Source organism: Hyperolius riggenbachi, chromosome 10 (assembly GCF_040937935.1).
Source record: "Hyperolius riggenbachi isolate aHypRig1 chromosome 10, aHypRig1.pri, whole genome shotgun sequence".
Lineage (NCBI taxonomy): Eukaryota > Metazoa > Chordata > Amphibia > Anura > Hyperoliidae > Hyperolius > Hyperolius riggenbachi.
Genome location: NC_090655.1, coordinates 268,211,382 through 268,323,580, shown reverse-complemented (window position 1 = coordinate 268,323,580; position 112,199 = coordinate 268,211,382). Strand labels below are relative to the sequence as shown.

General features: G+C 47.2%; 3 protein-coding genes across 3 annotated transcripts; all 3 read left to right on the top strand.

The window, feature by feature from the left end:
- Positions 1-25,395: 25,395 nt before the first annotated feature.
- On the top strand, positions 25,396-68,989 carry LOC137537183 (zinc finger protein 721-like). The gene is made up of 10 exons (XM_068259295.1): positions 25,396-25,439; positions 28,657-28,735; positions 28,857-28,954; positions 29,067-29,721; positions 39,628-41,061; positions 59,622-59,677; positions 63,001-63,079; positions 63,336-63,433; positions 63,548-64,271; positions 65,723-68,989. Exons 2-10 carry the CDS (start codon positions 28,705-28,707, stop codon positions 66,916-66,918), a joined length of 4,371 nt encoding a protein of 1,456 aa, XP_068115396.1. The 5' UTR covers positions 25,396-25,439; positions 28,657-28,704; the 3' UTR covers positions 66,919-68,989.
- Positions 68,990-95,158: 26,169 nt separating this feature from the next.
- On the top strand, positions 95,159-104,446 carry LOC137535424 (zinc finger protein 391-like). Its single transcript, XM_068257259.1, has 5 exons — positions 95,159-95,204; positions 98,530-98,596; positions 98,853-98,950; positions 99,065-99,713; positions 101,157-104,446. The coding sequence occupies exons 2-5, from the start codon at positions 98,563-98,565 to the stop codon at positions 101,768-101,770; spliced, it is 1,395 nt and encodes a 464-aa protein (XP_068113360.1). The 5' UTR covers positions 95,159-95,204; positions 98,530-98,562; the 3' UTR covers positions 101,771-104,446.
- Positions 101,829-102,352, top strand: LOC137537182 (gastrula zinc finger protein XlCGF71.1-like). The gene is made up of 2 exons (XM_068259294.1): positions 101,829-101,846; positions 101,939-102,352. The coding sequence occupies exons 1-2, from the start codon at positions 101,829-101,831 to the stop codon at positions 102,350-102,352; spliced, it is 432 nt and encodes a 143-aa protein (XP_068115395.1).
- Positions 104,447-112,199: the final 7,753 nt, after the last annotated feature.

Genomic DNA, 112,199 nt, shown 5'->3' with positions numbered 1-112,199 from the left:
CAAGGCCGATATTGGTACATATAAACATATGCTATGGGACTGCCCTATAGTAACTCGCCTTTGGTCCAACGTAGAAGCTTTAGTTAGGCGAACTATCTGGCATAGATTTACACTCACTCCGAAACTAGCTTTACTCTTCATAGGAGTCAGTGAGCTACCTGAGAAACACAGATACCTTATATGTCACCTTATATTCAGTGCCCAACACTTAATCCTCTTAAATTGGAAATCAACTGAAGAGATATCCTCATCCCATCTTCTAAATAATACTAAACTCAACTTAAATATGGAACTTCTGATCAGAAGTAGGCTAGGTATAAATACAGAACATTACTCTATCCCCACAACATGGTAACATCCGAACAACTCTATACCCACAAACCACACCATGTGCATCTGACCTGCTCCACTGGCCAGACTACACCCACGTGACAAGGGACCACCTTAATTTTAATTTTAATTTCAATCATCGGATTGCCACATACCACAAGAGAGAGGAGAATAGTTATAGTTATAGTTTTAGGAATAGCTATAGGAATAGTCATAGCCATAGCTATAGTCATAGTTATAGTTAGTGGAGATAAGTTGAGACTGGTCCATGAGCACTATTATTAGTATTCTCCCTCCTTTGGGACTAGCAGCAATGATATTTCAGGTGAACTTGTTTAATATATATTATAATTTCTGTAATAATCAAGCTGCTACGATGAATATACGAAAGACAGTCCGTATAACCTTTATCTGTGATGTCGGCCTCGGCCAACTGATGACGTCAGAGACTTATATGAAAGGAGATGTCGTTGGATACCTATAAGGTTGTGTAAATTCCAATGTACAACACCCAAACTGGAGATTATTTTACTGTCTAATTAACAATCTATGCTGTTAAATATATTAGCCGTATATGTATATCTGCAATGTGTTCAATAAAAACTTTATTGATGAAAAATAAAACTTTCTCTTCACAATATCCCACAGATTCTCTATGGTGTTTAGGTCAGGAGAGTTGGCAGGCCAATTGAGCACAGTAATACCATGGTCAGTAAACCATTTACCAGTAGTTTTGGCACTGTGAGCAGGTGCCAGGTCGTGCTGAAAAATGAAATCTTCATCTCCATAAAGCCTTTCAGCAGATGGAAGCATGAAGTGCTCCAAAATCTCCTGATAGCTAGCTGCATTGACCCTGCCCTTGATAAAACACAGCGGACCAACACCAGCAGCTGACATGGCACCCCAGACCATCACTGACTGTGGGTACTTGACACTGGACTTCAGGCATTTTGGCATTTCCCTCTCCCCAGTCTTCCTCCAGACTCTGGCACCTTGATTTCCGAATGACATGCAAAAGTTGCTTTCATCCGAAAAAAGTACTTTGGACCACTGAGCAACAATGCAGTGCTGCTTCTCTGTAGCCCAGGCCAGGCGCTTCTGCCGCTGTTTCTGGTTAAAAAGTGGCTTGACCTGGGGAATGCAGCACCTGTAGCCCATTTCCTGCACACGCCTGTACACGGTGGCTCTGGATGCTTCTACTCCAGACTCAGTCCACTGCTTCCGCAGGTCCCCCAAGGTCTGGAATCGGTCCTTCTCCACATCTTCTTCAGGGTCCGGTCACCTCTTCTCGTTGTGCAGCGTTTTCTGCCACACTTTTTCCTTCCCACAGACATACCACTGAGGTGCCTTGATACAGCACTCTAGGAACAGCCTATTCGTTCCGAAATTTCTTTCTGTGTCTTACCCTCTTGCTTGAGGGTGTCAATGATGGCCTTCTGGACAGCACTCAGGTCGGCAGTCTTACCCATGATTGCGGTTTTGAATAATGAACCAGGCTGGGAGTTTTTAAAAGCCTCAGGAATCTTTTGCAGGTTTTTAGAGTTAATTTGTTTTATTCAGATGATTAGGTTTAATAGCTCGTTTAGAGAACCTTTTCATGATATGTTAATTTATTGAGATAGGAATTTTGGGTTTTCATGAGCTGTATGCCAAAATCATCAATATTAAAACAATAAAAGGCTTCAACTACTTCAATTGTGTGTAATGAATCTAAAATATATGAAAGTCTAATGTTTATCAGTACATTACAGCAAATAATGAACTTTATCACAATATGCTAATTTTTTTAGCAGGACCTGTATGTCAGTCATATGGGCATACAGTCTGAGCTATAGCAGGTAACCAGGCAAGGCTGACAGCATCTGATTGAAGGTCACATAACATCAGACCATTGATTTTGGGAGATCTGATTCTATTTTAACCCAAAGGGGGGTTCTTCTTTTGTGTTCACCAAAGATAATTGGGAAATCTGTGCAGCAATGTAATATGGCATCATATTGGGAAGTGCCAGACCGCCAGCTTGCCTGAGTCTGCACAGCACACTCTCTGTAACCTCATGTCTGTTATTACCCCAGATAGAGGAAAGTATCTCTTTGTATTCTCTTTTCTTTGAATTGGGATTTTTGGCAAAACTACCATTTTTACTGTGAATATTCTGCCTATCCACAAGAGGACGCACATCCCATTATATAAGATCTCCTCCTTATTTTTAAAGTAAAGGGGAATCATTCAGGAAAACATTTTAGGAAATGCTGGAGGATAGTTGTATGCATAAGTAACTAATACAATTGCTCTGTATTTGAATCATGAAGTAGAAGCCTGCCTCGGGTCAGGTATCAGGTTTTTTTTTTTTTTTGAATGCAAATCAAGTTTATTGATCAAAATAAGTCATATAAGAACAGTATTCACAAAATACTCATGTATAAAATATCAATCTTGCACATAGAAAAACTTAGCGTTGCATACAGGATATTTATTTAACCAGATATGCTTTCAGTACTTTTAACCCAACATACCAACAACAATAACATAGCCTGTTACATAAGATTAGGTACATACAAGGTGAGAGAGAAAGCACCGCCACTAAATGCAGCAGGGAGGATATAACCACAAACGGTCTTACCTGCAGCGTGCTCCACAAACGTTCAAATTGCAGTCCAAGAAAAGAGAAGATGATGGGCATCTGCTGCATAAAAAAACCTTTATTGTGGTGGGTGGACACGGTGGTTACAGCAGTGGGGGGAAAAAAGAGTGATGTCTGACAGCTGTTTCGCAAAGATGAACCTTGCTTCTTCAGAGACAAACATATACAGCGACATACAATTTTTATTGAAGGGGAACACATCCTCACCAAAGGTCATAGAAAAACAACTGCCACAAATTCAGTGCTTTTGAGTGCCAGTTACCACCCAGTTCATACTGTCAGGTCTATCCCTTATGGCCAGTTTGTCCGCCTAAAACGAAATAATTCCAAACGATGTGATTTCCTGAAACAAAGTCAGGACTTGGCGGCCAGGCTGGCCAGTAGGGGTTATGACCTGCAGAATATAAATGCAGCCTTTCGAAGAGCGGATGCTCTTGAAAGAGAGACGCTAATCAGGAACAGGAATGAGAAGCGATTCAGAGGGGATCACACCTTGGGACCTCAATCGAAATCTAAACAGAGATTTGCATGTGTTTTCGATTTTTTCACCAATGGCAGAACGCATCAGGGCAATAGTCTATAGACATTGGCATGTCCTGCGGGACGATCCCAACCTGGCCGGGATGGCGGCCAATAGGCCCCTCATCTCGTTCAGGAGGGCACGGACCATAGGGGATGCCATAACAAGTAGTGAATTCAGGATGCAAACAGAATCTAATTAGTTACAGAAATGTATCCCGATGGGAGGATTTAAATGTGGTAATTGCAACCATTGTCATCAATATAAAGCAGGACACAGTATTCAACTGGGAGGCCACATGCTAAAAATCAAGGAATTTATGCATTGTCGGAGTGTATTCGCAGTATATTGCATTGTCTGCATATGTGGTAGGTTTTACATAGGCCAGACAACCCGCATGATATGCACTCGCTTTCAAGAGCATTGCAACTCAATAAAAACAGGAGTGGGAGCTGGTAGACTGATAAGACATGTCAGAGAATGTCATGATGGCAATAGTGGTTGCTTAAAATTTGCAGGAATTTTAACTGTAGGAATTCCCCATAGGGGTGGTAATCGAGAACAGTCGTTATTACAGCAGGAAGCTAGAATTATCTCAATTACAAATGCATGTGGACCCCTGGGATTAAACGACAGGAATGAGCTACACTGTTTCCTTAGCAAATACAATTGAAGGTTAGATTCCCCCTTTATGATGCTCTTATCATATGTTCATACTTTTGTTAATCCTCTTTTTCGTTTTTCATGTCTTTAAACTTTTGTATACTTTGAATATAATGACGCTATGGAACGTATTATGCTTATATATTCTTGTATCATAGATACGTATTGGCCAGATGATCGCCATGACAACGCACAATGCCTAGCCTGGTATACGTTGCACCGCCCAATGAAAGTATCTTGGTAAGGCCACGTGAACGGGGAGACCTGCAATGATGGCCCGTGTGAGAGGAGGGCGGGGCGGAGTATGCTAATGGAGAAGGCAGTGACCCTCAGCGGCAGGAAAGGTTGCTATGGCAACCGGAGATGTGTACGCCTGCTGAATGGCCGCTTCCCTGTCACACAGCACGCAGGGTGTGAGATAGGCAGGGAGACTCGGGGCTCGCCAATTGGCTGGAATTGTCCACCGGATGTGACGCTGGAGACGGAGAGTGGGTGGTCTTAGAATCGGCGTGGCGTGCGTTCCAAGCCGGCTGCTGGGCGGAGGTGAGTGAAATGGCCACCATTTAAAAGATTGTATGTCGCTGTATATGTTTGTCTCTGAAGAAGCAAGGTTCATTTTTGCGAAACAGCTGTCAGACATCACTCTTTTTTCCCCCCACTGCTGTAACCACTGTGTCCACCCACCACAATAAAGGGTTTTTTATGCAGCAGATGCCCATCATCTTCTCTTTTCTTGGACTGCAATAAGATTAGGTACTATGACCTATAAGGATGTTGGTTAATCCGATGAGGAGGGGGGGGGGGGGGCTCAAGGAGAGGAAAATTGCTCCTGTGGGGGACATTAGTTTCAGAAAAAGAAATTTAACCCATTAAGAGAATACTTAATAAGATCATTGCGATAAACCGGTGATTTATCTACGGGTGCGGGGAGAATCTATCCATGTCTTCCAAATATTGTTAAATTTGGTTAGAGTGCCTCTTTTTTTCATAAATGGCCTTTCAAAGCGGGATAATTTTATTAACACAGTTGATCCATTCAGAGCGGGTAGGTATTGTAGGAAGTATCCAATATCGAGTAAGAAGCTTTCGGGCTATATGTAAAACTTCTAAAGTAAAGCGTTGGATATACTTATCACAAAGTGTAGTTGGAAAAATATGAAGTAAGCAAATCTTTGGATCACATGTAATCGGACAGCCCATATAATCATTTAATCTCCTCCTCATTATTAAAGTAAAGGGGAATAATACAGGAAAACATTTTAGGAAATGCTGGAGGATAGTTGTATGCATAAGTAACTAATACAATTGCTCTGTATTTGAATTATGAAGTAGAAGTCTACGTCGGGTCGGGTACGGGGGTTACCTGAAATGCGGCTTGGGTCCGTGTACCTGTGCGTTGTGGGTCAGGGTGGCGGGTAGCAGGATGTGGGTTGTGTTTCCTGTAGTGAAAGCAAGCTGTTAGGAACTACATTCTGACTATTTCTGCCTGCTGGTGGCAGCATTGATTTGAACCATCATGGACTTCCATTATTCCACCAGCAGATGGCTCTAGGGACTTTGTGTTTTGGACTACCACTGTTCCACCAGTAGGTGGCACTATGCTGTCTAGAGACAGCTCTGCCACTGCAAAGGTTGCTCTGTGTTGACTTTGCATTTCAATCATGCAGCAGGTGTGGCCTTATTATATAAGAGCCCTGCAAGCAGCAACCTGTGGCAGAACTTCCTGCTCAAAGACCTGACTATCTGGACAATTCTGGTTCTCTCTTGTTCCTGATTTCCTGTGTCTGCTTCTCTGTTGCCAAAACTATATTCAGTTCTGACCGTGAGTTCTGCCTGCTCCCTTGTACTGTGATTGGTTGTATACATTTATCCTCTGTCTCTGACCAACAGTGGGTGCTCGTCTATACGCCATCATTGTATGGTGAAAGCTGTTTATAGTGTGTATTCATGTGTTTGTATTTAATTTGCATTAGATTGTTGTATGCACATTTTTGCAATAAACATTATTGCACAGCATTCCCTGTCTCAGTGTCTGTGTTGCTGCAAACTGTGATCAACCCCTGTTCCTCCATTCAGGCTTGTATCACAGCAAACATGAGGCTAGTGCATGAAGCAGCGATGTTTCGGGAGGACGTCCTCCCTTTCTCAAGCTTGCAAAGCCTCTGACACAGTAATACAAGAACCGCCTTTGTATAGTAGGCTCAAAAACAAGGAGCCAATCAAAAAGCAAGGGCAGTGACGCTGGGTCAACCAATCAGAAGCGAGACCTGTAAGGGGGCAGGTACAAAAGTCAGGAGGACCTGATGGGGAACTGAAAGCTACCAGTTTCCTCCAATCAGGTTCATCCTGAAAAAAACAAACTAAAAACGGACAGGTATAAACAGGAAGTGATGTCAAAATGGTCAATCAGAGTGCGACGGTCGAAAATTCGTATCAAACGCTAACAAAAATTTGCATCAAATGCTAACAAAAATTTGCATAAATCATCAGATGCAAAAAATGTACATGAAAAATCGCATCGCTAGATAACATCAACTAACATTAAGTTAAAGTGTTTTTGCCTCTCTCCTCTGTCGGCTGCCACAGCGCAGCAAGCAAGTTGATGATAGTTTGAAATTGCGGGACTCACCCTTGAGGAATAAGTCAAAATTTTTGCCCCCTTCAAATCCTGTTGTGGACGCTTTTTTTTGGAACATTCAGAAAGAAATTTGAGAACTTTCTTTGAAAAATCAATCATCCGTGAAAAGGAACTTGAGTAAATCGGAATGTTTTGCGCTGAAACGTCTACAGGAGAATACTTTGCTGACAATCAAGCCAGCGGACAAGGGGGGAGGGGTTGTGGTAATGGATAGTTCTAAATACAGGGCTGAGATCCTAAGACAGTTAACTGATACTGAAGTGTGTTGCAAATTAGATAGGGACCCCATTTGGGAACTCAGGCAGCTGATTGATGTCCTGATCAATGGTGCCTTGGAGCAGAGCATCATTGATCAGAACCTTGCTTCTTTTCTGGTACAAGATTCTCCGGTCACCCCTGTGATTTATATCTTACTGAAAGTCCACAAAAGGCTGATAGATCCACCGGGTGGCCTATTGTTGCCGGAGTGGATTCTAGCTTTTCTCCTATTGCAAAATATTTGGATTGGGTGCTTCGACCTTGTCTTGTGGCTTTGGCACCTTATATCCGTGATACACAGATGTTTTTGGAGGCTATTGCTAAACTAGGTGGGATTGGTGCTGATCATTTGCTAGTCACATTGGATGTTGAATCCCTCTATACCTCCATCCCTCACGAGGGGGGTATAGAGGCGGTAAACTTCTATTTACAGACTTGCTCGGATGTCTCTGACCAGCAGAGCGTGTTTCTGATTAAACTTCTTCAGGTGGTTTTAAGGAAAAACTATTTTTTGTTTGAAAACACTTTTTACCAACAATGCCGTGGTACAGCAATGGGGTCGAATGTGGCCCCGCCCTATCCAAATCTTTTTATCGGCCTCTATAAGGACGCTTTTGTTTATTCAAATGAGTTGTTTCTCCGACACTCGAAAGGGTTGTGGAGGTATATTGATGATATTTTTGTTGTGTGGGCGGGACCACGTTCGACCCTTGATGCTATGATATCACAACTACATGTGCAATGTCCTGCAATCTCTTTGACTGTCCATAATGATTTGCATTCTGTATCTTTCTTGGACACTATGGTGTCCAAGGTGGATGGCAGGTTGGTTACTGACATTTATAGAAAGGACACCGATCGCAATTCTATATTGCGCTTTGATAGTTTTCATCCTCCTCATATTACCCATAACATTCAAAAGAATCAATTTCAAAGGGTGGACCGTATAGTGAGTGATCCTTCTACTCCTTTTAGACAAAAAAAGGGTGGCCTGCTGGTTTACCCTTTGTTTCTGCATCTATTATTAGACGCCATTGGCCGCTTTTACGCCAAGGTTTTCCAACTGTAGAGGAATTTGTTAATCCTCCTTTGATGGCGTATAGACGAGCACCCACTGTTGGTCAGAGACTAGTTCAAGCTGATACTTTTGCACAAAATAAATCTCCAGTTGCTATGAGGAAAGGTTTTTTTCCTTGCCTCTCGAGTCATATGTGCAACAACACAAACAAGGGAAATGTTTTTACAATCCACTGTCTGGCAGAAAATATCACATTAATGGCTTTTTACATGTGATTCGAGCTATGTTGTTTACTTGTTACATTGCCCTTGCGGTTTGAGTTACGTAGGTATGACTACCCAACCGCTTAAAGCTCGTATATCGTCTCATAAATCTGCCATTAGGAATCGGTCAACTGATCAAGCGGTTGCTGCTCATTTTACCGAAATGAATCATTCTGTCAGCCAGTTAAGAGTTTTAGTGATAGATTCAGTACCAGTACCTAGGAGAGGGGGTGATAGAGTTAAAATGTTACTTAGAAGAGAGGCTTTTTGGATTAAGACTCTTGGGACCTTGGCTCCTGGGGGCCTAAACCATGAGTATGAGTTGGGACCCTGCATTTAAGTGAGTGATTTTATATCGGGCAATGAAGCTGGGTCCCCGATCTTTATGCTAGACCTGTTGGATTTTTTATTTGTGTTTATTTTTTTGTTTTTATATTTTACGTGATTTTTGTCATTCAAGTGTTGTATTGTGGTCGTTTGTATTTTTCCACTAGTTGATGTTATCTAGCGATGCGATTTTCCGCGTACATTTTTTGCATTTGATGATTTATGCTCATTTTTGTTAGCGTTTGATGCAAATTTTCGACCGTCGCACTCTGACCATTTTGACATCACTTCCTGTTTAAACCTGTCCGTTTTTAGTTTTTTTGTTTTTTTTAGGACGAACCTGATTGGAGGAAACTAGTAGCTTTCAGTTCCCCATCAGGTCCTCCTGACTTTTGTACCTGCCCCCTTACAGGTCTGCCTTCTGATTGGTTGACCCAGCGTCACTGCCCTTGCTTTTTGATTGGCTCATTGTATTTGAGCCTACTATATAAAGGTGGTTCTTGTATTACTGTGTCAGAGGCTTTGCAAGCTTGAGAAAGGGAGGACGTCCTCCTGAAACGTCGCGTCTTCATGCACTAGCCTCATGTTTGCTGTATCCTGTCTTGACTTGATCATGTCTGAATAAAGAGCTTATAATTCCATCATGAAGACGGTGCTGGGTCATCTTCTGGTTTTCCAGTTTGCTTCAATTCCCAAGATCTGAGGGATTTGGACCTGCAAGCACGTCGATCTAAGTTGTGGGTGCAACCTGCACATTGGCTGTTCTAGGCTTGTATCACAAGCATAAGGCAAATCTGTATCTTTTGTTTCCCAAAACCTGTGATGGATGCTGGGACCAGAATACTTACTTGCTGATCTGTTCGCTTCTGATCGTCATTAATGCCAACAGACTCCTTCCTCCTGTCAAGCTGAGACCTCCCCTCCCCCCAAACTGGTACATATAACTGGGTGCATACCACTGTGAGATTGAAGATGTGTTTTTCATAGATGGCCAGAAGTCATTCAGTAACAGTGGGGCATGCTCTGTTAGAAGGCAAGGGGTGGTAGGAAAGCTCTGTATGTTAGTGACTGGGGTAGGGTTGCAACAGTATGAAATATGACGGTATGCTAACCGCCTCAAAAAATACCATGGTATGTTGGGATTATGTTATATGCAGTGCGGGACATATGGCTGTGCAGGCCGTGCAAGCGCACGGGGGCCCCTCAAGTTCCAATTTTCTAGGGGCTCATTAAGTATTGGCAGGTTTTTTTTTCCACATATTTTTTTCCCTGGGGGCCCGGGGGGGGGGGGGAAGGGATCCGCCTTCCCTTATATGTGCCAGAAGAGTGGAAGATTCAGGAAGGCTCTGCTAGAGGTCCAGCCTCCAGATCCACGCTGTCTCCTCTGTAATGCCGTTTGCATTGCTTCCTGATTTAGTGTGAGTGGCATTACAGAGGAGGAGACAGCGTGGGCCTGGAGGCTGGAACTCTAGCGTCTGCTTTAGCCGCCAGAGGCTTGCTGTATCTGCCACTCTTCCGCCCATGCATAATGGGAGGGGGGCCCCCCGAGGTGAGAGAGGGAGGATAGGAGTCGGGCCCCCCACCCTTACCAGGCTACCTATGTATTTTCCCGCCAAGCTATCTATCTATTTTTCCACCCAGCTATCTATCTGCCACCTGGCTATCTATCTATCTATCTGCCCACCCCCACCATGCTATCTATCTGCCCACCCTGCCACCTCCACCAGGCTATCTGTCTGCCCACCCGGCTATCTATCTATTTGACTACCCTGCCACCCATCAATCTATCGATCTCTCTCCTCTAGCAAGGCCAAGCTCTCTCCTCAAGCTGCAACCCCTCTTTCCCCCCAAAACAGCCGTGAGCGGGCCCAGAGGGGGGGGAGCACATTTTTGCAGGGGGGCCCGGCAATTTCTAGTTATGCCCCTGGTGGTGAGGGTCAGAAGAGACAATATGGGGTTTTAAGGGGGTAAGTGGAGGTGACCGGGGGGGGGGGGTGAAAGGGTGAGTGAGGTTCAGGTAATGAGACACAGCACTAGATCACAGTACAGCCTCTTCAACACTGTCCCTGTATCAGCTGTATCAGCAGCAGCTCCTCTCCCTACACTGACTGCTACACAGCACTATATCACACTACAGCCTCTCTAACACTGTCCCTGTATCAGCAGCAGCAGCTCCTCTCCCTACACTGACTGCTACATAGTACTATATCACACTACAGCCTCTCTAACACTGTCCTTGTATCAGCAGCAGCACCTCCTCCCCCTAGAATGACTGCTACACAGCACTATATCACACTACAGCCTCTCTAACACTGTCCCTGTATCAGCAGCAGCAGCTCCGCCACCTAACCTGACTGCTACACAGCACTATATCACACTACAGCCTCTCTAACACTGTCCCTGTATCAGCAGCAGCAGCTCCTCTCCCTACACTGACTGCTACACAGCACTATATCACACTACAGCCTCTCTAACACTGTCCCTGTATCAGCAGCAGCTCCTCTCCCTACACTGACTGCTACACAGCACTATATCACACTACAGCCTCTCTAACACTGTCCCTGTATCAGCAGCAGCAGCTCCTCTCCCTACACTGACTGCTACATAGTACTATATCACACTACAGCCTCTCTAACACTGTCCCTGTATCAGCAGCAGCAGCTCCGCCACCTAACCTGACTGCTACACAGCACTATATCACACTACAGCCTCTCTAACACTGTCACTGTATCAGCAGCAGCAGCTCCTCTCCCTACACTGACTGCTACACAGCACTATATCACACTACAGCCTCTCTAACACTGTCCCTGTATCAGCAGCAGCAGCTCCTCCACCTACACTGACTGCTACACAGCACTATATCACACTACAGCCTCTCTAACACTGTCCCTGTATCAGCAGCAGCTCCTCCCCCTACACTGACTGCTACTCAGCACTATATCACACTACAGCCTCTCTAACACTGTCCCTGTATCAGCAGCAGCTCCTCTCCCTACACTGACTGCTACACAGCACTATATCACACTACAGCCTCTCTAACACTGTCCCTGTATCAGCAGCAGCTCCTCCCCCTACACTGACTGCTACTCAGCACTATATCACACTACAGCCTCTCTAACTCTGTCCCTGTATCAGCAGCAGCTCCTCTCCCTACACTGACTGCTACACAGCACTATATCACACTACAGCCTCTCTAACACTGTCCCTGTATCAGCAGCAGCAGCTCCTCTCCCTACACTGACTGCTACATAGTACTATATCACACTACAGCCTCTCTAACACTGTCCTTGTATCAGCAGCAGCACCTCCTCCCCCTAGAATGACTGCTACACAGCACTATATCACACTACAGCCTCTCTAACACTGTCCCTGTATCAGCAGCAGCAGCTCCGCCACCTAACCTGACTGCTACACAGCACTATATCACACTACAGCCTCTCTAACACTGTCCCTGTATCAGCAGCAGCAGCTCCTCTCCCTACACTGACTGCTACACAGCACTATATCACACTACAGCCTCTCTAACACTGTCCCTGTATCAGCAGCAGCTCCTCTCCCTACACTGACTGCTACACAGCACTATATCACACTACAGCCTCTCTAACACTGTCCCTGTATCAGCAGCAGCAGCTCCTCTCCCTACACTGACTGCTACATAGTACTATATCACACTACAGCCTCTCTAACACTGTCCCTGTATCAGCAGCAGCAGCTCCGCCACCTAACCTGACTGCTACACAGCACTATATCACACTACAGCCTCTCTAACACTGTCACTGTATCAGCAGCAGCAGCTCCTCTCCCTACACTGACTGCTACACAGCACTATATCACACTACAGCCTCTCTAACACTGTCCCTGTATCAGCAGCAGCAGCTCCTCCACCTACACTGACTGCTACACAGCACTATATCACACTACAGCCTCTCTAACACTGTCCCTGTATCAGCAGCAGCTCCTCCCCCTACACTGACTGCTACTCAGCACTATATCACACTACAGCCTCTCTAACACTGTCCCTGTATCAGCAGCAGCAGCTACTCTTCCTACACTGACTGCTACACAGCACTATATCACACTACAGCCTCTCTAACACTGTCCTTGTATGAGCAGCAGCTCCTCCCCCTACACTGACTGCTACACAGCACTATATCACACTACAGCCTCTCTAACACTGTCCCTGTATCAGCAGCAGCTCCTCTCCATACACTGACTGTTACACAGCACTTTATCACACTACAGCCTCTCTAACACTGTCCCTGTATCAGCAGCAGCAGCTCCTCCCCCGACACTGACTGCTACACAGCACTATATCACACTACAGCCTCTCTAACACTGTCGCTGTATCAGCAGCAGCTCCTCTCCCTACACTGACTGCTACACAGCACTATATCACACTACAGCCTCTCTAACACTGTCCCTGTATCAGCAGCAGCAGCTCCTCCCCCTACACTGACTGCTACACAGCACTATATCACACTACAGCCTCTCTAACACTGTCCCTGTATCAGCAGCAGCAGCTCCTCCCCCTACACTGACTGCTACACAGCACTATATCACACTACAGCCTCTCTAACACTGTCCCTGTATCAGCAGCAGCAGCTCCTCCCCCTACACTGACTGCTACACAGCACTATATCACACTACAGCCTCTCGAACACTGTCCCTGTATCAGCAGCAGCTCCTCCCCTTACACTGACTGCTACTCAGCACTATATCACACTACAGCCTCTCTAACACTGTCCCTGTATCAGCAGCAGCTCCTCCCCTACACTGACTGCTACACAGCACTATATCACACTATAGCATCTCTAACACTGTCCCTGTATCAGCAGCAGTAGCTCCTCTCCTACACTGACTGCTACACAGCATTATATCACACTACAGCCTCTCTAACACTGTCCCTGTATCAGCAGCAGCAGCTCCTCCCTCGACACAGAGTGCTACACAGCACTATATCAAACTACAGCCTCTCTAACACTGTCCCTGTATCAGCAGCAGCTCCTCTCCCTACACTGACTGCTACACAGCACTATATCACACTACAGCCTCTCTAACACTGTCCCTGTATCAGCAGCAGCTCCTCTCCATACACTGACTGTTACACAGCACTTTATCACACTACAGCCTCTCTAACACTGTCCCTGTATCAGCAGCAGCAGCTCCTCCCCCTACACTGACTGCTACACAGCACTATATCACACTACAGTCTCTCTAACACTGTCCCTGTATCAGCAGCAGCTCCTCTCCATACACTGACTGTTACACAGCACTTTATCACACTACAGCCTCTCTAACACTGTCCCTGTATCAGCAGCAACTTCTCCCGCTGCACTGACTGCTCCACAGCACTATATCACACTACAGCCTCTCTAACACTGTCCCTGTATCAGCAGTAGCTTCTCCCCTACACTGACTGTTACACAGCACTTTATCACACTACAGCCTCTCTAACACTGTCCCTGTATCAGCAGCAGCTCCCCCCCCCCCCCCCGACACAGACTGCTACACAGCACTATATCACACTACAGCCTCTCTAACACTGTCCCTGTATCAGCAGCAGCAGCTCCTCCCCCTACACTGACTGCTACACAGCACTATATCACTCTACAGCCTCTCTAACACTGTCCCTGTATCAGCAGCAGCTCCTCCCCTCTACATTGAATGCTACACAGCACTATATCACACTACAGCCTCTCTAACACTGTCCCTGTATCAGCAGCAGCAGCTCCTCCCCCTACACTGACTATTGTGGAATGATAATGGCTGACTGGGATTGGGCCTTTTATGGGGGTGGAGTGGCCTGGGTGCTGATCGTGTCTGATTGGCCATCCTCCCCACCTGACTTCAAAGGAACCCCATGTGTAAGACCCATGGAAACTGCCATATTTGTTTCTTTATAATCAACACCAGTTGCCTGGCAGTCCAACTGGTCTTTCTGGCCAGCAGTGTCTGAATCACACACCTGGAACAAGCATGCAGCCAATCTTGTCATATTTATCATAGACATCTGATCTGCATGCTTGTCCGGGGTCTATAGCTTAAAGTATTACAGGCAGAGGATTAGCAGGACAGCCAGGCAATCTGCATTATTCAAAAGGAAATAAACATGTCAGCCTTCAAACCCCTTTCACCTTGGGTTCCTTTCCAGGGAGAAGAGTAAAAAAATGGCACAATGGGAAAATATAGGGCATTGGTTGCACTACCTGGCAGCACACTAATCGCCGGGAACCATTCGCTGCTGAACATGTTCTGCCATCCCTAATGGCAATCTCTGCTAGTATGGCAAATGGAGGATCAAAGTTAACCACTTGAAGACCGCAGTGTTAAACCCCCCTAAAGACCAGGCCTTTTTTCTTAAAAAGGGCCACTGCAGCTTTAAGGCCTTGCTGCAGGGCCGCACAACACAGCACACAAGTGATTCCACCCCACCAACAGAGCTCTCTGTTGGTGGGGTCTGATTGCTCCCCCAATGTTTATTTTTTTAAATAAATATTTATTTCATTATTTTTTAAATAAATTTGATCTTTTGTAACGTTAATTCCCCATCCCTCCCTCCCCCCGCCAGCCAATCAGTGTGATCAGCTGTCATAGGCTTCAGCCAATGACAACCGATCACTATCCTGTCTCCCAGGGGGACTGCCGTGTCACAGGGCTGTCCCTAGTACAGCTCTGCCATGGATCGCAGCGCTGTACAAGCTAATTAGACAGCGGTTTCACCATCTAACAGTCTCCTAGCTGCGATCACTGCTGGGAGGCTGAAGCAGAGATGCGCGCGCGATCTCCTGCAAAATGGCCCTAAGGACCTTACGCCAATCGACGTTAGGCAGTCCTGGGGCTACCACCGCGTCCACCCCCATTGGCGTGATGGGGTCGTCAAGAGGTTAAACTAATATTCTTGACGTGGGGTTAAAAGGATAGGTTTGGTGACATGGGGTTGGTGGAAAGGTGACATGGACAGTAGAAGGGTGGGTGAGGGTCAGGAGAGGTGACCTGTTTATTGGAAGTGTGAGTGATGGTCAGGAAAGGTGATTTGGGGGTAGAAAGAAGGGGGGGGGGTAAGGATCAGGAGAGGTGACATGGTGGAAAAAGGGTTAGTTAGGTGACATTGGGTTAGTGGAAATGTGACATGGACAGTAGAAGGGTGGGTGAGGGTCAGGAGAGGTGAAATGTTTAGTGGAAGGGCGAGTGAGTGGCAGGAGATGTGACATGGCGGTGACTGAGGGTCCGGAGAGGTGACACAGCACTATATTACAATACAGCCTATCTCTCACTGTCTCTGTATCTGCAGCAGCAGCTCCTCTCCCTCTACTGACTGATGCAGAATGAACCAGTTCACCCCCAAGGGTTTTTACTCTAACGGACCAGAGCAATTTTCACTTGTCAGTGCTCCTCCCTTTTATTCCCTAATAACTTTATTACTACTTATCACAAGAAAATGATCTATTGTAACGACTGTGGAACTTTCCCCGTGATCAGCACACAACGCGTGCGCTGACACGGCGGAAATCCTCCACAAGCGTATAATTTGCAGGAACCCAGCAAAAGGTGCTACGCACCTGTAGAGGGAAATTCCTGTCGGCAGATGGCGCTGGGGAGTGCAGAGGAACCAATCCTCTGTACCTCCACAAGTGCCAGACAGGAATTGTACGAAGCGCAGAACGCAATCGCACGAGAGGCGATTGCGAATGAGATTGAGCAAAGGGATAGGTTGTATGTGTGTGCGCCAATCCAGTCGCCACTCTGCGGCCGCGCACACACAACAGCAGAAACGAAATAGGAACGCGATCGCGAGAGGTGCGATCGCCAGACGTGACACAAGGCAGATCAGAATAGAATACGAGGGTAGCAAAGGCACAGCAAATAATACAATAAGGAGATACGGAAAATAATAAACGCTAGCTAACCGCGAACACCGCACTCATTCGCAACAGTGCACGCGGTTATGCGCGGTCTCCACGTGATAAGCACAATAGAGACAAGCACGCCTAACTAACCATCGACAGACAAACATGAAACAGAGGACGCGAGCACTTGCTTAACGGTTACCTCACCGAGCCTGCAGCAAGCGTAGCGGACAAGACAGACACACGAAAAACAGGAACTAGGCAGAAAGGATCCACCGCTCTTCCGCCAGAGCAAGTGTGATCCAAGCAGGAACACAGATCAGAAGATCCACAGCCGCTAACGCTAGCGGCTAGTGCGATCTAAACAAGACAGAGCGATTCGCTATCAACCGCCGTTGGTGACAGCGCAATCGCGACAGACAAGACAGAATAGAAGGATCCCCAGCGCTAGCAAAAAGTAGCTAGCGCGATCCCAGGAAACAGAACAGAAGAGATAGCTGGTAGCAACCGCTGCACCAGCTATACTCCAAGAACAGAGATCAGAACCATTTCCTGTCACCCACCATAGGGGCAGGACAATGGCAAAAAGGCAAGACAAGACAGAACAGGCAATACAGATAATACAACCTGACTGGGCTAGAAGGGGAGCCTAAAGCAACCCCCAGGAATTAACTATACTAGATAGCAATGGCTGACACTCCAGCAGTGTCCATCAGGAACTGAGCATGGAAGGGAAATGACCAGCAAAGCCTTCTGGGAAACATAAAGCTCTTATAGTGCCAGTCATCAAAGAAGGCAGGTAGGGGATTTGCATAACGAATGTATGCAAATGTCCCAGCAAGAGGACAGACCAGAAACTTGCAATGGAAAGACAGGTCTCTGTTCCAGAGACCTGCAGCCCACAGACTAGAGGAATGGACAAACAGCTTTCTGCCTGTGCAGCCAGCTGAGCGGATCATCACATCTATACCTCGTTTTTTTCACCACCAATTAGGCTTTCTGTGGGTAGTACATTTTGCTAAGAATTTTTTTATTCTAAATGCATTTTAATGAGAAAAAAACAAAAAATAGAAAAAAAAATCATTATTTCTCAGTCTTCAGCCATTATAGTTTTAAAATTAAACATTCTCCTGTGGATAAAACAAACATATTGTATTTGCCCAGTTGTCCCGATTATTAAACCATTTAAATTATGTCCCTATCACAATGTATGGCGACAGTATATTATTTTGAAATATCGGTGTTATTTTTCTGTTCTGTTTTTTTTTGTTCTGGCCATAATTACAAGCCCCAATGTAATAAATTAAAATTAATTTTCCCCCATAAAATATAGATTAAAAAAAGCTGAGTCCCTAAGGCAAGTATTTACTTATTTATTTTAAGCTGATTTTTTTTTTACAAGTGTTTTCTTTTGGAGGGGGAGTGTTGGAAGTGGAATTTTATTAATTTTATTACTCATGTGTATGTACTTGTAAATGTATGTATTTTGTACGTGTCATATACTTTTTGGCCACAAGATGGCGCTAGTGAACACTCGTTATAGTAAGTGTTCACTTTTTTTTTTTTTTTTTTTACACTTTATTTAATTGTTACATTTCCTGTTTTTGGGAATGGACGTAGCCGCTGTTCGCGGTCATGTCCATTCACTCCAGGCACTGCGATTGGGTAGAGGACCGTTTGGTCCTCTTCCCCAATCCCTCAGCACGGGATCCTGATGGAAACGGCGGCCGTAGCGGCGCGCACACGGCGGTAGCAGCGGCGGGAACGCGCGACTTATTAATACGTCATGTTGCCGTTAATAGGGTAAAGCATGACGTATTAATGCGTTAGGATGCCACTAAATGGTGAAAATGGTTGCCGGCATTGTGTCTTTTATGGGAAGGGGAGAGGGAGTAGCTGGGAAAGTATAGGGCGGGGGTGAACGTGCTGTTAGTAGTGCACGTTCATTGGGAACCATTTGCCGGCAAACCTGTTCTGCCATCCCTAATGGCAATATCTGTTAGCAAGGGGTGCCGCCAGCATACAGGTGAGCCATGCCCCCGATTGGGGCCTCCCACTAAGGGGGGCCTTGCTCTGCTGCTAGCAGCTCCCCCATATTTAAGTGGTGCAGGCGTCAGGCTGAGCGGCAGGAGCCAGGAGGGTGTGCGCAGCGGCAGAGGGAGCGGGCAGAGTGAAGTTTCAGCTTGCCTACCTCAATCCTCGAACGGCGCATGCAGCCTCTATCTTCATCCTGTCCCGGCGTCTGTCGCTATCGTAACTACGCCCCTTGTGATAACGTGACAACATGTAATCACAGGGGGATGCGATAGACCCAGGGACAGGAAGAAGATAGAGGCTGCGTGCGGGGATCAAGGAAGGTGAGTTGAAACTAGAAGGGGGGCCCTATGCTTGAGACACCTACCTATCTAACCTATACTGGGGGCATCTACCTAACCTATTGTCACGATTGTGGAACTTTCCCCGTGATCAGCGCACAACGCGTGCGCTGACACGGCGGAGATCCTCCACAAGCGTATAATTTGCAGGAACCCAGCAAAAGGTGCTACGCACCTGTAGAGGGAAATTCCTGTCGGCAGATGGCGCTGGGGAGTGCAGAGGAACCAATCCTCTGTACCTCCACAAGTGCCAGACAGGAATTGTACGAAGCGCAGAATGCAATCGCAAGAGAGGCGATAGTGAATGAGATTGAGCAAAAGGGATAGGTTGTATGTGTGTGCGCCAATCCAGTCGCCACTCCGCGACCGCGCACACACACAACAGCAGATACGAAATAGGAACGCGATCGCGAGAGGTGCGATCGCGAGACGTGACACAAGGCAGAACAGAATAGAATACGAGGGTAGCAAAGGCACAGCAAATACAATAAGGAGATACGGAAAATAACAACCTGACTGGACTAGAAGGGGAGCCTAAAGCAACCCCCAGGAATTAACTATACTAGATAGCAATGGCTGACACTCCAGCAGTGTCCATCAGGAACAGACCATGGAAGGGAAATGTCCAGCAAAGCATTCTGGGAGCAGAATGCTTTTATAGTGCTAGTCATCAAAAGAAGGCAGGTAACGGATTTGCATGACTAATGTATGCAAATTCCTCAGCAACACAAGCTGCAGAACTGACAGAAAGTCTCTCTTAAAGAGACCTGCAGAATGCAGACGTGAACAGTGGTCAAAACGCTGCCTGTCTGCACAGGCAGCTGAGCAGATTCTCACAGTACCCCCCCTTCTAGGGTCGAATTCCAGACGACCCTCAAAACCGATATCTCCAAACCATTCGAACAGAAGACTCATGAAGGTCGGGGCAGCCCGACAAGGTCCAATTCCAGAGTCAGTCCACCCGAAACCGACCTCATCGGAAACAGAAGCCACCGAAACATGCCCACCAGTACTACCAGTCTCAGTATAACACCCATCAGGACTGTGAACGCCAGAGAAGAAGCCATCGACACCCTCCAGACAATACCCACCACCTTCCAAGGAGCGTCCGAAAATACCAAACCTGCCACAATACCTGTTCGAAGTGTCCCTTACAACACAAAAGCCACCGTTGATCTTATCCAGGGTACCAAGCAAAATCTCTCCCGGAATCTCCCAGAACCTTTTGAAGCTCCACAGAGATCCCAAGAGGGTAGAACAATCACCAGGCTCACATGGAGAATTACCAAGAACCCCCATGGAACCAATGACAATTCCGGATTCAGAATTACGAGGACACCCATCAAGATCAAGACTTTCAGGGACCACTTCTGGGCATGCAAGCAGGCAGGCCATATCAGAGCATGTCTCCACCGAGGAAGCATCTGAGTACGCTGGTAACTGAGGCACACTTGAGCTTTCTGGGTCACAGAGCACACTGGGGTACACCAGCACAGGAGAAACCTCAGGACATGTCGGGGAACTGCCAACCTCAGAGTCCGGCACGTCAAGACCAAAACCAGTACCGGGCAGAGAATCATCATGAGTGGAGGTCATAGGCACTGGACTTTCAAAAGAAGACTCGGATACAAATTCAGAAATTTCTGTGACAATAATATCATCATTGACTACACAGGCGTGAAGCTCCATCAGAGCTGAAAAGGTAGCCAGCAAGGCAGCAATGCCTACTGAAGTGGGCAACACCTCAGAAGGACTTGGGGGGCAGGAGACGTCTCCTACAAGTTCTGCACCCTTTGGGAGGAACTCGGAGATCTCCAGGAGGTCAGACAGGACCTCAGGAACATCCTTTTTCAAGTTTCCTAAGAAGGATTCTGACCTATCCATGTTACAGGGCAAGGCTTGAACTTTATTTTGTGAACCGGGCAGATGTCCCAGGGAAGGTTCCACCATAAACTGAGACTGAATTTCATCATCAGGACAGGGATACACAGAAATATCTAGTGAAACTAACTCTGGCTTTCTGAGTTTCGTTTCACTGCAGGGAAATTCCTCCATAGCAGTCAAACCAGACTGCAATTCCAAAATAGCAGAGAAACAGGTAACAATGGTTGCAATACCTAGACGAGCCTCTAGGGACACTGCAGGACATTTTAAACAAGGTAATATTGACTCATCCAGATTACTGGGTGGAGAGTCAGTACTTACTTCAGAATCAGACTCGCAAATGTCAATGCGAGTGGACATAATGTCTTTATTCATGATACAGGGCAGGCTCAGAGACATCTTCTCTGGACAGAGCAAAGGTGCTTCAGTATCAGGTTTACAAAACCAAAGTGCTGTCTCACTCTTAGACTCGGCTAACGATGTCGAATCCGAGGAGACAGAACGCAAAATTTGCGAATCCACAATCGCTTTAGGTTGCGAAACCGAACACTCCAAAGACAGGGATTCTGAGGTCTCCAGGCTGGATTGCTGGATCTCAGAAACGCCAGCTGACAATGTATCTTTACAAACGTCACCTGAATGACGTACACGTAATTCATTCAGAATCATTTTCCACATACAAATCAGCGGACTCACGAAGTCAAATTCACACCCCTTTTTTTCTCTTAAGGCGGAAGCATAACTTATACATGCTCTCAAGACAGATTCACTTCTGGCAATGTAGTACTCACAAAACGACTCTGAATCGTTCTCCAATTCATACACCAACGCTTCGAGCTGTTTTTTCTGGAACGGGGGCTCCCATTCACACCTGACTAGGTCTGAGCATTCATACTGAACAATGTTAGGGGAAGTTGTGACAACAACATGAGGAATCATATTAATTTTACTCTTGAAACTGCATCGTTTGGGAATTTTCCCCATAGCGAGATCATAGATGGAGGATCTTAAAGTAGTACTGAGAGAAGATCTGTTTTTACATGACAAGGGATCCCACAAATCATTGACAAAGCTGACACACTCACGCCGATCACAATCGACAGGAACATCTGAGAAACCGGCATCAGATCGCACAGATTTAACCTCTAAACAAACGGGAGAAACTCCATCAGAATTCACGCAGGTGTCCACAGTCAAGGCACACCCATTCATTTCAGGTCGCACAGTGTCCAAACTCACTTGCTTTACCCCAGAAAGACAGGAATAATCATGTGACAATGGTGTCTCTTTATTGGAAATAATTGGTTGGTGTGTGTGCAATTCGTCCAAAATAGCCTGCCACACATAAATCACCAGATCCACATCACACTCATCACATTCATCAGAATCGATCAAAAGGTACATAGAGTCGAGACAATCATTCAGGTCATCCGCGCTCTTTGTGATATAAAAATCGCAAAAGGCTTTCCAATCGAAATCAAACTCTTCCAACAAGGCCCCAATCTCCCATGAGGCAAATGGCGGTTCAAACAACCCAGTATCTAGGTAATCTCCATATGGGTTGGGGTCAGGAACGAGGACAGACTTTTTAACTGCTTTAATGTAGTGTGCGATCCTACCTATAATAGGATCCACATATGCCTTTGCCTCAGGCAATGACATCTGAACAAAATCGAAGGTTCCCTCTGCCCTGGGGATTTTGGTTTGGCTGGTCATTCTGTCACGATTGTGGAACTTTCCCCGTGATCAGCGCACAACGCGTGCGCTGACACGGCGGAGATCCTCCACAAGCGTATAATTTGCAGGAACCCAGCAAAAGGTGCTACGCACCTGTAGAGGAAAATTCCTGTCGGCAGATGGCGCTGGGGAGTGCAGAGGAACCAATCCTCTGTACCTCCACAAGTGCCAGACAGGAATTGTACGAAGCGCAGAATGCAATCGCAAGAGAGGCGATAGTGAATGAGATTGAGCAAAAGGGATAGGTTGTATGTGTGTGCGCCAATCCAGTCGCCACTCCGCGACCGCGCACACACACAACAGCAGATACGAAATAGGAACGCGATCGCGAGAGGTGCGATCGCGAGACGTGACACAAGGCAGAACAGAATAGAATACGAGGGTAGCAAAGGCACAGCAAATACAATAAGGAGATACGGAAAATAACAACCTGACTGGACTAGAAGGGGAGCCTAAAGCAACCCCCAGGAATTAACTATACTAGATAGCAATGGCTGACACTCCAGCAGTGTCCATCAGGAACAGACCATGGAAGGGAAATGTCCAGCAAAGCATTCTGGGAGCAGAATGCTTTTATAGTGCTAGTCATCAAAAGAAGGCAGGTAACGGATTTGCATGACTAATGTATGCAAATTCCTCAGCAACACAAGCTGCAGAACTGACAGAAAGTCTCTCTTAAAGAGACCTGCAGAATGCAGACGTGAACAGTGGTCAAAACGCTGCCTGTCTGCACAGGCAGCTGAGCAGATTCTCACACCTATACTGAGCGGTACATACCTATCTAACCTATACTGCATGCAACTACCTATCTAATCTATACTGGGGTCATCTACCTATCTAACCTATACTGAGGGGTACCTACCTATCTAACCTATACTGTGAGCACCTACCTATCTAGTCTATACTGGGGGCATCTACCTATATAACCTATACTGAGGGGTACCTACATATCTAACCTATACTGTGTGCACCTACATATCTAGTCTATACTGGGGGCATCTACCTATATAACCTATACTGAGGGGTACCTACCTATCTAACCTATACTGTGAGCACCTACCTATCTAGCCTGTACTGGGGGCATCTACCTATATAACCTATACTGAGGGGTACCTACCTATCTAACCGATACTGCGTGCACTTACCTATCTAACCTATACTGGGGGCATCTAACTATCTAATCTATACTGGGGTATCTACTTATCTAACCTATACTGCCGTCACCTACCTATCTAACCTATACTGAGTGCACCTACCTGTCTAACCTATATGGGGGCACCTATCTATCTAACCTATACTGGGGCAAATATACTGGCTACCTATATTGGATGCAACTACCTATCTAACCTATACTGTATGGGGGCACCTACCTATCTAACCTATACTGGGGGCAACTCTACGGGCTACCTATACTGGGGGGACCTATAGCTGGCTACCTATACTGAGGGCACCACACCATCTGGCAATCCTATACTGCAACACCTATAGCTTGCTACCTATACTGAGGGCACCACATGTACCCTATCTCATATGTTGGGTGGCACGGTGGTGTATTGGTTAGCGCTCCCGCCTTGCGGTGCTGGGTCCTCGGTCCGAATCTCAGCCAGTATAAACATCTGCCTAGAGTTTGTATGTTCTCCCCATGTCTGCGTGGGTTTCCCCCGGGAACTCTGGTTTCCTCCCACATCCCCAAAACATACAGATAAGTTAGTTGGCTTACCCCTAAATTGGCCCTAGACTACGATACATACACTACACTACATGATATAGACATATGACTATGGTAGGAACTAGATTGTGAGCCCCATTGAGGGACAGTTAGTGACAAGACAATATACTCTGTACAGTGCTGCGTAATATGTCGCCGCTATTTAAATAATTAAAATAAATTGGGGACTACCTGTATTTTGCTAGTATTTGGCTCCACCCACATCATGTTTTGGCCACGCCCATTTTTGCTGCAGCGCGCTTCGCGCACGTTTTTATTTTGTGGTGTGACTACCTATGTGTTCACCTCATGGAGGGGGGCCTCAAGTTATGGACTGCTTGGGGCCACCAAAACCTTAGCTGCACCCCTGCTGCTAGCATGGCAAAAGGAGAATCAATGCTAAACTAATACTCTTATATCTAACAATAGTTACCAGAGTTTCATATAATGCCATTCATCATAATTAAAATAGACATCCCAGTCCAAAATATTTCTCCAGTAATTCTACTAGTGGTCTTATCTATTAGTCATAAATCAGCTAGTATGCCTCCTCCTGACCCTCCTGAAGTGGCAAATAAGGCATCTAATTACATCTATTTATGTTTGCAAAAGAATGTTGCTCCTCTGAATGTCCAGTATATATAAGCTGTGTTTATTATTATCTTGTCAGTATATGCAGAGACTAAGTCCAATGAAGGCTTATTAGCTGAAAGCTTACTTTTCATTTACCTCTATGTTAGCCAATAAATGTATCATCCTGATTCAAAACTTCATATTTAAAATAGACCACCCAGTCCGTAATATTTCTCCAGTAATTCTGCCTCTTTATTCCAGTCGGCTGCAAGGAACTGACACTTCCTGTAACTAGGGCGACACATCCATAGGGCAGCTCTACACATCCAGCAACCATCTGGGGACTAATAATGATTTATATTATTGTTAGTATTCTTGTTATTCATTATTATTGTTCTTTCTATATGTGATACGTCTGTAGATGAGGCTGTTGTGTAGCTCCAGAAAATGACAACAATAATAGTAGTAATAATAATAATAGATTGCTGAGTGCAGGAGATTCCACAGGGGCTGCAGTTAGTCTATTCACCACTAGATGGCGATATCGCAAACAGGAAGTAATAAAAGGTGATGTCACAGAAAGGAAGTGATGTCACAGGCAGGAAGAGGTGTACCACAGCAGGACGAGAAGTTGCAGGAGGTGAAGGAGAAGAGGTAATGGTGTGACTGTTGTTATATATTGAGCAGAGCAGAGGTCGGGGTGGACATCAGGGGCTTAGCAATAACCATAGCAGCTGCTATGGAGCCCTGGAGGATAGGGGGCCCAGTTAGTACTTAATGTATTCACCATTAACTTCTTGTATTCCTCCAACCTCTGACTTTATCTCAGTGCCCATGATCTATGTGCAGCGTTAATTGCATGAGAATGTAAATTGCCGAATTAACTCATATCCATAGGGTAGGGGCAGGTGGCATTGATTAAGAGTGCCTACAGGAGCTAAGGGCCTCATAAAAGTTTAGCTGATTGGTGGCATGGATAGTAACTGCGGAGACCCCTATTTCTTGCAGTGGAAGTGATTTTGGGGATTCCTGTTGGTTCCACTAAATTAGTGCTGACTATAGTTGTCATTTCCTCTTCCTAGTATTAATTCAGCTCAGTCATATGATAGAGACGGGACAGAATGTCCATCCAGTATAGCCATTTCCCTCCTGTGTCCCCCAGCATTGCCATTATCCTCCAGTATGTTATGTCCCCCACCCCAGTAATGTCATTTCCCCCCCAGTATAGCCATGTCCCCCCTGTGTCCCCCAGCATTGTCATTATCCTCTAGTATGTAATATCCCCACCCCAGTAATGGCATTGCTTTCCCAGTATAGCCATGTCCCCCATGTGTCCCCCAGCATTGTCATTATCCTCCAGTATGTAATGTCCCCACACCCGACTAATGCCATTTCTTTCCCAGTATAGCCATGTCCTCCCCGTGTCCCCCAGCATTGCCATTATCCTCCAGTATGTAATGTCCCCCACCCCAGTAATGCCATTTCTTTCCCAGTATAGCCATGCCCCCCTCCCATGTGTCCCCCCGCGTTGCCATTATCCTCCAGTGTTGCCATTATCCTCCAGTATGTAATGTCCCCCACCCCAGTAATGCCGTTTCTTACCCAGTATAGTCATGTCCTCCCTGTGTCCCCCAGCATTGCCATTATCCTCCAGTATATAATGTCCCCCCACCCCAGTAATGCCATTTCTTTCCCAGTATAGCCATGTCCTCCCTGTGTCCCCCAGCATTGCCATTTTCCTCCAATATGTAATGTCCCCCACCCCAGTTATGCCATTTCTTTCCCAGTATAGCCATGCCCCCCTCCCATGTGTCCCCCCGCATTGCCATTATCCTCCAGTATGTAATGTCCCCCACCCCAGTAATGCCATTTCTTACCCAGTATAGCCATGTCCTCCCTGTGTCCCCCAGCATTGCCATTATCCTCCAGTACATAATGTCCCCCCACCTCAGTAATGCCATTTCTTTCCCAGTATAGCCATGTCCTCCCTGTGTCCCCCAGCATTGCCATTTTCCTCCAATATGTAATGTCCCCCACCCCAGTTATGCCATTTCTTTCCCAGTATAGCCATGCCCCCCTCCCATGTGTCCCCCCGCATTGCCATTATCCTCCAGTATGTAATGTCCCCCACCCCAATAATGCCATTTCTTCCCCAGTATAGCCATGTCCCCCTGTGTCCCCCAGCATTGCCATTATCCTCCAGTATGTAATGTCCCCCACCCCAGTAATGTCATTTCTCCCCAGCATAGCCATGTCCTCCCTGTGTCCCCAGCATTGCCATTATACTCCAGTAGGTAATGTCCCCCCACCCCAGTAATGCCATTTCTTCCCCAGTATAGCCATGTCCTCCCTGTGTCCCCCAGCATTGTCATTATCCTCCAGTATATAATGTCCCCCACCCCAGTTATGCCATTTCCCCCCCAGTATAGCCATGTCCCCCCGTGTCCCCCAGCATTGCCATTATCCTTCAGTAATGCCATTTATTTCCCAGTATACCCATGTCCTCCCTGTGTCCCCCAGCATTGCCATTATTTACCAGTATATAATGTCCCCCACTCCAGTAATGCCATTTCTCCCCCAGTATAGCCATGTCCTCCCTGTGTCCCTCAGCATTGCCATTACCCTCCATTATGTAATGTTCCCCACCCCAGTAATGCCATTTTTCCCCCAGTATAGCCATGTCCTCCCTGTGTCCCCCAGCATTACCATTATCCTCCAGTATGTAATATCCCCACCCCAGTAATGCCATTTCTCACCCAGTATAGCCATGTCTTCCCTGTGTCCCCCAGCATTGCCATTATCCTCCAGTATGTAATGTCCCCCACCCCAGTAATGCCATTTCTCACCCAGTATAGCCATGTCTTCCCTGTGTCCCCCAGCATTGCCATTATCCCCCAGTATGTAATGTCCCCCACCCCAGTAATGCCATTTCTCCCCCAGTATAGCCATATCCCTCTGTGTCCCCCAGCATTGCTATTATCCTCCAGTATGTAATGTCCCCCACCCCAGTTATGCTATTTTTTTCCCAGTATAGCCATGTCCTCCCTGTGTCCCCCCAGCATTGCTATTATCCTCCAGTATGTAATGTCCCCCACCCCAGTAATGCCATTTTTCCCCCAGTATAGCCATGTCCTCCCTGTGTCCCCCAGCATTACCATTATCCTCCAGTATGTAATATCCCCACCCCAGTAATGCCATTTCTCACCCAGTATAGCCATGTCTTCCCTGTGTCCCCCAGCATTGCCATTATCCTCCAGTATGTAATGTCCCCCACCCCAGTAATGCCATTTCTCACCCAGTATAGCCATGTCTTCCCTGTGTCCCCCAGCATTGCCATTATCCCCCAGTATGTAATGTCCCCCACCCCAGTAATGCCATTTCTCCCCCAGTATAGCCATATCCCTCTGTGTCCCCCAGCATTGCTATTATCCTCCAGTATGTAATGTCCCCCACCCCAGTTATGCTATTTTTTTCCCAGTATAGCCATGTCCCCCATGTTTTTCCCAGCATTGCCATTATACTCCTGTATGTAATGTCCCCCGCCCCCCACCCTCTGTGTCCCTCAGCATTGCCATTATACTCCAGTATGTAATGTCTCCCGCTCCAGTAATGCCCACCGCCACTCACCCTCTGTGTCCCCAGCATTGCCAATATCCTCTAGTATGTAAAGTAATTTTGTCTGAGGGACACAACAAGCAGAAGATTCTGGAAGTCATCAGGAAGGTGATAGAGCCTCTGACAGGAGAGCTGCTGGGAATTATGGAAATTATCCAGTAACAAGAAGGGGTGTGTCTGGGAGGTGACTGTATCATTGTTCTCCTGTTGGGTTCCTATACGGTGTCAGAATGTCACTGTCTATTTCTCCATGCAGGAGTGGCAGTATAGAGAAGGACACAATGACCTCTACAAGGACACCGGGATGGAGAATCAGCCGCCACTCACATCACCAGGTAAGAGGAGACTTTCATTTCTTACAAAAGGAGAGAGCAGTATGGAGGGTCCTCCCAGCTCCCCCCATAATCTGCTAAACACATAGAGACAATGCATTCAGTCAGTGTGTGTTTCCTACAGATGGATCCAGTAACAGAGACCCACCAGAGAGATGTACAGGTCCTCTTTATTGTGAAGATTGTCCACAGAAAGACCGCACCATCCGTCACCATAAACAGGTAGATGGGGCTAAAAGTCCGCAGAGACCACAAGCTGTGTGACATTGTTTATTTCTGCATATGCTGTTATCTGTGTTCACAATTTAAATTCTCTCTCATTTCTTGCACTCAGGGCAGAAATCTGATATGTATGAATGCTGGAGTTACAATGGAAGAACAAGAGACGTATGTGAGGAGTGATCAGCAGTCTGTGGAGGAGGGTGGCATGATGAGTAAAATTAAGGAAGAAGAAGAGACGTATGTGAGGAGTGATCAGCAGTCTATGGAGGAGGGTGACACGATGAGGGCAATTATAGAAAAAGAACAAGAGACATATGTGAGGAGTGATGAGCAGTTTATGGAGGAGGGTGACATGATGAGGAAAATTAAGGAAGAAGAAGAGACGTATGTGAGGAGTGATCAGCATTATATGGAGGAGGGTGACATGATGAGGATAATTAAAGAGGAGGAAGAAGAGACCTATGTGAGGACTGATCAACTGTCTGCAAAGGAGGGTGACATGATGAGGACAATTAAAGAGGAGGAAGAAGAAACGTATGTGAGGAGTGATCAGCAGTTTATGGAGGAGGGTGACATGATGAGGAAAATTAAGGAAGAAGAAGAGATGTATGTGAGGAGTGATCAGCAGTATAAGCAGGAAGATGATATGATGAGGTTAATTAAGGAAGAAGAAGAGACATATGTGAGGAGTGATCAGCAGTCTGCGGAGGTTGGAGATATGATGGGGACAATTAAAGTGGAGGACACTCTTGCAGAGGGCAGAGCAGGTGAGTCAGTGTATTTTTTCAGGCACAGCCATTCCAGGCTTGCACCTGGAGTGCCACCAAGTTCCACTTTTTGCTCTTCATGCTCCTGTAATGTGGAGCTTTTAAGTTATGGGAGCTCTGTGGAGCCACTTGTTGGCTGTTTACTCCCCTTCCCCACATTATAAGTAAACTTGGCCGGCCATTTAGACCGGGGATTATAATGATTCTGCTGTTGGAAGAGGCCCCACCCCTTACATATGTAGCCAGTGTAGAGCGGTCTCATGGGCTATGAGTGAGGAAAGGGATGGAGAAATGTGCCCCCTGCAGGCAGCTTTCAGCCTGACTCTAAGGGTGATGATGTTTTTCTAATCATTCCACCCACTACCACCAGGGAAATGTAAACTTTAAAAATATAATCTCTCACTACTTACTGTCACCAGCCAGCATCACCCACCATCTGCTGCTAAACCCACCACCTGTCACTGCCCATCAGCCAGTGCAGACCACCCAACTTTTGCAGCCAGCAAAAAGAAACACTAAGACCCAACGCCTCATGCATGTTGGAGCCAATCAGCTTCTACTTAGGAATTGGTCATTGTAGACGATCTATGTAGGGGCACACAGGAGGTGCGGAGGAAGACATGAAGGGAGCACACAGGAGGTGCGGAGGAAGACATGAAGGGGTCACACAGGAGGTGCAGAGGAAGAAATGAAGGGTGCACACTGTGGAGATATATTGAGGTGCTGATGATGTTAGGAATAAAGGAACATATTCTTTCATTTTTCTGCCTCTGTTCGGTGTAGGTCTGCCAGAAGGGAGCTGTTACCTTAAGTTGCTTGGGGCAAGGAAATGGGTGATTGTCTTGGCCATATGAGGTGCTTTGAGTCTGTATGCAGTTCCTCTGAGAGTGCTAATGGGATTATCTGCCTGGCTTTTGAACTCCGGAGACGGCCCATTGTCTCAATACACAAAGCAAGAGGACCAGAGCCTGGAGACTAACACAGGAACGTTTGAAATGTACATGACAGGCTATTAGAAATGGGTGAAGTCCTGTTGATACCATTTTTTACCTGGGGAAATTAAATCATTAGTGGAGGTGCAAAACTATACCCTGTAAATGACATCTAATAAAACGGAGACAGGAAAAAGCCTTAATCAAGGTTTCACCTGGAGTTAAAAGACTCACTTCACAATCTTTGATGTATAGACTTTTACCTGGAAATGGAATATGTCTGAGATTTAATTAAAACCTAGTTCCTCCCCTCCCCAAGGAAGTGCAGCTTCCAGGCGTAGCTCAGAGTATAAAAAGCAGAGGCAAATGCCTAGTGACCGTCTTCTCTCGGAGGTAGCGAATAGCTAGGGAGGATCGCGACTCCTGGTCGAAACGGCGTCCTCCCGTCAAACAACGTTCTAACCTAAGCTGGTAACGTTCTTTTTTTCCCCGTTTATTTTTATGCAAATATCCGTGTGTGTTATCTTTGTAACTTTTATCTTGTAACTATTTTTACTTTGTTTTTTTGTAATCTTTTTGTATATATTAAGTTCTGCATTGTTCTACGTTTTTCTAGAATATTAAATTATTATTTAATAAGTTTGACTTCTGCCGGACTAAACTAACACTCATAGCCTAGAAGAGACTGAAGTGTAACCGTGTATAAGTTCATGCCTAATTGTACGCTTGAGCAACACTACCGTATGAAATTGTAATTGCATTGTGTGTGGGGGCGTTTGTCATACGTTGGCCTAAGCGCGCAGCTGACCCAACGTACGAACAACGCCAGTGCGAGTAGCGACAGCAGAGTGGCTAACAGTATCGTTCGGAACGACTTGTTAGTGGGTCTTTGCTTCACGACAGTGTAAGATTGCAACTGTGTTTGTGTGTGGGTGCGTGGCGTTCCCGTATTTGGCCTAAGCGCAAAGCTGACCCAAATACGAAAACGCGGAGTGCGCGCTGAGGACTCGACAGCAGAGTGGAAGTGTCTAGCGAACCGCTAGTGGTGGCAGTGAGAGGTGTTCTGAGGGGTCCCAGCCTTGTTTTAGCTTGACTAAGGCTGCTTCCCCTCTGTCTGGTCAAACCCGCAGTCGGGAACCGTATACGCAGGCGTGCCGCGGGCCGGTTCCTGACATAATTGGCTGGCAGTGGTGGCATCGTTTAGTACATTAGTACGCAGTTTAGCTCGCTATTCTGAGTACTAAAGGCTGGAAGCTTGCTAGAAGCAACTAGCCTACAGAAGTCTTCTCAGTGCAGAATCTATATACGTTTTTTTGTTCAAAGATACACACGTGGTATTTTGCTTTCCCTTCCCCCCCTTTTTTTTTTCTTTTTATTTTTTGCAACACAAGAAAGCATCCAGCTATGCAAGGCAAAACAAAGAGATGCTACTCAACCTGTGTGAGCACAGAGGCATCGAGACGGTGAGCGGCCAGACGAAGGAGCAGTTGGTTCGTGCCCTCGAGGAGCATGAGGCAGAGCAAGCCCGTGCTTCAAAGTCAGCGAATGCAGCTCACGACACGCCAGAGGAGGAATCGCTCCCGCCACAGAATGCGAGTGGAGACGATGTCCTGGATGATCCACCGAACATGGAGATGACATCTCTGGAAGCCGACCTACAGCTACTAGGTTCGGCTGAGCCCGAACTGCGCCTAAAGCTGATTCTGGAACATCGGCAAGCAGAGAGGGAAATACGACAAGCCCAGAGGGAACAAGTTGCACAGCGACACCAGCTGGAGCTGGCTAAACTTCAGCAGCAGAACCGGTCTGCTGGACCCGCAGAACGCGAAGGTGAGCGAGTCCACAGAATCCCCCTGGATAAGTTCCCCGCTATGGACAAGGACTCTGACATAGACACCTTCCTACAGGGGTTTGAAAGGACTTGTCGGCAGTATGGGGTGCCCCGTGAGCAGTGGGCAAGATACCTCACACCAGGGCTGAGAGGCAAGGCCCTGGAGGCGTTTGTGAGTCTCCCCCAGGAGGAAGAAACAGACTTTGAGGCAATTAAGAAAGCCATTATTGCACGATATCACCTCACGCCAGAGGTGTATCGAAAACGTTTCAGGACAGTGCAGCGAGGTCCTAATGACAGTTACCTGGATCATGCGTGCAACCTACGCACTGCCTTCCAGCAGTGGCTAAAAGGACTGTCAGTTGAAACCTTGGATGCCCTGAAGGAGCTGATGATAAAAGACCAGTTCCTACACACCTGTCCTGTTGAGGTCCGGCTGTTTGTGCTGGATCGAGAACCAAAGACAGTGGATGAGGCTGCGGAAATGGCCGATTCCTACACCGCCCATAGAGCACCCGAGTCCCGGAGGACTACTACTCCCAGCTGGCGGGGAGAACCGAGTGCTAAACCTGTGTCACCCAGCACCCAGAGGAGGCAAGCACCGCTGTCTCCTGGATTCAAGCAACCTGACACTCGGAAATGCTTTGTATGTGACAGGGTGGGTCATATCAGCACGACTTGCCCAGAGAGGAAGAGGGAGGCCCCAAAATCCAGTGAGGCCTCAAACCCCAGTGAAGTCCCAACGGCTTTGTGTGCTACCAGGAATGCTACTGGCTATGCAGAGAATCTGCAGCTTGTCACGGTTGGGGGTACAGTTGCCACTGGGCTGAGAGACACTGGAGCAGAAGTGACTCGCATACATCCCCAGCTTGTGAACCCAGAGCAGTACATACCTGGGAAAATGATTGCTGTCAGAGGAATTGGGGGTGTCACCCCAGCAATACCCACCGCCTTGGTCCACCTGGATTGGGGGGCCGGCAGCGGGTTGAAAGAAGTTGGGGTAACCGACAAAATCCCCACCAACGTTTTGCTGGGTACTGACCTGGGACGGTTAGTGGCCCGGTATGAGCCTGCTTCAAACCCTGTGGAGCCCGCCTCCCCAGCAGAAGTTCGGGACTCTTGCAAGGTACTGTTTGATAATGCTGTGCAAGTGGGGAATGCTGGCGAGGCCCCAGGGGCTATGGACTGTATGCTAGGAGCCAGCCCTAGTGAGTCTCCAGTGCCTAGGCCTGGAGTGGGACATGTTGATACAAAGAATGCAGAAATTGATAATGTCATTTGTGACGCACGGACTATCGAGGCGATCGATGCAAGAACTGTTGATGCTACTTGTGAAGTGCTGAGTAGCAATGTGTGTAATGATACAGATAATGTGGATGTTTTATGTGATGTCCCAAATGACAATATATGTAGGGCTGATAATGCTGTGTGTCATGTGGACACTCCGTCAGCTGCAGGAGTAGCCAGCGGCGCTCGCTGGGCTGCAGCAGGTGGACTGTCCACTGAAGGGGCAGATGGCACTAGGCCAGATCCTTCCCCTTCAGATGGTTTCCAGACCAAAGGTGATGTGGTTTATGATACGTGTAATGTGGACACTCCCTCCGCTGCAGTGGTAACCCGCAGCGCTAGCGGGTCTGCAGCACAGGGACTGTCCACCGAAGTGGCAAATGTTGCTGGGTCAGCCACATCCAATCCGGAACCTGGCCCGGAGGGCCCAGGAGCCTCTCCGTCTGCAGCCTTCCTGGAATGTGTGACAGGCAGCACTGAGCTCTCTGGGGCTGTTCGATTTGACAGCAACCTGGAAGAGCTCAGGGGGCTAGCCAGCAGGTCACCAGCTGGGAGGGGCGGGCTGAGAGGGTCCTGGGAAGTTATTCCCTCTGAGCTGTCCGAAGTGGAGGAGGCAGACCGGCAGATAATCGTTCCCCAAAGGGACCGAGAGATGGCTCCTGCCACTATAGAGGAAGTGCGTGTAGCGACGGTTGGAACCCTTCCCCAGCTGCAGCACTGTCTTTATGGTCACAAATTCACGGTCGTCACTGACCCGCATTCCCCTGGTTGGTTACGTCAGGTTGCCAAGGGCAACGACACATTGCAGCAACCTGACCTAGCGTTCCAGTCGTGTAGCTTGGAGCTAACTGACAGGTGGGGAACCCTCCTGAGGATGCTAAAGGGTTACCCCACCCGGCCAGGCCGTCAATGTAGGCTTTGGCAGGATGATTCTTTAGAATCACCTGCCAGCGCTATCCGGAAGGGGAGCAATCATGGGAATGCTGATGGACTGTCCCGTCAAGCAGAACCAACAATGTAGGTGCTGGCAGGATAATCTGGGAAGATCATCTGCCTTGCACCAAGTTAATGGCAGAGGTGTGGAGATATATTGAGGTGCTGATGATGTTAGGAATAAAGGAACATATTCTTTCATTTTTCTGCCTCTGTTCGGTGTAGGTCTGCCAGAAGGGAGCTGTTACCTTAAGTTGCTTGGGGCAAGGAAATGGGTGATTGTCTTGGCCATATGAGGTGCTTTGAGTCTGTATGCAGTTCCTCTGAGAGTGCTAATGGGATTATCTGCCTGGCTTTTGAACTCTGGAGACGGCCCATTGTCTCAATACACAAAGCAAGAGGACCAGAGCCTGGAGACTAACACAGGAACGTTTGAAATGTACATGACAGGCTATTAGAAATGGGTGAAGTCCTGTTGATACCATTTTTTACCTGGGGAAATTGAATCATTAGTGGAGGTGCAAAACTATACCCTGTAAATGACATCTAATAAAACGGAGACAGGAAAAAGCCTTAATCAAGGTTTCACCTGGAGTTAAAAGACTCACTTCACAATCTTTGATGTATAGACTTTTACCTGGAAATGGAATATGTCTGAGATTTAATTAAAACCTAGTTCCTCCCCTCCCCAAGGAAGTGCAGCTTCCAGGCGTAGCTCAGAGTATAAAAAGCAGAGGCAAATGCCTAGTGACCGTCTTCTCTCGGAGGTAGCGAATAGCTAGGGAGGATCGCGACTCCTGGTCGAAACGGCGTCCTCCCGTCAAACAACGTTCTAACCTAAGCTGGTAACGTTCTTTTTTTCCCCGTTTATTTTTATGCAAATATCCGTGTGTGTTATCTTTGTAACTTTTATCTTGTAACTATTTTTACTTTGTTTTTTTGTAATCTTTTTGTATATATTAAGTTCTGCATTGTTCTACGTTTTTCTAGAATATTAAATTATTATTTAATAAGTTTGACTTCTGCCGGACTAAACTAACACTCATAGCCTAGAAGAGACTGAAGTGTAACCGTGTATAAGTTCATGCCTAATTGTACGCTTGAGCAACACTACCGTATGAAATTGTAATTGCATTGTGTGTGGGGGCGTTTGTCATACGTTGGCCTAAGCGCGCAGCTGACCCAACGTACGAACAACGCCAGTGCGAGTAGCGACAGCAGAGTGGCTAACAGTATCGTTCGGAACGACTTGTTAGTGGGTCTTTGCTTCACGACAGTGTAAGATTGCAACTGTGTTTGTGTGTGGGTGCGTGGCGTTCCCGTATTTGGCCTAAGCGCAAAGCTGACCCAAATACGAAAACGCGGAGTGCGCGCTGAGGACTCGACAGCAGAGTGGAAGTGTCTAGCGAACCGCTAGTGGTGGCAGTGAGAGGTGTTCTGAGGGGTCCCAGCCTTGTTTTAGCTTGACTAAGGCTGCTTCCCCTCTGTCTGGTCAAACCCGCAGTCGGGAACCGTATACGCAGGCGTGCCGCGGGCCGGTTCCTGACACACACAGGAAGTGCAGAGGAAGAAATGAAGGGGGTACACAGGAGATCCAGAGGAAAAAATGAAGGAGGCACACAGGAGGTGCAGAGGAAGAAATGAAGGGGGACACAGGAGGTGCAGAGGAAGGAATGAAGGGGGCACACAGGGGGTGCAGAGGAAGAAATGAAGGGGGAACACAGGAGGTGCAGAGGAAGGAATGAAGGGGGCACACAGGAGGTGCAGAGGAAGGAATAAAGGGGGCACACAGGAGGTACAGAGGAAGGAATGAAGGGGAACACAGGAGGTGCAGAGGAAGAAATGAAGGGGGCACACAGGAGGTGCAGAGGAAGGAATGAAGGAGGCACACAGGTGGTGCAGAGGAAGAAATGAAGGGGGCACAAAGGAGGTGCAGAGGAAGGAATGAAGGGGGCACACAGGAAGTGCAGAGGAAGGAATGAAGGGGGCACACAGGAAGTGCAGAGGAAGGAATGAAGGGGGCACACAGGAAGTGCAGAGGAAGGAATGAAGGGGGCACACAGGAAGTGCAGAGGAAAGAATGAAGGGGGCACACAGGAGGTACAGAGGAGGGAATGAAGGGGGCATACAGGAGGTGCAGAGGAAGGAATGAAGGGGGCACACAGGAGGTACAGAGGAGGGAATGAAGGGGCACACAAGAGGTGCAGAGGAAGGAATGAAGGGGCACACAGGAGGTACAGAGGAAGGAATGAAGGGGGCACACGAGATGCAGAGGAAGGAATGAAGGGGGCACACAGGAGGTGCAGAGGAAGTAATGAAGGGGTCACACAGGAGGTGCAGAGGAAGAAATGAAAGGGGCACACAGGAGGTGCAGAGGAAGAAATGAAAGGGGCACACAGGAGGTGCAGAGGAAGAAATGAAGGGGGCACACAGGAGGTGCAGAGGAAGGAATGAAGGGGGCACACAGGACGTGCAGATACAGTGGGTTGCAAAAGTATTCGTCCCCCTTGAAGTTTTCCACATTTTGTCATATTACTGCCACGAACATGAATCAATTTTATTGGAATTCCACATGAAAGACCAATACAAAGTGGTGTACACATGAGAAGTGAAACGGAAATCATACATGATTCCAAACATTTTTTTACAAATAAATAACTGCAAAGTGGTGTATGCATAATTATTCGGCCCCCTTTGATCTGAGTGCAGTCAGTTGCCTATAGACATTGCCTGATGAGTGCTAATGGCTAATTAGAGTGCACCTGTGTATGATCTAATGTCAGTACAAATACAGCTGCTCTGTGAGGGCCTCAGAGGTTGTCTAAGAGAAGACTGGGCGCAACAACACCGTGAAGTCCAAAGAACACACAAGACAGGTCAGGGATCAAGTTATTGAGAAATTTAAAGCAGGCTTAGGCTACAAAAAGATTTCCAAAGCCTTGAACATCCCACTGAGCAATGTTCAAGCGATCATTCAGAAATGGAAGGAGTATGGCACAACTGTAAACCTACCAAGACAAGGCCATCCACCTAAACTCACAGGCAGAACAAGGAGAGCGCTGATCAGAAATGCAGTCAAGAGGCCCATGGTGACTCTGGACGAGCTGCAGAGATCTACAGCTCAGATGGGAGACTCTGTCCATAGGACAACTATTAGTCATGCACTGTACAAAGTTGGCCTTTATGGAAGAGTGGCAAGAATAAAGGCATTGTTAACAGAAAGCATAAGAAGTCCCATTTGAAGTTTGCCACAAGCCATGTGGGGGACACAGCAACCATGTGGAAGGAGGTGCTTTGGTCAGATGAGACCAAAATGGAACTTTGTGGCCAAAATGCAAAACGCTATGTGTGGCAGAAAACTAATACTGCACATCACTCTGAACACACCATCCCCACTGTCATATATGGTGGTGGCAGCATCATGCTCGGGGGGTGCTTCTCTTCAGCAGGGACAGGGAAGCTGGTCAGAGTTAATGGGAAGATGGATGGAGCCAAATACAGGGCAAACTTGGAAGAAAACCTCTTGGAGTCTGCAAAAGACTTGAGATTGGGGCAGAGGTTCAACTTCCAGCAGGACAATGACCCTAAACATAAAGCCAGGGCAACAATGGAATGGTTTAAAACAAAACATATCTATGTGTTAGAATGGCCCAGTCAAAGTCCAGATCTAAATCCAATCGAGAATCTGTGGCAAGATCGGAAAACTGCTGTTCACAAACGCTGTCCATCTAATCTGACTGAGCTGGAGCTGTTTTGCAAAGAAGAATGAGCAAGGGTTTCAGTCTCTAGATGTGCAAAGCTGGTAGAGACATACCCTAAAAGACTGGCAGCTGTAATTACAGCAAAAGATGGTTCTACAAAGTATTTAATCAGGGGGCCGAATAATTATGCACACCCCACTTTGCAGTTATTTGTAAAAAAATGTTTGGAATGATGTATGATTTTCGTTCCACTTCTCATGTGTACACCACTTTGTATTGGTCTTTCACGTGGAATGCCAATAAAATTGATTCATGTTTGTGTCCGTAATGTGACAAAATGTGGAAAACTTCAAGGGGGCGGAATACTTTTGCAACCCACTGTAACAGACTTGTATGCACATGTAATGCAGAGTGTATGCAGCTGGTCACATTGGTCAGGAAAAGCATTTCTGAATGCTGAATTTGAAGCTACATAAAATTTGCATGCAAGTTATAGTCATGTGATTCTCCACAACAATCCCACACAGCTCTTCTACTGGAAATTGACATTGGGTTCAATGCAAAAGATACAAAAGTCCCATTATAATGCTGCTCCTGTGGCTGCAGCCGCTGTTTCCAGTCTTCCTGGCTCTTGTTCAGCCACGCAGCACACTGTGATCTGAGGCTGATACTCGGGTGACTCTCTGCGCGCTCATACACCCTGGTCATGTGACTGCTGCCCTGTCTTTCTTTTGGACATAGTCATGTGATTGGCCGCCTGTAATGAGCACAACCTTCTGCAGTTCTCTGTCAGGCTTATAACTAGTGATGGGCAGTGACATGCTGATAAATCTGAGATGGTGCAAATTGTATGCTAATGATATGTAATTGTATGCAGCTGCTGAATCTGGGTCATTTCCAAGCTGCCTAAACTTTGCATCAACTTGGAATTATCAGCAGCTCACTGACCATCCCTATTGATCTATATATTGTATTGTATAGCCTCAGAAGAAGCACTGTCATCAGGCTCCCAACACCCACCATTATCCATCCCCCCCCCCCCCTGCACCGGTACGTGTTTAGTCTCTTCTTATGGGCTGTGATGTGATGATGTAACACACAGCCTACTTGTCTGCTCGTAATCCCCTCCCTGGTGCCCGCCATACTCTATTCTTTCATCTCTAATGATAATTGCCCCTCCCCCTTTCTCTAACAGGAAGTGATGATGTTTCTCTTTTTGCAGGGCGGAGTCCTGGCATCAGGAACCTCTCAGAGACTCGTCTCTCTGTATCCACAGACTGTACAACGGATGATGATGTCACTGGACAAGAGTCTCCTGCAGATATCCTGGTGACCCCAAATATTCCACCAGACTCCCCTCACCTGTCTAACCCTGAGGGGCCCCATACCCAGCACAGCTCTCCCCCTGCTGGAGGGACTTATTCCTGTTCCATGTGTGGGAAATGTTTTGTTTGGAAATCAGAGCTTGTAAGACATGAGAGATCTCACACTGGTGAGAAGCCCTATTCATGTGCTGAGTGTGGGAAATGTTTTGGAGACAAAAAAGGCCTTGCCAAACATGAGAGAACTCACACTGGTGAAAAACCCTTTTCATGTGGTGAGTGTGGGAAATGTTTTGGGCAGAAAACCAGTCTTATTAGTCATGAGAGAACTCACACCGGTGAGAAGCCTTATTCATGTTCTGAGTGTGGGAAAAGTTTTAGGTGTAAATCACAGCTTGTCAGTCATGAGAGAACTCACACTGGTGAGAAGCCTTATTCATGTTCTGAGTGTGGGAAAACTTTTAGGTGTAAAACACAGCTTGTCAGTCATGAGAAAACTCACACTGGTGAGAAGCCTTATTCATGTGCGGAGTGTGGGAAAAGTTTTGGGCGTAAAATAACTCTTGTCATTCATGAACGAACTCACACTGGCGAGAAGCCTTATTCATGTGCTGAATGTGGGAAATGTTTTGGAGACAAAGGAGGCCTTGCCAGACATGAGAGAACTCACACTGGTGATAAGCCATATTTATGTGCTGAGTGTGGGAAAAGTTTTGGGCATAAATCACTGCTTGTCTTTCATGAGAGAACTCACAACGGTGATAAGCTATATTATTGTGCTGAGTGTGGGAAATGTTTTGGGAATAAAAGAAATCTTGTTAGACATGAGAGATGTCACACTGGTGAGAAGCCCTATTCATGTGCTGAGTGTGGGAAATATTTTGGGCATAAAAAAAGTCTTGACATACATAAACAAACTCACACTGGTGAGAGGCCTTATTCATGCTCTGAGTGTGGGAAATGTTTTGGATACAAAGGAGGCCTTTCCAGACATGAGAGAACTCACACTGGTGATAAGCCATATTCATGTGCTGAGTGTGGGAAATGTTTTGGGATTAAAATACATCTTGTTAGACATGTGAGATCTCACACTGGTGAGAAGCCTTATACATGTGCTGAGTGTGGGAAATGTTTTGGACGTAAAGCAAATCTTGCCAGACATGAGAGAACTCACACTGATGAGAAGCCCTATTCATGTACTGAGTGTGGGAAATGTTTTGGACGTAAAGCAAATCTTGTCAGACATGAGAGAACTCACACTGATGAGAAGCTGTGTGTGGGAAATGTTTTCAGTAGTAAATCAAGCCTTATTATACATGAAAGTTCTCATACTGGTGAGATGCCCTGATCGTGCTGAGTGTGGGAAATATCACAGGAGGATGGGTAAGATTTTGTGCTTCTCTGGGGAACAGGTAGTGACATGAATATGTATGTAGAATACTGTGGGATTGTTATTATTAACAATGTTCAGGAGAGTTGAAGTTAATACTTTGCCTCACAGGCACAGCACAGGTTACTGATGAGAGTGCTGAGAAAAGGGAGTGAGGGAGAGGAAGACTGGGGTGGACAGCTGCCATATATGCTGTATAGGTTACTGACCCATGTGCTCCTCCAGCCACCCGGACATAAACACGTGGCCTTCTGTGCCGGGCCCCTCCCCTCCCTGTGCTCAGGACTGGCTGAGAGAAGAGATGCTCTCTTGCTGCAGCATACAGATATCTCCACCCGCCCTTTCTACATGCCTATATTTTTATGAAGATAAACTGGCCAGGACCACGGCAGCTGGACCTGCTGCTGCAACGCACACATGCATGGTCAGTGCACAATCACATGCAAGTCGCAATGCGCACGCACCGTCGAACACACCCCCAGCTCCTGCCCCTGTGCTGTCCCAACTCTGCCCACCTGTCACGCATGTGCTCTGGCCAAAACACAGGGACGCAGGAGGATGCAGGGACACGGGAGGATGGAGGGACACATGGACACAGGAGGGTGCAGGGACACAGGAGGATGGAGGGACACATGGACACAGGAGGACGCGGGGACACAGGAGGACGCAGGGACACAGGAGAACGCAGAAACACAGGAGGAGGCAGGGACACAGAAGGACGCAGGGACACATGTACACAGGAGGACGCAGGGACCCAGGAGGACGCAGGGTCACAGGAGGACGCAAGGGACATATGTACACAGGAGGGCGCAAGGACACAGGAGGATGCAGGGACACAGGAGGACGCAGGGACACAGGAGGACGCAGGGACACAGGAGGACACAGGGACACAGGAGGACGCAGGAGGATGCAGGGACACAGGAGGGCCTAGGGACACAGGAGGACGCAGGGAGACAGGAGGAGGCAGGGACACAGGAGGACACAGGGACACAGGAGGATGCAGGGACACAGGAGGATGCAGGAGGATGCAGGGACACAGGAGGGCCTAGGGACACAGGAGGACGCAGGGAGACAGGAGGAGGCAGGGACACAGGAGGACACAGGGACACAGGAGGAGGCAGGGACACAGGAGGATGCAGGGACACAGGAGGACGCATGGACACAGGAGGAGGCAGGGACACAGGAGGACACATGGACACAGGAGGATGGGGGGACACATGGACACAGGAGGGCGCAGGGACACAGGAGGAGGCAGGGACACAGGAGGAGGCAGGGACACAGGAGGGCGCAAGGACACAGGAGGGCGCAAGGACACAGGAGGATGCAGGGACACAGGAGGAGTCAGGGACACAGGAGGAGTCGGGGACACAGGAGGGCACAGGGACACAGGAGGACGCATGGACACAGGAGGATGGAGGGACACATGGACACAGGAGGATGGAGGGACACATGGACACAGGAGGGCGCAGGGACACAGGAGGAGGCAGGGACACAGGAGGATGCAGGGACACGGGAGGACGCATGGACACAGGAGGACGCATGGACACAGGAGGATGGAGGGACACATGAGGGCGCAGGGACACAGGAGGAGGCAGGGACACAGGAGGACACAGGGACATGGGTTTTATTATATAGGATAGATTATTATCTCTCCACTATTTATATGATTCATCTAAAGGGCAAATATCGGATCCTGGGGTTTCCATTATTTTCTAAAGAAGATGGGAGTTGGAGAACCATTTATATTTATTTCTATAGAGTGTCCACATCATATATGAGTGGTTGATCACAAAGGGCATTTAATTTGTTTGGCAATGCATCTGTAACACTGATAACCATGCTGGGGCGCAAGCTACTGACAGGCCAGTGGTCAGTGGAGCGCATGGCGCTCCTTCCCTATTGGCCAAGTGGCGGACGCATCCTCAGTACGCGCTCCGCCGCTGTAAACAATAGCAGCATGCGTATCAGCTGACATGCCGCAATATGATTGGATGGTTTTGAATCTGTTTTTTGTTGATTGGTTAGTCCTAGAATAGATTGGATTCCCGTTATTGACCTGGCCTGTTCTGTGATCATCTGTTACCGACCCGGCTTGCTTCTGACCACGCTTCTACCTGACTATCTGTTGCCAACCTCAGACTGTCTAAGGAAACTGCATGAACGCTGCCTGCCCTGATTCCGGCCTGTCTGACCACGCATCTTTATTGTGATAACTTCGCCTTGATTGCCTCAGCTCTAAGGACTCAGGTGACTGTTGCAAACATACTGCATTGCATTCCTTGCTGCCTTGGTGTGTTGCTATTTGGCCAGGTTGTATGTGACATCTTCCTGCAGGGGTTTAGTTTGTTGTTAGGCAGGAGTTTTGCGCAGGTGTAAGAGCTGGGTTATATGTCAGTCATATGGGCATACAGTCTGACCTATAGCAGGTAACCAGGCAAGCATCTGATTGAAGGTCACATAACATCAGACCATTGATTTTGGGCAATCTGATTCTATTTTAACCCAAAGAGGGGGTTCTTCTTTCGTGTTCACCAAAGATAATTGGGAAATCTTTACAGCAATGTAATATGGCATCATATTGGGAAGTGCCAGACCGCCAGCTTGCCTGAGTCTGCACAGCGCACTCTCTGTAACCTCATGTCTGTTATTACCCCAGATAGAGGAAAGGATCTCTTTGTATTCTCTGAATGTCTTTTCTTTGAATTGGGATTTTTGGCAAAAGTACCATTTTTACTGTGAATATTCTGCCTATCCACAAGAGGACGCACATCCCATTATATAAGATCCCCTCCCTTTTAAAGTAAAGGGGAATAATTCAGGAAAACAATTTAGGAAATGCTGGAGGATAGTTGTATGCATAAGTAACTAATACAATTGCTCTGTATTTGAATCATGAAGTAGAAGTCTACGTCGGGTCAGGTACCGGGGTTACCTGAAATGCGGGTTGGGTCCGTGTACCTGTGCGTTGTGGGTCAGGGTGGCGGGTAGCAGGATGCGGGTTGTGCTTCCTGTAGTGAAAGCAAGCTGTTAGGAACTACGTTCTGACAATTTCTGCCTGCTGGTGGCAACATTGATTTGAACTATCATGGACTTCCATTATTCCACCAGCGGATGGCTCTAGGGACTTTGTGTTTTGGACTACCACTGTTCCACCAGTAGGTGGCTCTATGCTGTCTAGAGACAGCTCTGCCACTGCAAAGGTTGCTCTGTGTTGACTTTGCATTTCAATCATGCAGCAGGTGTGGCCTTGTTATATAAGAGCCCTGCAAGCAGCAACCTGTGGCAGAACTTCCTGCTCATAGACCTGACTATCTGAACAATTCTGGTTCTCTCTTGTTCCTGATTTCCTGTGTCTGCTTCTCTGTTGCCAAAACTATATTCTGTTCTGACCGTGATTTCTGCCTGCTCCCTTGTACTGTGATTGGTTGTATACATTTATCCTCTGTATATTCTGTATATATTTAGTTAGATAGGGTTTTGAGTGTATTGCACATTGCATATCATTGTATGGTGAAAGCTGTTTATAGTGTGTATTCATGTGTTTGTTTTTAATTTGCATTAGATTGTTGTATGCATATTTTTGCAATAAACATTATTGCACAGCATTCCCTGTCTCAGTGTCTGTGTTGCTGCAAACTGTGATCAACCCCTGTTCCTCCATTCAGGCTTGTATCACAGCAAACACGAGGCTAGTGCATGAAGCAGCGATGTTTCGGGAGGACGTCCTCCCTTTCTCAAGCTTGCAAAGCCTCTGACACAGTAATACAAGAACCGCCTTTGTATAGTAGGCTCAAAAACAATGATCCAATCAAAAAGCCAGGGCAGTGACGCTGGGTCAACCAATCAGAAGTGAGACCTGTAAGGGGGCAGGTACAAAAGTCAGGAGGACCTGATGGGGAACTGAAAGCTACCAGTTTCCTCCAATCAGGTTCATCCTGAAAAAATCAAACTAAAAACGGACAGGTATAAACAGGAAGTGATGTCAACATGGTCAATCAAAGTGCGACGGTCAAAAATTTGCATCAAATGCTAACAAAAATTTGCATAAATCATCAGATGCAAAAAATGTACATGAAAAATCGCATAGCTAGATAACATCAACTAACATTAAGTTAAAGTGTTTTTGACTCTCTCCTTTGTCGGCAGCCACAGCGCAGCAAGCAAGTTGATGATAGTTTGAAATTATGGGACTCACCCTTGAGGAATAAGTCAAAATGTTTGCCCCCTTCAAATCCTGTTGTAGACGCTTTTTTGGGGAACATTCAGAAAGAAATTTGAGAACTTTCTTTGAAAAATCAATCATCCGTGAAAAGGAACTTGAGTAAATCGGAATGTTTTGCACTGAAACGTCTACATGAGAATACTTTGCTGACAATCAAGCCAGCGGACAAGGGGGGAGGGGTTGTGGTAATGGATAGTTCTAAATACGGGGCTGAGATCCTAAGACAGTTAGCTGATACTGAAGTGTATTCAAATTAGATAGGGACCCCATTTGGGAACTCAGGCAGCTGATTGATGTCCTGATCAATGGTGCCTTGGAGCAGAGCATCATTGATCAGGACCTTGCTTCTTTTCTGGTACAAGATTCTCCAGTCACCCCTGTGATTTATATCTTACCGAAAGTCCACAAAAGGCTGATTGGCGGCCTATTGTTGCCGGAGTGGATTCTATCTTTTCTCCTATTGCAAAATATTTGGATTGGGTCCTTCGACCTTGTGTTGTGGCTTTGCCATTTTATATCCGTGATACACAGATGTTTTTGGAGGCTATTGCTAAACTAGATGGGATTGGTGCTGATCATTTGCTAGTCACATTGGATGTTGAATCCCTCTATACCTCCATCCCTCACGAGGGGGGTATAGAGGCGGTAAACTTCTATTTACAGACTTGCTCGGATGTCTCTGACCAGCAGAGCGTGTTTCTAATTAAACTTCTTCAGGTGGTTTTAAGGAAAAACTATTTTTTGTTTGAAAACACTTTTTACCAACAATGCCGTGGTACAGCAATGGGGTCGAATGTGGCCCCGCCCTATCCAAATCTTTTTATGGGCCTCTATAAGGACGCTTTTGTTTATTCAAATGAGTTGTTTCTCCGACACTCGAAAGGGTGGTGGAGGTATATTGATGATATTTTTGTTGTGTGGGCGGGACCACGTTCGACCCTTGATGCTATGATATCACAACTACATGTGCAATATCCTGCAATCTCTTTGACTGTCCATAGTGATTTGCATTATGTATCTTTCTTGGACACTATGGTGTCCAAGGTGGATGGCAGGTTGGTTACTGACATTTATAGAAAGGACACCGATCGCAATTCTATATTGCGCTTTTGATAGTTTTCATCCTCCTCATATTACCCGTAACATTCAAAAGAATTAATTTCAAAGGGTGGACCATATAGTGAGTGATCCGTCTACTCCTTCTAGACAAAAAAAGGGGGGCCTGCTGGTTTACCCTTTGTTTCTGCATCTGTTATTAGACGCCATTGGCCGCTTTTACGCCAAGGTTTTCCAACTGTAGAGGAATTTGTTAATTCTCCTTTGATGGTGTATAGACGAGCACCCACTGTTGGTCAGAGACTAGTTCAAGCTGATACTTTTGCACAAAATAAATCTCCGGTTGCTATGAGGAAAGTTTTTTTTCCTTGCCTCTCGTGTCATGTGCAACAACACAAAAAAGGGAAATGTTTTTACAATCCACTGTCTGGCAGAAAATATCACATTAATGGCTTTTTACATGTGATTCGAGCTATGTTGTTTACTTGTTACATTGCCCTTGTGGTTTGAGTTATGTAGGTATGACTACCCAACTCTTAAAGCTCGTATATCGTCTCATAAATCTGCCATTAGGAATCGGTCAACTGATCAAGCGGTTGCTGCTCATTTTACCGAAATGAATCATTCTGTCAGCCAGTTAAGAGTTTTAGTGATAGATTCAGTACCAGTACCTAGGAGAGGGGGTGATAGAGTTAAAATGTTACTTAGAAGAGAGGCTTTTTGGATTAAGACTCTTGGGACCTTGGCTCCTGGGGGCCTTAACCGTGAGTATGAGTTGGGACCCTGCATTTAAGTGAGTGATTTTATATCGGGCAATGACGCTGGGTCCCCGATCTTTATGCTAGACCTGTTGGATTTTTTATTTGTGTTTATTTTTTTGTTTTTATATATTACGTGATTTTTGTCATTCAAGTGTTGTATTGTGGTCGTTTGTATTTTTCCACTAGTTGATGTTATCTAGCGATGCGATTTTCCATGTACATTTTTTGCGTTTCATGATTTATGCTCATTTTTGTTAGCGTTTGATGCAAATTTTCGACCGTCGCACTCTGACCATTTTGACATCACTTCCTGTTTATACCTGTCCGTTTTTAGTTTTTTTGTTTTTTTTTAGGACGAACCTGATTGGAGGAAACTAGTAGCTTTCAGTTCCCCATCAGGTCCTCCTGACTTTTGTACCTGCCCCCTTACAGGTCTGCCTTCTGATTGGTTGACCCAGCGTCACTGCCCTTGCTTTTTGATTGGCTCATTGTATTTGAGCCTACTATATAAAGGTGGTTCTTGTATTACTGTGTCAGAGGCTTTGCAAGCTTGAGAAAGGGAGGACGTCCTCCCGAAACGTCGCGTCTTCATGCACTAGCCTCATGTTTGCTGTATCCTGTCTTGACTTGATCATGTCTGAATAAAGAGCTTACAATTACATCATGAAGACGGTGCTGGGTCATCTTCTGGTTTTCCAGTTTGCTTCAATCCCCAAGATCTGAGGGATTTGGACCTGCAAGCACGTAGATCTAAGTGGTGGGTGCAACCTGCACATTGGCTGTTCTAGGCTTCTATCACAAGCATAAAGCAAATCTGTATCTTTTGTTTCCCAAAACCTGTGATGGATGCTGGGACCAGAATACTTACTTGCTGATCTGTTCACTTCTGATCGTCATTAATGCCAATAGACTCCTTCCTCCTGTCAAGCTGAGACCTCCCCCCAAACTGGTACATATAACTGGGTGCATACCACTGTGAGATTGAAGATGTGTTTTTCATAGATGGCCAGAAGTCATTCAGTAACACTGGGGCATGCTCTGTTAGAAGGCAAGGGGTGGTAGGAAAGCTTTGTATGTTAGTGACTGGGGTAGGGTTGCAACAGTATGAAATATGACGGTATGATAACCGCCTCAAAAAATACCATGGTATGTTGGGATTATGTTATATGCAGTGGAGGACATACGGCCGTGCAGGCTGCGCAAGTGCGCGGGGGCCCCTCAATTTCCGTTTTTCTAGGGGCTCAATAAGTATCGGCAGGTTTTTTTTTTCTGTTGTTTTTTTTTTTTTTTTTTTTTGGTTACTTTTTTTTTTGGTTACTTTTTTTTTTGGTTACTTTTTTTTTTGGTTACTTTTTTTTTTGGTTACTTTTTTTTTTGGTTACTTTTTTTTTTTTTTTACTTTTTTTGTACCTGGGGGCCCGGCTCGTCCCCCTTTATATGTGCCGGAAGAGTGGAAGATTCAGGAAGGCTCTGCTAGAGGTCCAGCCTCCAGGTCCACGCTGTCTCCTCTGTAATGCCGTTTGCACTGCTTCCTGATTTAGTGCGAGCGGCATTACAGAGGAGGAGACAGCGTGGGCCTGGAGGCTGGAACTCTAGCGTCTGCTTTAGCCGCCGGAGGCTTGCTGTATCTGCCACCCTTCCGCCATGCATAACGGGAAGGGGGCCCCCCTGAGGTGAGGGAGGGAGGATAGGAGTCAGGCCCCCCACCCTTACCAGGCTACCTATGTATTTTCCCACCAAGCTATCTATTTTTCCACTCGGCTATCTATCTGCCACTCGTCTATCTATCTATGTATCTATCTATCTATCTGCCCACCCCCACCAGGCTATCTGTCTGCCCACCCGGCTATCTATCTAATTGACTACCCTGCCACCCATCTATCTATCTATCTACCTATCTATCTACCTATCTATCGATCTCTCTCCTCTAGCAAGGCCAAGCTCTATCCTCATGCTTCAACCCCTCCTTCCCCCCAAAACAGCCGTGAGCGGGCCCGGGGGGGAGGGGGGCAGCCACATTTTTGCAGGGGGGGCCGGTAATTTCTAGTTACGCCCCTGGTGGTGAGGGTCAGAAGAAACAATATGGGGTGTTAAGGGGGGTAAGTGGAGGTGGCATGGGGGGGGGGTGAAAGGGTGAGTGAGATTCAGGAGATGTGACATGGACAGTGGAAGGGTGAGTAAGGTTCCGGAGAGGTGACACAGCACTATATCACAATACAGCCTCTCCAACACTGTCTCTGTATCAGCAGCAGCAGCTCCTCTCCCTACACTGACTGCTACACAGCACTATATCACACTACAGCCTCTCTAACACTGTCCCTGTATCAGCAGCAGCAGCTCCTCCCCCTACACTGACTGCTACACAGCACTATATCATACTACAGCCTATCTAACACTGTCCCTGTATCAGCAGCAGCAGCCCCTCCCCCTACACTGACTGCTACACAGCTCTATATCACACTACAGCCTCTCCAACACTGTTCCTGTATCAGCAGCAGCTCCCCCTACACTGACTGCTACACGGCACTATATCACACTACAGCCTCTCACACTGTCCCTGTATAAGCAGCAGCAGCTCCCCCCCCCCCCTACACTGACTGCTACACAGCACTATATCACACTACAGCCTCTCACACTGTCCTTGTATCAGCAGCAGCAGCAGCTCCTCTCCCTACACTGACTGCTACACAGCACTATATCACACTACAGCCTCTCTAACACTGTCCCTGTATCAGCAGCAGCAGCAACTCCTCCCCCTACACTGACTGCTACACAGCACTATATCACACTACAGCCTCTCTAACACTGTCCCTGTATCTGCAGCAGCAGCTCCTCTCCCTACACTGACTGCTACACAGCACTATATCACACTACAGCCTCTCTAACACTGTCCCTGTATCAGCAGCAGCAGCTCCTCTCCCTACACTGACTGCTACACAGCACTATACCACACTACAGCCTCTCTAACACTGTCCCTGTATCAGCAGCAGCTCCTCTCCCTACACTGACTGCTACACAGCACTGTATCACGCTACAGCCTCTCTAACACTGTACCTGTATCAGCAGCAGCAGATCCTCCCCTACACTGATTGCTACACAGCACTATATCACACTACAGCCTCTCTAACACTGTCCCAGTATCAGCAGCAGCAGCTCCTCCCCCTACACTACGGTGACCAGACGTCCCGCATTTGGTGGGACACGTCCCGCTTTTGGGGTCCCCTGTCCCGGGCAGCATTGTGTCCCGGGAAACATCCCGCTTTTGCCCGCGGGACGTCCCAGCTGCAGGACTCGTCGGATGGACTCTGGTAGGCGCGGCCACCCAGCTACATTTGCCTCGCCCCCAGCTTGCTCCTCGCCCACCCTCCAATGAGCGCTGATATCGGGCTGCATCAGCCCTGCCCCTCAGCGTGCTGTTCCTGCCTGATAGCTCCGCCCCTAGAGCTCCTCTAATCGGGACGGCTGCCTGGCCGCATCAGGCACGCCCCCAACCTGCTGCACACCCTCCGGCAACCACGTGGAGACCAGGCAGCTACACGAGGAGAAGAAATGGGTGAGAGCGCCCTGTCAGTGTCTTCTCCGCTCCTAGTGTCACCCTCCCCCGCCCAGTCGTCACCCTTCTCCCCCAGTGTCACCCTCCCCCACCCAGTCCTTGTCACCCTTCTCCCCCAGTGTCACCCTGCCCCACCCAGTCCTTGTCACCCTCCCCCACCCAGTCCTTGTCACCCTCCTCACCTAGTGTCACCCTCCCCCACCCAGTCGTTGTCACCCTTCTCCACCGGTGTCACCCTCCCCCACCCAGTCCTTGTCACCCTCCTCACCTAGTGTCACCCTCCCCCACCCAGTCATTGTCACCCTCACCCACACAGTCAGTGTCCTCCTAGCGTTTATTTTGTGCTGACATGTTGCGCACATTGCGTTTATTTTGTGCTGACATGTTTGCCCACATTGCGTTTATTTTGTACTGACATGTTTGCCCGCAGTGCGTTTATTTTGTACTGACATGTTTGCCCGCATTGCGTTTATTTTGTGCTGACATGTTTGCCCGCATTGCGTTTATTTTGTACTGACATGTTTGCCCGCATTGCGTTTATTTTGTGCTGACATGTTTGCCCGCATTGCGTTTATTTTGTACTGACATGTTTGCCCGCATTGCGTTTATTTTGTGCTGACATGTTTGCCCGCATTGCGTTTATTTTGTGCTGACATGTTTGCCCGCATTGCGTTTAATTTGTGCTGACATGATTGCCCGCAGTGCGTTTATTTTGTACTGACATGTTTCGCCGCATTGCGTTTATTTTGTGCTGACATGTTTGCCCGCATTGCGTTTATTTTGTACTGACATGTTTGCCCGCATTGCGTTTATTTTGTGCTGACATGTTTGCCCGCATTGCGTTTATTTTGTACTGACATGTTTGCCCGCATTGCGTTTATTTTGTGCTGACATGTTTGCCCGCATTGCGTTTATTTTGTACTGACATGTTTGCCCGCATTGCGTTTATTTTGTGCTGACATGTTTGCCCGCATTGCGTTTATTTTGTACTGACATGTTTGCCCGCATTGCGTTTATTTTGTGCTGACATGTTTGTCCGCATTGCGTTTATTTTGTACTGACATGTTTGCCCACATTGCGTTTATTTTGTGCTGACATGTTTGCCCGCAGTGCGTTTATTTTGTACTGACATGTTTGCCCGCATTGCATTTATTTTGTGCTGACATGTTTGCCCGCATTGCGTTTATTTTGTACTGATATGTTTGCCCGCATTGCGTTTATTTTGTGCTGACATGTTTGCCCGCAGTGCGTTTATTTTGTACTGACATGTTTGCCCGCATTGCGTTTATTTTGTACTGACATGTTTGCCCGCATTGCGTTTATTTTGTACTGACATGTTTGCCCGCAGTGCGTTTATTTTGTACTGACATGTTTGCCCGCATCGCGTTTATTTTGTGCTGACATGTTGCCCGCATTGCGCTTATTTTGTACTGACATGTTTGCCCACATTGTGTTTATTTTATACTGATATGTTGCCCGCATTGCATTTATTTTGTACTGACATGTTGCCCATTGCGTTTATTTTCTGGTGTCCGGGGTAATGGTTACTGCATTTATCATTTAATGGTCATAGATGGCTATGTTTGCTGCTTTGTGGTTACGGTATACTATTAGCCTCACACAGTTTCTGCACCCCCATGATGCAAAGTCTCGTTTGACCACATCATGGCGTAAACACTGCTTTCTTATGCCTCGCTGTTACATCATTACATTAGCTCCGCCCATACAATGTCATGGCCACGCCCAATTTTCATCGCGGCGCGCTGCGCGCGACCCCCAGTCTTCGTCGCGGTGTGCTCCTCAGTCCCCCCCACTTTTCGCCGCCCTTCGTCCCCCCTCCCCCCCGTCCCAGGTTGGACCCACAAAAATCTGGTCACTCTACCTACACTGACTGCTACACACAGCACTATATCACACTACAGCCCCACTAACACTGTCCCTGTATCTGCAGCAGCAGCTCCTCCCCTACACTGACTGCTACACAGCACTATATCACACTACAGCCTCTCTAACACTGTCCCTGTATCAGCAGCAGCAGCTCCTCCCCCTACACTGACTGCTACACAGCACTATATCACACTACAGCCTCTCTAACACTGTCCCTGTATCAGCAGCAGCTCCTCCCCTCTACACTGACTGCTACACAGCACTATATCACACTACAGCCTCTCCAACACTGTCCCTGTATCAGCAGCAGCAGCTCCTCCCCCTACACTGACTGCTACACAGCACTATATCACACTACAGCCTCTCCAACACTGTCCCTGTATCAGCAGCAGCAGCTCCTCCCCCTACACTGACTGCTACACAGCACTATATCACACTACAGCCTCTCTAACACTGTCCCTGTATCAGCAGCAGCTCCTCCCCTCTACACTGACTGCTACACAGCACTATATCACACTACAGCCTCTCTAACACTGTCCCTGTATCAGCAGCAGCAGCAGCTCCTCCCCTCTGCACTGACTGCTACACAGCACTATATCACACTACAGCCTCTCTAACACTGTCCCTGTATCAGCAGCAGCTCCTCCCCTGTACACTGACTGCTACACAGCACTATATCACACTACAGCCTCTCTAACACTGTCCCTGTATCAGCAGCAGCAGCTCCTCCCCCTACACTGACTGCTACACAGCACTATATCACACTACAGCCTCTCTAACACTGTCCCTGTATCAGCAGCAGCTCCTCCCCTCTACACTGACTGCTACACAGCACTATATCACACTACAGCCTCTCCAACACTGTCCCTGTATCAGCAGCAGCAGCTCCTCCCCCTACACTGACTGCTACACAGCACTATATCACACTACAGCCTCTCCAACACTGTCCCTGTATCAGCAGCAGCAGCTCCTCCCCCTACACTGACTGCTACACAGCACTATATCACACTACAGCCTCTCTAACACTGTCCCTGTATCAGCAGCAGCAGCTCCTCCCCCTACTCTGACTGCTACACAGCACTATATCATACTACAGCCTCTCTAACACTGTCCCTGTATCAGCAGCAGTAGCAGCTCCTCTCCCTACACTGACTGCTACACAGCACTATATCACACTACAGCCTCTCTAACACTGTCCCTGTATCAGCAGCAGCAGCTCCTCCCCCTACACTGACTGCTACACAGCACTATATCACACTACAGCCTCTCTAACACTGTCCCTGTATCAGCAGCAGCAGCTCCTCCCCCTACTCTGACTGCTACACAGCACTATATCATACTACAGCCTCTCTAACACTGTCCCTGTATCAGCAGCAGCAACAGCCCCTCCCCCTACACTGACTGCTACACAGCACTATATCACACTACAGCCTCTCTAACACTGTCCCAGTATCAGCAGCAGCTCCTCCACCTACATTGACTGCTACACAGCACTATGTCACACTACAGCCTCTCTAACACTGTCCCAGTATCAGCAGCAGCAGCTCCTCCCCCTACACTGACTGCTACACAGCACTATATCACACTACAGCCTCTCTAACACTGTCCCTGTATCAGCAGCAGCTCCTCCCCTCTACACTGACTGCTACACAGCACTATATCACACTACAGCCTCTCCAACACTGTCCCTGTATCAGCAGCAGCAGCTCCTCCCCCTACACTGACTGCTACACAGCACTATATCACACTACAGCCTCTCCAACACTGTCCCTGTATCAGCAGCAGCAGCTCCTTCCCCTACACTGACTGCTACACAGCACTATATCACACTACAGCCTCTCTAACACTGTCCCTGTATCAGCAGCAGCAGCTCCTCCCCCTACTCTGACTGCTACACAGCACTATATCATACTACAGCCTCTCTAACACTGTCCCTGTATCAGCAGCAGTAGCAGCTCCTCTCCCTACACTGACTGCTACACAGCACTATATCACACTACAGCCTCTCTAACACTGTCCCTGTATCAGCAGCAGCAGCTCCTCCCCCTACACTGACTGCTACACAGCACTATATCACACTACAGCCTCTCTAACACTGTCCCTGTATCAGCAGCAGCAGCTCCTCCCCCTACTCTGACTGCTACACAGCACTATATCATACTACAGCCTCTCTAACACTGTCCCTGTATCAGCAGCAGCAGCCCCTCCCCCTACACTGACTGCTACACAGCACTATATCACACTACAGCCTCTCTAACACTGTCCCAGTATCAGCAGCAGCTCCTCTCCCTACACTGACTGCTACACAGCACTATATCACACTACAGCCTCTCTAACACTGTCCCTGTATCAGCAGCAGCAGCTTCTCCCCCTACACTGACTATTGTGGAATGATAATGGCTGACTGAGATTGGCCCTTTTATGGGGGTGGAGTGGCCTGGGTGCTGATCATGTCTGATTGGTAGTCCTTCCTACCCGACTTCAAAGGAACCCCATGTGTTAGACCTATGAAAGCCTCCATATTTATTTCTTTATAATCAACACCAGTTGCCTGGCAGTCCAGCTGGTCTTTCTGGCCAGCAGTGTCTGAATCACACACCTGGAACAAGCATGCAGCCAATCTTGTCATATTTATCATAGACATCTGATCTGCATGCTTGTCCGGGGTCTATGGCTTAAAGTATTACAGGCAGAGGATTAGCAGGACAGCCAGGCAATCTGCATTATTCAAAAGGAAATAAACATGTCAGCCTTCAAACCCCTTTCACCTTTGGTTCCTTTCCAGGGAGAAGCGTAAAAAAATGGAACAATGGGAAAATATCGGGCATTGGTTGCACTACCTGGCAGCACACTAATCGCCGGGAACCATTCGCTGCTGAACATGTTCTGCCATCCCTAATGGCAATCTCTGCTAGTATGGCAAATGGAGGATCAAAGTTAACCACTTGAGGACCGCAGTGTTAAACCCCCTAAAGAACAGGCCTTTTTTCTTAAAAAGGGCTACTGCAGCTTTAAGGCCTCGCTGCAGGGCCGCACAACACAGCACACAAGTGATTCCACCCCACCAACAGAGCTCTCTGTTGGTGGGGTCTGATTGCTCCCCCAAGGTTTATTTTTTTAAATAAATATTTATTTCATTATTTTTTTAATAAATTTAATCTTTTGTAGCATTTATTCTCCAACCCTCCCTCCCCCCGCCAGCCAATCAGTGTGATCAGCTGTCATAGGCTTCAGCCAATGACAACCGATCACTATCCTTTCTCCCAGGGGGACAGCTGTGTCACACGGCTGTCCCCAGTACAGCTCTGCCATGGATCGCAGCGCCGTACAAGCTAATTAGACAGCAGTTTCACCGTCTAACAGTCTCCTAGCTGCGATTACTGCTGGGAGGCTGAAGCAGAGATGCGTACGCGATCTCCTGCAAAATGGCCCCAAGGACCTTACGCCAATCGACGTTAGGCAGTCCTGGGGCTGCCGCCGTGTCCACGCCCATTGGTGTGATGGGGTCGTCAAGAAGTTAAACTAATATTCTTGACATAGGGTTAAAAGGATAGGCTTGGTGACATGGGGTTGGTGGAAAGGTGATATGGACACAGTGGCGTAGCTAAGGAGCTGTGGGCCTCGATGCAAGTTTTACAATGGGGGCCCCCAAGCACTCTATACATAACAATTGATACAGCGCACCAAAACCTGCCAAAGGCAACTACAGTGTCACAGGTGCAAGAAGGGGATGGGGAACAGCTTGTTAATGATTACTACTATTCAAAGCATCTATAGAAGTGATTATTATGAGCACAGGACCAATAGAGAGCTAATACAGTAGTCGAGGGAGGGCCCCTCTGGCCCAAGGTCCCTCATGTGGTCGCTACCTCTGCAACCCCTATTGCTACGCCCCTGTATGGACAGTAGAAGGGTGGGTAAGGGTCAGGAGAGGTGACCTGTTTATTGGAAGGGTGAGTGATGGTCAGGAAAGGTGATTTGGGGGTAGAAAGAAGGGGGGGGGGGTGGTAAGGATCAGGAGAGGTGACATGGTGGAAAAAGGGTTAGTTAGGTGACGTTGGGTTAGTGGAAAGGTGACATGGACAGTAGAAGGGTGGGTGAGGGTCAGGAGAGGTGAAATGTTTAGTGGAAGGGCAAGTGAGGCTCAGGAGATGTGACATGGCGGTGACTGAGGGTCTGGAGAGGTGACACAGCACTATATTACAATACAGCCTATCTCTCACTGTCTCTGTATCTGCAGCAGCAGCTCCTCTCCCTCTACTGACTAATGCAGAATGAAAATGGTTGCCGGCATTGTGTCTTTTACGGGAAAGGGAGAGGGAGTAGCTGGGAAAGTATAGGGCGCTAGTAGTGCACGTTCATTGGGAACCATTTGCCGGCAAACATGTTCTGCCAAGCCTAATGGCAATATCTGTTAGCAAGGGGTGCCGCCAGCGTACAGGTGAGCCACGCCCCCGATTGGGGCCTCCCACTAAGGGGGGCCTTGCTCTGCTGCTAGCGGCTCCCCCATATTTAAGTGGTGCAGGCATCAGGCTGAGCGGCAGGAGCCAGGATGGTGTGCGCAGCGGCAGAGGGAGCGGGCAGAGTGAAGTTTCAGCTTGCCTACCTCAATCCTCAAACGGCGCATGCAGCCTCTATCTTCATCCTGTCCCGGCATCTGTCGCTATCGTAAGACTACCCCTTGTGATGACGCGACAGCATGTCATCACAGGGGGATCTCTTACAGATGCGATAGACCCAGGGACAGGATGAAGATAGAGGCTGCGTGCGGGGATCAAGGAAGGTGAATTGAAACTAGGCGGGGGGCCCTATGCTTGAGACACCTACCTATCTAACCTATATTGCATGCACCTACCTAACTAATCTATACTGGGGTCATCTACCTATCTAACCTATACTGAGGGGTACCTACCTATCTAACCTATACTGAGGGGTACCTACCTATCTAACCTATACTGAGGGGTACCTACCTATCTAACCTATACTGTGTGCACCTACATATCTAGTCTATACTGGGGGCATCTACCTATATAACCTATACTGAGGGGTACCTACCTATCTAACCTATACTGTGAGCACCTACCTATCTAGCCTGTACTGGGGGCATCTGCTTACCTAACCTATACTGAGGGGTACCTACCTATCTAACCGATACTGCGTGCACTTACCTTTCTAACCTATACTGGGGGCATCTAACTATCTAATCTATACTGGGGTATCTACTTATCTAACCTATACTGGGGGCACCTACCGATCTAACCTATACTGCCGGCACCTACCTATCTAACCTATACTGAGTGCACCTACCTGTCTAACCTATATGGGGGCACCTATCTATCTAACCTATACTGGGGCAAATATACTTCCTACCTATATTGGAGGCAACTACCTATCTAACCTATACTGTATGTGGGCACCTACCTATCTAACCTATACTGGGGGCAACTCTACGGGCTACCTATACTAGGGGGGACCTATAGCTGGCTACCTATACTGAGGGCACCACACCATCTGGCAATCTTATACTGCAACACCTATAGCTTGCTACCTATACTGAGGGCACCACATGTAACTGGCTACCTATACTGAAGTACCTATAGCTTGCTACCTATACTGAGGGCACCACATGTAACTGGCTACCTATACTGAGGACACCACCTGTACCCTATCTAATATGTTGGGCGGCACGGTGGTGCATTGGTTAGCGCTCCCGCCTTGCGGTGCTGGGTCCTCGGTCCGAATCTCAGCCAGTATAAACATCTGCCAAGAATTTGTATGTTCTCCCCATGTCTGCGTGGGTTTCCTCCCACATCCCCAAAACATACAGATAAGTTAGTTGGCTTACCCCTAAATTGGCCCTAGACTACGATACATACACTACACTACATGATATAGACATATGGCTATGGTAGGAACTAGATTGTGAGCCGCATTGAGCGACAGTTAGTGATAAGACAATATACTCTGTACAGTGGTGCGTAATATGTCGCTGCTATATAAATACTTAAAATAAATAAACCGGGGACTACCTGTATTTTGCTAGTATTTGGCTCCTCCCACATCATGTTTTGGCCATGCCCATTTTTGCTGCAGCACGCTTCGCGCACCACTTTGGTGTGACTACCTATTTGTTCTCCTCATGGAGGGGGGCCTCAAGTTATGGACTGCTTGGGGTCACCAAAACCTTAGCTGCACCCCTGCTGCTAGCATGGCAAAAGGAGAATCAATGTTAAACTAATACTCTTATGTCTAACAATAGTTACCAGAGTTTCATATAATGCCATTCATTGTAATTAAAATAGACATCCCAGTCCAAAATATTTGTCCAGTAATTCTACTAGTGGTCTTATCTATTAGTCATAAATTAGCTAGTATGCCTCCTCCTGACCCTCCTGAAGTGGCAAATAAGGCATCTAATTACATCTATTTATGTTTGCAAAAGAATGTTGCTCCTCTGAATGTCCAGTATATATAAGCTGTGTTTATTAACATCTTGTCAGTATATGCAGAGACTAAGTCCAATGAAGGCTTATTAGCTGAAAGCTTACTTTTCATTTACCTCTAAGTTACCCAATAAATGTATCATCCTGATTCAAAACTTCATATTTAAAATAGACATCCCAGTCCATAATATTCCTCTAGTAATTCTGCTTCTTCCTCCCAGTCGGCTGCAAGAAACTGACACTTCCTGTAACTATGGCAACACATCCATATGGCAGCTCTACACATCCAGCAACCATCTGGGGACTAATAATGATTTATATTATTGTTAGTATTCTTTGTATTCATTATTATTGTTCTTACTATATGTGATATGTCTGTAGATGAGGGTGTTGTGTAGCTCCAGAAAATGATAACAACAATGGTAGTAATAATAATAATAATAATAATAACAATAATAATAATAGATTGCTGAGTGCAGGAGATTCCACAGACGCTGCAGTTAGTCTATTCACCACTAGATGGTGATATCGCACACAGGAAGTAATAAAAAGTGATGTCACAGAAAGGAAGTGATGTTACAGGCAGGAAGAGGTGTACCACAGCAGGACGAGAAGTTGCAGGAGGTGGAGGAGAAGAGGTAATTGTGTGACTTTTTTGTTATATATTGAACAGAGCAGAGGTCGGGCTGGACATAAGGGGCTTAGCAATAACTATAGCAGCTGCTATGGGGCCCTGGAGGATAGGGGGCCCAGTTAATACTTAAAGAGGATCTGTAACCTCAAAAAATCCCCTGGGGGGTACTCACCTCGGGTGGGGGAAGCCTCCGGATCCTAATGAGGCTTCCCACGCCGTCCTCTGTCCCACGGGGGTCTCGCTGCAGCCCTCCGTGCAGCCGTGACGTAATATTTACCTTCCTGGCTCCTGCGCAGGCGCTCTGACTGCTTTCCTCTCCGAACTACACGGAAATACCCGATCGCCGTCGGGTCTGCTCTACTGCGCAGGCGCAAGTTTCCGGCGCCTGCGCAGTAGAGCCTACCCGACTGAGATCGGGTATTTCCGTGTAGTTCGGAGAGGAAAGCAGCCACAGCGCCCCCGCTGGAGCCAGCAAAGGTAAATATTGATTTTACAGTCGGGCCTGTCGCCGGCTGTTCAGAGGGCTGCAGCGAGACCCCCGTGGGACGCAGGACGGCGTGGGAAGCCTCATTAGGATCCGGAGGCTTCCTCCACCCGAGGTGAGTACCCCCCAGGGGATGTTTTTGTGGTTACAGAGTCTCTTTAATGTATTCACCATTAACTACTTGTGTTCCTCCAACCTCTGACTTTATCTCAGTGCCCATTAACTATGTGCAGTGTTAATTGCATGAGAATAAAAATTGCCCAATTAACTCATATCCATAGGGTAGGGGCAGGTGGCATTGATTAAGAGTACCTAAAGGAGCTAAGGGCCTCATAAAAGTTTAGCTGATTGGCGGCATGGATAGTAATTGCTGAGACCTCTATTTCTTGCAATGGAAGTGATTTTGGGGATTCCTGTTGCTTCCGCTAAATTAGACTAGTGCTGACTATAGTTGTCATTTCCTCTGCCTAGTATTAATTCAGCTCAGTCATATGATAGAGACGGGACAGAATGTCCATAGAGTATAGCCATGTCCCCTCTTTGTCCCTCAGCACTGCCATTATCCTTCAGTATGTAATATCCCCACCCCAGTAATGCAATTTCTCCCCCAGTATAGCCATGTCCCCCCCTGTGTCCCCCAGCATTGCCATTATCCTCCAGTATGTAATATCCCCACCCCAGTAATGCCATTTTTCCCCTGTAAAGCCATGCCCTCCCTGTGTCCCCCAGCATTGCTATTATCCTCCAGTATGTAATGTCCCCCCACCCCAGTAATACCACTTCTCTCCGAGCATAGCCATGTCCTCCCTGTGTCCCCCAGCATTGCCATTATCCTCCAGTATATAATGTCCCCCCACCTCAGTAATGCCATTTATTTCCCAGTATAGCCATGTCTCCCTGTGTCCCCCAGGATTGCCATTATCCTCCAGTATGTAATGTCCCCCACCCCAGTAATGCAATGTCCCCCAGCATTACCATTATCCTTCAGTATATAATATTCCCATCCCAGTGATGCCACTTCCCCCCCACTCCCCAGTATAGCCATGTCCCGCTGTGTCCCCCAGCATTGCCATTACCCTCCAGTATGTAATGTTCCCCACGCCAGTAATCCCATTTCTTTCCCAGTATAGCCTTGTCCCCCTCTGTCCCCCAGCATTGCCATTATCCTCCAGTATGTAATGTCCCCCACCCCAGTAATGCCATTTCTCCCCCAGTATAGCCATGTCCCCCTGTGTCCCCCAGGATTGCCATTATCCTCCAGTATATAATGTCCCCCACCCCAGTAATGCTATTTCTCCCCCAGTATAGCCATCTCCTCCCTGTGTCCCCCAGCATTACCATTATCCTCCAGTATATAATGTCCCCCCACCTCAGTAATGCCATTTCTTTCCCAGTATAGCCATGTCCCCCTGTGTCCCCCAGCATTGCCATTATCCTCATGTATATAATGTCCCCCCACCCCAGTAATGCCATTTCTCCCCCAGTATAGCCATGTCCTCCCTGTGTCCCCCAGCATTACCATTGTCCTCCAGTATATAATGTCCCCCACCCCAGGTATGCCATTTCTTTCCCAGTATTGCCATGTACCCCCTGTGTCCCCCAGCATGGCCATTATCCTCCAGTATGTAATGTTCCCCACCCCAGTAATGCCATTTTTTCCCCAGTAAAGCCATGCCCTCCCTGTGTCCCCCAGCATTGCCATTATCCTCCAGTATGTAATGTCCCCCACCCCAGTAATGCCATTTCTCCCCCAGTATAGCCATGTCCTCCCTGTGTCCCCCAGCATTGCCATTATCCTCCAGTATTTAATGTCCCCCCACCCCAGTAATGCCACTTCTCTCCCAGCATAGCCATGTCCTCCCTGTGTCCCCCAGCATTGCCATTATCCTCCAATATATAATGTCCCCCCACCTCAGTAATGCCATTTCTTTCCCAGTATAGCCATGTCCTCCCCGTGTCCCCAGCATTGCCATTATCCTCCAATATGTAATGTCCCCCACCCCAGTTATGCCATTTCTTTCCCAGTATAGCCATGCCCCCCTCCCATGTGTCCCCCAGCATTGCCATTATCCTTCAGTATGTAATGTCCCCCACCCCAGTAAAGCCGTTTCTTTCCTAGTATAGCCATGTCCTCCCTGCGTCCCCCAGCATTGCCATTATCCTCCATTATGTAATGTCCCCCACCCCAGTAATGCCATTTGTCCCCCAGTATAGCCATGTCCCCCTGTGTCCCCCAGCATTGCCATTATCCTCCAGTATGTAATGTCCCCCACCCCAGTTATGCAATTTCTTTCCCAGTATAGCCATGCCCCCCTCCCATGTGTCCCCCAGCATTGCCATTATCCTCCAGTATGTAATGTCCCCCACCCTAGTAATGCCATTTCTTTCCCACTATAGCCATGTCCTCCCTGTGTCCCCCAGCATTGCCATTATGCTCCAGTATGTAATGTCTCCCACCCCAGTAATGCCATTTCTCCCCCAGTGTAGTCATGTCCTCCCTGTGTCCCCAGCATTGCCATTATACTCCAGTATGTAATGTCCCCCCGTGTCTCCCAGCATTGCTAATATCCTCCAGTATGTAATGCCCCCCGCCCCCCACCCTCTGTGTCCCCAGCATTGCCAATATCCTCCAGTATGTAATGTAATTTTATCTGAGGGACACAACAAGCAGAAGATTCTGGAAGTCATCGGGAAGGTGATAGAGCCTCTGACAGGAGAGGTGCTGGGAATTATGGAAATTATCCAGTAACAAGAAGGGGTGTGTCTGGGAGGTGACTGTATCATTGTTCTCCTGTTGGATTCCTATACGGTGTCAGAATGTCACTGTCTGTTTCTCCATGCAGGAGTGGCAGTATAGAGAAGGACACAAGGACCTCTACAAGGACACCATGAAGGAGAATCAGCCGCCACTCACATCACCGGGTAAGAGGAGACTTTCATTTCTTAGAAAAGGAGAGAGCAGTATGGAGGCTCCTCCCAGCTCCCCCCATAATCTGCTAAACACATAGAGACAATGCATTCAGTCAGTGTGTGTGCTTCCTACCGATGTGTCCAGTAACAGAGACCCACCAGAGAGATGTACAGGTCCTCTTTATTCCCAGGATTGTCCTTTTAGATCCCCACATAATCTGATAAACACATAGAGACAATGTATTCAGTCAGTGTGTGTTTCCTACAGATGGATCCAGTAACAGAGACCCACCAGAGAGATGTACAGGTCCTCTTTATTGTGAAGATTGTCCACAGGAAGACTGCACCATCCGTCACCATTATCAGGTAGATGGGGCTAAAAGTCCCCAGAGACCACAAGCTGTGTGACATTGTTCATTTCTGCATATGCTGTTATCTGTGTTCACATTTTAAAAATGATCTCTCATTTCTTGTACTCAGGGCAGAAATCTGATATGTATAAATGCTGGAGTTACAGAGGAAGAGGAAGAGACGTATGTGAGGAGTGATCAGCATTATATGGAGGAGGGTAACATGATGAGGATAATTAAAGAGGATGAAGAGACGTATGTGAGGAGTGATCAACTGTCTGCAAAGAAGGGTGACATGATGAGGACAATTATAGAGAAAGAACAAGAGACACATGTGAGGAGTGATCAGCAGTCTATGGAGGAGGGTGACATGATGAGGGCAATTATAGAGAAAGAACAAGAGACATATGTGAGGAGTGATCAGCAGTCTATGGAGGAGGGTGTCATGATGAGGGAAATTATAGAGAAAGAACAAGAGACACATGTGAGGACTAATCAGCAGCCTATGGAGGAGGGTAACAGGAAAATTAAGGAAGAAGAAAAGTATGTGAGGAGTGATCAGCATTATATGGAGGAGGGTAACGTGATGAGGATAATTAAAGAGGATGAAGAAGAGACGTATGTGAGGAGTGATAAGCAGTCTATGGAGGAGGGTCACATGATGAGGATAATAAAAGTGGAAGAAGAAGAGATGTATGTGAGGAGTGATCAGCAGTATAAGCAGGAGGATGACATGATGAGGAAAATTAAGGAAGAAGAAGAGACGTATGTGAGGAATGATCAGCAGTCTGAGGAGATTGGAGATGTGAAGGAGACAATTAAAGTGGAGGACACTCTTGCAGAGGGCAGAGCAGGTGAGTCAGTGTATTCTTTTAGGCACAGCCATTCCAGACTTGCACCTGGAGTGCCACCAAGTTCCACTTTTTGCTCTTCATGCTCCTGTAATGTGGAGCTTTTAAGGTATGGGAGCCCTGTTGAGTCACTTGTTGGCTGTTTACTCCTCCCTCCGCCACATGATTAGTAAACTCGGACGGCCATTAAGACCGGGGGTTATGATGATTCTGCAATTGGAAGAGGCCCCACCCCTTACATATGTGGCCAGTGTAGAGCGGTCTCATGGGCTGTGAGTGAGGGAAGGGAGGGAGGAATGCGCCCCCTGCAGGCAGCTTTCAGCCTGACTCTAGGAGAGGATGTTTTTTTAATCATTCCACCCACTACCACCAGGGAAATGTAAACTTTAAAAATATAAACTGTCACTACTTACTGTCACCAGCTAGCATCACCCACCATCTGCTGCTAAACCCACTACCTGTCACTGCCCATCAGCCAGTGCAGACCACCCAACTTTTGCAGCCAGCAAAAAGGGACACTAAGACCCACCGCCTCATGCATGTTGGAGCCAATCAGCTTCTACTTAGGAATTGGTCATTGTAGACGATCAGCTACAACTGGCAGTCATTTGGGTACCGGGTTATGAGGTGAGGTTTTGGCAGTTAGAGGGTGGATAAGGGCATTTGGTGGGGGAGTTTCAGTTTAGGCACATACAGGGCAGGGGAGGCTAGGCATTAGGTCATGTGATTCTCCACAACAATCCCGCACAGCTCTTCTACTTGAAATTAACTTAATTGGGTTCAATGCAAAAGATACAAAAGTCCCATTATAATGCTGCTCCTGTGGCTGCAGCCTCTGTTTCCAGTCTTCCTGGCTCTTGTTCAGCCACGCAACACACTGTGATCTGAGGCTGATACTCGGGTGACTCTCTGCACGCTCATACACCCCGGTCATGTGACTGCTGCCCTGTCTCTCTTTTGGACATAGTCATGTGATTGGCCGCCTGTAGTGAGCACAACCTTCTGCAGTTCTCTGTCAGGCTGATAACTAGTGATGGGCAGTGTCATGCTGATAACTCTGAGATGGTGCAAATTGTATGCTAATGATATACAAATGTATGCAGCTGCTGCATCTGGCCCATTTCCAAGCTGCATAAACTTTGTATCAACTTGGAATTATCAGCAGCTCACTGACCAACTCTAATGATATATGTATTGTATTGTATAGCCTCAGAAGAAGCACTGTCATCAGGCTCCCAGCACCCTCCATTATCCACCCTCTCCCCCCTCCTCCCCCGCACCGGTACGTGTTTAGTCTCTTCTTATGGGCTGTGAGGTGATGATGTAACACACAGCCTACTTGTCTGCTCGTAATCCCATCCCTGGCGCCCGCCACACTCTATTCTTTCATCTCTAATGATAATTGCTCCTCCCCCCTTCTCTAACAGGAAGTGATGATGATTCTCTATTTGTAGGGTGGAGTCCCGGCATCAGGAACCTCTCAGAGACTCGTCTCTCTGTATCCACAGACTGTACAACGGATGATGATGTCACTGGACAAGAGTCTCCTGCAGATATCCTGACTACCCCAAATATTCCACCAGACTCCCCTCACCTGTCTAACCCTGAGGGGCCCCATACCCAGCACAGCTCTCCCCCTGCTGGAGGGTCTTATTCCTGTTCCTGGTGTGGGAAATGTTTTGTTTGGAAATCAGAGCTTGTAAGACATGAGAGATGTCACACTGGTGAGAAGCCCTATTCATGTGCTGAGTGTGGGAAATGTTTTGGGTATAAATGTCATCTTGACATGCATGAGAGAACTCACACAGGTGAGATGCCCTATTCATGTGCTGAGTGTGGGAAATGTTTTGGAGACAAAGGAGGCCTTGTCAAACATGAGAGAACTCACACTGGTGAAAAACCCTTTTCATGTGGTGAGTGTGGGAAATGTTTTGGGCAGAAAAACAGTCTTCTTAGTCATGAGAGAACTCACACCGGTGATAAGCCTTATTCATGTTCTGAGTGTGGGAAAAATTTTGTGCGTAAATCAGAGCTTGTCAATCATGAGAGAACTCACACTGGTGAGAAGCCTTATTCATGTTCTGAGTGTGGGAAAAGTTTTAGGTGTAAATCACAGCTTGTCAGTCATGAGAGAACTCACACTGGTGAGAAGCCTTATTCATGTGCAGAGTGTGGGAAAAGTTTTGGGCGTAAAAGAAGTCTTGACATACATGAACGAACTCACACTGGCGAGAAGCCTTATTCTTGCGCTGAATGTGGGAAATGTTTTGGAGACAAAGGAGGCCTTGCCAGACATGAGAAAACTCACACTGGTGATAAGCCTTATTTATGTGCTGAGTGTGGGAAATGTTTTGCACAGAAATCATATCTTGTCATACATAAGAGAGCTCATACTGGTGATAAGCTATATTCATGTGCTGAGTGTGGGAAATGTTTTGTGAATAAAAGAAATCTTGTTAGACATGAGAGATGTCACACTGGTGAGAAGCCCTATTCATGTGCTGAGTGTAGGAAATATTTTGGGCATAAAAAAAGTCTTGACATACATAAACAAACTCACACTGGTGAGAGGCCTTATTTATGCTCTGAGTGTGGGAAATGTTTTGGATACAAAGGAGGCCTTTCCAAACATGAGAGAACTCACTGGTGATAAGCCATATACGTGTGCTGAGTGTGGGAAATGTTTTGGGATTAAAATACTTCTTGTCAAAGACATGTGAGATCTCACACTGGTGAGAATCCCTATTCATGTGCTGAGTGTGGGAAATGTTTTGGACGTAAAACAAATCTTGTCAGACATAAGAGAACTCACACGGATGAGAAGCTGTGTGTGGGAAATATTTTTAGTAGTAAATCAAGCCTTATTATGCATGAAAGATCTCATACTGGTGAGATGCCCTGATCGTGCTGAGTGTGGGAAATATCACAGGAGGACACAGGGACAGGGGGATGGGTAATTTTGTGCTTCTCTGGGGAAACAGGTAGTGACATGAATATGTACTCTGTAGAATGCTGTGGGATTATTAATAATGTTCAGGAGAGTTGAAGTTAATACTTTGCCTCACAGGCACAGCACAGGTTACTGATGAGAGTGCTGAGAATAGGGAGAGAGGGAGAGGAAGACTGGGGTGGACAGCTGCCATATATGCTGTATAGGTTACTGACCTGTGACAGCACTGCAGCACCCTGCCAATCATCCTGTAGAGGATATTCTGCCCACGTGCTCCTCCAGCCACCCAGACATATTCTGCCCACGTGCTCCTCCAGCCACCCGGACATAAACACGTGACCTTCTGTGCCGGGCCCCTCCCCTCCCTGTGCTCAGGACTGGCTGAGAGGCTCTCTTCCTGCAGCATACAGATCTCTCCACTGGCCAGGGCCACGGCAGCTGCCGCTGCATCGTACACACGCACGATCAGCGCACAATCACATGCAAGTCGCAATGCGCACTAACCGTCAAACACACCCCCTGCCCCTGCACCAGTCTCCTGTGCTGTCCCAACTCTGCCCATGTACCACGCATGTACTCTGGCCAAAACACAGGAGGACGCAGGGACACAGGAGGACGCAGGGACACAGGAGGACGCAGGGACACAGGAGGACGCAGGGACACAGTAGGAAGCAGGGACACAGGAGGATGCAGGGACACAGGAGGATGCAGGGACAGAGGAGGACACGGACACAGGAAGACGCAGGGCCATAGGAGGATGCAGGGACACAGGAGGACGCAGGGACACAGGAGGATGCAGGGACACAGGAGAACACATGGACACAGGAGGACGCAGGGACACCTATACACAGGAGGACGCGGGGACACAGGAGGACGCGGAGACACAGGAGGATGCAGGGACACAGGAGGACACAGGGACATGGGTTTTATTATATAACATAGGTTATTCTCTCTCCACCATTTATATGATCCATCTAAAGAGTAAATATCGGATCCTGGGGTTTCCATTATCTTCCAAAGACGATGGGAGTTGGGGAACCATTTATATTTATTTCTATAGCGTGTCCACGTCATATATGAGTGGTTGATCACAAAGGACATTTTAATTTGTTTGGCAATGCATCTGTAAGATCTTGCCGATCATGGCGGCAGAACGCTGATAACCATGCTGGGGCGCAAGCTCCTGACAGGCGGCGGTGCTCTGAGGTCAGTGGAGCGCATGGCGCTCCTTCCCTACTGGCCAAGTGGCGGACGCGTCCTCAGTACGCGCTCCGCCGCTGTAAACAATAGCAGCATGCGTATCAGCTGACACGCCGCAATATGATTGGATGATTTTGAATCTGGTTTTTGTTGATTGGTTAGTCCTAGTATATGAGAAAGGTGAGCGCCCTCAGTCTTCGCCCGTGATAGCCAATGGTGGGCTTGTAGCTGAGATTGTGCTCTTACCAAGTGTCCAAGAGTTCTGTTTCTCTGGATCAGCTTCTTGCAGATTGGATTCCCGTTATTGACCACGCTTCTACCTGACTATCTGTTGCCAACCTCAGACTGTCTAAGGAAACTGCATGAACGCTGCCTGCCCTGATTCCGGCCTGTCTGACCACGCATCTGTATTGTGATAACTTTGCCTTGATTGGCTCAGCTCTAAGGACTCAGGTGACTATTGCACGCATACTGTATTGCATTCCTTGCTGCCTTGGTGTGTTGCTATTTGGCCAGGTTGTGTGTGACATCTTCCTGCAGGGGTTTAGTTTGTGGTTAGGCAGGAGTTTTGCACAGGTGTTAAGGCTGGGTTATACAGGTCCTTCTCAAAAAATAAGCATATTGTGATAAAGTTCATTATTTTCTGTAATGTACTGATAAACATTAGACTTTCATATATTTTAGCTTCATTACACACAACTGAAGTAGTTCAAGCCTTTTATTGTTTTAATATTGATGATTTTGGCATACAGCTCATGAAAACCCCAAATTCCTATCTCAAAAAATTAGCATATTTCATCCGACCAATAAAAGAAAAGTGTTTTTAAAACAAAAAAAGTCAACCTTCAAATAATTATGTTCAGTTATGCACTCAATACTTGGTCGGGAATCCTTTTGCAGAAATGACTGCTTTAATGCGGCGTGGCATGGAGGCAATCAGCCTGTGGCACTGCTCAGGTGTTATGGAGGCCCAGGATGCTTCGATAGCGGCCTAAAGCTCATCCAGAGATCCAGAGCGTTGGGTCTTGCGTTTCTCAACTTTCTCTTCACAATATCCCACAGATTCTCTATGGGGTTCAGGTCAGGAGAGTTGGCAGGCCAATTGAGCACAGTAATACCATGGTCAGTAAACCATTTACCAGTGGTTTTGGCACTGTGAGCAGGTGCCAGGTTGTGCTGAAAAATGAAATCTTCATCTCCATAAAGCCTTTCAGCAGATGGAAGCATGAAGTGCTCCAAAATCTCCTGATGCCTAGCTGCATTGACCCTGCCCTTGATAAAACACAGTGGACCAACACCAGCAGCTGACATGGCACCCCAGACCATCACTGACTGTGGGTACTTGACACTGGACTACAGGCATTTTGGCATTTCCCTCTCCCCAGTCTTCCTCCAGACTCTGGCACCTTGATTTTCGAATGACATGCAAAAGTTGCTTTCATCCGAAAAAAGTACTTTGGACCACTGAGCAACAGTCCAGTGCTGCTTCTCTGTAGTCCAGGTCAGGCGCTTCTGCCGCTGTTTCTGGTTCAAAAGTGGCTTGACCTGGGGAATGTGGCACCTGTAGCCCATTTCCTGCACACGCTTGTACACGGTGGCTCTGGATGTTTCTACTCCAGACTCCGTCCACTGCTTCCGTAGGTCCCCCAAGGTCTGGAATCAGTCCTTCTCCACAATCTTCCTCAGGGTCCGGTCGCCTCTTCTCGTTGTGCAGCATTTTCTGCCACACTTTTTCCTTCCCACAGACGTCCCACTGAGGTGCCTTGATACAGCACTCTGGGAACAGCCTATTCGCTCAGAAATTTCTTTCTGTGTCTTACCCTCTTGCTTGAGGGTGTCAATGACGGCCTTCTGGACAGCACTCAGGTCGGCAGTCTTACCCATGATTGCGGTGTTGAGTAATGAACCAGGCTGGGAGTTTTTAAAAGCCTCAGGAATCTTTTGCAGGTGTTTAGAGTTAATTAGTTTATTCAGATGATTACAGTGTTCTCCCCAGAGCCTAATTCCCGGGCGGAGCGCCCACCAGATCTCTGTTCCCGCCCGGCTGCTGTGATTGGCCGCTGCCTGCATCATAAATTCTTTCCTCCGCACGATAGACATGACAGCTTGGAATGCAAGCAGAGACACCATCTCCGCCCTTCTCAGCTCCTTCCTTCCTATCAGCAGCGTGGAAGGGCGGGGAAATTTCATAGCAGAGAGAGGAACAGGCAGACCGCGGGAACTTTCAGCTGGAGTCCGCACTGAAAAGAATGTGCGGTTTGATTTGTTATCTTTTGGTGAGTCACTCCCGCTGGCTACTACAGTGGACAGATGCTCTTCTCTTCCTCTCCCTGTCAGAGCAGCATGTACAATACCCCCTTCCCCAGCTCCTTCAGTTCGCAAGAATGTCCAGAGACATCAAAGAACACACTTCTTTGATGTCACCAGACATTCTTGTGACCTGAAGGACCTGGGGAAGGGGGCATTGTACCTGCTGCTCTGACAGGGAGAGGAAGAGAAGAGCACATTAACATATCAACGTGTCTTTATTCTGGAGCATTTAGTGAGAGAGATAAGTGGTTTACAGAGGCTGTAAAAGGCAGCTTTCATTCTGCCTCCTGTGTTTCTGCACCTTTATCACAAGCTGACACTTGGTTTGCTAGCTACTAACCCCAAATTGTTCAGTTCAGTTCCATCACTGTGATATCTAGCTTTCAGTATGGGCAATGGCAAAAAGTTTAGTTCAGAATTTTACATCAAGTTTAGCCTTTTTTTTGTCTCAGCAGTTAGTTATTTAGGTTGAGAAAGACATACATCCATTGAGTTCAGACAGAATACTTGTTTGTTCACAAATCACTGTGCTGTACAGAACAACTGTAGTGAGAGGTATAAGGAGGCTGCCATCTTTATTTACCTGACAGCCTCGCTGAGCCTCTGCCTATAATACTTTTAGCCATAGCCCCTGAACAAGCATGCAGCAGATCAGGTGTTTCTGACATTGTTGTCAGATCTGACAAGATTAGCTGCATGCCTGTTTCTTGTCTGATTGAGACACTACTGCAGCCAAGTAGATCAGCAGGGCTGCCATGCAATGTGTATTGTTTAAAAGGAAATAAATATGGCAGCCTCCATATTCTTCTCACTTCAGTTCCCCTTTAAACTAGCATGGCTTTTGCAAAGTCTTCGCTGGAGTTCTCACCATTCATGTCGCCTGCCGTGTGATCAGCTTTAAGTCAGCACTCCTCTGCAACTAGTGTATGTGCAGCAGCAGGAGTAACATGCATTGCATGCAGGGATGGTGAATGGTGTCAGGTCATATATGTGATGATGGGGCTATGGCACTAAGGCCCCATTCACACCGAGGTGCTTTTCAGGGAATTCTTAAAGCTTTTGCTGAACGCCAGTGAACAGAGATTCGCTATGACAAAGTTTCCCTATGGTAGCATTCACACTACAGTTGCAATTTGTATGAAAATCACAAATGCACTGCATACAGCATTTTGTGAGCATTCGCAATGCGATTTTTGTTTCTTGAACAAGTTATCGTCCCACCCAGTAGCACTCAGTGTGATGCTGACCTCTCCCCAGCCAGTGCGATTCCCCAGCCAGTGTGACCCTCACTCTCCTTTCAGCGTTTCCTTACTTTCTGACCCAGCAGCACCCTGCGTAACCTTACTTCCCCACCCGGCTACTTTTTCATGCCACCTGGCTGGAAAATATTTCTGGGGAGAACACTGGATTAGGTTAATAGCTCATTTAGAGAACCTTTTCATGATATGCTATTTGAGATAGGAATTTTGGGTTTTCATGAGCTGTATGCCAAAATCATCAATATTAAAACAATAAAAGGCTTGAACTACTTCAGTTGTGTGTAATGAATCTAAAATATATGAAAGTCTAATGTTTATCAGTACATTACAGCAAATAATGAACTTTATCACAATATGCTAATTTTTTGAGAAGGACCTGTATGTCAGTCATATGGGCATGCAGTCTGACCTATAGCAGGTAACCAGGCAAGGCTGACGGCATCTGATTGAAGGTCACATAACATCAGACCATTGATTTTGGGAGATCTGATTCTATTTTAACCCAAAGGGGGGTTCTTCTTTCATGTTCACCAAAGATAATTGGGAAATCTTTGCAGCAATGTAATATGGCAGCATATTGGGAAGTGCCAGACCGCCAGCTTGCCTGAGTCTGCACAGCACACTCTCTGTAACCGCATGTCTGTTATTACCCCAGATAGAGGAAAGGATCTCTTTGTATTCTCTGAATGTCTTTTCTTTGAATTGGGATTTTTGGCAAAACTACCATTTTTACTGTGAATATTCTGCCTATCCACAAGAGGACGCACATCCCATTATATAAGATCCCCTCCCTTTTAAAGTAAAGGGGAATAATTCAGGAAAACATTTTAGGAAATGCTGGAGGATAGTTGTATGCATAAGTAACTAATACAATTGCTCTGTATTTGAATCATGAAGTAGAAGTCTACGTCGGGTCAGGTACCGGGGTTACCTGAAATGCGGGTTAGGTCCGTGTACCTGTGCGTTGTGGGTCCGGGTGGCGGGTAGCAGGATGCGGGTTGTGTTTCCTGTAGTGAAAGCAAGCTGTTAGGAACTACGTTCTGACAATTTCTGCCTGCTGGTGGCAACATTGATTTGAACTATCATGGACTTCCATTATTCCACCAGCGGATGGCTCTAGGGACTTTGTGTTTTGGACTACCACTGTTCCACCAGTAGGTGGCTCTATGCTGTCTAGAGACAGCTCTGCCACTGCAAAGGTTGCTCTGTGTTGACTTTGCATTTCAATCATGCAGCAGGTGTGGCCTTATTATATAAGAGCCCTGCAAGCAGCAACCTGTGGCAGAACTTCCTGCTCAAAGACCTGACTATCTGGACAATTCTGGTTCTCTCTTGTTCCTGATTTCCTGTGTCTGCTTCTCTGTTGCCAAAACTATATTCAGTTCTGACCGTGATTTCTGCCTGCTCCCTTGTACTGTGATTGGTTGTATACATTTATCCTCTGTCTCTGACCAACAGTGGGTGCTCGTCTATACGCCATCATTGTATGGTGAAAGCTGTTTATAGTGTGTATTCATGTGTTTGTATTTAATTTGCATTAGATTGTTGTATGCACATTTTTGCAATAAACATTATTGCACAGCATTCCCTGTCTCAGTGTCTGTGTTGCTGCAAACTGTGATCAACCCCTGTTCCTCCATTCAGGCTTGTATCACAGCAAACATGAGGCTAGTGTATGAAGCAGAGACGTTTCGGGAAGACGTCCTCCCTTTCTCAAGCTTGCAAAGCCTCTGACACAGTAATACTTAAACCGCCTTTGTATAGTAGGCTCAAAAACAAACAATGAGCCAATCAAAAAGCAAGGGCAGTGACGCTGGGTCAACCAATCAGAAGCGAGACCTGTAAGGGGGCAGGTACAAAAGTCAGGAGGACCTGATGGGGAACTGAAAGCTACCAGTTTCCTAACTAAAAACGGACAGGTATAAACAGGAAGTGATGTCAAAATGGTCAATCAGAGTGCGACGGTCGAAAATTCGCATCAAGCAGTAACAAAAATTTGCATCAAATGCTAACAAAAATATGCATAAATCATCAGACGCAAAAAATGTACATGAAAAATCGCATCGCTAGATAACATCAACTAACATTAAGTTTAAGTGTTTTTGCCTCTCTCCTCTGTCGGCTGCCACAGCAAGTTGATGATAGTTTGAAATTACGGGACTCACCCTAGAGGAATAAGTCAAAATGTTTGCCCCCTTCAAATCCTGTTGTGGACGTTTTTTTGGGGAACATTCAGAAAGAAATTTGAGAACTTTCTTTGAAAAATCAATCATCCGTGAAAAGGAACTTGAGTAAATCAGAATGTTTTGCACTGAAACGTCTACAGGAGAATACTTTGCTGTCAATCAAGCCAGCGGACAAGGGGGGAGGGGTTGTGGTAATGGATAGTTCTAAATACAGGGCTGAGATCCTAAGACAGTTAGCTGATACTGAAGTGTATTCAAATTAGATAGGGACCCCATTTGGGAACTCAGGCAGCTGATTGATGTCCTGATCAATGGTGCCTTGGAGCAGAGCATCATTGATCAGGACCTTGCTTTTCTGGTACAAGATTCTCCAGTCACCCCTGTGATTTATATCTTACCGAAAGTCCACAAAAGGCTGATTGGCGGCCTATTGTTGCCGGAGTGGATTCTATCTTTTCTCCTATTGCAAAATATTTGGATTGGGTCCTTCGACCTTGTGTTGTGGCTTTGCCATTTTATATCCGTGATACACAGATGTTTTTGGAGGCTATTGCTAAACTAGATGGGATTGGTGCTGATCATTTGCTAGTCACATTGGATGTTGAATCCCTCTATACCTCCATCCCTCACGATGGGGGTATAGAGGCAGTAAACTTCTATTTACAGACTTGCTCGGATATCTCTGACCAGCAGAGGGTGTTTCTAATTAACCACTTGCCGACCGCACATAGCCATTGTGCGGCGGCAAAGTGGCATGCCCAGGACCACGTAACGCCAATTAGCGTCGGGTCTTGGAGGAGGGGATTGCGGGCGATCGCGCGTGCGGGATGCGTGTGCATCGCCGGCATTAGGCTCCACCCACATGTGACGTCAACCCGCCGGCCAATCTCCAGCACCGGCGGGTTGTAATAGTTTGAACAGGCCAATAGAAACTGTATAATACACTTTGTTAGGTAAACAAAGTGTACGAGTATTATACACGCTGCCTCCTCCCTGGTGATCACAGCGCTCGATTGAGCCCACCCCCTGACACCACTGTTTGCACCCAAGCACCCCCCTAATCACCCATCAATCACCCCCTGTCACTATCTGTCAACGCTATCTTTTAGATCAGGTCCTAATCTTCCCCCTGGGGGCTCCTGATCACCCCCCCCACACACACACACCCTCAGATCCTCCCCAGACCCCCCCACACACACACACCCTCAGATCCTCCCCAGACCCCTCCCCCCCCCCCCCCCTGTGTACTGTATACAGCTATTTTCCCCTCTAATCACCCACTGATCACCTGTCAATCACCCCCTGTCACCACCTGTCACTAACACCCATCAGATCAGACCCTAACCTGCCTCTTATGGGCATCTGATCGCCCACCCACATGCTCAGATCGCCCGCAGACCCACCCTCAGAACACCTCCCAAGTGCATTGTTTACATCTGTTCTCTCCTCGAAACACCCACTGATCACCTATCAATCACCCCCTGTCACCACCTGTCACTGCTACCCATCAGATCAGAGCCTAATTTGCCCCTTTTGGGCACCCAATCACCCGCCCACACCCTCAGATTGCCCTGAGACCCCCTCTGATCAACTCGCCAGTGCATTGCTCTCATATATTCTCCCCTGTAATTACCTTCTGATCACCTATCAATCACCCCGTTACCCCCTGTCACCACTACCCATCAGATTAGATCCTAATCAGCCCCTTGCGAGCACCCAATCACCCGCCCAAATCCTCAGATCGCCCACAGACACCCCCCCCCCCCGCCATTGCATTGCTTGCATATAGTCTCCCCTGTAATTACCTACTGATCACCTATCAATCACCCCGTCACCACCTGTCACTGCAGGTTCCTGATCACCCTGCCCTTAGATCTCCCTCTGATCACTCCCCCCTGCCCTCAGATCACCCCCCTCCCCACCCCTCGCCATTGTGTACATCTAATCTCCTGTCTGTAACGCTTGATTGTGCTTTGATTGGCTCAATTGCCCTGTGATTGACTTAGATTGTCCCGTGATTGGTGTTTGATTGTCCGGTGATTGGTTTTTGATTGTCCCGTGATTGGTTTTTCGATTATCCCGTGATTGGTTTTCGATTTGTCCCGTGATTGGCTTCGATTGTCCCATGATTGATTTTTGATTGTCCCGTGATTGGTTTTTTGATTGTCCCATGATTGGTAGTCGATTGTCCCATGATTGGTTTTCAATTGTCTCGTGATTAGCTTCGATTGCCCCGTGATTGGCTTTGATTGCGCTGATTGGCTGTGATTGCCCTCTAATCACTCTTATTGGCTCTAATTGTGTTGTAATTGCCTTGATTGCCCTCTGATTGTCTGTGATTGTTTCTGATTGCCCCCATTGCTGTCTGATTGCCCCCTGATCCCCCCCCCTTCCCCAGGTCACTATCCTAGTGATCTAAAAACAGTGATTAGTGAAATACCCCCTAAATTTAGCAGTCCACCATGGCAAGAAAGGGGTATTCCGATGATGAAGTGTACAGGTCCATGGCCCAGTTGGATGGGGACGATTGGGACGTCTCATCCGACGAATCTTCTGGGTCAGAGTACGAACCTGTGGACAGCAGTGGCTCGCTGACTGATAGCGATGATGAGGTTGAGGTCCCGGCTAGAGCCAGGCGTACCACACTCCATGTCACTGGACCGCAGGTGGCGCAGGATCTGCCTCAAGGGCAGCAGAATAGTGCTAGCGCTGGTCTGAGGTTTCATGGTGAGGCATACACCAGCAGCGCAGCATCTCCTGGCCCTAGAACCAGTACTTCCGTAGACCCTGGTGAAGCGGTGAGCACCGGAATGGAAGTTGAAACTGGTTCGGTGGCACGTGCATTAAGACCCGAGTCGCCACCACCAAGAAGACGGGCCCGTACTACCCATAGTCTTCCAGAGGTGCTGGCAAATCCCAATTGGCAATCCCCTGGTTCCGCCGCACCCGTACTGCCCCCTTTCACCGCCCAGTCTGGAGTCCAGGTGGAGACAGATAATCTAGGATCGGCCCTAGACTTTTTTCATCTGTTCTGCACTGAGGATCTCTACGACTTAATTGTGGCTGAGACCAATCGTTATGCCACACAATACATCACCGACAACCCAGATAGGTACTATGCCCAGCCTTTCCGGTGGAAACCACTTCAAGTTTCCGAATTTAAAACTTTTTTGGGCCTTCTCCTTAACATGGGTCTAGTCAAATTGAATGTATTGCGGTCTTATTGGTCTACGAAACCAATACATCACCTGCCCATGTTCTCTGCTGCCATGTCCAGGACACGATTTGAGATGATCCTGCGCTTCCTGCACTTTAATGACAACAAAACCTGTCATAAAAGTGACCACCCTGCTTATGACCGGCTCCACAAAATTCGCCCCTCATAGACCACCTGTCATCAAAATTTGCAGATGCTTATACTCCTCAACAAAACATCTGCGTAGATGAGTCCCTCATACATTTTACCGGGCGCCTTGGCATCAAACAGTACATCCCAAGCAAGCGTGCCTGGTATGGGGTGAATCTGTATAAGCTCTGTGAAAGGGCCACAGGCTATACTTTTAGGGTCTATGAGGGAAAAGACTCCAAATTGGAGCCGGTCGGATGCCCTGACTGCCTGGGGAGCAGTGGCAAGATTGTGTGAGACTTGGTGTCACCTTTGTTCCAGGAGGGGTACCATGTTTATGTGGACAACTTCTACACAAGTGTGGCCCTCTATCAGCATTTAAAGATAGAAGGGATCCGCTGCTGTGGCACCGTGCGGCCTAGTCGCCGGGGCTTCCCCAACAGCTCGTTAATACCCGGCTTGCACGACCCACCGGATACGCCAATATGCAGTGTGAAATCAGACATCAGGTTTCCTGAGACCCTAATGCACAGTGCTGCCAGAAACCTCTCCTTTCACTTGGGACAAAGTGCACAATGTACTTCTCCACATCTCTGTGCGATTTGCACTTTGCACATTGTCCCATGGGGGAGGAGAGGTTTGTCTTCGGAAAGGTAAGAAGAAAAAAAACAAAACAAAAAAAACAGGTAAGCAAAAAAGTTAATGTTTGGTTCCCAATGTTAATGTTTGGGTTACAAATGTTCATTAAAGTTTATAAAAGTTGATGTTGATGTTAATGTTAATTAAATAAAATGTTGATACTTTTATAAATTAACTTTACTGCAATATTTATTGATGCACACACCTGGTCCTTTTTCTTCTCCTAACATTACGTAGTTAATGTTAATTAAGTTAATTGCTTTGCTCCTTGCTTGTTTTTTTTGTGTTTTTTTTCTTCTCTCTGGTTTCCGTCCTTTACCCTTCCAGGTGAACCGACCGACCGTCCGACCAACCAGCTGCAGCACCGATGGTGCATCCTGACAGAAGCACTGTGTGTCTGTCAGATTACACACAAGTCGGTGCATGCAGCGCTGCAGGACGAGATTTCTCCTCTGCAGTAAAAAATGATACGTTTGTCGAGGCATATGAGCTGAGGGGCGGTGTTGGAGTTCCTATGCTTCGGAAAGCACTTTGTATCAAAAAAGAACTCTGGCAATGATTTGTTCATCCACATCGTTCGGTGTGAATAGAGAAATCGGGTTTGCCAAGGCATACGAGCTGAGTGGCTTTGGACGTTTTTGGGTGGCAGCTCCTATGTCCTGGCAGATGCCTTCCCCCTTTTTTTTTTTTTTTCACATTTTTTGGCAGATATATCCACATTGATTGATTGATTGATTGTTTGGCGTTCAATTTTTCCTTTCAGCCCAGAGTGCATTACCCGTATGCCCAATATAAGGAGTATAGCAGAAACTTCTAATACTGGCCATACATGTAATGATTGCGGAAACCCTAAAATGCCAGGACAGACCCCACGAATGATGCCATTTTGGAAAGAAGACACCCCAAAGTATTCCGTGAGGTGCATGGTGAGTTCATAGAAGATTTTATTTTTTGTCACAAGTTAGCAGAAATTGTTGTTTTTTTTTTTTCCACAAAATGTCATTTTCCGCTAACTTATGACAAAAAATACAATTTTCTATCAACTCACCATGCCCCTCATGGAATACCTTGGGGTGTCTTCTTTCCAAAATGGGGTTATTTGTGGGGTTTGTTAACAGTCCTGGCATGTGGGGGGGGGGGGGTGCTAAATTGTGAGCACCCCTGTAAAACCTAAAGGTACTCATTAGACTTTGGGCCCCTTTGCGCAACTAGGCTGCCAAAAAAGTGTCACACGTGGTATCGCCGTACTCAGGAGAAGTAGTATAATATGTTTTGGGGTGTATTTTTACACATATCCATGCTGGGTGGGATAAATAGCTCTGTAAATGGACAATTGTGTGTAAAAAAATAAAAACAATTGTGACTCCTAACGAAATACCTTGGGGTGTCTTCTTTCTAAAATGGGGTCACTTGTGGGGTTCCTATACTGCCCTGGCATTTTAGGGACCCTAAACCGTGAGGTGTAGTCTAGAAACCAAATGCCTCAAAATGACCTGTGAAATCCTAAAGGAACTCAAAGGACTTTGGGCCCCTTAGCGCACCTAGGCTGCAAAAAAGTGTCACACATGTGGTATTGTCGTACTCAGGAGAAGTAGTATAATGTGTTTTGGGGTGTATTTTTACACATACCCATGCTGGGTGGGATAAATATCTCTGTAAATGACAATTTTTTGATTGTTTTACACACAATTGTCCTTTTACAGAGCTATTTCTCCCACCCAGCATGGGTATGTGTAAAAATACACCTCAAAACACATTATACTACTTCTCCCAAGTACGGCAGTACCACCTGTGTGACATTTATTTGAAGCCTAGGTGCGCTAAGGGGCCCAACATCCTATGAGTACCTTTAGGATTTCACAGGTCATTTTGAGGCATTTGATTTCCAGACTACTCCTCATGGTTTAGGGCCCCTAAAATGCCAGGGCAGTATAGGAACCCCACAAGTGACCCCATTTTAGAAAGAAGACACCCCAAGGTATTCTGTTAGGTGTATGGTGCGTTCATAGAAGATTTTATTTTTTGTCACAAGTTAGTGGAAAATGACACTTTGTGAAAAAAAAACAATAAAAATCAATTTCCACTAACTTGTGACACAAAATAAAATCTTCTATGAACTCACCATACTCCTAACGGACTACCTTGGGGTGTCTTCTTTCTAAAATGGGGTCACTTGTGGGGTTCCTATACTGCCCTGGCATTTTAGGGGCCCTAAACCGTGAGGAGTAGTCTAGAAACCAAATGCCTCAAAATGACCTGTGAAATCCTAAAGGTACTCATAGGACGTTGGGCCCCTTAGCGCACCTAGGCTGCAAAAAAGTGTCACATGTGGTATCGTCGTACTCAGGAGAAGTAGTATGTGTTTTGGGGTGTATTTGTACACATACCCATGCTGGGTGAGAGAAATAACTTTATAAATGACAATGTTTTGATTTTTTTTTACACACAATTGTCCATTTACAGAGCTATTTCTCCCAACCAGCATGGGTATGTGTAAAAATACACCCCAAAACACATTATGCTATTTCTCCTGAGTACGACGATGTGTGACACTTTTTTGCAGCCTAGGTGCGCTAAGGGGCCCAAAGTCCTATGAGCACCTTTAGGCTTTACGGGGTGCTTACAATTTAGCACATCCCAAAATGCCAGGACAGTAAACACACCTCACAAATAACCCCATTTTGGAAAGTAGGCATCCCAAAGTATTCAGAGAAGGGGCATGGTGAGTCCGTGGCAGATTTCATTTTTTTTTTTTTTTTTGTCACAAGTTAGCAGAAATGAAAACTTTTGTTTTTTTTGTCACAAAGGGCTTGATTCACAAAGCGGTGCAAACTGTTTAGCACGGGTGTGCTAAACAGTTAGCACGTGAAGTGCTGATCGCGGACTTTTGCGCGCGCAATTTGCCGCAAGTTGCGCGCTCAAAAGTCCGCGATCGTGCGAATCGCGGCACTTTGCGTGCGCAAAAGTCCGCAAAAAGCACTTCACGTGCTAACTGTTTAGCACACCCATGCTAAACAGTTTGCACCACTTTGTGAATCAAGCCCAAAGTGTCATTTTCCGCTAACTTGTGACAAAAAAATAAAATCTTCTATGAACTCACCATGCCTCTTAGTGAATACTTTGGGATGTCTTCTTTCCAAAATGGGGTCATTTGGGGGGTATTTATACTATCCTGAAATTCTAGCATCTCATGAAACCTGACAGGTGCTCAGAAAAGTCAGAGATGCTTCAAACTGGGGAAATTCACGGTTTGCACCATAGTTTGTAAACGCTATAACTCTTACCCAAACCAATAAATATACACTGAATGTTTTTTTTTTTTTTTTTTTTTTTTTATATCAGACACAATAATTTTGGACAAAAATGTATATAGAAATTTTACTGTATTTGAAAAATGTCAGCACAGAAAGTAAAAAAAAAATCATTTTTTTGACAAAATTCATGTCTTTTTTGATGAATATATTAAAAACTAAAAATCACAGCAGCAATCAAATAGCACCAAAAGAAAGCTGTATTAGTGACAAGAAAAGGAGGGAAAATTCATTTAGGTGGTAGGTTGTATGACCGAGCAATAAACCATTAAAGCTGCAGTGGTCTGAATGGAAAAAAAGTGTCTGGTCCTTAAGGGGTTTTATGACTGCAGTCCTTAAGTGGTTAAACTTTTTCAGGTGGTTTTAAGGAAAAACTATTTTTTGTTTGAAAACACTTTTTACCAACAATGCCGTGGTACAGCGATGGGGTCAAATGTGGCCCCGTCCTATCCAAATCTTTTTATGGGCCTCTATGAGGACTCTTTTGTTCAAATGAGTTGTTTCTCCGACACTTGAAAGGGTGGTGGAGGTATATTGATGATATTTTTGTTGTGTGGGCGGGACCACGTTCGACCCTTGATGCTATGATATCACAACTACATGTGCAATATCCTGCAATCTCTTTGACTGTCCATAGTGATTTGCATTATGTATCTTTCTTGGACACTATGGTGTCCAAGGTGGATGGCAGGTTGGTTACTGACATTTATAGAAAGGACACCGATCGCAATTCTATATTGCGCTTTTGATAGTTTTCATCCTCCTCATATTACCCGTAACATTCAAAAGAATTAATTTCAAAGGGTGGACCATATAGTGAGTGATCCGTCTACTCCTTCTAGACAAAAAAAGGGGGGCCTGCTGGTTTACCCTTTGTTTCTGCATCTGTTATTAGACGCCATTGGCCGCTTTTACGCCAAGGTTTTCCAACTGTAGAGGAATTTGTTAATTCTCCTTTGATGGTGTATAGACGAGCACCCACTGTTGGTCAGAGACTAGTTCAAGCTGATACTTTTGCACAAAATAAATCTCCGGTTGCTATGAGGAAAGTTTTTTTTCCTTGCCTCTCGTGTCATGTGCAACAACACAAAAAAGGGAAATGTTTTTACAATCCACTGTCTGGCAGAAAATATCACATTAATGGCTTTTTACATGTGATTCGAGCTATGTTGTTTACTTGTTACATTGCCCTTGTGGTTTGAGTTATGTAGGTATGACTACCCAACTCTTAAAGCTCGTATATCGTCTCATAAATCTGCCATTAGGAATCGGTCAACTGATCAAGCGGTTGCTGCTCATTTTACCGAAATGAATCATTCTGTCAGCCAGTTAAGAGTTTTAGTGATAGATTCAGTACCAGTACCTAGGAGAGGGGGTGATAGAGTTAAAATGTTACTTAGAAGAGAGGCTTTTTGGATTAAGACTCTTGGGACCTTGGCTCCCGGGGGCCTTATCCATGAGTATGAGTTGGGACCCTGCATTTAAGTGAGTGATTTTATATCGGGCAATGACGCTGGGTCCCCGATCTTTATGCTAGACATGTTGGATTTTTTATTTGTGTTTATTTTTTTGTTTTTATATATTACGTGATTTTTGTCATTCAAGTGTTGTATTGTGGTCGTTTGTATTTTTCCACCAGTTGATGTTATCTAGCGATGCGATTTTCCATGTACATTTTTTGCGTTTCATGATTTATGCTCATTTTTGTTAGCGTTTGATGCAAATTTTCGACCGTCGCACTCTGACCATTTTGACATCACTTCCTGTTTATACCTGTCCGTTTTTAGTTTTTTTGTTTTTTTTTAGGACGAACCTGATTGGAGGAAACTAGTAGCTTTCAGTTCCCCATCAGGTCCTCCTGACTTTTGTACCTGCCCCCTTACAGGTCTGCCTTCTGATTGGTTGACCCAGCGTCACTGCCCTTGCTTTTTGATTGGCTCATTGTATTTGAGCCTACTATATAAAGGTGGTTCTTGTATTACTGTGTCAGAGGCTTTGCAAGCTTGAGAAAGGGAGGACGTCCTCCCGAAACGTCGCGTCTTCATGCACTAGCCTCATGTTTGCTGTATCCTGTCTTGACTTGATCATGTCTGAATAAAGAGCTTACAATTACATCATGAAGACGGTGCTGGGTCATCTTCTGGTTTTCCAGTTTGCTTCAATCCCCAAGATCTGAGGGATTTGGACCTGCAAGCACGTAGATCTAAGTGGTGGGTGCAACCTGCACATTGGCTGTTCTAGGCTTCTATCACAAGCATAAAGCAAATCTGTATCTTTTGTTTCCCAAAACCTGTGATGGATGCTGGGACCAGAATACTTACTTGCTGATCTGTTCACTTCTGATCGTCATTAATGCCAATAGACTCCTTCCTCCTGTCAAGCTGAGACCTCCCCCCAAACTGGTACATATAACTGGGTGCATACCACTGTGAGATTGAAGATGTGTTTTTCATAGATGGCCAGAAGTCATTCAGTAACACTGGGGCATGCTCTGTTAGAAGGCAAGGGGTGGTAGGAAAGCTTTGTATGTTAGTGACTGGGGTAGGGTTGCAACAGTATGAAATATGACGGTATGATAACCGCCTCAAAAAATACCATGGTATGTTGGGATTATGTTATATGCAGTGGAGGACATACGGCCGTGCAGGCTGCGCAAGTGCGCGGGGGCCCCTCAATTTCCGTTTTTCTAGGGGCTCAATAAGTATCGGCAGGTTTTTTTTTTCTGTTGTTTTTTTTTTTTTTTTTTTTTTGGTTACTTTTTTTTTTGGTTACTTTTTTTTTTGGTTACTTTTTTTTTTGGTTACTTTTTTTTTTGGTTACTTTTTTTTTTGGTTACTTTTTTTTTTTTTTTACTTTTTTTGTACCTGGGGGCCCGGCTCGTCCCCCTTTATATGTGCCGGAAGAGTGGAAGATTCAGGAAGGCTCTGCTAGAGGTCCAGCCTCCAGGTCCACGCTGTCTCCTCTGTAATGCCGTTTGCACTGCTTCCTGATTTAGTGCGAGCGGCATTACAGAGGAGGAGACAGCGTGGGCCTGGAGGCTGGAACTCTAGCGTCTGCTTTAGCCGCCGGAGGCTTGCTGTATCTGCCACCCTTCCGCCATGCATAACGGGAAGGGGGCCCCCCTGAGGTGAGGGAGGGAGGATAGGAGTCAGGCCCCCCACCCTTACCAGGCTACCTATGTATTTTCCCACCAAGCTATCTATTTTTCCACTCGGCTATCTATCTGCCACTCGTCTATCTATCTATGTATCTATCTATCTATCTGCCCACCCCCACCAGGCTATCTGTCTGCCCACCCGGCTATCTATCTAATTGACTACCCTGCCACCCATCTATCTATCTATCTACCTATCTATCTACCTATCTATCGATCTCTCTCCTCTAGCAAGGCCAAGCTCTATCCTCATGCTTCAACCCCTCCTTCCCCCCAAAACAGCCGTGAGCTGGCCCGGGGGGGAGGGGGGCAGCCACATTTTTGCAGGGGGGCCCGGTAATTTCTAGTTACGCCCCTGGTGGTGAGGGTCAGAAGAAACAATATGGGGTGTTAAGGGGGGTAAGTGGAGGTGGCATGGGGGGGGGGGGTGAAAGGGTGAGTGAGATTCAGGAGATGTGACATGGACAGTGGAAGGGTGAGTAAGGTTCCGGAGAGGTGACACAGCACTATATCACAATACAGCCTCTCCAACACTGTCTCTGTATCAGCAGCAGCAGCTCCTCTCCCTACACTGACTGCTACACAGCACTATATCACACTACAACCTCTCTAACACTGTCCCTGTATCAGCAGCAGCAGCTCCTCCCCCTACACTGACTGCTACACAGCACTATATCATACTACAGCCTATCTAACACTGTCCCTGTATCAGCAGCAGCAGCCCCTCCCCCTACACTGACTGCTACACAGCTCTATATCACACTACAGCCTCTCCAACACTGTTCCTGTATCAGCAGCAGCTCCCCCTACACTGACTGCTACACGGCACTATATCACACTACAGCCTCTCACACTGTCCCTGTATAAGCAGCAGCAGCTCCCCCCCCCCCCTACACTGACTGCTACACAGCACTATATCACACTACAGCCTCTCACACTGTCCTTGTATCAGCAGCAGCAGCAGCTCCTCTCCCTACACTGACTGCTACACAGCACTATATCACACTACAGCCTCTCTAACACTGTCCCTGTATCAGCAGCAGCAGCAACTCCTCCCCCTACACTGACTGCTACACAGCACTATATCACACTACAGCCTCTCTAACACTGTCCCTGTATCAGCAGCAGCTCCTCTCCCTACACTGACTGCTACACAGCACTATATCACACTACAGCCTCTCTAACACTGTCCCTGTATCTGCAGCAGCAGCTCCTCTCCCTACACTGACTGCTACACAGCACTATATCACACTACAGCCTCTCTAACACTGTCCCTGTATCAGCAGCAGCAGCTCCTCTCCCTACACTGACTGCTACACAGCACTATACCACACTACAGCCTCTCTAACACTGTCCCTGTATCAGCAGCAGCTCCTCTCCCTACACTGACTGCTACACAGCACTGTATCACGCTACAGCCTCTCTAACACTGTACCTGTATCAGCAGCAGCAGATCCTCCCCTACACTGATTGCTACACAGCACTATATCACACTACAGCCTCTCTAACACTGTCCCAGTATCAGCAGCAGCAGCTCCTCCCCCTACACTACGGTGACCAGACGTCCCGCATTTGGTGGGACACGTCCCGCTTTTGGGGTCCCCTGTCCCGGGCAGCATTGTGTCCCGGGAAACATCCCGCTTTTGCCCGCGGGACGTCCCAGCTGCAGGACTCGTCGGATGGACTCTGGTAGGCGCGGCCACCCAGCTACATTTGCCTCGCCCCCAGCTTGCTCCTCGCCCACCCTCCAATGAGCGCTGATATCGGGCTGCATCAGCCCTGCCCCTCAGCGTGCTGTTCCTGCCTGATAGCTCCGCCCCTAGAGCTCCTCTAATCGGGACGGCTGCCTGGCCGCATCAGGCACGCCCCCAACCTGCTGCACACCCTCCGGCAACCACGTGGAGACCAGGCAGCTACACGAGGAGAAGAAATGGGTGAGAGCGCCCTGTCAGTGTCTTCTCCGCTCCTAGTGTCACCCTCCCCCGCCCAGTCGTTGTCACCCTTCTCCCCCAGTGTCACCCTCCCCCACCCAGTCCTTGTCACCCTTCTCCCCCAGTGTCACCCTGCCCCACCCAGTCCTTGTCTCCCTCCCCCACCCAGTCCTTGTCACCCTCCTCACCTAGTGTCACCCTCCCCCACCCAGTCGTTGTCACCCTTCTCCACCGGTGTCACCCTCCCCCACCCAGTCCTTGTCACCCTCCTCACCTAGTGTCACCCTCCCCCACCCAGTCATTGTCACCCTCACCCACACAGTCAGTGTCCTCCTAGCGTTTATTTTGTGCTGACATGTTGCGCACATTGCGTTTATTTTGTGCTGACATGTTTGCCCACATTGCGTTTATTTTGTACTGACATGTTTGCCCGCAGTGCGTTTATTTTGTGCTGACATGTTTGCCCGCATTGCGTTTATTTTGTACTGACATGTTTGCCCGCATTGCGTTTATTTTGTGCTGACATGTTTGCCCGCATTGCATTTATTTTGTACTGACATGTTTGCCCGCATTGCGTTTATTTTGTGCTGACATGTTTGCCCGCATTGCGTTTAATTTGTGCTGACATGATTGCCCGCAGTGCGTTTATTTTGTACTGACATGTTTGCCCGCATTGCGTTTATTTTGTGCTGACATATTTGCCCGCATTGCATTTATTTTGTACTGACATGTTTGCCCGCATTGCGTTTAATTTGTGCTGACATGTTTGCCCGCATTGCGTTTATTTTGTACTGACATGTTTGCCCGCATTGCGTTTATTTTGTGCTGACATGTTTGCCCGCATTGCGTTTATTTTGTACTGACATGTTTGCCCGCATTGCGTTTATTTTGTGCTGACATGTTTGCCCGCATTGCGTTTATTTTGTACTGACATGTTTGCCCGCATTGCGTTTATTTTGTGCTGACATGTTTGTCCGCATTGCGTTTATTTTGTACTGACATGTTTGCCCACATTGCGTTTATTTTGTGCTGACATGTTTGCCCGCAGTGCGTTTATTTTGTACTGACATGTTTGCCCGCATTGCGTTTATTTTGTGCTGACATGTTTGCCCGCATTGCGTTTATTTTGTACTGATATGTTTGCCCGCATTGCGTTTATTTTGTGCTGACATGTTTGCCCGCAGTGCGTTTATTTTGTACTGACATGTTTGCCCGCATTGCGTTTATTTTGTACTGACATGTTTGCCCGCATTGCGTTTATTTTGTACTGACATGTTTGCCCGCAGTGCGTTTATTTTGTACTGACATGTTTGCCCGCATCGCGTTTATTTTGTGCTGACATGTTGCCCGCATTGCGCTTATTTTGTACTGACATGTTTGCCCACATTGTGTTTATTTTATACTGATATGTTGCCCGCATTGCGTTTATTTTGTACTGACATGTTGCCCATTGCGTTTATTTTCTGGTGTCCGGGGTAATGGTTACTGCATTTATCATTTAATGGTCATAGATGGCTATGTTTGCTGCTTTGTGGTTACGGTATACTATTAGCATCACACAGTTTCTGCACCCCCATGATGCAAAGTCTCGTTTGACCACATCATGGCGTAAACACTGCTTTCTTATGCCTCGCTGTTACATCATTACATTAGCTCCGCCCATACAATGTCATGGCCACGCCCAATTTTCATTGCGGCGCGCTGCGCGCGACCCCCAGTCTTCGTCGCGGTGTGCTCCTCAGTCCCCCCCACTTTTCGCCGCCCTTCGTCCCCCCTCCCCCCCGTCCCAGGTTGGACCCACAAAAATCTGGTCACTCTACCTACACTGACTGCTACACACAGCACTATATCACACTACAGCCCCACTAACACTGTCCCTGTATCTGCAGCAGCAGCTCCTCCCCTACACTGACTGCTACACAGCACTATATCACACTACAGCCTCTCTAACACTGTCCCTGTATCAGCAGCAGCAGCTCCTCCCCCTACACTGACTGCTACACAGCACTCTATCACACTACAGCCTCTCTAACACTGTCCCTGTATCAGCAGCAGCTCCTCCCCTCTACACTGACTGCTACACAGCACTATATCACACTACAGCCTCTCCAACACTGTCCCTGTATCAGCAGCAGCAGCTCCTCCCCCTACACTGACTGCTACACAGCACTATATCACACTACAGCCTCTCCAACACTGTCCCTGTATCAGCAGCAGCAGCTCCTCCCCCTACACTGACTGCTACACAGCACTATATCACACTACAGCCTCTCTAACACTGTCCCTGTATCAGCAGCAGCTCCTCCCCTCTACACTGACTGCTACACAGCACTATATCACACTACAGCCTCTCTAACACTGTCCCTGTATCAGCAGCAGCTCCTCCCCTGTACACTGACTGCTACACAGCACTATATCACACTACAGCCTCTCTAACACTGTCCCTGTATCAGCAGCAGCAGCTCCTCCCCCTACACTGACTGCTACACAGCACTATATCACACTACAGCCTCTCTAACACTGTCCCTGTATCAGCAGCAGCTCCTCCCCTCTACACTGACTGCTACACAGCACTATATCACACTACAGCCTCTGTAACACTGTCCCTGTATCAGCAGCAGCAGCTCCTCCCCCTACACTGACTGCTACACAGCACTATATCACACTACAGCCTCTCCAACACTGTCCCTGTATCAGCAGCAGCAGCTCCTCCCCTACACTGACTGCTACACAGCACTATATCACACTACAGCCTCTCCAACACTGTCCCTGTATCAGCAGCAGCAGCTCCTCCCCCTACACTGACTGCTACACAGCACTATATCACACTACAGCCTCTCTAACACTGTCCCTGTATCAGCAGCAGTAGCAGCTCCTCTCCCTACACTGACTGCTACACAGCACTATATCACACTACAGCCTCTCTAACACTGTCCCTGTATCAGCAGCAGCAGCTCCTCCCCCTACACTGACTGCTACACAGCACTATATCACACTACAGCCTCTCTAACACTGTCCCAGTATCAGCAGCAGCTCCTCCACCTACATTGACTGCTACACAGCACTATGTCACACTACAGCCTCTCTAACACTGTCCCTGTATCAGCAGCAGCAGCTCCTCCCCCTACACTGACTGCTACACAGCACTATATCACACTACAGCCTCTCTAACACTGTCCCTGTATCAGCAGCAGCTCCTCCCCTCTACACTGACTGCTACACAGCACTATATCACACTACAGCCTCTCCAACACTGTCCCTGTATCAGCAGCAGCAGCTCCTTCCCCTACACTGACTGCTACACAGCACTATATCACACTACAGCCTCTCTAACACTGTCCCAGTATCAGCAGCAGCTCCTCTCCCTACACTGACTGCTACACAGCACTATATCACACTACAGCCTCTCTAACACTGTCCCTGTATCAGCAGCAGCAGCTCCTCCCCCTACTCTGACTGCTACACAGCACTATATCATACTACAGCCTCTCTAACACTGTCCCTGTATCAGCAGCAGTAGCAGCTCCTCTCCCTACACTGACTGCTACACAGCACTATATCACACTACAGCCTCTCTAACACTGTCCCTGTATCAGCAGCAGCAGCTCCTCCCCCTACACTGACTGCTACACAGCACTATATCACACTACAGCCTCTCTAACACTGTCCCTGTATCAGCAGCAGCAGCTCCTCCCCCTACTCTGACTGCTACACAGCACTATATCATACTACAGCCTCTCTAACACTGTCCCTGTATCAGCAGCAGCAGCCCCTCCCCCTACACTGACTGCTACACAGCACTATATCACACTACAGCCTCTCTAACACTGTCCCAGTATCAGCAGCAGCTCCTCTCCCTACACTGACTGCTACACAGCACTATATCACACTACAGCCTCTCTAACACTGTCCCTGTATCAGCAGCAGCAGCTTCTCCCCCTACACTGACTATTGTGGAATGATAATGGCTGACTGAGATTGGCCCTTTTATGGGGGTGGAGTGGCCTGGGTGCTGATCATGTCTGATTGGTAGTCCTTCCTACCCGACTTCAAAGGAACCCCATGTGTTAGACCTATGAAAGCCTCCATATTTATTTCTTTATAATCAACACCAGTTGCCTGGCAGTCCAGCTGGTCTTTCTGGCCAGCAGTGTCTGAATCACACACCTGGAACAAGCATGCAGCCAATCTTGTCATATTTATCATAGACATCTGATCTGCATGCTTGTCCGGGGTCTATGGCTTAAAGTATTACAGGCAGAGGATTAGCAGGACAGCCAGGCAATCTGCATTATTCAAAAGGAAATAAACATGTCAGCCTTCAAACCCCTTTCACCTTTGGTTCCTTTCCAGGGAGAAGCGTAAAAAAATGGAACAATGGGAAAATATCGGGCATTGGTTGCACTACCTGGCAGCACACTAATCGCCGGGAACCATTCGCTGCTGAACATGTTCTGCCATCCCTAATGGCAATCTCTGCTAGTATGGCAAATGGAGGATCAAAGTTAACCACTTGAGGACCGCAGTGTTAAACCCCCTAAAGAACAGGCCTTTTTTCTTAAAAAGGGCTACTGCAGCTTTAAGGCCTCGCTGCAGGGCCGCACAACACAGCACACAAGTGATTCCACCCCACCAACAGAGCTCTCTGTTGGTGGGGTCTGATTGCTCCCCCAAGGTTTATTTTTTTAAATAAATATTTATTTCATTATTTTTTTAATAAATTTAATCTTTTGTAGCATTTATTCTCCAACCCTCCCTCCCCCCGCCAGCCAATCAGTGTGATCAGCTGTCATAGGCTTCAGCCAATGACAACCGATCACTATCCTTTCTCCCAGGGGGACAGCTGTGTCACACGGCTGTCCCCAGTACAGCTCTGCCATGGATCGCAGCGCCGTACAAGCTAATTAGACAGCAGTTTCACCGTCTAACAGTCTCCTAGCTGCGATTACTGCTGGGAGGCTGAAGCAGAGATGCGTACGCGATCTCCTGCAAAATGGCCCCAAGGACCTTACGCCAATCGACGTTAGGCAGTCCTGGGGCTGCCGCCGTGTCCACGCCCATTGGTGTGATGGGGTCGTCAAGAAGTTAAACTAATATTCTTGACATAGGGTTAAAAGGATAGGCTTGGTGACATGGGGTTGGTGGAAAGGTGATATGGACACAGTGGCGTAGCTAAGGAGCTGTGGGCCTCGATGCAAGTTTTACAATGGGGGCCCCCAAGCACTCTATACATAACAATTGATACAGCGCACCAAAACCTGCCAAAGGCAACTACAGTGTCACAGGTGCAAGAAGGGGATGGGGAACAGCTTGTTAATGATTACTACTATTCAAAGCATCTATAGAAGTGATTATTATGAGCACAGGACCAATAGAGAGCTAATACAGTAGTCGAGGGAGGGCCCCTCTGGCCCAAGGTCCCTCATGTGGTCGCTACCTCTGCAACCCCTATTGCTACGCCCCTGTATGGACAGTAGAAGGGTGGGTAAGGGTCAGGAGAGGTGACCTGTTTATTGGAAGGGTGAGTGATGGTCAGGAAAGGTGATTTGGGGGTAGAAAGAAGGGGGGGGGGGGTGGTAAGGATCAGGAGAGGTGACATGGTGGAAAAAGGGTTAGTTAGGTGACGTTGGGTTAGTGGAAAGGTGACATGGACAGTAGAAGGGTGGGTGAGGGTCAGGAGAGGTGAAATGTTTAGTGGAAGGGCAAGTGAGGCTCAGGAGATGTGACATGGCGGTGACTGAGGGTCTGGAGAGGTGACACAGCACTATATTACAATACAGCCTATCTCTCACTGTCTCTGTATCTGCAGCAGCAGCTCCTCTCCCTCTACTGACTAATGCAGAATGAAAATGGTTGCCGGCATTGTGTCTTTTACGGGAAAGGGAGAGGGAGTAGCTGGGAAAGTATAGGGCGCTAGTAGTGCACGTTCATTGGGAACCATTTGCCGGCAAACATGTTCTGCCAAGCCTAATGGCAATATCTGTTAGCAAGGGGTGCCGCCAGCGTACAGGTGAGCCACGCCCCCGATTGGGGCCTCCCACTAAGGGGGGCCTTGCTCTGCTGCTAGCGGCTCCCCCATATTTAAGTGGTGCAGGCATCAGGCTGAGCGGCAGGAGCCAGGATGGTGTGCGCAGCGGCAGAGGGAGCGGGCAGAGTGAAGTTTCAGCTTGCCTACCTCAATCCTCAAACGGCGCATGCAGCCTCTATCTTCATCCTGTCCCGGCATCTGTCGCTATCGTAAGACTACCCCTTGTGATGACGCGACAGCATGTCATCACAGGGGGATCTCTTACAGATGCGATAGACCCAGGGACAGGATGAAGATAGAGGCTGCGTGCGGGGATCAAGGAAGGTGAATTGAAACTAGGCGGGGGGCCCTATGCTTGAGACACCTACCTATCTAACCTATATTGCATGCACCTACCTAACTAATCTATACTGGGGTCATCTACCTATCTAACCTATACTGAGGGGTACCTACCTATCTAACCTATACTGAGGGGTACCTACCTATCTAACCTATACTGAGGGGTACCTACCTATCTAACCTATACTGTGTGCACCTACATATCTAGTCTATACTGGGGGCATCTACCTATATAACCTATACTGAGGGGTACCTACCTATCTAACCTATACTGTGAGCACCTACCTATCTAGCCTGTACTGGGGGCATCTGCTTACCTAACCTATACTGAGGGGTACCTACCTATCTAACCGATACTGCGTGCACTTACCTTTCTAACCTATACTGGGGGCATCTAACTATCTAATCTATACTGGGGTATCTACTTATCTAACCTATACTGGGGGCACCTACCGATCTAACCTATACTGCCGGCACCTACCTATCTAACCTATACTGAGTGCACCTACCTGTCTAACCTATATGGGGGCACCTATCTATCTAACCTATACTGGGGCAAATATACTTCCTACCTATATTGGAGGCAACTACCTATCTAACCTATACTGTATGTGGGCACCTACCTATCTAACCTATACTGGGGGCAACTCTACGGGCTACCTATACTAGGGGGGACCTATAGCTGGCTACCTATACTGAGGGCACCACACCATCTGGCAATCTTATACTGCAACACCTATAGCTTGCTACCTATACTGAGGGCACCACATGTAACTGGCTACCTATACTGAAGTACCTATAGCTTGCTACCTATACTGAGGGCACCACATGTAACTGGCTACCTATACTGAGGACACCACCTGTACCCTATCTAATATGTTGGGCGGCACGGTGGTGCATTGGTTAGCGCTCCCGCCTTGCGGTGCTGGGTCCTCGGTCCGAATCTCAGCCAGTATAAACATCTGCCAAGAATTTGTATGTTCTCCCCATGTCTGCGTGGGTTTCCTCCCACATCCCCAAAACATACAGATAAGTTAGTTGGCTTACCCCTAAATTGGCCCTAGACTACGATACATACACTACACTACATGATATAGACATATGGCTATGGTAGGAACTAGATTGTGAGCCGCATTGAGCGACAGTTAGTGATAAGACAATATACTCTGTACAGTGGTGCGTAATATGTCGCTGCTATATAAATACTTAAAATAAATAAACCGGGGACTACCTGTATTTTGCTAGTATTTGGCTCCTCCCACATCATGTTTTGGCCATGCCCATTTTTGCTGCAGCACGCTTCGCGCACCACTTTGGTGTGACTACCTATTTGTTCTCCTCATGGAGGGGGGCCTCAAGTTATGGACTGCTTGGGGTCACCAAAACCTTAGCTGCACCCCTGCTGCTAGCATGGCAAAAGGAGAATCAATGTTAAACTAATACTCTTATGTCTAACAATAGTTACCAGAGTTTCATATAATGCCATTCATTGTAATTAAAATAGACATCCCAGTCCAAAATATTTGTCCAGTAATTCTACTAGTGGTCTTATCTATTAGTCATAAATTAGCTAGTATGCCTCCTCCTGACCCTCCTGAAGTGGCAAATAAGGCATCTAATTACATCTATTTATGTTTGCAAAAGAATGTTGCTCCTCTGAATGTCCAGTATATATAAGCTGTGTTTATTAACATCTTGTCAGTATATGCAGAGACTAAGTCCAATGAAGGCTTATTAGCTGAAAGCTTACTTTTCATTTACCTCTAAGTTACCCAATAAATGTATCATCCTGATTCAAAACTTCATATTTAAAATAGACATCCCAGTCCATAATATTCCTCTAGTAATTCTGCTTCTTCCTCCCAGTCGGCTGCAAGAAACTGACACTTCCTGTAACTATGGCAACACATCCATATGGCAGCTCTACACATCCAGCAACCATCTGGGGACTAATAATGATTTATATTATTGTTAGTATTCTTTGTATTCATTATTATTGTTCTTACTATATGTGATATGTCTGTAGATGAGGGTGTTGTGTAGCTCCAGAAAATGATAACAACAATGGTAGTAATAATAATAATAATAATAATAACAATAATAATAATAGATTGCTGAGTGCAGGAGATTCCACAGACGCTGCAGTTAGTCTATTCACCACTAGATGGTGATATCGCACACAGGAAGTAATAAAAAGTGATGTCACAGAAAGGAAGTGATGTTACAGGCAGGAAGAGGTGTACCACAGCAGGACGAGAAGTTGCAGGAGGTGGAGGAGAAGAGGTAATTGTGTGACTTTTTTGTTATATATTGAACAGAGCAGAGGTCGGGCTGGACATAAGGGGCTTAGCAATAACTATAGCAGCTGCTATGGGGCCCTGGAGGATAGGGGGCCCAGTTAATACTTAAAGAGGATCTGTAACCTCAAAAAATCCCCTGGGGGGTACTCACCTCGGGTGGGGGAAGCCTCCGGATCCTAATGAGGCTTCCCACGCCGTCCTCTGTCCCACGGGGGTCTCGCTGCAGCCCTCCGTGCAGCCGTGACGTAATATTTACCTTCCTGGCTCCTGCGCAGGCGCTCTGACTGCTTTCCTCTCCGAACTACACGGAAATACCCGATCGCCGTCGGGTCTGCTCTACTGCGCAGGCGCAAGTTTCCGGCGCCTGCGCAGTAGAGCGGACCCGACTGAGATCGGGTATTTCCGTGTAGTTCGGAGAGGAAAGCAGCCACAGCGCCCCCGCTGGAGCCAGCAAAGGTAAATATTGATTTTACAGTCGGGCCTGTCGCCGGCTGTTCAGAGGGCTGCAGCGAGACCCCCGTGGGACGCAGGACGGCGTGGGAAGCCTCATTAGGATCCGGAGGCTTCCTCCACCCGAGGTGAGTACCCCCCAGGGGATGTTTTTGTGGTTACAGAGTCTCTTTAATGTATTCACCATTAACTACTTGTGTTCCTCCAACCTCTGACTTTATCTCAGTGCCCATTAACTATGTGCAGTGTTAATTGCATGAGAATAAAAATTGCCCAATTAACTCATATCCATAGGGTAGGGGCAGGTGGCATTGATTAAGAGTACCTAAAGGAGCTAAGGGCCTCATAAAAGTTTAGCTGATTGGCGGCATGGATAGTAATTGCTGAGACCTCTATTTCTTGCAATGGAAGTGATTTTGGGGATTCCTGTTGCTTCCGCTAAATTAGACTAGTGCTGACTATAGTTGTCATTTCCTCTGCCTAGTATTAATTCAGCTCAGTCATATGATAGAGACGGGACAGAATGTCCATAGAGTATAGCCATGTCCCCTCTTTGTCCCTCAGCACTGCCATTATCCTTCAGTATGTAATATCCCCACCCCAGTAATGCAATTTCTCCCCCAGTATAGCCATGTCCCCCCCCTGTGTCCCCCAGCATTGCCATTATCCTCCAGTATGTAATATCCCCACCCCAGTAATGCCATTTTTTCCCCTGTAAAGCCATGCCCTCCCTGTGTCCCCCAGCATTGCTATTATCCTCCAGTATGTAATGTCCCCCCACCCCAGTAATACCACTTCTCTCCCAGCATAGCCATGTCCTCCCTGTGTCCCCCAGCATTGCCATTATCCTCCAGTATATAATGTCCCCCCACCTCAGTAATGCCATTTATTTCCCAGTATAGCCATGTCTCCCTGTGTCCCCCAGGATTGCCATTATCCTCCAGTATGTAATGTCCCCCACCCCAGTAATGCAATGTCCCCCAGCATTACCATTATCCTTCAGTATATAATATTCCCATCCCAGTGATGCCACTTCCCCCCCACTCCCCAGTATAGCCATGTCCCGCTGTGTCCCCCAGCATTGCCATTACCCTCCAGTATGTAATGTTCCCCACGCCAGTAATCCCATTTCTTTCCCAGTATAGCCTTGTCCCCCTCTGTCCCCCAGCATTGCCATTATCCTCCAGTATGTAATGTCCCCCACCCCAGTAATGCCATTTCTCCCCCAGTATAGCCATGTCCCCCTGTGTCCCCCAGGATTGCCATTATCCTCCAGTATATAATGTCCCCCACCCCAGTAATGCTATTTCTCCCCCAGTATAGCCATCTCCTCCCTGTGTCCCCCAGCATTACCATTATCCTCCAGTATATAATGTCCCCCCACCTCAGTAATGCCATTTCTTTCCCAGTATAGCCATGTCCCCCTGTGTCCCCCAGCATTGCCATTATCCTCATGTATATAATGTCCCCCCACCCCAGTAATGCCATTTCTCCCCCAGTATAGCCATGTCCTCCCTGTGTCCCCCAGCATTACCATTGTCCTCCAGTACATAATGTCCCCCACCCCAGGTATGCCATTTCTTTCCCAGTATTGCCATGTACCCCCTGTGTCCCCCAGCATGGCCATTATCCTCCAGTATGTAATGTTCCCCACCCCAGTAATGCCATTTTTTCCCCAGTAAAGCCATGCCCTCCCTGTGTCCCCCAGCATTGCCATTATCCTCCAGTATGTAATGTCCCCCACCCCAGTAATGCCATTTCTCCCCCAGTATAGCCATGTCCTCCCTGTGTCCCCCAGCATTGCCATTATCCTCATGTATATAATGTCCCCCCACCCCAGTAATGCCACTTCTCTCCCAGCATAGCCATGTCCTCCCTGTGTCCCCCAGCATTGCCATTATCCTCCAATATATAATGTCCCCCCACCTCAGTAATGCCATTTCTTTCCCAGTATAGCCATGTCCTCCCCGTGTCCCCAGCATTGCCATTATCCTCCAATATGTAATGTCCCCCACCCCAGTTATGCCATTTCTTTCCCAGTATAGCCATGCCCCCCTCCCATGTGTCCCCCAGCATTGCCATTATCCTTCAGTATGTAATGTCCCCCACCCCAGTAAAGCCGTTTCTTTCCTAGTATAGCCATGTCCTCCCTGCGTCCCCTAGCATTGCCATTATCCTCCATTATGTAATGTCCCCCACCCCAGTAATGCCATTTGTCCCCCAGTATAGCCATGTCCCCCTGTGTCCCCCAGCATTGCCATTATCCTCCAGTATGTAATGTCCCCCACCCCAGTTATGCAATTTCTTTCCCAGTATAGCCATGCCCCCCTCCCATGTGTCCCCCAGCATTGCCATTATCCTCCAGTATGTAATGTCCCCCACCCTAGTAATGCCATTTCTTTCCCACTATAGCCATGTCCTCCCTGTGTCCCCCAGCATTGCCATTATGCTCCAGTATGTAATGTCTCCCACCCCAGTAATGCCATTTCTCCCCCAGTGTAGTCATGTCCTCCCTGTGTCCCCAGCATTGCCATTATACTCCAGTATGTAATGTCCCCCCGTGTCTCCCAGCATTGCTAATATCCTCCAGTATGTAATGCCCCCCGCCCCCCACCCTCTGTGTCCCCAGCATTGCCAATATCCTCCAGTATGTAATGTAATTTTATCTGAGGGACACAACAAGCAGAAGATTCTGGAAGTCATCGGGAAGGTGATAGAGCCTCTGACAGGAGAGGTGCTGGGAATTATGGAAATTATCCAGTAACAAGAAGGGGTGTGTCTGGGAGGTGACTGTATCATTGTTCTCCTGTTGGATTCCTATACGGTGTCAGAATGTCACTGTCTGTTTCTCCATGCAGGAGTGGCAGTATAGAGAAGGACACAAGGACACCATGAAGGAGAATCAGCCGCCACTCACATCACCGGGTAAGAGGAGACTTTCATTTCTTAGAAAAGGAGAGAGCAGTATGGAGGCTCCTCCCAGCTCCCCCCATAATCTGCTAAACACATAGAGACAATGCATTCAGTCAGTGTGTGTGCTTCCTACCGATGTGTCCAGTAACAGAGACCCACCAGAGAGATGTACAGGTCCTCTTTATTCCCAGGATTGTCCTTTTAGATCCCCACATAATCTGATAAACACATAGAGACAATGTATTCAGTCAGTGTGTGTTTCCTACAGATGGATCCAGTAACAGAGACCCACCAGAGAGATGTACAGGTCCTCTTTATTGTGAAGATTGTCCACAGGAAGACTGCACCATCCGTCACCATTATCAGGTAGATGGGGCTAAAAGTCCCCAGAGACCACAAGCTGTGTGACATTGTTCATTTCTGCATATGCTGTTATCTGTGTTCACATTTTAAAAATGATCTCTCATTTCTTGTACTCAGGGCAGAAATCTGATATGTATAAATGCTGGAGTTACAGAGGAAGAGGAAGAGACGTATGTGAGGAGTGATCAGCATTATATGGAGGAGGGTAACATGATGAGGATAATTAAAGAGGATGAAGAGACGTATGTGAGGAGTGATCAACTGTCTGCAAAGGAGGGTGACATGATGAGGACAATTATAGAGAAAGAACAAGAGACACATGTGAGGAGTGATCAGCAGTCTATGGAGGAGGGTGTCATGATGAGGGAAATTATAGAGAAAGAACAAGAGACACATGTGAGGACTAATCAGCAGCCTATGGAGGAGGGTAACAGGAAAATTAAGGAAGAAGAAAAGTATGTGAGGAGTGATCAGCATTATATGGAGGAGGGTAACGTGATGAGGATAATTAAAGAGGATGAAGAAGAGACGTATGTGAGGAGTGATAAGCAGTCTATGGAGGAGGGTCACATGATGAGGATAATAAAAGTGGAAGAAGAAGAGATGTATGTGAGGAGTGATCAGCAGTATAAGCAGGAGGATGACATGATGAGGAAAATTAAGGAAGAAGAAGAGACGTATGTGAGGAATGATCAGCAGTCTGAGGAGATTGGAGATGTGAAGGAGACAATTAAAGTGGAGGACACTCTTGCAGAGGGCAGAGCAGGTGAGTCAGTGTATTTTTTAGGCACAGCCATTCCAGACTTGCACCTAGAGCGCCACCAAGTTCCACTTTTTGCTCTTCATGCTCCTGTAATGTGGAGCTTTTAAGGTATGGGAGCCCTGTTGAGTCACTTGTTGGCTGTTTACTCCTCCCTCCGCCACATGATTAGTAAACTCGGACGGCCATTAAGACCGGGGGTTATGATGATTCTGCAATTGGAAGAGGCCCCACCCCTTACATATGTGGCCAGTGTAGAGTGGTCTCATGGGCTGTGAGTGAGGGAAGGGAGGGAGGAATGCGCCCCCTGCAGGCAGCTTTCAGCCTGACTCTAGGAGAGGATGTTTTTTTAATCATTCCACCCACTACCACCAGGGAAATGTAAACTTTAAAAATATAAACTGTCACTACTTACTGTCACCAGCTAGCATCACCCACCATCTGCTGCTAAACCCACTACCTGTCACTGCCCATCAGCCAGTGCAGACCACCCAACTTTTGCAGCCAGCAAAAAGGGACACTAAGACCCACCGCCTCATGCATGTTGGAGCCAATCAGCTTCTACTTAGGAATTGGTCATTGTAGACGATCAGCTACAACTGGCAGTCATTTGGGTACCGGGTTATGAGGTGAGGTTTTGGCAGTTAGAGGGTGGATAAGGGCATTTGGTGGGGGAGTTTCAGTTTAGGCACATACAGGGCAGGGGAGGCTAGGCATTAGGTCATGTGATTCTCCACAACAATCCCGCACAGCTCTTCTACTTGAAATTAACTTAATTGGGTTCAATGCAAAAGATACAAAAGTCCCATTATAATGCTGCTCCTGTGGCTGCAGCCTCTGTTTCCAGTCTTCCTGGCTCTTGTTCAGCCACGCAGCACACTGTGATCTGAGGCTGATACTCGGGTGACTCTCTGCACACTCATACACCCCGGTCATGTGACTGCTGCCCTGTCTCTCTTTTGGACATAGTCATGTGATTGGCCGCCTGTAGTGAGCACAACCTTCTGCAGTTCTCTGTCAGGCTGATAACTAGTGATGGGCAGTGTCATGCTGATAACTCTGAGATGGTGCAAATTGTATGCTAATGATATACAAATGTATGCAGCTGCTGCATCTGGCCCATTTCCAAGCTGCATAAACTTTGTATCAACTTGGAATTATCAGCAGCTCACTGACCAACTCTAATGATATATGTATTGTATTGTATAGCCTCAGAAGAAGCACTGTCATCAGGCTCCCAGCACCCACCATTATCCCCCCCCCCCCCCCCCGCACCGGTACATGTTTAGTCTCTTCTTATGGGCTGTGAGGTGATGATGTAACACACAGCCTACTTGTCTGCTCGTAATCCCATCCCTGGCGCCCGCCACACTCTATTCTTTCATCTCTAATGATAATTGCTCCTCCCCCCTTCTCTAACAGGAAGTGATGATGATTCTCTATTTGTAGGGTGGAGTCCCGGCATCAGGAACCTCTCAGAGACTCGTCTCTCTGTATCCACAGACTGTACAACGGATGATGATGTCACTGGACAAGAGTCTCCTGCAGATATCCTGGTTAACCCAAATATTCCCCCAGACTCCCCTCACCTGTCTAACCCTGAGGGGCCCCATACCCAGCACAGCTCTCGCCCTGCTGGAGGGTCTTATTCCTGTTCCTGGTGTGGGAAATGTTTTGTTTGGAAATCAGAGCTTGTAAGACATGAGAGATGTCACACTGGTGAGAAGCCCTATTCATGTGCTGAGTGTGGGAAATGTTTTGGGTATAAATGTCATCTTGACATGCATGAGAGAACTCACACAGGTGAGATGCCCTATTCATGTGCTGAGTGTGGGAAATGTTTTGGAGACAAAGGAGGCCTTGTCAAACATGAGAGAACTCACACTGGTGAAAAACCCTTTTCATGTGGTGAGTGTGGGAAATGTTTTGGGCAGAAAAACAGTCTTCTTAGTCATGAGAGAACTCACACCGGTGATAAGCCTTATTCATGTTCTGAGTGTGGGAAAAATTTTGTGCGTAAATCAGAGCTTGTCAATCATGAGAGAACTCACACTGGTGAGTAGCCTTATTCATGTTCTGAGTGTGGGAAAAGTTTTAGGTGTAAATCACAGCTTGTCAGTCATGAGAGAACTCACACTGGTGAGAAGCCTTATTCATGTGCAGAGTGTGGGAAAAGTTTTGGGCGTAAAAGAAGTCTTGACATACATGAACGAACTCACACTGGCGAGAAGCCTTATTCTTGCGCTGAATGTGGGAAATGTTTTGGAGACAAAGGAGGCCTTGCCAGACATGAGAAAACTCACACTGGTGATAAGCCTTATTTATGTGCTGAGTGTGGGAAATGTTTTGCACAGAAATCATATCTTGTCATACATAAGAGAGCTCATACTGGTGATAAGCTATATTCATGTGCTGAGTGTGGGAAATGTTTTGTGAATAAAAGAAATCTTGTTAGACATGAGAGATGTCACACTGGTGAGAAGCCCTATTCATGTGCTGAGTGTAGGAAATATTTTGGGCATAAAAAAAGTCTTGACATACATAAACAAACTCACACTGGTGAGAGGCCTTATTTATGCTCTGAGTGTGGGAAATGTTTTGGATACAAAGGAGGCCTTTACAAACATGAGAGAACTCACTGGTGATAAGCCATATACGTGTGCTGAGTGTGGGAAATGTTTTGGGATTCAAATACTTCTTGTCAAAGACATGTGAGATCTCACACTGGTGAGAATCCCTATTCATGTGCTGAGTGTGGGAAATGTTTTGGACGTAAAACAAATCTTGTCAGACATAAGAGAACTCACACGGATGAGAAGCTGTGTGTGGGAAATATTTTTAGTAGTAAATCAAGCCTTATTATGCATGAAAGATCTCATACTGGTGAGATGCCCTGATCGTGCTGAGTGTGGGAAATATCACAGGAGGACACAGGGACAGGGGGATGGGTAATTTTGTGCTTCTCTGGGGAAACAGGTAGTGACATGAATATGTACTCTGTAGAATGCTGTGGGATTATTAATAATGTTCAGGAGAGTTGAAGTTAATACTTTGCCTCACAGGCACAGCACAGGTTACTGATGAGAGTGCTGAGAATAGGGAGTGAGGGAGAGGAAGACTGGGGTGGACAGCTGCCATATATGCTGTATAGGTTACTGACCTGTGACAGCACTGCAGCACCCTGCCAATCATCCTGTAGAGGATATTCTGCCCACGTGCTCCTCCAGCCACCCAGACATATTCTGCCCACGTGCTCCTCCAGCCACCCGGACATAAACACGTGACCTTCTGTGCCGGGCCCCTCCCCTCCCTGTGCTCAGGACTGGCTGAGAGGCTCTCTTCCTGCAGCATACAGATCTCTCCACTGGCCAGGGCCACGGCAGCTGCCGCTGCATCGTACACACGCACGATCAGCGCACAATCACATGCAAGTCGCAATGCGCACTAACCGTCAAACACACCCCCTGCCCCTGCACCAGTCTCCTGTGCTGTCCCAACTCTGCCCATGTACCACGCATGTACTCTGGCCAAAACACAGGAGGACGCAGGGACACAGGAGGACGCAGGGACACAGGAGGACGCAGGGACACAGGAGGACGCAGGGACACAGTAGGAAGCAGGGACACAGGAGGATGCAGGGACACAGGAGGATGCAGGGACAGAGGAGGACACGGACACAGGAAGACGCAGGGCCATAGGAGGATGCAGGGACACAGGAGGACGCAGGGACACAGGAGGATGCAAGGACACAGGAGAACACATGGACACAGGAGGACGCAGGGACACATATACACAGGAGGACGCGGGGACACAGGAGGACGCGGGGACACAGGAGGACGCGGAGACACAGGAGGATGCAGGGACACAGGGACATGGGTTTTATTATATAACATAGGTTATTCTCTCTCCACCATTTATATGATCCATCTAAAGAGCAAATATCGGATCCTGGGGTTTCCATTATCTTCCAAAGACGATGGGAGTTGGAGAACCATTTATATTTATTTCTATAGCGTGTCCACGTCATATATGAGTGGTTGATCACAAAGGACATTTTAATTTGTTTGGCAATGCATCTGTAAGATCTTGCCGATCATGGCGGCAGAACGCTGATAACCATGCTGGGGCGCAAGCTCCTGACAGGCGGCGGTGCTCTGAGGTCAGTGGAGCGCATGGCGCTCCTTCCCTACTGGCCAAGTGGCGGACGCGTCCTCAGTACGCGCTCCGCCGCTGTAAACAATAGCAGCATGCGTATCAGCTGACACGCCGCAATATGATTGGATGATTTTGAATCTGGTTTTTGTTGATTGGTTAGTCCTAGTATATGAGAAAGGTGAGCGCCCTCAGTCTTCGCCCGTGATAGCCAATGGTGGGCTTGTAGCTGAGATTGTGCTCTTACCAAGTGTCCAAGAGTTCTGTTTCTCTGGATCAGCTTCTTGCAGATTGGATTCCCGTTATTGACCACGCTTCTACCTGACTATCTGTTGCCAACCTCAGACTGTCTAAGGAAACTGCATGAACGCTGCCTGCCCTGATTCCGGCCTGTCTGACCACGCATCTGTATTGTGATAACTTTGCCTTGATTGGCTCAGCTCTAAGGACTCAGGTGACTATTGCACGCATACTGTATTGCATTCCTTGCTGCCTTGGTGTGTTGCTATTTGGCCAGGTTGTGTGTGACATCTTCCTGCAGGGGTTTAGTTTGTGGTTAGGCAGGAGTTTTGCACAGGTGTTAAGGCTGGGTTATACAGGTCCTTCTCAAAAAATTAGCATATTGTGATAAAGTTCATTATTTTCTGTAATGTACTGATAAACATTAGACTTTCATATATTTTAGCTTCATTACACACAACTGAAGTAGTTCAAGCCTTTTATTGTTTTAATATTGATGATTTTGGCATACAGCTCATGAAAACCCCAAATTCCTATCTCAAAAAATTAGCATATTTCATCCGACCAATAAAAGAAAAGTGTTTTTAAAACAAAAAAAGTCAACCTTCAAATAATTATGTTCAGTTATGCACTCAATACTTGGTCGGGAATCCTTTTGCAGAAATGACTGCTTTAATGCGGCGTGGCATGGAGGCAATCAGCCTGTGGCACTGCTCAGGTGTTATGGAGGCCCAGGATGCTTCGATAGCGGCCTAAAGCTCATCCAGAGATCCAGAGCGTTGGGTCTTGCGTTTCTCAACTTTCTCTTCACAATATCCCACAGATTCTCTATGGGGTTCAGGTCAGGAGAGTTGGCAGGCCAATTGAGCACAGTAATACCATGGTCAGTAAACCATTTACCAGTGGTTTTGGCACTGTGAGCAGGTGCCAGGTTGTGCTGAAAAATGAAATCTTCATCTCCATAAAGCCTTTCAGCAGATGGAAGCATGAAGTGCTCCAAAATCTCCTGATGCCTAGCTGCATTGACCCTGCCCTTGATAAAACACAGTGGACCAACACCAGCAGCTGACATGGCACCCCAGACCATCACTGACTGTGGGTACTTGACACTGGACTACAGGCATTTTGGCATTTCCCTCTCCCCAGTCTTCCTCCAGACTCTGGCACCTTGATTTTCGAATGACATGCAAAAGTTGCTTTCATCCGAAAAAAGTACTTTGGACCACTGAGCAACAGTCCAGTGCTGCTTCTCTGTAGTCCAGGTCAGGCGCTTCTGCCGCTGTTTCTGGTCGAAAAGTGGCTTGACCTGGGGAATGTGGCACCTGTAGCCCATTTCCTGCACACGCTTGTACACGGTGGCTCTGGATGTTTCTACTCCAGACTCAGTCCACTGCTTCCGTAGGTCCCCCAAGGTCTGGAATCAGTCCTTCTCCACAATCTTCCTCAGGGTCCGGTCGCCTCTTCTCGTTGTGCAGCATTTTCTGCCACACTTTTTCCTTCCCACAGACGTCCCACTGAGGTGCCTTGATACAGCACTCTGGGAACAGCCTATTCGCTCAGAAATTTCTTTCTGTGTCTTACCCTCTTGCTTGAGGGTGTCAATGACGGCCTTCTGGACAGCACTCAGGTCGGCAGTCTTACCCATGATTGCGGTGTTGAGTAATGAACCAGGCTGGGAGTTTTTAAAAGCCTCAGGAATCTTTTGCAGGTGTTTAGAGTTAATTAGTTTATTCAGATGATTACAGTGTTCTCCCCAGAGCCTAATTCCCGGGCGGAGCGCCCACCAGATCTCTGTTCCCGCCCGGCTGCTGTGATTGGCCGCTGCCTGCATCATAAATTCTTTCCTCCGCACGATAGACATGACAGCTTGGAATGCAAGCAGAGACACCATCTCCGCCCTTCTCAGCTCCTTCCTTCCTATCAGCAGCGTGGAAGGGCGGGGAAATCTCATAGCAGAGAGAGGAACAGGCAGACCGCGGGAACTTTCAGCTGGAGTCCGCACTGAAAAGAATGTGCGGTTTGATTTGTTATCTTTTGGTGAGTCACTCCCGCTGGCTACTACAGTGGACAGATGCTCTTCTCTTCCTCTCCCTGTCAGAGCAGCATGTACAATACCCCCTTCCCCAGCTCCTTCAGTTCGCAAGAATGTCCAGAGACATCAAAGAACACACTTCTTTGATGTCACCAGACATTCTTGTGACCTGAAGGACCTGGGGAAGGGGGCATTGTACCTGCTGCTCTGACAGGGAGAGGAAGAGAAGAGCACATTAACATATCAACGTGTCTTTATTCTGGAGCATTTAGTGAGAGAGATAAGTGGTTTACAGAGGCTGTAAAAGGCAGCTTTCATTCTGCCTCCTGTGTTTCTGCACCTTTATCACAAGCTGACACTTGGTTTGCTAGCTACTAACCCCAAATTGTTCAGTTCAGTTCCATCACTGTGATATCTAGCTTTCAGTATGGGCAATGGCAAAAAGTTTAGTTCAGAATTTTACATCAAGTTTAGCCTTTTTTTTTGTCTCAGCAGTTAGTTATTTAGGTTGAGAAAGACATACATCCATTGAGTTCAGACAGAATACTTGTTTGTTCACAAATCACTGTGCTGTACAGAACAACTGTAGTGAGAGGTATAAGGAGGCTGCCATCTTTATTTACCTGACAGCCTCGCTGAGCCTCTGCCTATAATACTTTTTAGCCATAGCCCCTGAACAAGCATGCAGCAGATCAGGTGTTTCTGACATTGTTGTCAGATCTGACAAGATTAGCTGCATGCCTGTTTCTTGTCTGATTGAGACACTACTGCAGCCAAGTAGATCAGCAGGGCTGCCATGCAATGTGTATTGTTTAAAAGGAAATAAATATGGCAGCCTCCATATTCTTCTCACTTCAGTTCCCCTTTAAACTAGCATGGCTTTTGCAAAGTCTTCGCTGGAGTTCTCACCATTCATGTCGCCTGCCGTGTGATCAGCTTTAAGTCAGCACTCCTCTGCAACTAGTGTATGTGCAGCAGCAGGAGTAACATGCATTGCATGCAGGGATGGTGAATGGTGTCAGGTCATATATGTGATGATGGGGCTATGGCACTAAGGCCCCATTCACACCGAGGTGCTTTTCAGGGAATTCTTAAAGCTTTTGCTGAACGCCAGTGAACAGAGAATCGCTATGACAAAGTTTCCCTATGGTAGCATTCACACTACAGTTGCAATTTGTATGAAAATCACAAATGCACTGCATACAGCATTTTGTGAGCATTCGCAATGCGATTTTTGTTTCTTGAACAAGTTATCGTCCCACCCAGTAGCACTCAGTGTGATGCTGACCTCTCCCCAGCCAGTGTGATTCCCCAGCCAGTGTGACCCTCACTCTCCTTTCAGCGTTTCCTTACTTTCTGACCCAGCAGCACCCTGCGTAACCTTACTTCCCCACCCGGCTACTTTTTCATGCCACCTGGCTGGAAAATATTTCTGGGGAGAACACTGGATTAGGTTAATAGCTCATTTAGAGAACCTTTTCATGATATGCTATTTGAGATAGGAATTTTGGGTTTTCATGAGCTGTATGCCAAAATCATCAATATTAAAACAATAAAAGGCTTGAACTACTTCAGTTGTGTGTAATGAATCTAAAATATATGAAAGTCTAATGTTTATCAGTACATTACAGCAAATAATGAACTTTATCACAATATGCTAATTTTTTGAGAAGGACCTGTATGTCAGTCATATGGGCATGCAGTCTGACCTATAGCAGGTAACCAGGCAAGGCTGACGGCATCTGATTGAAGGTCACATAACATCAGACCATTGATTTTGGGAGATCTGATTCTATTTTAACCCAAAGGGGGGTTCTTCTTTCATGTTCACCAAAGATAATTGGGAAATCTTTGCAGCAATGTAATATGGCAGCATATTGGGAAGTGCCAGACCGCCAGCTTGCCTGAGTCTGCACAGCACACTCTCTGTAACCGCATGTCTGTTATTACCCCAGATAGAGGAAAGGATCTCTTTGTATTCTCTGAATGTCTTTTCTTTGAATTGGGATTTTTGGCAAAACTACCATTTTTACTGTGAATATTCTGCCTATCCACAAGAGGACGCACATCCCATTATATAAGATCCCCTCCCTTTTAAAGTAAAGGGGAATAATTCAGGAAAACATTTTAGGAAATGCTGGAGGATAGTTGTATGCATAAGTAACTAATACAATTGCTCTGTATTTGAATCATGAAGTAGAAGTCTACGTCGGGTCAGGTACCGGGGTTACCTGAAATGCGGGTTAGGTCCGTGTACCTGTGCGTTGTGGGTCCGGGTGGCGGGTAGCAGGATGTGGGTCGTGTTGTCTGTAGTGAAAGCAAGCTGTTAGGAACTACGTTCTGACAATTTCTGCCTGCTGGTGGCAACATTGATTTGAACTATCATGGACTTCCATTATTCCACCAGCGGATGGCTCTAGGGACTTTGTGTTTTGGACTACCACTGTTCCACCAGTAGGTGGCTCTATGCTGTCTAGAGACAGCTCTGCCACTGCAAAGGTTGCTCTGTGTTGACTTTGCATTTCAATCATGCAGCAGGTGTGGCCTTATTATATAAGAGCCCTGCAAGCAGCAACCTGTGGCAGAACTTCCTGCTCAAAGACCTGACTATCTGGACAATTCTGGTTCTCTCTTGTTCCTGATTTCCTGTGTCTGCTTCTCTGTTGCCAAAACTATATTCAGTTCTGACCGTGATTTCTGCCTGCTCCCTTGTACTGTGATTGGTTGTATACATTTATCCTCTGTCTCTGACCAACAGTGGGTGCTCGTCTATACGCCATCATTGTATGGTGAAAGCTGTTTATAGTGTGTATTCATGTGTTTGTATTTAATTTGCATTAGATTGTTGTATGCACATTTTTGCAATAAACATTATTGCACAGCATTCCCTGTCTCAGTGTCTGTGTTGCTGCAAACTGTGATCAACCCCTGTTCCTCCATTCAGGCTTGTATCACAGCAAACATGAGGCTAGTGTATGAAGCAGAGACGTTTCGGGAGGACGTCCTCCCTTTCTCAAGCTTGCAAAGCCTCTGACACAGTAATACTTAAACCGCCTTTGTATAGTAGGCTCAAAAACAAACAATGAGCCAATCAAAAAGCAAGGGCAGTGACGCTGGGTCAACCAATCAGAAGCGAGACCTGTAAGGGGGCAGGTACAAAAGTCAGGAGGACCTGATGGGGAACTGAAAGCTACCAGTTTCCTAACTAAAAACGGACAGGTATAAACAGGAAGTGATGTCAAAATGGTCAATCAGAGTGCGACGGTCGAAAATTCGCATCAAGCAGTAACAAAAATTTGCATCAAATGCTAACAAAAATATGCATAAATCATCAGACGCAAAAAATGTACATGAAAAATCGCATCGCTAGATAACATCAACTAACATTAAGTTTAAGTGTTTTTGCCTCTCTCCTCTGTCGGCTGCCACAGCAAGTTGATGATAGTTTGAAATTACGGGACTCACCCTAGAGGAATAAGTCAAAATGTTTGCCCCCTTCAAATCCTGTTGTGGACGCTTTTTTGGGGAACATTCAGAAAGAAATTTGAGAACTTTCTTTGAAAAATCAATCATCCGTGAAAAGGAACTTGAGTAAATCAGAATGTTTTGCACTGAAACGTCTACAGGAGAATACTTTGCTGTCAATCAAGCCAGCGGACAAGGGGGGAGGGGTTGTGGTAATGGATAGTTCTAAATACAGGGCTGAGATCCTAAGACAGTTAGCTGATACTGAAGTGTATTCAAATTAGATAGGGACCCCATTTGGGAACTCAGGCAGCTGATTGATGTCCTGATCAATGGTGCCTTGGAGCAGAGCATCATTGATCAGGACCTTGCTTTTCTGGTACAAGATTCTCCAGTCACCCCTGTGATTTATATCTTACCGAAAGTCCACAAAAGGCTGATTGGCGGCCTATTGTTGCCGGAGTGGATTCTATATTTTCTCCTATTGCAAAATATTTGGATTGGGTCCTTCGACCTTGTGTTGTGGCTTTGCCATTTTATATCCGTGATACACAGATGTTTTTGGAGGCTATTGCTAAACTAGATGGGATTGGTGCTGATCATTTGCTAGTCACATTGGATGTTGAATCCCTCTATACCTCCATCCCTCACGATGGGGGTATAGAGGCAGTAAACTTCTATTTACAGACTTGCTCGGATATCTCTGACCAGCAGAGGGTGTTTCTAATTAACCACTTGCCGACCGCACATAGCCATTGTGCGGCGGCAAAGTGGCATGCCCAGGACCACGTAACGCCAATTAGCGTCGGGTCTTGGAGGAGGGGATTGCGGGCGATCGCGCGTGCGGGATGCGTGTGCATCGCCGGCATTAGGCTCCACCCACATGTGACGTCAACCCGCCGGCCAATCTCCAGCACCGGCGGGTTGTAATAGTTTGAACAGGCCAATAGAAACTGTATAATACACTTTGTTAGGTAAACAAAGTGTACGAGTATTATACACGCTGCCTCCTCCCTGGTGATCACAGCGCTCGATTGAGCCCACCCCCTGACACCACTGTTTGCACCCAAGCACCCCCCTAATCACCCATCAATCACCCCCTGTCACTATCTGTCAACGCTATCTTTTAGATCAGGTCCTAATCTTCCCCCTGGGGGCTCCTGATCACCCCCCCCCCACACACACACACCCTCAGATCCTCCCCAGACCCCCCCACACACACACACCCTCAGATCCTCCCCAGACCCCTCCCCCCCCCCCCCCTGTGTACTGTATACAGCTATTTTCCCCTCTAATCACCCACTGATCACCTGTCAATCACCCCCTGTCACCACCTGTCACTAACACCCATCAGATCAGACCCTAACCTGCCTCTTATGGGCATCTGATCGCCCACCCACATGCTCAGATCGCCCGCAGACCCACCCTCAGAACACCTCCCAAGTGCATTGTTTACATCTGTTCTCTCCTCGAAACACCCACTGATCACCTATCAATCACCCCCTGTCACCACCTGTCACTGCTACCCATCAGATCAGAGCCTAATTTGCCCCTTTTGGGCACCCAATCACCCGCCCACACCCTCAGATTGCCCTGAGACCCCCTCTGATCAACTCGCCAGTGCATTGCTCTCATATATTCTCCCCTGTAATTACCTTCTGATCACCTATCAATCACCCCGTCACCCCCTGTCACCACTACCCATCAGATTAGATCCTAATCAGCCCCTTGCGAGCACCCAATCACCCGCCCAAATCCTCAGATCGCCCACAGACACCCCCCCCCCCCCCCGCCATTGCATTGCTTGCATATAGTCTCCCCTGTAATTACCTACTGATCACCTATCAATCACCCCGTCACCACCTGTCACTGCAGGTTCCTGATCACCCTGCCCTTAGATCTCCCTCTGATCACTCCCCCCTGCCCTCAGATCACCCCCCTCCCCACCCCTCGCCATTGTGTACATCTAATCTCCTGTCTGTAACGCTTGATTGTGCTTTGATTGGCTCAATTGCCCTGTGATTGACTTAGATTGTCCCGTGATTGGTGTTTGATTGTCCGGTGATTGGTTTTTGATTGTCCCGTGATTGGTTTTTCGATTATCCCGTGATTGGTTTTCGATTGTCCCGTGATTGGCTTCGATTGTCCCATGATTGATTTTTGATTGTCCCGTGATTGGTTTTTTGATTGTCCCATGATTGGTAGTCGATTGTCCCATGATTGGTTTTCAATTGTCTCGTGATTAGCTTCGATTGCCCCGTGATTGGCTTTGATTGCGCTGATTGGCTGTGATTGCCCTCTAATCACTCTTATTGGCTCTAATTGTGTTGTAATTGCCTTGATTGCCCTCTGATTGTCTGTGATTGTTTCTGATTGCCCCCATTGCTGTCTGATTGCCCCGTGATCCCCCCCCCCCCCTTCCCCAGGTCACTATCCTAGTGATCTAAAAACAGTGATTAGTGAAATACCCCCTAAATTTAGCAGTCCACCATGGCAAGAAAGGGGTATTCCGATGATGAAGTGTACAGGTCCATGGCCCAGTTGGATGGGGACGATTGGGACGTCTCATCCGACGAATCTTCTGGGTCAGAGTACGAACCTGT

Coding starts and splice junctions, on each gene's coding strand:
- LOC137537183 (XM_068259295.1), top strand. CDS start 28,705: ATGGAGAATCAGCCGCCACTCACATCACCAG. Junction 41,062..59,621: donor ACATGAAAGTTCTCATACTG/GTGAGATGCCCT, acceptor GTGATGTTACAG/GCAGGAAGAGGTGTACCACA. Junction 63,434..63,547: donor CCATCCGTCACCATTATCAG/GTAGATGGGGCT, acceptor TCTTGTACTCAG/GGCAGAAATCTGATATGTAT.
- LOC137535424 (XM_068257259.1), top strand. CDS start 98,563: ATGAAGGAGAATCAGCCGCCACTCACATCACCGG. Junction 98,597..98,852: donor GCCGCCACTCACATCACCGG/GTAAGAGGAGAC, acceptor TGTTTCCTACAG/ATGGATCCAGTAACAGAGAC. Junction 98,951..99,064: donor CCATCCGTCACCATTATCAG/GTAGATGGGGCT, acceptor TCTTGTACTCAG/GGCAGAAATCTGATATGTAT.